General features: G+C 46.2%; 1 protein-coding gene and 6 long non-coding RNA genes across 22 annotated transcripts; 4 read left to right on the top strand and 3 right to left on the bottom strand.

Moving 5' to 3' along the window:
• Positions 1-34,306: 34,306 nt before the first annotated feature.
• Positions 34,307-78,732, top strand: C14H8orf48 (chromosome 14 C8orf48 homolog). 13 transcript variants are annotated; one of them, XM_032701699.1, is made up of 7 exons: positions 34,307-34,355; positions 36,279-36,678; positions 38,974-39,117; positions 47,150-47,382; positions 48,850-49,002; positions 50,083-50,177; positions 57,830-58,838. In XM_032701699.1, the coding sequence occupies exons 2-7, from the start codon at positions 36,504-36,506 to the stop codon at positions 58,116-58,118; spliced, it is 1,089 nt and encodes a 362-aa protein (XP_032557590.1). In that variant the 5' UTR covers positions 34,307-34,355; positions 36,279-36,503; the 3' UTR covers positions 58,119-58,838. The 13 variants fall into 13 exon arrangements, 12 of the variants coding, with proteins under 12 accessions (XP_032557590.1, XP_032557592.1, XP_032557591.1 ...); XR_004359566.1 differs by lacking the exons at positions 34,307-34,355; positions 57,830-58,838 and adding exons at positions 59,567-59,785; positions 63,167-63,305 and having other exon boundaries at positions 34,847-36,678; positions 50,083-50,167; XM_032701701.1 differs by lacking the exons at positions 34,307-34,355; positions 57,830-58,838 and adding exons at positions 77,568-77,786; positions 77,912-78,729 and having other exon boundaries at positions 34,847-36,678; positions 50,083-50,167.
• On the bottom strand, positions 55,751-64,982 carry LOC116793701. 2 transcript variants are annotated; one of them, XR_004359567.1, is made up of 2 exons: positions 64,635-64,982; positions 55,751-60,955 (listed from the first exon to the last, which is right to left on the bottom strand). It is a non-coding gene; the product is annotated as an uncharacterized LOC116793701 (long non-coding RNA). The 2 variants fall into 2 exon arrangements; XR_004359568.1 differs by having other exon boundaries at positions 55,751-57,840.
• Positions 78,733-79,357: 625 nt separating the features above from the next.
• Positions 79,358-81,518, top strand: LOC116793702. The gene is made up of 3 exons (XR_004359569.1): positions 79,358-79,647; positions 79,991-80,129; positions 81,287-81,518. It is a non-coding gene; the product is annotated as an uncharacterized LOC116793702 (long non-coding RNA).
• A 17,454-nt stretch (positions 81,519-98,972) lies between these two features.
• Positions 98,973-124,340, top strand: LOC116793910. Of its 3 annotated transcripts, XR_004359629.1 has the most exons (8): positions 113,571-113,679; positions 114,134-114,312; positions 115,715-115,903; positions 116,266-116,430; positions 116,897-117,131; positions 118,666-118,794; positions 122,552-122,603; positions 124,090-124,340. It is a non-coding gene; the product is annotated as an uncharacterized LOC116793910 (long non-coding RNA). The 3 variants fall into 3 exon arrangements; XR_004359628.1 differs by lacking the exons at positions 113,571-113,679; positions 122,552-122,603; positions 124,090-124,340 and adding exons at positions 98,973-98,983; positions 121,164-121,833; XR_004359627.1 differs by lacking the exons at positions 122,552-122,603; positions 124,090-124,340 and adding an exon at positions 121,164-121,833.
• On the top strand, positions 99,896-102,635 carry LOC116793912. Its single transcript, XR_004359631.1, has 3 exons — positions 99,896-100,156; positions 101,117-101,233; positions 102,200-102,635. It is a non-coding gene; the product is annotated as an uncharacterized LOC116793912 (long non-coding RNA).
• LOC116793914 lies at positions 114,988-123,956 on the bottom strand. Its single transcript, XR_004359632.1, has 3 exons — positions 123,834-123,956; positions 120,781-120,784; positions 114,988-114,998 (listed from the first exon to the last, which is right to left on the bottom strand). It is a non-coding gene; the product is annotated as an uncharacterized LOC116793914 (long non-coding RNA).
• Positions 124,341-129,520: 5,180 nt separating the features above from the next.
• On the bottom strand, positions 129,521-132,144 carry LOC116793911. Its single transcript, XR_004359630.1, has 3 exons — positions 132,134-132,144; positions 131,125-131,248; positions 129,521-129,692 (listed from the first exon to the last, which is right to left on the bottom strand). It is a non-coding gene; the product is annotated as an uncharacterized LOC116793911 (long non-coding RNA).
• Between the last annotated feature and the right edge of the window lie 9,991 nt (positions 132,145-142,135).

Here is a 142,135-nt window from a genome sequence, read left to right as displayed (position 1 = left end):
ATGCAAGGGAAATTCATATGTCATACATATGTTGATATCATGCAGGACAGAACAAGCTCCAGTTTGGTGTTGTTGCCTGGCTTTGGTCTTTCCAGATGGCTGACAGGAGAAAAAGGGGGTAGATTTCCATTGCTGGGACAGGTGAAAAAAGGTGAATGGAAAAGAATGAGTTATTTTTATCTTCTCTGTCAACTAAAAGATTTTAGACCAAACGTTCAGCTGATTAATCACATTGAAAAGTTTTATTTTAGGTGAGAAACTGGCCCTTTCAATTTTTCCTTTGCTTGGGGACATGAGTTAGTTGGCCTTGACAGTGCTGGGAGAATGGTTGGACCCCATGGTCTGAGAGGGCCTTTCCAACTTAAATGATTCCATGACTCCATGATCCTGAAAAAGGCCTTACAAGCTTCTTGGTGTGAATGTTGGTTAAGAGCACAGAGAGGTGCTCTACAGGCAAACTGTGCCTTCTGAAAAGTGGATCCCTTCCCTTCCCACCGTCTTGCACCATGGGAACACATAGAAAATGGGGCTGTTTCCCTGGAATCCCTCTAGGCTAGTGCTGGGGCTTTGTGTCCAGCTCTGCTGAACTTTGCCGATGGGCAATATCTCTCCTTCCAAAGGAGGAAGCTAAAAGCCAGTTTTATCCTGTGTGTATCCCACTGTCACTGGGAGCCAGAGATCTCTGGAATCCCGCAGGGGCTGCCAAGGCCGTGGTTTCCCAGTCACTGGCACCCTCTGGTGTCAGAGAACACCGGCAGGATTCGATTGCTCAGGGGAAGTCCGAGTTGCGTTCTTTGGGAGGAGTTTCTTTTCAGGCCTGTGCCACGTTGTTGCTGCTCTTTCCAAGTCCTGCTGGCACCTCTCCTGTCACCTGGATGACGTGTTGGGCTGTGTCTTGGGAAAGGGAAGATGCTGGAAACCAAACTAGACTGAAAAATGACAAAAAAAGCAGGCATGAGAACAAATATTTCACTTGTTTTAGATAATAGAATAAATTGCCATTTGGGGTTAGGTTCTTAATCTCACGTAGAGTTATGTAATCCTGCCTAAAGACAGTTTCTTGTGCAGCTCAGGCATTATCCCTGAAACGTCTGTGTGCACAAATTCGAGTGGGTATTTTAGGTTGCATGTTCCTGTATTTTCCTGACCCTTGACTGAGTTAGATGTGCTTCTGTAACTGTGACTGAGATGCTATTTTAGATGTCTAAAATGGTAAGATTTGCAGAGCTGGATACCATCTCTTACCCCGGAATACACGGATGTTTGGGAGGGAAATGCATTTCTTGCAGTACCTCTGATGTAGGCACAGCAAAGATCAAGCTGGGAGTCATTGCTCTGTGTACAACATAATAATACTGACATTTGGAGGGAGGAGATAGTTGGCAGAGTACGGAAAAGCCTTCTCGGAGAGGGCGAAATCAAAGGCAGATCTCAGTGAAAGTGCAGTTTCCAATTCCTAGCTGTCATGGTTTGAGATAGCCCAAATTCCAATTCCCTAGCTCCATCCCCCCTCCCACATCTCAACCCAATGTGAGATGGGTTTTTTTCCAGACAAAACACAACCAGACTCAGAATGGGGAAAGGGAATATATTACAATGACTATACAAATAAATACTACAATACATTATACACACGACTACAACTATCTCTACCATGACATAAGTATTTACAATGGATCAGATCTCTTCTCCCCTCCAAATAAAAGTCCAGGAGGGAAAGAAGGACAGATCCCTTCCAGTCTCTCAGGGCAGCAGCTTCTTCAGAGTAGCAGTCACTAAGCAGCAGCATCTTCTAAGGCAGCAGGCTCTCTCTCTGTCTCTTCTGTTTCTTGTAGCAGCTGATAGCTGGATCTCTGCCAGCACACACGAGGGGGGTATCCCCCTCGGCCACTCGTCTCTCCAAACGAGTGGTCTTCCGTGGGCTTCGTCACCCCAGACAAGGTCGTATCACCACGTCATATCACGAAGCACAGGGGGGTCTTCGTGACGGTCTGGTATCTTCAGGAGATTCAAGCTCCTTGCAGGGCCTCTGTGCCCTGTCTCAGGCTGCGAGCCTCTTTGTAGCTTGCAGCAAGGGAGGGCCTCAAGGCCAACCTCCCACACTCCGTCCTGGCTGAGTTCTCAGGACGACCGAGCTTCTCAGCTCCTCTCTACAGTGCATGTCGCACTTCAAGGCTCTTTCAAGTAAGAGTCTATCAACTTCCTCCTTCCAGGAGGTCTCAAAGGAGTTTTGGGGGGTCTGGTATCAGTTCTTACCCCCAAGAACTCTGTAGAACTCAGCTGCTGACTCGCCTTCCCTCAGGTCTCCTTCCAGGAGTCCCTTCTCTGGTGCTGCATGTCTTTGTTGCTTCTTCGGTTCAGTTCTGGCTGCTGTTTTCTCCGGCCACTGCCACGGCCACTGCCCACGATGGAGAAAACATCTCCCAGCATAACTATAGGCACCTAGCCCAGCATTATGCTGTTCCAGGTCCCCACAGGCTCCAGCTGGGGCTGGGGGGCCAAAGCCCCCCCCTGTGGGGCTCAGAGCCCCTTCCTCGTGGCTCACAACATGGCCACCTTCTTCTAACCTCAAACTACAACTCTTCTCTTCCGGTCTGGTTGTGATATGTTTACATTTTTTGCAGGAGCGCTCATTGGACAGAAATTCAAAACTTCCAGGGGTTTCCACCCCTTGGGGTCTACCACTTTTCTTATCCTCTGGGGGAAAACAAAGTCCAAACCACTACACTAGCGCAGCCTAAGAGTATTCCCTGCTGGAATACATCAGCCACTGGAGATGTGAGTTAACCCTTCAGGACAGACACCTCTCAGATGGCTGGAAAATGAAGGGCAACAGTGGCTAAACTTCAAAGACTCACTTTAAATTGCCCCCCCTTTTTTTTGCAGACTGATTATTTTGCATTGTATCAGAGATCAGTGGGAAGAGAAGAAAGACTTTGAGCAGTGGGAAGAGAAGAAAGACTTTGAGCAGGAGACTAAAGTAACACATGACAGAGCTATTCCATGTCTCAATGTCTGGGGATTTAGTCCCTTATCTCTGAGGCCAGCTGGGAAGAACAGAAGACTTTTCTTGGCGTTAGATGAAAATTAAAACATCACTTATGAGAAATAATGGTCAAGCTGAAAGAGGTTCAGAGGTTGAGGTTTGGCTTTGATCAAGTATCCAGAAATACCAGAACCTCTTCAAATGCTCTGAACCCCTTGGTAATGAAGGGGGCAAGAAGGACACCTTGCTTTTCCAACATTTTCTGTTGTTCCCTGGGCATAGGAATATAATGATATGTGACCACTTTCTACTCAAAATCAATCAGGGAGGCTGTAGTAGTTTCAACCAGGTTTTCCCCCTGCAGTTGAAAGTGGTTACCCCCAGGGGGTGGTAACTCTTGAAGTTTTGAAGTTTTGTCCAATGGGCGCTCCTGCAAAATGTAAACATACCACAACCAGACCAGAAGAGAAGAGTTGTTTTTTGGTTGTAGGAGAGGTGGCCATGTTGTAGGAACCATGAGGAGAGGGCAGGAGCCCTCTGGGGGGCCTCTGCTCCCCCCCCCCCCAGTCCCAGTTGGGGGCTACGGAGACTTGGAACAGTGTTAAGCTGGACTAAGTGTCTGTAGTTAAGCTGGGGGATGTTTTTCCACCGTGAGTGAGCAGAGACAGAGCAGAAGCGGCGGCAGCATCCAGGGGCTATAGCTAAGAGCCAAGAGATAACTGAAGGAACAGTAAACAGCATGCAACCAAGGAAGACTCAGAGTTGCTCGAGCCGAGATAGAGAGCCGGAAGCAGAGAGACAGAGTTTTGAGGGTAAGAACTGAACCAGACCCCCCCAAAACCCTTGGAGACCCCTCCTAGAGAAGAGGAGTAGATGGACTCCTATTCAAGAGGAGTCTTGGAATACAGCAGTGCCGGAGAGAGAGAGAGGAGCTAAGAAGCTCAAAGACATCCCGGAGCTGGCCTGGGACGGCCGGATGGAATGCAGAGGGGGGTGACCTTGCTCCCCTGCTGCTACTGCCACGTTGGCAGTTGAGACAGAGCACAGGAGCTCTGGTGGAACTCTTGAGGCAAGGACTTTCAACTGAAAGCTGCCCAAGATGTTCTGACTCAGGGGTGAATCCCCTGAGGAAGGGACTTTCACGAAGATGCCCCTGCATTTCGTGATATACCTGTGGTGAAGTGAGTCTTGTCCCTGGTGGCAGTGAACAGGTGAGACCTTCGCTTGGAGTCGAAGGAGAGCCGAGGGGCTTGGAGACCCCCTTGTGTGTATTGAAAAAAGGTCCAGCTACAACAATCCAGTTGCAACTGCTGCATGGAAGACAGAAGAGGAGCTGCTGCCCTAAATGTGGAAGGGATCTGTCCTTCTTCCCTCCTGGACTTTTATTTGGAAGGGAGAAGAGATTTGATCCATTGTAAATACTTATGTCATGGTAGAGATAGCTAAGATTGTATATAATGTATTGTAGTATTTATTTGTACAGTCATTGTAATATATTCCCTTTCCCCCACTTTGAGTCTGGTGTGTTTTGTCTGGGAAAAAACACATCTTACACTAGGTTGAGATGTGGGAGGGGGGCTTGGACTAGAGAATTGGATTTTGGGGTGTCTCAAACCATGACAGAGGCTCTTGTTTTAATGGCCATGTGTAGAGGCGTGGCTAAAGGCACAAAGGATGTGCCCAGGTACAGAGCCAAGAGAGCATGCCCCAGAGTTAGTAAACTCATTGGTTAAGAAAGTCACGTGGTATGTAGGGATATAAGGACCGGGAATTTTGAAATAAACGCTTTTTGTCCACACCACCGCACGAGGAGCGTACTTATTCCTTGTTATACAAGGACCCCGCCGCTACAGCCATGGAGCAGAAATAAAAATACAGTAAAAATACAAAGTGAACTGAACTTTTCTAAGGTTCTCAAAAGATTTGGGTCCTGGGAGGGCACAAGTTGGTGAACTGTTTATCCTCCTGAAATATTTCCCCTTGCCTAAATTCCAAGGGGGCAGTTTTACTGTCCATGCCTGTGGTTCAGTGCACTTCCCAGCTCCCTCCCCAGCTCCCTTCCCTTCCCTCCCCAGTTCCCTTCCCTTCCCCTCCCCTTCCTTTCCCAAACCTTCTCTTCCCAAATCTTCCCTTCCCTCATTGCTTTGTGTTCACATAAGTGTTGTCAGGACACTTTAGGGGACATCTGGGTCCAAATCCATCCCAGATGGTAACTCTGAGGGAAATGGAGGGCGTGGCACCAGGAGAAGATGTGATTCCTGTTGTATCACAGGGGCTGTGTCCTGTTTATCCCAGCCTTTGGGGTGGAGCTGTGATGGGAAACTGGAGCAACAAACAACATTCAGCTTCCCAGGGTTTGCTCATATGTTGTTTAGTGGGAAATCAGGATAAAAATCTGGAGGGAGGGAGTCTGCAGCCCACTCTCCAGGGTCTTCCCTTGCTCTGCAAGGCCCAGTTTCATGGTTTACAACGCAAGACATCCCTGTGCTGCAGTGGGATGAACCTCTCCAGTGCAATCCCAAACCAATGGATTAAAATGAGGGAGTGGGAGCAGATGCCCAAGGCACAGGGCACAGAGGATAAAGCTAGAGCCCAGGGCAGGTGTGAGGGGCACGAGCCCTGCCAGGGACGGGACTGAGGGCCCACATTGGGCGACTCCCAACTTTCCATTTGGCACAACCAGCACTGTCATAGAAAAGAAAACCCCTTTGCTCCTTGCAAGTCCCTCTCCAGATGTTCCCAGGATTGGAATTTGCCCATTCTTCGTGTCAGGCATGCTTATCATTTCTGTAACATCAATGGTTATCAAGGGGCAGTGTCTGCAGGGTAGTGTCAGGATAGACAACCACAAGAGACATCAGAATAACTTCATCCAAGAAACAAGAGCCATCAGAAATCTCTGAGAGGACTTGTACCGAGAAATAGTGGAGTCTTGCCCTGGACACCCAAATCACTGCTTCCTTTGTTCCGGCTCAGGTACCACACTGGCAGCTGAAAACCCTTTGGTGACAGAGCACTTTTGGAAGAATTTCTCTTTGCTGGTTTGCATGTTTTCCGTGTGTCCATCTGCCTTTCCCTGGGACTCACCGAGATCTGAAACTTGGGTCCCAACCCTCCCTTTGCTGCTTCGCTTTGCTCCTCTGGAAGTTTAAAAAAGGCAAGAGATTTGGCCAAGCTTATCCCATCTTCTTTGCTTAAGAGAACTGTGAAGGATATGTTCCTGCATGAAATTATCTGGTAATTTTCTCGTCTTCATTTTCAGTGTTTCAAGTGTTCTTAGGGGAAGCACTGCCAGACTTTCAACATATTGTTATGGTTACCACCTTGATAAATATAACCCGATTCTGTCTGTTCTCCCCTCTCTCTGAGCCTTCCCTCCTGACTCCTTATTCTCTCTCCTATCAAGCAGAAGTTTCTTTTCTTTATTTTCAGCACCTCCACAGCCTTTTCCTCAACCAGTTTCCAAAATCTTCATGGCTTCTCTTCACCTTTTCTACCACCTCTCAGTTGCTCTGAAAATGTTCATTCCAGTTCCCTGCCAGAGCATAGAAAAGCCTCCAGCTTGTTCAAACTTCAGTGAAACTGGGTTTTTTTTGCACCTTCTGTCGCTCTGATTGAGAGAAGATCTTTGTAACTGCTCACAGATCCTCCTTCAAGGAGCTGTAGCTCACAACAAGTTGACCTCAGGGCTGATCCAGTCCTACTGTTCCATTGTACATCTCCATGGAGTCTATTGGCAGGGCAGGAATTATTTCTATATTATTTTCTGTATTATTTGATGCAGCACCTTGCACACTTTTCTTGTCCAACAGGTAATACACATACACACACAGAAATACAAATTAACTGGCTATTCCCCAGCCTAAGAGACACCCTGACCATGCTTTGGCGAGCCCAGATGCTGCAAACATCTGGAGTTAGGCTGATGAAGCAGGATTTGAGCTGTCCTGGTCCTTCTCAGTGACTTCAGTTCAGGTGTAAATGCCAAGTCTCTGGTAGCAGTGTTTTACACTTGCCTGCTGCATAAAAATTAAACAAAAAATAATAGTAAGAGCCCAAGGGTCAGAGACTCATCCAGTTCAGAGTTGGAGATTTTCAAAGCAGGTTTTCCTGTGAGATTCCAGCAATCCAGGCTTCTAATCCTTTAAACGCTGAAGCAGCTGCATCTCAAAAAAGAAAGAAAAACTCACAACTAACGAACTAACAAAAATCTGCAGACTGGTTTGAAATCCGAACACTTTGTGATTCAAGGTGGAACGAAGGTTTGGTTCAGCTCTTACTGCATTGGATTCTTGGGTTCCACCTGCAGTTGCAGCTTTGTTTGGCACCACCTGGGCCTGACCTTTATATGGACCGAGCTTGCCTGAGCTTTACAGGGATGGAGTTCACCTGAGCTTTACATAGAGCTCATCCTGATCCTTACACATGCAGAGCTCACCTGAGCTTTATATGGACTGAGCTCACCTGAGCTTTACATGGACCGAGCTCACCTGAGCTTTACATGGGCTGAGCTCACCTGAGCTTTACATAGAGCTCATCCTGATCCTTACACAGGTAGAGCTCACCTGAGCTTTACCTGGACTGATCCTCACACAGAAGCCACGAGGACTCCTCTCCTGAAAATCAGTCTTATTGTATCTGAACAATATCTGAACAATCAGGAGCACTCAGGCAGAACAGCCGCTCCCAAAGCACCCTCTGGAAATCACCATCTCAATGAGCTCTGCCTTCCCCTTTCCCACTTGGAATAGGTGGTTGGGGTCCTTAGGGGAGGGGGGTCATTGGGCTGGGCAGCCTTTTTTGACAGCAAGAAGGGGCTCATTCCAGAGGGAAGAGCCCAGCAGGGAACACAGGAACATGGAATTTCCTCCTCAAAATACCTGGGGTGGAAAAGTGCAGAAATGAGGCTGGGTCTTGAGGCAGGAGAAAAACAGAGCTGGAGTTGGGAGAAGAGGACAAATCACCAGGAGCGAAGTCAAAGTCTCACTCAGGGAACATTCAAGACCTGCATTATGCTGAAGTCTGTTGGATATTGCCGGCTCAGCCACAAAATAATGCTCCCAAAAGGACTAATGCTGTTAAATCCATGGAATGAGCTATCTCTGTCCTGTTCTCTTTGCTGAGGCGGCCAAGCCCCCCCCCCCCCCCCCTTATTCCTTATTTCCCTGCTCAGACAGGTCTGACTCTCTCTTCACCTTCAAGCCTCCCTCAATCCTACAATTCCATTGTAAAATCCTGATTCTGGGCACTGGTACCGCAGCTACAAACCGGGAAGTTTCCAGTTTGTGCTTTTAGAATAACAGGAATTTTTAACCAGCTCCCTACATAAAATCCACGAGGGGGAATGTGCATTTCCCTAAATAAGAGAAACAACCCTCACACTGAAAATAAAGACTTCTCTCTAAGGGCTATTTCCATGGTAACTCATAAATTCGGAGCTCCAGCTGTGTTGGCTGCAGGAAAAGGTAACAGGGTTGTTTGTTGTTGTTAATAATGGGAAACCATCACCACTGTCCTGTCATGCAAAAAAAGCCTGGATTGCTTTGGTTTAAAACCTCCCCGAAGCTGGCAAAGAACGAGCTTGCAAAATTTCACCCCCGGCAGCTGGAAGACTAAGATGAACAGAAGGAATGAGAGGAGAAAATGATTCATGATTTAACCTCGTTGTTCACAACCAGCATCCCAAGATATCCACGTGTCCCTTTTGATCCTGTCAAAATTCCAAGTGGGTCACAAGTTACGTAAGTATGTTGTTATATATTGATTTTATACACAATTAAATATAAGTGTATACAATTTCATACACGATTCTATGTCTGGTTTTGCAGTGGTTAAGGGAACATCACAGCACACAACAGCCCACGGCAAAATGCAGATGAAAGATTTTGAATTAGGAAAAAAAATACCCCCCAAAACCACACACACACACACAAAAAACCCCTCCTCACATAAAAACACACCCACACATTCCGACCCTGAACAGGAACTCTCCGGTTGGTTTCCAAGAGTTCATCCCTGCAAAGTGAGGTGGTGGAGTCCCAAAATAATCCATGTTGTTAAAGACGTGTGTGCAGAGAGAGGAAATCGGTAAGGGCAGCCAGGAAACTGTTAATTGTGAAAGCAAGGAACACCTCCAGGAATCTCTTTGCATTTGAATCCCTGATTTAGCTGGGTCTTTATACTCTTTTAACCTGAAAGATGGGAGGAAATAATTGCATCCCTTCTCTTTCCTGAGGCACATTTGCTCCTGCTGAACTCTGCACAGTGCTGAGCACTTGGTAAAGCCCAGCTGAGGCTGCTTTTCCTCATAACAACAAAGAATTCAAGTTAATATTTAGTCCGGGCTTAATAGTGCTGAGGTTGACCTTTGAGTAAACTAGAATTTACCTTAAGGCAAATTCAGTTTTGGACTTGAAGTGTCACTTCAGTGATTTGATGGCATATCACTCACCCCTGGCTGTCTGGGAAGGCTGCTCAGGATTTTCTGGATCATTCCCATGGATTTATAGGATTAGGTCCCACGCACTCAGCCAGCCTTACACTTGCAGGGCTGAAATGCAGCAGGGCAAATGCACGTGCCAATTTGGAAAGGTCTCTAGATCCAAACAGAGATTTCACTTAACAATTCTAAATCCAGGGATCTCTTTACCCGTGTTTGCCAAAAAGCCAATTAAAAATGAGGCATGAGAGGTGAGTGACTGGCAAAGGTGATGAGACTAATGTTGTTGGCATGTTGATTTATGACTCAACTGAACCTCCAAAATCGTTAATAAAGCATAAATGTGCAAGCTGTTCTCAAATATTAAACCAAAAATCAGCAGAAGAGAGATAATTCTGCACAAATGTTTCTAAAATTCAGATCACTGGACAGCTTCCCTCTACAACCACCGGCAGCACTCCTAAAAATTGTATGGGACCAGCTTTTGTGCACATTAAATATGTTTTGGAATCTTCAAGCCTCCAGATGTGGATCCTATTAACACACAGTTGGGAGAGGACTAAGAAAGACCCCAAATGGTCTGGTTTTATTTTCAGTTCAAAGCTGAAAAAGTCACTGCCACTCCCGGGCTGCTGCAGGGTCTTTGTAACACTGTAGGATTTTCCTGTGTAGATGAAACTTCTGGAGAGCTCAAAACAGACATTTTGTTCCCTGACACTCATGGATTACACTATGTGTAGGGAAAGCAAAAGTGCAAAAGAGCCTTTGGAATTTCCAACTCCAAAGACAGAAACTAGACCAGCTTAAAGCTTCCAAGATGACTTTTTCCTACATTTTTGGATTAAAATCTGCTTTATATCCATGTAATTCATTATCCATGTTAAACAGGTAAAAATTATCTTGATACCGGTTTGAACCAGCTACACCTCAGAGCCTGCTGGAAGCTGGTTATCCCTGGATTTTCTTTCTACTCTAGAAATTTTATTTCTCACTTGTGACCGTGTGTTGTCCCCAGTCTCCCTCCTCTGACACTTCGGCTACTGATGAGATCCTGAAGGAATGAAGTTTTGGTACCAGGATATCCTTGGGCTTTCCGTGTTTCGGTACCAGGATAACCCTGGGCTTTCCGTGAAGTTTTGGTACCAGGATAACCCTGGACTTTCCGTGAAGTTTTGGTACCAGGATAACCCTGGACTTTCCGTATCCCGGTTCTCTGCTGCTGACACTGCCCCAACCACTGTGCCATTCCCAGCAGGAACCTACTCCCTGCGGGAATGAGGGAGGGAAATAAGGAAGGTGGAGGTGGAGGAGCCGCAAATGGTTTTCAATTAGTGGGTCCTCCTTTGTCGCTGCAAAGAGGGGATTAGGGGCAGGTCCCGGGGGGAGATAAAACCTCCTGGAGCGGGAGCTCAGGCAGTGCCCAAAAGGAGGGGGAAGAAGGGGCAGCTTGTTGCCGGTGCCCAGCGGTGCCCAGCATGGCTCGGAGTGTGCTCTGTGCCCTGCTGCTGGCGCTGGGCTGCGCCCTGGGCCGGGCGGGGGAGTATTGCCACGGCTGGTCGGGGGGTGCCCAGCGCTGGCACCGCGGCTTCCAGTGCCCCGAGCGCTCGGACGGCCCCCTGGCCACGCTGTGCTGCGGCTCCTGCAGCCTCCGCTATTGCTGCTCGGCTCCCGAGAGCCGCCTGGACCAGGGCAGGTGCCCCGGGGAGCCCCTGCCCAGCCCCAGGACCCCTGTGCCAGGTGAGCTTTGCGAGCGTGCAGAGGGAATGTCGGCTGTGCCTCCTTCTGTGCCACCTTCCCTTGGTGGCATCGGCCGGGCCCTTTTCTTTGTCCCCGCAGCTCCAAGCTGTCACCTCCGCGGCAGAAAGGGTTGGAGCGCTGGCACCCTTCGCTGGGAACAGAGAATAACTGTGGGGTTCACTCAGAAGGCTTTTCTGTCAGTCCTGCTCCTAGAAAACCCTCTAAACTACTAACAGAGTACCGTGCGAACACCTCTGGTGTTCATATCCCCGTGGAACCTGTTCCTGACCTATTATGGGTTGGACTCGATGATCTGAGTTCTTTTCCAACCTAGTTGATTCCATGATTCTGGATGATTCTATTAATGCATGTGCTCTAAGTAACATATTTAACTTCAGTTCTGGCTTGTATCCCTCAAACCCAAACTGTGCAGGCAATGCAACCCCAGTTTAAGTGCTAACTGTAAAACTCGGCTAATTTCTACTTTATCACACACGAGTGAGCAGCAGCTGTGTCATCTGAGTTCTGGAAGAGCTCTTGCATGGATTAACGGCCGGGGTTATAGGACTGACGCTCTGCATTTTGAGCTTTCTCAAGTGACCTGCTGTAACAATTCCCAGTGTCTGATCCTGCTGCAGCAAAAGAGTCGAGAGTGAAACCACTCTGGGCTACCCCTGGTGCAAGCAATGAGAGCAGAGTATACCCTGGAATGCCCGTGGATGATTGTTCCTAATGCCTCTTTACGATTGCAGTGCCCGTGTACCTGCCTTTCCTCCTCGTCGGCTCCGTCTTCGTGGCATTTGTTGTTGGCGGCGCCTGCGTTGGAATTTGCTGCTGCAAATGCTTCAAATCCCGAGCTGAGGGGCAGCAAAGTGGGCTTGCACCCGGCCAGACTTGGCTACTAGAGCCTGACGTTCCTTCTGGTCTCCCCAGCTCTGCCCCCAGGGGCTCCCTGGGCAGCGCCCCTCCAAGCAGCATCTGCACGGCTCTGCTTCCACCCCTCCCTGTCCTCGGGCTGGCTCAAACCCCTCGGTTCTTCTCCCCTCCATGCGCCAGTGCACAGCTCTCACACCCTTCCCGTGCTCTGCACAGGATCCCAAGGGATCACACGTCAGTCCTGGCTCCGGCACCGTTCCTTAAAAGAACAATTCATGGACATGGTGCTGAGGCAGCTCTTGGAGTGGCACAGGGTAAGCCAGGGATGTTCTCAGCAGTTCATGTCTGACTGCCACTCACAGCACCCACCTGCATCTGCCTCACGGTCATCATGACTACTTTGGGACTGAATTGAGGACTTGGAAATATTTGGTGCTACTAGGAAGTGCATCAGTTTTGGCTTTTTACAGCTCTGAAGGCACCATTTCAGAACTTGTTTTAGCTTCTTGGCGTTTTTCACTTGTATTATTTTAATGCTGCTGAAAAAGGGAAGTTTCTGAGCCCTGCATACCTGCTCAGGGAACAACTGGAGCTCCAAAACTGAGTCCCACCCTCCCCTGATCCTTTCATGCTCTGGGGGACATGTCAGAGGACTTGGTTTCAATTCCTGCAGCTGAGGACAGGGAGGTGCCTTAGTGGAATTATTAATTGTGGACACCCAAGAGCCTGCACAGCACTGTGCAGGAGGACTGTGCTTAACCTGCACGCTTGGACCAGTCAATTGATGGCAAAACACTGCCTGTAGCTGGGCTGCTCCCGCTGGACCCTCAGGCAAGATGTGCTGCTAAAGGAGCAACTTTTAGCCCAAATTTCAGTGATATTTACATTTTGTACAGATGCTACATGAAGATAATAAAACGGTGTATGTGTTGATTCCTCTCTTCCGGTGGCTTAGCGGTGGGTTTTTTTTCCTTCTTTACATAACTGGACACTTCCCATGGCTGAAGAGTTAAAGGGGAAGGTAAGAACAAATTAAATTCCAGCCTGCTTTGGCTTCTTGTTGGGATGCAGGATGGCTGAGTTATCCCCTTCCCAGCAGAACACTGAGAGGAAGAAGTTGTTAAAATATCCTCCTCGCTGCTGGAGTGTTTTAACACCTCCTCCAAACCCTGGATCCTGAGGGATTAGATTGGGAAGGGAGGTTGAAAGGACTCCGCGGGTGTTACCAGCAGGAGCAGGGGCCGAGCATTAAAAATCTGTCCGGAACCTTTCCCCTCTTAGTGCTGTCTATTAAGCAGCCAACTGGTTAGTAGTAATATGGTTAATAATATGATTTTAAACCATAAAGGGGTTTGGAGACATCTCTTGTAAGTTAATAGACTTTGTATAAACAAATGTATGGCCTTGCACTGATTTAAGTGTATTTTACTGAGTTATGGGAAAGTAACAGGTTGGTCAAGTTGTGTCTATCAAGATTAACAGAGACTATGTAGTTATGAAGAAATGTATACATTACATTTCATGCACTTTTTTTGCCTGCTCTCTCTATTATTCCTGCAAAACTTGTAAATTCCATTTTTATTTCCTCTCTTTTCTGTCGTGCAATCCAATGCTAAATATGAAATACCAGCACAGAAACTGTCTTGACACTTATAATACTGTAGTAGGAGAAAAAACAATTGTTCCTTTTATTAATTGGGTTTTTAAGCCCTTTGGCAGGTGTATCATTAGACTGGTGCTAAAAGAAACAAACAAACAAACAAAGATCTAAAAATCACAAGCATTTCTCTGGATTCTTGCAGACTGTGCAGTGTATAATCTGCTCCTCTTTCACCACCACACCTGCCATGTACTCCACGCTCTAAACTGAATTAGTACTTACCAAGTAGCATCTGTAGTATATAAAAAATGAGTCCAAACCCACTGGTTTTGATCAATTTTTATTGTATTGTCCTTCCCAAAGATGGAACCCAACAGACAAGGGCCATGGATATTTGACTTCAGAATGTTCCATGTGAATTGTGGTGAACAGAATGTCCTCCAGGAATGCTCATACTGAGTGCTCTGGTTTATAGGGGCAAGGAGATATATTTGATAACTCCCTGACTCTTTCCTGGGGGTGAATCAGGAATTTCACAATTCACCTGACTCATGGCTGTGATTTCAGTTTGCTTGGCCAGTTCCTCTTAAACTTGGAATGAAAATATAAGCCTGAAAATGGAACACCCTAAAAATAAGAGCTTCCCCAAAATACTGACTCACATTGTTCACTTGTTTTAGTCCTGAAAAATAATAAGTCAAGGTTTCCAAAAATATGAACCTCCAAGCGTTGTCCTTGGCACAATCAGTGGAAGACACTGGGATTTATGGAGAACTGCCAACACACAGGACAGCACCTGGAATGCTGGGTTTTCAAGTAAAGTTTTAACCTTGTATTGCTGAAAGCACTTCAAAAATTATACCCTTTCTATAAAGAAATTTGTTTGCAACTGGCTTAGGAAAATCTGTAGCTGAGTGGAGAATTTATCTCATTAAATGGCCAATTTTGATAGTACATCGTGAGAAAAACTCGTGTCAGTTCAGAGATAAATGGACAAAATTTTTCCTGAGGCTCTTTATTCTGGGAAATACAACAACTCCCATCATATATATGTTTTTAGGAAGGTATATTTTATGCTTGGTAGACTCAGGCAGTAGAAATGGAGAACAGGTGGGTTTATCAGCAACTCTATCCTTTAATAAATATGATTATTATCTGCTATAGATTTTCTGAACTTGAAGGTAAAGGAATATGTGACCTGACAGCCACTTAAGCCCAGGTCTGTGGTGTCAAAGAGCTCCTGTGAGTTCCAACAGAGATGGAAAACTCTCCAGGAGGCAGCTGCAGGATAAGGGTTTAAATTAAATAAGAAACCAGACAGAGCCTTGCTAATACCACAAACCAGAAAAGGGTCAAGAGGATCAACCCTAAGGAAGGAAAAGGAAAAGAGTTAATCAGAAGTAAGGAATGGAAAAGCTAAATGGTTCCGTGAGTGCCGCCTTAATTACTCTCTGGTGAGGATTAGCAGAATGTTTGGAGTCAGTACTTCCTCTCCCTCATCTATACCCCAACTGGAAAACTGAGACCAAAAAACCCTCAGAAAAGGGGTTTTTTTAAAGGGGTTTAGCAGAGCAGCTGCTCACTGGCAAAGTACCGGGAACAACAGGATCTTCTGGATCCCTGCCACAGTATTTTCTGTACAGCTCAAACTAATGTGTGAGGCAACAAAGCTAGGTCAAGTATTTCAAAGGTTCAACATTTCTTTTCGAAACTGCCAGAGAAAACAAGAACGAATCGATTTGTTGCACTCCATGGGCTGCACAGACGTTTTTCTAAGAAGCATTTGCTTTAACATCTTCCACCAAGCCTCTCTGTAAACTGGGATTACCTCTGTCTCAATTAGCATTAAACCCGGATCAACTCGTGTGGGGCCTGAGGAAAAAGCAGTTTTTACGTAAATTCTGCCCCTTTACTAATTTGCGGGGGGCCTTGCTACTGAGTTTAGCACATCTTTAGCTAGATGGGATAGGTTCAGGCTAAATCCCTTTTTTCTCTCCCCTAAACTACTTTTCCTGGTTCAAGCTAAAGCAGAAGCACTTAGGAGAGACTAAGAGCCTGCTTAGCACCCATTGTGCTCGGGATGGGCTTTGTTTGCCTAATGATGCCCCATCCCATCCCCCTCCACTTCTAATTAAGAAATGATTTACCCTCTTTGCTTCTTAAGCCTCAGTAATGTGATATATAAATAATCGTGATTCGTGAAACAAATGGGTGATTACATCAAAATAAAACAAACGAATTGTAAAACTTAATTACACCCCCATAAAGAAATAAAACAGACCCTCACAAGTTCAAGAGGCCTAAAACCTCCTTACTATCCTAAGAATAAAATATAGTAGAACTTTAAATCTTTAGGCGCCTGTTCGTCCAAGAATACATGAATTATGACTGGTTGTAGAGATAACCCTTTTAGCTTTAGCTGTAAGAAAACCCATATATTAAATACTTAACAAAAACCTGTAGAATGTATATGTCTATGATATAATTAATATGCATGAAGTAGCTAAGATAAATACTAAATGTACCCTGTAGTAGAGGTGTGCAGATTTGGGAAACTGGTCCCATTTCTGTCACCCAGCCGGCTGCTTGCTTTTACCATATAATAAACTATTATTCGAAACTTATAGAAACTCGAGACTTTGTTTATCACAGTAATGACACAGGTGATGGGAATTGTTCTCAGTGTGTTCCTTCTGGATTTAGGAAGAAAGGAGAGTTAAGAATTGAAGAGGCAAAGAAGCTTTAGCCGGCAAAAAACCATATTACAAGGCTCGAAGAAAGGTGTCCATGTGGCTTCTCCCAGTCCTGTCTGCTCACAGCACTGCTGTGTTTTCAACAGGAGGGTTAATTTTCGTCACTTCAATCTGTTCATGATTGATCTGAGAGAAACCAAAATGTATCTTTGTCCAGATTTTTTTGGGGGGCAGATTTAGCCAAACTAGTGTAAAGTATGGCAGGTTTCTGTTGTATATAACTGTCTCCACAATATTCCCGGTTTATTCCTTTTATTTTTTTCCCACTGGATCGATATCCACTACTGATCAATCCCCTCTCTGCTCGTAGAAAATTAACCCAAAGCAATTTAAAGAGCTTTTAGTTCCGTTACTGTGAATGATGATGTTTTATGTACTGAATAAAAAGCAACCTCCCTTTCTGAACAGACAAACTAAGGGACAGCAAAGTCAGTCAAGGTTTTTCACCTCTTTCACTCTTTACCTCTTCCAAGGCCACAGAGCGTATTGGTAGAACTGAGAGGAGATTCCAACAACCCTGGCTCCATAACTTGGATGAATCCACGGTATTCATGTATTTCTTTGGCTAAGAATAATGATGGATATTTGCCTGGCATTAAGTGACATGTTTCTTTCATTCAGTGTAGCTGCAGGTTTGAAATGTAAAATCAGAGTTGTTACAAACACTTTCTCATTTTTTTCTGTTTATGCCAAGAGTTTCCCAAAGACCTGACACGATTTGTTGCAATCCAGTCAATTCAACTCTGAACTAAACAAGAAACCCCTCGAGCCTTCAGGCAGAGTTCCAGATTTGCTATTCTTCAGTCATAGGTATTTGGGCAAATGGATGAGAAATTATCAGAATGCAAAAGCCCAGTCAACCTACAGATTTCTGTGGGATCTCAAAGCAAGGAGGAGCATTCCCTGTATGGAAGTTATACTGTTTCGTTAGTGCTTCCAGAGGAAAGTGAAGGCAGTTACAATGTGAGGTCACGAGAGTGAACGTGGCCTGCTGCAGGACGCGGAGGAGGTGAGAAGGTGCAACCTCTTCTTCCCAGTAAATCTTGGAAAATAACAATTCCTGATGTGCTCCCCTTCCCTGTTAAAGGATGCCACATGTGTCTGTAACCAAGTCCTCTTGCCAGCACCCATTTTGTGTGGTTTTTAAATGAAAAAAGTTCCCTTGAGCACTAGGGGAAGGTTTGACTTGCCCCAAGGGCTGCCACTTTGCTTCTCTCCTGGCTGTCAGAGTATCCCAGTGCTCATTCCAAACCTCATCCCTGCTGCTGAGAGCAGGCCTTGCTCCAGCAGATATAAAGGAGAGCAGCCTGGCAGTCCTGGGTGCAGGTGCAGAAAGAAATGTTTTTCCTTCCCTAGGGAGTATGGCATGGAGCTGCTGTAGCAGCCTGCTCACCAACAGACCTCCATGGATTCATGGATTTTGCTGGAATAATTTCTTTTTTCCTCTTAAGGCCTTCGCAGTCACTATTGTACCGATGTGAGGTTTCCATCTGGTTCTGGTATTATGGGACTGTAATCTCCTGTTTATCAGAAACAGGGATGGAAGGATGGAATCCCAGAGGGGTCTGTCAGATCAGAGGCTGAGGCTTCTTTCCTGGCACTGGATTATGGCAGGATCAAACTGATGCCTAAAAATGGGAGGAAAAAACCTCACTAAGGCATCAAACACTGGCTCAGGGTGTTTGTGGTTATCTCCTGTTTCACTGCTGAGTGTTTGAGTCCCTTCTTGTTGAAAGCCCACTGCGTTCACAAATGAATGGGTAACACGTCTCAGTGCAAGATTCACGTGTGAATAAATTAAAAGATGGTATGTTTTGCTGGTCTGTTTTTAACTGGCCAGGCAAAATTGGGAACAATCAGGTGACTATGAGTTTGGACCACGAATTTGGCAGGCACTTTGGGTGCTGAAATTCAGAATTCAGCCCATCTTTATAGTTGAGTCATGTTTAGTCTGTCAGAGCCTGAGAAAACTGGTTCTGGACCCAGGCCCTCACTTAGGCTGGTGTTGGACCGATCCACAATCCAGGGGACAGGATGGTAGTTCTGGGGAGATTTTTGGGAATAGGTACCACAGGATCTCTGACAGGATCATGAATGTTCAGGCCCTTTCAATAGTCTGTTTTTAAAGACACCATCCCACTTTTCCCAAATGAAGCCTTTTATCACGCTGTGGCTCAGTGATTCAGGTGCTTTAATTTTTAATGAACATTCTATTGATAAAGTTCACAAATTTAATGAACTTATGCCATTTGCACACTGTAGCTTACAGAGGAGAAGGGGAAATAGGGAATTATTACATGAAAAAAATGTATCCATGTATATTCAGGAACACACAAGGCCCTCTGGAGGCAGCTGACAAGGGAAGGGGAGGAACAGACTGTGCAGCATCTCCCCTGTCACACACAGCAAGTATTTGCTTTTACAGGTAACATTCTCTTCTTACACTTCTTTCTTTATCATCCAAATAAAGATTTGCTGTTCAAGGCATCCAAATTAGCTTTGAAATGACAGAATAGACAACTCCTGGAATTCCAGGGGTCTGCAGATCTCCATCTCTGAGTCACTGGGCTTACAAAGAGAATCCAAACACAGCCTAGAAACGCTGACAATAAACAGATGGATGTTTTTGATTCCCTCCAGAAGAGAGCAGCTGTGGTTGCCAGCACAAACATATGCATTCCCCCAAATTAATCATAATATTCAGTTGAGGTTTGTCTCACAGTTTATCTCCAACACATGAATTAAATATTCTGGGAGTGTTTGGGATGCTGTAGGTCGGTGTATTTTGGCTCTCAGGCTGATTCCTGCACTGCTGAAGTGAACACAGAACTGCAGCCTGGCTCTGAGACAGCACCTTCAGGCACAGACAGTTCATTTGTCTTGTTCTTAACAAAGCCAAGTCAAATCAAAATAAAGTAACAAAATTAAGCCCTGGCAACTAAACAGCTGCAATACAAAATATCTTCAGCTGTGTCACTCAGAGCAGCACCTCAGCAAGGTGGGGGAGGGACAACAAACATCCTTGGCACTGCTTTAATGATTAGATCCATCAGGATAGTGCTTCTGTATTTATCAATACACAGGAGAACTCCCTGGGGAGTCTGCTGAAGGGCTTGGAGCTATTTCTGCCAAAATTCTGACATTTTCCCCAGACGTTTTCACTCCACATCACGTGGACTTCCATAAGCTGTCGGGGTTGACAGAGAACCTGTCAGCAGCCTGGCAATTAGTGACGAGGAATTTAAACAACTTTTAGGAAATATTTACTGTAATGCCGGACGGAACAAAGGTAATGCAGCCCAGACCAAAATCAAAATGTGTATAGTGTCACCAATAGCATGTCACAGCATGCACAGTGTCTTCAGTGTCACCAATAAGAGTGTGTGCAGTGTCTTCTGTATCACCAATTAAAGTGTATACGGTGTTTTATACTTGAGACTTTTGACCAATTGTGTTGTGGCACAATAGTGTACAAAGAGTATAAAAGAAACACTTGAGAGCAATAAACAGCTTCCTGATCACCTTACACCTGGACTATGTCTGATATCTGTGTCGCCTTGGCCGTTCGGACAATAACAGCGACAATAAGCAGTCCCCAGCACCCAGCACTGCACAACCCACTGGGAATCTGGGGGGAAATTGGTGGGGCCCCACTAATATTTCCTATCAGTGAGGTCAGAGAGCAACAGTTCTGCCAAAGAACTTGGCTGTGACCAGACTAGGACTTTTTATACTATTAATAATCAACAATCAATTTATTATTATTATTATTATTATTATTATTATTATTATTATTATTATCATCATCATTACTTTAGTATTTAATAATTTATTAAATTTATAATTATAGTATTTTATTATTAATAATTAAGAATATTGAATATATTATATAAAATATTAATGATATTTATAACAAAAGTATTTTGAGGGCTGATGAGTGAATTCTGAACGGACCTGCAGTCCAGGGAAGAGGTACAGTAGTTCTGGAGGGATGTTTGGAAACAGGATCTCTGCCAGGAGCAATAATTTCATATAGATATTGACATTTTAATGTCCCCTTAGTCCAAACCTGGAAGAGGCTCAGCTATGATGGAGGGTGAAATGATTCATCTGTGCTCAGACACAATGTCATGGCAAAACTGAACTATAGTTATAATATATAACTACATTAAAATTAAAGATGGATTATAACCCTCTCACTTGCAAAATGCTGGAGGTACAGGTAACAGGAGGATCACATCAGTGGCCTGATAATCTGGACTGATGGGTTTCGGTGGCTGCATTTCCAGGAACAATTCCAGAAGGTTGTACAGCACCTTCTGTGACCTCCCCGGGGCTGATCCCAGCTCGTGTGGAAATTCCCTGCCTGCTCAGGTGCTGCTGGAAATGAGTTCCTTTAACCACACAGCCCACTTTTCCTCTAAGGCTGTTCTGGAGAATAATGTCAGTGCACTGCTGAGCAAACCAGTCACACCAGCTTGGGGTGGTAGGGAGTGCTGGGAAGATGGGAAAGGGAAAATTTCAGCAGCCTCTGTCATAGGGAAAGGAAATACTTGGTCCCTAAAAATCATACACAGAGATAAATCACACACGACTACTCCAGTTTCAATCACAGAAGATCCAGGAGCAAAGATGCCCCTCCAGCAGCCCTGATATTTGCCGAAGTTCCCCTGGGGGCTAACAGAGTTGGCCATCTTACAGTAAAACACATTTATTTCAGTGTCACCACAAAAAATCCTCAGCAGAGGTCCCACATGGACAGGGAGTGTTTTGCCAAGCAGGGTGTGATTTTTCTCCTGGGTTATAAGTGATTGTTTTGTCATCATTGCTCCTGCTTCTTCTGCAGAATAAAATCCCAGCTGATTTCCCTGCTCCAGATGATCTGTCCAAGCAAATAATCTTTTTTTAAAATTTCTTTTCCCCTTGCCTAGGAGGAAGTCTTTCCTTTCCATTAGAAAATGGTTTCCTGGGTATATTGGTCAACAGTGTATGAAATGAGAGAAAGAGTGAGAGAAAAGCTCTTTGGCGGTAATTTAGGTACAGATTTATCTGTTGTCTTTCTCTGGTTTATGCCCTCCGTGACTGTCACTTCACTAAACACAGAGGGAAAAATGTCATTCTCACTGGAGTGTGTCTGGGAACTGCTTCTTTCTGCTGCAGAGAATCAAAACTCTTCATCTGTGTGTCACGAATCCTGTAGTGACACAGCCTAATGGAAATGGATCCCCTGTCTACCAGGAAAGGATCTCCATTTTAGGAAGAAGGAGACTATTTTGGCATTTTAAGGCTCTGACCAACCTCACGGGCATCCTGCTGACACCTGTGAAGTGCCCAGAAAGGTACAAATCTGGTTCAATATGAGCTGGCACTTTGAGAAGGAAAAGAGAACCCTGTGGGTAACATCCCCAAAACATGCTGAGACATATTCCAGCTTGGTTCCAAAAAGGAGCTGGGCTGGCACAGCTAAGATGTGGAGCAGAGTTGGGATAAGGCAGCTGGCCACGAGGGAAGGGGAGCTGGGCAAGAGCAGAGCCACACTGTGTGCCAATGAACTCAGGCTTCACTCAGATATCCAGGCTGCCTTGGCTTTTCCAGAGCAAGGACAGGGAAACCTCTGGAAGATGATCTAAGACCCCAAGTCATGCTTTTACCCTTTTGCCCCCTCAGAACAGCTGATATTTCACTCAGTTAAGCACTCAGGGTAAGATAAACCTAAAAATGAAACTCTCTCCCCAGATTTCATAGCCTATGTAACACTCGTACAGCACTGATGGGTCCCGGTTCCTTTTAGGGAACAATTACTATATATTAGGCAGAACTTAAAAAATATGAGTAATAATCTATTCTGAGCTCAGCTGAGTCCCAGATGATTAGCAAATACTCCTTGTTTCATAGGGAACAGGCATTCCAAGGTGTTGAGCTATTTGAGGCATCATCTCTTCCCACAACAAAGGGATCTGGGTGTCAGAAAGAGCAAAACAGCTACCTGCTGCAAAACAAGGTCTCTTTAAAACACCTCTACCTAGCAACCCAGAGATACATCCAAAGTCACTGCCACAAGACATTGCAGCTCATGCAGAGATCTCCTCCCTGATGGCAATGCTGATGGGATTTCTACCTTCCCTATATCCTGGTGATGAATTTATAAGCAGATACAGGCAACTCGATAGCCCTTATCTTTTTATCCTCCCTATTCTTGTTCATATAATTGTCTAATCCTCATTTGAAACTCCCTAAGTTGTTTGCCTCAATAATTTCAGTTTTACTCCTACTCTGGGGTTTGAAGAAACACAGCACAGTGTCTCCTGCAAGAAGCATCCAAACGAGGTTTCTTTGTGACTGGAATTCAATCTATTCTAAGTGGGGCCTCTGCTCCCTGGTGCTTTGCTTGCCAGAGGTGAGCTGAAAACAGAAGATATTCTGGCATTTACATGCAGGAATGCAAATCTGGGAAAGCTCCAGAGTTCATCTAAAATGCTGATGGAATTAGAGAGCTCTCAGTTTACGGAGCTGAAGGATACACTGTGCTCACTGCATCTTCCCAGGAATGTGGCTGTAGGTCTCTCTCATTTCCCACAGGTCAGCAGGGAGTGGACTTCACTTTTCACTGTTGTTATATGAAGAAAATGTGAATTTTATTGAGGGTGAGGGTGTTGCTTACACACATGATCTCTAGAGGTGTTAATTCCAGATGTGGGGTGGTCATTAGTGCTTTTTAAACATTCATCATTCTGCTCAGGTGGAGTCTAATCTAACAGTCAGGGCATCCTCCCAGACATCAACAGGAGAGAGACAAAACCACCTAGCTCTCAGCCATGTGAACAGAGGGGAAAATGGGAGAAATCTCCCACAGCCTCCATGGAGGAAGGACATGGCCCAGCAGTGGCAAGCTCTGCAGTGAGAGGAATGATGTGCTGAGCAGGGACAGCTCTGGGAGGGAAGGCATCTTTCCTCTTCTTCATGTTCCAGTCAAGCTGTAGCTCGTGCACTTCTGCTGGAGAGACAGGATGGGAAATTACTTCATCACCTGGAGTGAGTGAGTTGTTTGCTGGCAAGGTAAAATGCACCCTTTCCAAAGCTCAAACCTTTTCAGGAGCTGAAAGGAGCTGGATGGAGGTTTTAAGTTAGTAAATTGTGATTAAGCCTAATTTTCTAGACTCCAGATCTACCACTGTCATTGTGACCTGTCTTAGAATGATGTTGAGAGATCTTTGCCCAAAGTGAGACCTCACTGCAAGCTGAACATACTCACAGCAAGAGAGACACCCCCAGTTCTTGGTGGCCTGTGATAATGACAGATAGGACAAATACAAGAAAAATCATCCCAATTTTACAGGTATGGAAATATTTGATAGACATTTTACTTGCTTTGGGTGATGACACTTCATCTCCCCTCATGATGGTTTTTATTCACTAACCCAATCAAATTTATTTTTCCCAAAAAAGTACTAAGTCTTTCTAAAATGATTGGATCATTGAATTCTGGTTCTGTCTGTTCTGTCTAAATGACTCTGGGCAAGGTGGTTTTTTCTGTACCTACTCCCCATTCAAGCAAATGGCCACATCACCATCCAGGAAGTTGAACTAATTAACATATTAAAGAAAAATCATTTAAAATCCCTTGGTAAGAGCTCCTGAAATTCTTTCATAGTGAAATACTATGCATTTCTTAGCTCTCTCCACCACAGAACATGAACTTGTTTAGACACGGTAAGAACAACTGGTAGTAAATCACTTGCAGTGGAATGACAAGGCCAAGACATTCAGAGCCTGATCTTGCCACCTCTATACAACAGAAACCCTGTTCCAATCATTATGTCATGGAACAGGGTGGAAAGAAGGAAGGGAAAAGAGGACAAAAATGAGGAAGCTGGTCTGGAAAAATTTAATCCCAAAGATCAGATTATTCCTGAACACTTTACTGGTGAACAGGGCCTGGAAAGGTTACACACATCCCCACTCACCTCTGCATAGATCACAGAATTACAGAATCATGGAATGGTTTGGGTTGGAAGGACCTTAAAGCCCATCCAGTCCCACTCCCTGCCATGGGTAGGGACACCTTCCACTAGCCCAGGTTGCTCCAAGCCCTGTCCAGCTGGGGCTCATCACTTCTCCTGGGCCAGCAAAATGCTGTTGGAGCACCTGAGCTCCTGTAGAGAAGGATCATGCCAGGCAAGTTAAGAGCTTGTTTACTGAATAACAGTCTGAGGTGAATTTTAGATCTCTCAGGAGGCTCCAGCCACATAATTGCAAACAGTTATTTTATCTGAACCTCATAACTCTAGTAGTAGTATGGCCAGTCTTCGCGAACGAAGATTTGGGAAGGGTCTTTGCCCTTCGAGCCTGCGCAGTGGATTTTTTTTTTTTTTTTTTTTAGGTGAGACACAGCGTGCGCTGAGCTGAGCCCACCCTTTAATCCTAAGGTTCATCTGCCGGGGCCGAGCAAGCTTGGACGGTGACTCTAACTTGCAGTGATTAAACTGAAATTCCCATCCCAGGCCTGCTGGAAGACAAGTCCTAATAACAACTGCTAAATCTCAATATCACATTTAGCCACCTCAGTAATCTGTTTAAAAAAGCAAACATCTGCAATCAGATTCTCAACTAGCCCAGAGGCTGAAATCTCCCAAGTGGGTATGTTGAGTTAGAGAGAAATTTTGCCTAAAAAGGAAGCTTAAATCATCAGGATGACAAATCCCAGGCAAAGAAAGCAACAATTGCTGTAAAACCACTGTGATGAACAGCAACTTTTTTTGTCTCTCTTCAGTGCCTGAGCAATTAAAAAGCTTATAATGGATTCTCCCTCTCCTAATTGCAGGTCCAGTCTGTTATTTAAAACAATTGCTTCAGGTTTATCACAATGAGCATGGAATTCTTTCTCTGTGACAAGCACAGCTAATACTAATAATTCTTACCAGTAAATAAATAAAAATAATCCCTAACACCAACACAACCTCCCATATTTCACTGTGATAAAAATGCTCTGGAGCATCTTCTCCCTGCACAATCATCATCCCAACAGCACCAGCCACCTGGGTGAGCCAGGGCAGGTTTTCTTCTTTAATGGATCAAGAGAGAGAAACCAAATGTTGAAGCTGATCTTGCTGAATGTTTTCAGGTGGCTGAACTGAACCCTTCCAGCCTTATGATCGACCCATAAAAAAAAAGCAGAGGCAGGCTCATTTTCACATGGCTCACAGCACTGCTTGGCCTTCAGTTTCTTTGGAAGTTTCTTTGGAAGAATGACAGCTTGGAGAGGTTTCTGTGCCAGGGACAACTTCAGTCAGAAGGAGGGAACTCAGTGGTTTAGGGAGAAGCTGATTCAGAGTAGGTGTCAAACACAAAGACCTCTGCCATGTGGGAGGAAAGGGAAGGGGCAGAAGGCACAGGGATTCTGTTTTTCCCACTTCATGTGACCACACAGTGTCACTGCCCAGTGTGGCTGTTCCAGGCAGGACATGGATCTCAATGCTCAGCTCCACAGGATGCTGCAGTTTGTCTGGGTTGGGCCTCAACACTCACAGAATGTGCTGAGCTGGAAGGGACCCACAAGGATCATCCAGTCCAACCCTCAGCCCTGCACAGGCCCATCCCCAAGAGTCACACCCTGTGCCCCAGAGGATCATCCAAACCCTCCTGGAGCTCTGGCAGCCTTGGGGCCATGCCCACTGCCCTGGGGAGTCTGGTCAGTGCCCAAGCAGCCTCTGGGGGAAGAACCTTTCCCTCAGGGCTGAGGGTTGGACTGGATGATCCTTGTGGGTCCCTTCCAGCTCAGCATATCCTGTGACTCTGTGAGTCTGTGAAATCAGTTCTGATGGAAAACACCTCAGCCTGTCCTTCCATGGGCAGCACCCACTGGATTGGTACCTCAGAGAGATCCACACGAGTGTGATGGACACACCCTCAGCTGGCACATCACGTGGCCAGCCAAGAGATTCTGCCAATATTTCATTTATTTGGGGAGGGAAGAGAATAAAGTTTAAATAACAGTTGATCTAAGTTTTAGTAAAGCTCCTGGAACTGCTGGGACTCTCCCAGCCTAGATCAAGGTCATCTTATCTAGACTTTTTAGTTTTAGACACGAGCTTGCTCTTGTGTTTAATGTTCCCCGGTGCTGCCAAGGACCAAAGTGATAACCCCTGCTGCAAGGACAAGCAATTTTATTCAGGCAGAACAAATTTAAACACACATAACAGCTCCTGTTACATGCTAATGGTGCCACAGTTTCACTGCCTCATCTTACTCTGTCAACTTGGGGGCTGAATTATGGTTTTAATATCTTGGTCTCTGCTCTGACTATGATTTGTTCTTTGTTGTTTTTCTGATCTCCACTTTGGAGTAACACATTTGTTAGAGACACTTGGGCTGGTTAGAGCAGAGAGAGAAAATTTCCCTCTTACAAATTATGTGTATCTGTGATCTAAACATGTTCAGAATTTGTGAATCTTTCACAACATTTAAGCACAAATTCCTCATAAAATAGAAATACATCTTTACACTTCATTTTTTAATTAAAACCATCAGCACATTCCAGCGTGTTTTCCCTACTTACATATTTTCATTGTAACCTTCAATCAAAATGTATCTTCCATCTATTTTTACAACTATTTTGCTTTAAATATTTAACGATAAACACACAAAATGCAACGTTGGCTCAATTTGGCCCTTATTTCATAAACTAGGCCCAAAGGACTACACGCATGGATACAGCTTCACACATAAATAAGAATGCAGTGGATCAGAGTCTATATTATTATTATTATTATTCATAACAGAGAGGACTATAAATGTACTTTGCTTTTCAAAATTCAGGAACAATGGAGCAGAGTCTTCTGAGTTATCGCAGGAGTCAGCAGGTGTTCTGTGAATGGAGAATTTGAAAGCTCAAGGCCTCAGAGCTGTAAGTGTTCCTTGCTTTGTAAAACGTATAAAGGTAAATAGGTGCAAGAAATAATAATGGAAAATTCCCTTTAATACAGCACAAAGCAGGGCAGACGTAGATATATATATACTCTTAATGAAGGGAATAAAGCTTGACAAGGAGCTGACAACCAGCCCAAACCTTCAGTGCTTCTGGGTAGGCAGCTTTCCCTACCTGAATTCAGCCTTGGATTGTGCCAATCACCAGGGGTATAAAAGTGGAGATACCAAGTCCAGTTGTAATCTACCTGTGGGAAGCTAAATTTATAGGAGTTAAAAAGGAAAATAACTCAGCTTACAAGTTTTTATAGCTCTCTAGCTGAAGTTTTTGGAAGCATATTTGGTTCAGGTAACCCAAACTGAAGGATACTTTAATGACACTTCACCCATTAGGGTATTAAGAAGATCAGTCCATTTGTTGCAGTTGTTTTTAATTCTCTTCTGTGGAGTCATTCTGGTTTCATACTGGTGTAAACACATCACGTTCTATGCTGTTTAATTTCCTAAAAGATTTGGTTGGCCTGTTCCTAATTTTGTGAAGACTTTCACTTCCAGGTGTTTAAATCAGCAATGAAAGAAAAAAAAATATCATCTTAGATGCAATGGGATCAATTCAAACTATATTTTAACTTTATGACTGTTCATTTTCTTATACTGGCAATTCCCAGTCACCAATCTGAGGAAAGAGAACCTGACATTTCTAACCATCTAAATACCATAGTTTTGAAATAAATATGGGCTTCTGCTTGTTATTGCTTAAGATTCAGCAGAGGATGCACCGTAAATGGGCCTTTAAGGAAACCAAGTCTATTATTCCTGCTAGCTGGGGCAATGACAACCATCAGGAAAGTAAAATTACTGCATTAAATCAAGAAACTAATTAGAATCAGATCGTCAAGTTCATTTTCTGCTGGAGACTTGGTCTAGTGGCATGGGATAGAATGATTTACTGCAGAGGACGTGCCAGGGCTGAGCTAAGCCTGTGGTTTTAGTGCATTTTTGATCCTCCAGCTGCCTGAAAGCAGCTCAGGAAGGTTCAGCGGCACTTGTGGAGCTGGTTGGGAAAACACAGATCTGGAAATCTGGCTCATGCCTATGGACGGAGTCAAAAGGAATCAGTCTCTGATCTTACTCCACAGCCCCAGGCAGAGCTGGAGCCTTCAAGTGAATGTATCAAGCCCAAAAAGCCTGGGTTTGATTCTCCCTTCCTTTTTCATTATCCAGAGCCCTCCATCTCCAAGCTCTGACAGCAAAGATCAACCTGATATCAAATGGAAAGGATTATGAGCATGGCTATGCCCAAGCACCTACAATAGAGAGGGAATAAATCTCTGTAGTTCACAGAACGAGACATTAACTGCATTTGACAGGATTTGTGAGGTCCTCTGAATGCTGAAAACCCTCTTTCATACACAGACACTGGAAATCCCCTGGGCATGGCATCACTTAACCTGTCTGCCAAACTCAGTGTCAGCTTCCTGCTGTCAATCTTTTCCCTCTGTGGGTGGCTGAGCAACTCAAACAGGGCATAATTATTTCATAAAGATCTATCAGTAAGCTTATTAAATTTGGGGGGATAAAAAAACGCATAGGACTTTTAAAGTTCTGAGCTTGTGCTTGAGGATGCTGTGAAATGGTGATTCACTGCAAATGAGAACAGAAGCAATTAGGAAATGTTTTCCCTATCAAAGGTTAATAATGAAAAAGATAATGAAGAACAAGATGCATCTTGTCACAGCAAGGATTGAATCCAGGAATCCTGGCTGTCACTCTGTGTGACCTTAAAGGAGTCATTTGCTCTTTATGCCTCTGATTCCCCACCTATGGTGTGGCAGCACTAATCCTTATTTCACCTGTCTTTGGAGAGTAATCAATGTTTTTAATACTCTTCAAAATATTGCAGTGCAAAATGTGTTCCCATACACACATTTAATTGGTTTTTAAGGATATTTTATGCACATGCATACTTGTATGTCTAATAGGAACTTTTCGAAGCCTGAAATAATTGGAGAACAACAAAAAGCCCACCAAAATTTACACGAGGGCCATTATATTAGTGCTACTTCAGAGTTAACAGTTTTACAATGGTGATTTCTCTATAATCAACATACAGAGGGAATGATAAATTTACTCAACAGCTGCAGCATTATTCAGCTCAGAGTCGTGAGGAACATTCCAGAATGCACAGAGAGGTTTTTCTGGTTGCCTTCAGCTACTCAATGGCTGGAGACACCAGCCATGTTTCAAGATAGTTGTTGTTAAAATAATGACAGCTTGACCAATACAGTGAAAATCACTATTTCAGATTATAGAGGACATTATTTATTGAGATCTGTCTCAGATAGGACATGGAAGTCCTCAACACCTACACACGGAAGCAAGTGGCACAAACCAAATTAGTGTCTATTTTCTGATTTCTCAAACAGTCCCAGAAAATGAAGAAAGAAGTTTTTCTTCCAAAAACACAGTCACCCAAAACAACTCCCCTCCTTACCAGCGAGGAAATGCTCAGAGCAACATTGATGTTCCTTCTTCTGGGACCATGAGATTGCTCAGAAACAAGAGGTGCTCTGAACAAACTACAAAATCACTCCACCTTCTCCAGCAGAAATAATATTCCCCCAATAAAGAATTAGAAGGAAAACAGAAAAAGCCTTCCTAATATGACCTCCAGCATGTGTAGGGCACTTCAATCCTGCAATGACTAGGATTCCAAAAGCTCTCTGAGGAACAAGTAAACCCTGTGTTTTTACAACATGATGGGTTAAACACAGTGTCAATATGAAAAGCTGCAATTTCAAAATTAAAACATTTTCTGAACTGTCAAAATAACTCATCAGTTTGAAGTAAATTCTGAAAGATTCCCAAAAGAGTCAACTTATTACCAAAGAAAACTGATTAATAAGTCTAGTATTGATCTGGCAAAAGCCTTTGCCATTCCCTTTGAAAGCTCTCCCCACAGCAATACACTGGGAATTCAGCAGGATGGCCCCCATGGAAATCATTAAAGCAAAAATAATGAAAGGAAAGGAGAAAATGAAAGAAATATCAAGCATTGACTCTGCGGGTTTCTGAGTTCTCCTCTTTCACGTGAATTAATGTGATGTTCAGCAAAAAAAAAAAAATACCAAGGTGTCCATCTAAGGGAATGCATTATTCCTTGTAAGCACAGGAATAAACCACTGGTCTCCAATATCCAACTATTTAAAGCACCTACAATAACATGGGATGAGGAAAAATTCAAATGAATTGATGCAAACACATCCACAAGGATCCAAAATTAAAAACCCAACACCTTTCTGTGTCCCTCAGAGGAAGATCTGGGAATTTTCCTGTGCTCAGGTTACTGTTAAAAGCAGCACTGGATTTATTCAGACCCAAAAGATCAAGACTGTTGGGAAAGACGTGATTTAGAGATTCAGGCCCAGCCTACATGTCTCTAGTTCAGATGCTTCCATACAAATGGAAATGATCCGCGTGAATAGATATTTGATAACGCTGCCTAACGGAACTTCATTGCATTTTCAGATGTTTCCCCACCGGGTTATTGAAATTCTTGCTTACTGGAAGGAGAGAGGACTCACCAGGAAACCTGCAGCTTGTTCTGAAAGGCATCAATGTGGGAAGATTAAGATTTGCTCTTTCCCACCCTATTAGGACTCAAGTGAGGAAAGAGATTTATCCAGCTGAAAGCACAAGGCAAAATTAGGAAGGCAGAGTGTAGTTGAACTAATTGTGGTTTCCTGCACCAACCAAAGCATAATTAACAACAGCTGCCTATAAATATACTTTTTTTTTTCCCCCTGTCTGAAGTTCCGTGGACACTTTTCCCATTCGTCTGCAGAGCTCTGCTCTGCCATGGACACCTGCCAGTCTCCAGCAACTTTAGGCAAAGATCAATCCATTTTCTAATTAGAGGTGTGAATTAAGGGAAGGTAAAATATCCATTGTAAATACAGAAGGCCCCAAACAATGACTTCTTCACATAATCTAATGTCAACTGTTTCCAAAAAAAAAAAAGAATAATGCTAAATAATCAAGTAGTAAGCTGCCAGGGAGGTGTGTAGAGGGAACTGTGAGGAGCTGTGTTATTCTCTGTGTATGTTGATGAGAATTTTAAAGAAAATGTAATGTTTCTCCCAACCCTATTTTCCCATTTACAGCCAAGAGCACGAAATCTGCCAGGCTGTATCTTAGATCCTCCCAGATGCTGATCTCAACTCAGCTTGGGTGCTTGAGAGATAGTCTGCAATGTTACTTTCCTGAGAAGGAAAAGGAACTGTATCAGTGCGAGGTAAATCCCTGGGTTGGAGAGGTTTAATACACAATGCAGGTTTGGCTAAGCTAAACTTATCCTTCCTTGCAGCTTCCTTCCTTTCTTGCAGCTGACTCCCACTTCCTGTAGAACAGATAATTGCCCCTTCTACTCCCATCCCTCTCTGATCACTACTATGGATGGAAAATGTAAAAGAAATGTTTATCACAAGTGAATTATTTTAATTTCTTGTAGCAAACCAGAAGAAAAGCACCAGCCTCAAGCAGCCCACCCTGCAGAAAGCAGCCGACGACTGGATCTTAAAACAACTGTGTAGGCAGAGCTGTTTATTCCACTTTGCTTTCCACTCCATTGCATCAATGCATTTATTTACTCTCTTGCAGCACTGTGGATCTATTTCATTATGTTGGCCAATCTTTCTTTATATTATATTGTGGTAGTTTAGTCTAGGCCTTCCTTGGTGACCAGTTTGTAATCAAGGAAGTGCCCAGATTCACCCAGTATTCCCTACGATTTTTACGTAAGCCAGACTATAAGAAGAAAGGAGGAAAGGCCTTCGCTCTCTTTCCTTCTGGCGGCTTGGAGGTGCAGGTTCCTTGCTGTTAAGTCTGTCGTGTTGGGGAGCGAGGCCTGGTAAGGCCTTGTCGACCTTGGGAGATGGAGGTTGCCAGCAGTCGTTCCAGCGCGACTTTCTGTTGTCCCAAGGAGAGTAGTAAGATATTCTTTTGCTAATTCTGTTAGTTGCTAGATCTTGGGCTATTGATTGTGTATATTTTATTTTGGTTTTGTTCCTTTTTCCTTTCCCCTCCCTTTTCCCTTTGAAATTGTACATATATTTCAATTGTATATAACTGTAATATAAGTGTAAATATATTTATATATATATATATATTGCTTTAGCTGTCTCTCTCTCATTTCAGTTCTCTTGGTTTTTTTTCCTCTTCTCCCTTGGTTTGGGGGGGGGAGTCTTGTGGTGAGGTCTGGGGACTTGGCAGGGAGCCAGCTTCAAACCATATCACATATATATATATATATATATACATACGCATGCAGCACAGAGTTGTCTCTTTCAAGAGACACGAGATTACTGCTGAAATCATGGGCTGCACTTAATCAAATGTGAGACAAGACTAGATTTGTCCTAAAGATTTCTGCCAAGCTGAGGCCTTGGCCAGTCAGTCCAAAATACAGCATGAGGAGCTTATGAGGCTAAAACACCTCAGTGATTTCAAGTGCCAGACAACACACTGTGCATCTCCCAGAACTGGAGAATCAGCTTCTCTTGCCAAAAAGAACCTCACCGAAAGAAAAAAACGTGGTATTGCTAACCTGAAATAGCAATATTAAAGCAAGATCCCAAGGTACAGAAGAGCTGTTTTTATCGTGATGGAAATTGTACCTGAAAATACAGGTAGACTTCATGCCCTGAAATACAAACTTTTTGCCCTTTATTTCCATGAGGTGTCACATCTGAGAGTGCAGCCACAGTACAGCCAGCACCCCAAGCCAAGGGCAAACCCAGCCTCAGCCAGCACCTCCAGCCTAACAACAGCTATATCTCAGGGTTACCAAGGCTGGAAGAGACCTTTAAGGTCATCTAGTCCAACCATCAACCAAGCACCACCACTGTAACCCCTAAACACCTAAACCACATCACCCAGCCCCAGACCCAGATGCCTCTTGAATGCCTCCAGGGATAGTGAATCCATGACCTCCCTGGGTGGCAGAATCTCTCCCTATTCCAATGCCTGACTACTTGAACAGTCAAAATTTGGGTTCCAATATCTAATCTGGATTTCCCCTGTCTCAATTAAAGGCCATTCCCTCTTTCCTCTCACTGCAGGCGCAGCAAACAGACTAGACCCCACCTCACCACAACCTCCTGTTCGGGGGGAGGGGGTGGGGGGGAAGTTGTACAGAGTGATTCTGTTGCTTTGAAGAGAAAGAGTTACAGGTGTCCTGAGAGCCATCTGTGTTCATCTTCTGGGATATGATACACTGTCCTAAAGGTAAAAGAGTCATTTAAAAATAACGGTAAAAAAGTAAATTTAAAATTGCCTACTGTTTCTCTTGGCTTTTCTGTTCTAATGGCAAAACAGAGCTGCGGCTGACCTGGAGCATAGGATGCTTTTAGCAGAAGTCATTGTAACACTCCATGGCCAGCCCTTTAATCCGTGTTTTTGCAATGATTTCTGATGTTTAATATGTGTAACAGGCATGGTTTGGTGTGAAAGGCCTGGTGGAGGGACTGGGAAACCTCGTGGTGTTCCCATTTAGAGCCTGTTCTGCTCTCCCCCATGCCCAGCCCAGGACAGAGCTGATGGCCATGGGACGTGGGGCTGTCCTGGGCTGGCTGTTGGGCACCAACGCTGTCAGTAAAGTGCTCTTTATCCTGGTTTGTAAGGAGGGTCAGGAATTTTGGAGGTGCCTGGTATCGTTATGACGAGTCTCCTCTTTTCGAGACTAAACCCCCCAGCTCCCTCCGCCGCTCCTCACCAGCCGAGTGTTTCAGACCCTCCACAAGCCTTATTCCCCTTCTCCGGATACGCTCCAGCGCCTAAATGTCTTTTTCACAGCGCAGGGTCCAGAGCTGGACGAGGTACAACTTCCCACCTCCATCAGAGCGAGAATGTTTTAAGGCAGGACCGGCCGCCTCGGGGGCGGGACGGCCCGGACTGCCCGCCCCGTCCTCACCCCGTGCTCACCCCGTCCCCGCCCCGCTGCCTGCCGGGACCGCCGCTTCCCGGCCGGGGGAGCCGGGCTGGGTAAGGAGCCGTCCCGGAGGGGGTGAGGGGGGTAGAGCAGGTCCCAGAGCCCGTGAGGGCCCGAGAGGAATGAGGGGGAGCGGGGGGAACACAGATAAGGAGTTATCGGACACGGAGCTGCTGGAGCAAATCCAGAGGAGGCCACGGAGCTACTCCGAGGGCTGGAGCCGCTTTGCTCTGGAGCCAGGCTGGGAGAGCTGGGAGTGTTCACCGGGAGAAAAGGACTCTCCAGGGAGACCTGAGAGACCCTTCCAGGGCCTAAATGGGCTCCAGGAGAGCTGGAGAGGGACTTGGGACAAGGGATGGGGGGACAGGACGAGGGGGAATGGCTTCCCACTGCCCTCTGGGCAGGGTTAGATGGGATAGTGGGAAGGAGTTCCTCCCTGTGACGGTGAGGAGACTCTGGCACAGGCTGCCCAGAGAAGCTGTGGCTGCCCTATCCCTAGAAGTGTCCAAGGCCAGGCTGGACAGGGCTTGGAGCAACCTGGGCTAGTGGGAGGTGTCCCTGCCCATGGCAGGGATGGGACTGGATGAGCTTTAAGGTCCCTTCCGACGCCCCTGCCATGGGCAGGGGTACCTTCCCATAGACCGGGTTACACAGTGATTACAGCAGATCGAACTTTACAATTGTAAAACTGTTTAAAATTTTCTGTAAACAGTTTTATGTGCTATTTATAAGTATACTTACAGTTTATTACAGTTATCTGCTGCTATTTTGACAAACAGCTGCTTTCACTGTGGAAATGAGCGAATATCAGTTGCATCACATATTATGAAACATTTCTCACTCAGCCAGTCTTATGACTTGCCAAAATTAATTTTCTTGTTCCTTAACCCTCCCCATGCTGCTTGTGCAGCTGCCACCTGGGTCAGCTGGGGGCTGGAGAACTAATTCACTGTGTTTGCAATTCCTATTGTTTTCTTCAGCACACCAGACCTTAATAACCACTGACTCAGTGGTAGTGTGAGGAACAAAAGAACTACTTAGAGTTCATTAATATCTCCAGTTCAAATCAGAACAATTCTTTTTGGTTTTGGCACCATGTTAAAACAAAAAGGAAACGTCTGGACTTATAGATTTGGGACTACAGCTGAGTTTTGGACATCTAGCCTTGGGAAGGAAGGGCTGAATTTGTTTTAGGGGCACTAAGTCTTTACAGAGTGTGCAGAAAGATTTTGGCAGTAATGGGGCAGGCGAAACAGGCAGCAGAACGTGTTCAGTAGGGAAATGGCCAAAGTCAACACCTTTAAACCAAAGCTGCCTAAACCCCGAGTACAGGACAGAAAGTGCCTTTTTCTACCTACTATTATCACACTGGGTTCCCATCTCTCTGGTGGAGGAGCTGTGACTGCTGCCAGCATCTTTCCAGAGGGATGTTGTCCACATATTTACTCTCCTTACTTAATGGGAGTAGGGAAAAAATTGGAGAAAAATTATTTAGGACAAAGCTATTTAGGTCCATAAGTTCACAGGAAGAAGGGGTATTATTCTGATTTTTAAAAAGGATAAAATAAGTAAGAACAAAGCTTTAAAATAAATCTGTTGCGTGATAGGTTTCTGTCTGAGGCCTGTTTTGTGACTGGAGCTTGTATCTGGAGAACTTTCTCTCTTTTTTGCTTTAGGAGCTTGACTCTTCATTTGAGAGCACCAGCTGGCTCATGCTGGTTGTGTTTTCTTTTTTATTTTCTAGAAGAAATCTAGCCAGAAAAAGGAGATTTTATATTTTGGAATGGTGAGAGGCCACAAAATCTGAAAGCAAAAATTTACCATTTAATTTTTTTTTTCTAGAGGAATGATTTTGTCCAAGTGTTCCTGTAATTCACTGCAGGTTTGAAAGGAATGCTGCTCAGGATTCATGGCTAATGCTCGGTGCTGATTGTTACTATGCACTTACCCCGTGGATCTGAACTTGAGCTTTGAAGGTGTTGCCTTGATCCAGTGGCTGAGTTGTGATTTTATCCCCCTGTTGTGGGAGGTGAACGAGGTGTGAGCTGAACTGTGACAGCCCTCCATACGTCCCCTGTGCTGTAAGTAATCCTGTCCCTCTCCCTGTGAAATTCAACTTGTTTGCTGTTGTTTTTTTCTTGCAGTGTTGCCCCGTGGGGACTGTCCCTTCAGACAGCTCTGGGAGCCACAAAAAGGGGTGGATGGAGTTGAGCCAGAGTTACAACAGCTCTGCTTTGGACTATTCAGAAGATACCTTTGAGTCCGTCAGTGAGGAGGAGGAGATCAAACCATCTGGCTCCTGCTGTCCCACAGAGGATTTGGAGGGCTCAGATGTGTTGGAAAGCACATCATGGTTGGCAGGCCAAAGTCATGCAGGTATGCAGAGCTTTCCCTCCCAGAGACCTCCTTTCTCAGCTTCCGATCAGTGCTCTGGGGACTTGAATCAGCAAAAATAAACATGCGAAGATTGCACACAGTGTTCCTGCTGTGCAGAGGAACAGACCCTCAGTGTGCTGACCAGGTCTGTGCTCCCAGGATTCACCAACAGCTCCATGTGGAACGATTTGGCCATGGAAGCCCTTCCTTTGTAATCTTGTGATGCTGAAATTCTGCTGGCATCTTAAAAAAAAATATTCCGCAATATTGCCTGAGTTACCACATCTGAAAAGTACCTGGGCCATAAAATAGGTTTTCCAAGGGAAAGTTCCTAGATTTGAAATACTGAGGAAGGCTGGATTCCCTATCCAACCTGGCCCTGAGCACTTCCAGGGATGGGGCAGCCTCAGCTTCTCTGGGCAATGAAGAAGCTGCATTAAATGAAGGATAAATCAGCTCTGTTAGGTTTTCTTTTCTCTCTGCAGGGTTCTCTGTCATTCTCTTGTGTTCTCCTTTTCTCCAAGTTTGGTGTGGTAAATATTGTGGATACTTAAAGAGGTGAATAATCTTTTAATTTAGTTTGGGAGCTTGCAGCATATATAAAACTTCATAGCTTCAAAGATTAGCTACAACACTTTTAATGTATTTTTAAAGGTAGTGTAAACAAGATTTATTTTAATGTCTGTTGGCTGTTAGTTTTGTGATCTGATTCTATTCAGTTCAGCTTGGTCAGCTGACATATACCAATATATAATGTTAATTATATATTATAATTATATATATTTTATATATTGTAATTATATGTTAGATAATGTTAAATATAGTTACTATGGTTTCATATTGGGAAGCTGTTTCTTTTCCTACTATAGACAAGTCCAGTAGAGATGTTCTTCCTATCCCTCATCCATCCAACATTTTACTTGAGGTTTTTTTCACTCTGCAGTAAGAACTGGCACCATTATCATTAGGAATCCTTTAAAAATACTGTTTAAGCCTGAAATGCCACCCATGGAGGCCAAACTTTCCTGTCAAATACATATCCATGAATGTAAACCCTGTTTATTGTAGCACAGAATTCAGCATTGGAGATCAGTGCTTCAAAAATCTGAATAAAGAGGTGATCATTGTCTTGGTATGAATTCATGATACATCCCTAAAATTGAACAGTGTCTGATTTGTGTTTTTTGCTTAAAATTTTTGTAGTTTTACAAATGATATGTTTTAATCTCTTTTTTTTTTTTCCTGGAAATATGACAAGATTCTTTAAATTATTCCATGTCTAACGATTGAAATGCTTATTTCTGACATCAAGGAACACATGCTAGGAGCAATCCTTACTGTGTGCATAGAGGTTTCTTTAGTAAGTGTTACCACTTTTTATCTTTACAAGATTAATATTTCATAAAATCACAGAGTCTTCTGAATGCTCTCAGTTAAATGAGAAACTGGGGAATAATTCACAGAGAATTTTTGGGGGGGAATTGATTGCTTTCTGTGGTATATATTTTCCTGAGAGCAGCATATATAAATAATAAAACCCACAGAAAGCCTGTCATGCTGCTGCTCCCACAGGGACACGTTATTTCCTTGTCTAAGCCCATGCAATTTGCTGTCAGAACCCTGAAAACAGAGCAGAGAAAGGAGATGCTCCCTGTTTTGAATTGGGGCCATGCCATGTGCACCTTGCTGTCGCTGGCAGGGACTTCTCAGACCTTCCAAGTGTTTTGTCCTTTCCCAGCTCTTTGCTTTCACATCTTTGTGGTTTCCTTAGTTCCTGCAGAACTGGAGTTCCCAGAATCACAGAATATTCTGGGTTGGAAGAGACCCACAAGGATCATCGAGTCCAACTGGAACAAGCTGGAGAACAGGGAGCTGATACAGAATTTTTATTTCCCTTGTGCCACCTTATTTTCCACTTGGATCAATACCCTGAGACAGTTCAGCTGAGCTCCTAAGAGTGTGTGACCACAAAAGAAAGAGCTGGAAATAAGTGATGGGGCTGAAGGAGGGAGGAGGGAGATGAGATTAGTGTGACATTACAGTTCAAATTGAACGTGTGAACAGGCTCCCATTTTCTCAGTGAATCCTGGTTCAGTGGGGTGATTAGGAATGAGTAGTGGAAGGTATTTTATGGGACAGAAGCTTATTTAGCTGAAATCCCTGGTCTCATCTGTGTATTCCTGTGGCTTGGGGTTTCTTTTCCCTCACCAGGGCAAACTGGCACGTTCAAGTTTACTTTTCTGCAGTCCTGCTTTCCTCACAAGGTATATTCAAAGTTGCCTTTTTTCATTGCAGAGGAGCAATCTGAAGGAGTGGATTCTGCAGCTCTGGAAAGAGTTGCCATAGGAAAATGGATTGATGCCATGAGAAGATGGAGAGATCTAAAAAATAAAGAAGCTGAGGTTAAACAGGACAACTCTGTCAGGAAAACTCATGGTGGTGAGTTCAGTTACTTCAGTAGAGGCTGTAATCATTTCTTTTGAGAGGGGATGTAGACTTTTAACTAGACTTAAATTTTATATGCAGGCTGTTAAGCTGGATAATTAGCCAGGTAATTAAATACAAAGTTTCTCTTTCAGGCTTTCTTGCCAAGCAGTTTTTCTCCCATACACACATGGCTTTGGTGCTCCTGATATAGCGACATTATCCTAGTGATGCATTATCACAGAATCTGGATAAACACATTAAAAAAATGTATCCACATTTTAAGTTTAACTGTAATCCTCAATTTTTACTGGATTGTTAAGGTTTTTTTTCTGTCCAGCTTTCTCTTTCAGCTCCAGTACCAGTACAGGTATTAGAACTCGAGTACCAGTACAGGTATTAGAAGTGTGGAGTTTTTCCCTCCAAAATAAACGTGACTTTGGAATTTATTGTGTGAGATGTTTTTCCCCTGTGTGCTGGTTTAAAAGTAAACTGGCAGGAGAAATGAACCCAGCTCAAGAGAGATTATAGGTCAGAGTTACAATTTAAAAAAAATAATACAATAAATACAATTATACGGACAAACAATTGGTTTTAACCACAAAACCCAGATGTATAACCCAGCACCCTGGTCCCCTGAGTCCAAAGGAAAAGGAAAGGAGAACCTGTTGGTGAGAGTGGTGATCACAGTCTGGTTGAGAATGGTGGTTGCAGTCTGCTCGAAGTTCTGGTCCTCCTCTGGATCCGATGAGTGGTACCATAAGTCCCAAGACCCCAAAATTATATACGCTCTGGTTCCAGTGGGAATGCCCAGTACCTCCCCCAGAGCGGGGAATTCCGCAGTGGGTGACCGTGAGTGGTGAGACATTTTTGGAATCCTTGGTAGCCCATTAGCAGACATGACCCCTCAGGCTGGGTGTGGAGGTGCTAAAGACTCCCCAGAGGGGAGTTATCACACCTGAATCATTGGTGTGAGGACAGGAACATCCTCCTATCTAACAGGCTTCCTGACACTCAGCTTATAGCCTGAGGGGTCAGGTGTGCTCTGGGCAGCTGCTGCAAATGGTCTATTGTTAAGGGTTCCTGGGAAATGACATGGAGGGTGCAGAATACACAGTTTGGGTTACACCCACACAGTGATGAACTAGGCCCAGCTGCTCTAACTAGGACACCCTGTTAATCAACTTTATGGATTATTGAATTACCTGTTTGCCGTGTTTTAATTCCTTTCCCAAGCTGAGGGAGGCAGCAGGGCACCAATTTTGGCAAGAACAATGGAGCAGCTTTAACCACCACAATGATGGAGAGTGTGGTGGAGGAGGAGGAGAGGGGAAGGAAGGAAGGAAGAGGATGCGTTTCTGTGTACTGATTACACAAGCAACTGTGAGAGCAGATGGTGGGATGCAAGTCCTGCTAAAGTCTCTCTCAAAAGTGTGTCAGAGATGCTATTTTTAATTAATTAAAAAAAAAAAAAAGAGCAAGAAAGCTGGAATTGAGCAAAAAATTAACGGAAGCAGACAGGGAATCTTCCTCAGTCTGTGTGTTCATGGGAAGTGAACAAGATCAGGAGTTTTGTAGGTCACTTGTAAGACTGATTAACCAGGAGATCCTCCTGCCTAGGCACTTTGTGGCACAAACATCCTCAAACCATCCTAGAAAAACAGGAGCTAAGGTCATTTCTAGGCTGTTCTTAATTGTTGAGCAGTGGTGAGTCAAAGCTGTGAGTTCCTGACTCATCTTCTGCATTTATCCTTGTGTTCCTGCTTTCTCAAGGCTACCAAGCAGGCTTTTAGTAGAGCAGCTCATCTGTAGTAGAGAGGCTTCTCCTGGCCAGCTCCTCAGAGATGATATTCCTAAAATACCTCAGAATCCTGTGGCTGATTCACGGAGAAATTAAAAGGGAACCGAGGAGTTCCAGAGTCACTGAGTGAGAAACCACAGTTTGAGGTTGAGGATGTTTTCCATCTCTACTTTCCCTTGAAAGTTGCACTTGGAAGATTTTACTCATAGGATGACTTCCAGATTTTTGTAGTTCTGCACAAGAGAATGTTCTGCCTTTGGTGTATGGATGTTGATGGGTAAGGAGAGGCCTTGAGCAGTTCTGTTCCATTCTCTAGTGCTGATTTATGAAGGCATGTGTCATCTTCTGCCTGTGCTGTCCCCTGTCATTGTTACACCAGTGCTCCCAACCACCATCAATATGAAGAGCACAAAATATGCTTCATGCTTATCCGTGTTACCCCCAAATTCATCAGTATCAACAATACTTTAGCCATGGACTACATTTATTGCAGAATATTAACATACAAATAAAGTAAAGCACAGCAGCTTTTGCACACTGACATCTAGAACTGCCTCCTTCTCTTTGACTTAATCATTCAGTGTGCAGGAGCTCCCAAGCCTTATACTATTTTAACAACTTGGAGATTTTTAAAAAAAATATAAGAAGATGAGCTCACTAGAGCTAGATTTGCTGCACAGTGAGTCCCCTCAGTACACTCAGCAAAGTGAATTATGCGTGCACTGAGCATGCAGGGTACTTCTGAATTTGTCTTCTTTGTAATAAACCCTTTTTTTCTTATCTTCCTAATAGGGAGGGGAAAAAAAGTTCTGGTGTACCTATGGAAATGTCCTGGAATGTGATTCTTATTTTTTCCTAGTTCTCTCTGTGGGGTGAAAGAAGAAAAAGCTGAATGCTGGCCTTGGGAGAAGGGAGAAATTTTTGTCATAGTTCTCTTTCTATCCTCTTCTCTGTCCCTCTTCCACCAGTTATTAGGCAAAATGCATCACAACATGACTCTAAATCCCCAATTCCATATAGATTATTTCAAAGATCACTACTCATCTTTAAAATTTACTCAGCAAACTGCAATTCTTCAACTTGGATCTATCTGAAAATTCAAGGGGGGCTTTTTAACCCTGTGAGTGGTGCTGTGCTCACAAGTTTGATCTCACCTTTGTAACATGTCTACATTAAATGCTTTGCTTGTTTATTTTCCACTGCACTGTTGCTGTCGAAAGTGAGAGAACTTGAGCTGGTAATGTGTGTTATTTGGAGGCAAAGAAATGTTTCTGGCTCAGATACAGTTCGGTCACTCAATCGTTATTGTTACTTTGATAGTGGTGTCAAGCTAAAAGTAAAAAAGGCCCTGAGATTCCAGACTTGTCTTCTGATTCTGTAGTTAAGTAGAATTAATGTAGGCTGGATGTGGAAATTCCAACCAGCAACACCTGAATGGAAACCCTGCTCTGGAGCCAGGCTGTGAGAGCTGGGGGTGTTCACCAGGAGAAGAGAAGGCTCCAGGGAGACCTGGGCCTAAAGGGGCTCCAGGAGAGCTGGAGAGGGACTGGGGACAAGGGATGGAAGGACAGGACAAGGGGGAATGGCTTCCCAGTGCCAGAGGGCAGGGTTCGATGGGATATTGGGAAGGAATTCCTGGCTGTGAGGGTGGTGAGGCCCTGGCACAGGCTGCCCAGAGAAGCTGTGGCTGCCCCTGGATTCCTGCAAGTGTCCAAGGCCAGGTTGGAGCAACCTGGGCTAGTGGAAGGTGTCCCTGCCCATGGCAGGGGGTGGGACTGGATGATCCTTGATGTCCCTCCCAACCCAAACCGTTCCACGGTACTACAATGATTCACTGTGCTGGAGGAGTTTAATTTGCTTTAAATTCATATTCGTGATAAATAACCTGATAGTTCAGCCTGGTAGGTCAGTTCTGTGTTGCCTGCAGGGATCTTTCACAAACTGTTTGCTGTCAGCATGTTACCCTGACCTGCTGCACTCAGTTGTACAAATCACTTTAGGTAATCATGAAGATCTTGAGATGCAGAGGGAAAATCTTTCTTGAGAGTAGTTACCAGTTGCTGCCTTTCACAATTATCTCTTTTTCCTTTTTTTCTTCTTAAAATAGAGTATCAGCAGAGCATAATAATAACAAAATGCCTGCCAATTTTCCTATTAAAGTTAGTTTCAGAGGGAAAGGAAACTGAGGAAAGACTTTCCCTCTTTTACTCCCACCCCTCACAGATTTAAAATGTCCCAGAAAGCAAAATTTATGTAGGTCACTTAGTTACAAAGCTCCCAGCAGGGTTTGGGATCTAGACATATGGATTAATTTATCTCTAGTGGTACACACCAAGGCTTTTTGTTATCAGAGCAGCTTCTTGGGCCACTGTGGGGCTTTACTTCCTAAATATTCCATGTTTCGTGACCTTCCTGCTGCGTGAGATGTGACTCTGACTCGATGCCTGTCCTGGTGGCACTTCTGCTGCTCCTGTCACCTCTTCTGCATCATCCCTCCTTCAGTCACTATCACTCATTTAATCATTATTGTTACTGCGATTGTTGTGTTAAGTTAAAAATAAAAAAGGCCTTGAGATTCCAGACCTGTCTTCGGATTCTGTAGGTAAGTAGAATTAATGTGGTCTGGATGTGGAAATTCCAACCAGAAATGGAAACCCTGCTTGTAAAACATTCATTAATGCCTTGATGGAACTGGGAAAAAAGGAGTTTCTTCCAAAAGCCATGGATTCTGCGGGGATCTTCCCATTGTCTTCTCACTGCTGTTGCTGCAAAGTGAAGAAGGTGTGGGGAGCACTGGATTTGGGGCAGCCAAGCAGTAGGAAAGTGTTCTTATGGAGCAGTAATTGGCACTGCAGGGATTCTCTGTGGGCACAGGTCAGGGACATTTAAATCTGCCACCCCAAAAGGAGAAGGATCTGGGATGGAAAGGAGGGAATATGTGAGAGATACCAGAAATAAAACGAACCAGTGCAGAGCTGAAGGACAAGTAAATCTTCTCCACCTGGGAGAAAATTGGAAACTGGAGTCAGTGTGCAGGGAAAAGACAATACTTTCCCCAATTTAACTGTGTGCTGACTTTTCTCATAGTTTTTTTTTGTTCTTGTTTCAGAAAAATTATAGTCCTTGATAATTTTTATTCTCTCTGAGATTACTTTTAAATGGGAATCAATATTAAAAAGTAACTTCAGGAACGAGTCGTGCAGGGAGGTTTAAAACTGGCTGTTCTCTTTGCTGAGAGTCTTTTCTGATGTCTGTACATGCAGATGAGCAAAGGGGTGGGTGTGTGGCAGCACAGAATTCATGCATTATTAGAAACCAATTCTTAATAAAAATGCACTTCTGTATGTCAGGAGAACCTTAAGTGAATTAATTAGGCTGGTATTAAATTGTCACAGCCTCCAGGGGTTTTATTTATGGCTTTGAGTACTTAAATGCTTTTGTTCTGGGTTTCCCCCCCCATAATGGTAGCTTTTAAATTTTTTTAATTAATTCTCTGCGCGGCATACATGAACATGCCCCTGTTTTTCAGTGTAATTAAACCCAGAATTGGCACATGATTTGCACTGTCCGCATTGCAATAGTAAGGAAAGTCACCTGCTGACTGAAATGGTGGTTTCCACTCAAATGTTTATGATCCTATAAAGCAAATTTGTTTTCATTAAATTGCATTTTTAAGCTATTGCTTATTCTGATTCATCTGTCTGTAATTGTCCACCATGTCTTTGTCTACAGTCAGTTAGATACATCATCTTCTAAGGAGGAGTAAACTGCTCTGCGGTGTCTGATTCTGAACTGGTAGTTGTACTTAAATGACATATTTTCCATGTTGTCCATGAAACAAAACTCCTGCTTTGCTTCATTTTAACTATGGATCCCCTTATCCTTTATAAACATCAGCTGCATTTCTGAAGAGATGCCGAGTTCCCTTGCAGAATTCCACAGCTCTATCTTGTCTCCTCAAGACTAAATTCATGCCGGTGCATTTAGGAGAATGTGGTAGTTTGGCCTAGGCCTTCCTTGGTGACCAGTTTGTAACCAAGGAAGTGCCCAGATTCACCCAGTATTCCCTACGATTTTTACGTAAGCCAGACTACAAGAAGAAAGGAGGAAAGGCCTTTGTTCTCTTTTCCTTCCGGCGGCTTGGAGGTGCAGGTTCCCTGCTGTTGAGTCTGCCGTGTTGGGGAACAAGGCCTGGTAAGGCCTTGTCGACCTTGGGAGGCGGAGGTTGCAGGCGATCGTTCCAGAGTGACTCTCAGTTGTCCCAAGGAGAGTAGTGAGATATTTCTTTGCTAACTCTTTTAGTTGCTAGATATTGGGCTACTAATTGGGATATATATTTATATTTTATTTTGGTTTTGTTCCTTTTCCCTTCCCCCTTCCCTTTCCCTTGTGAAATTGTATATATTTCAATTGTATATAATTGTAATATAAGTGTAAATATATTTATATATATCACTTTAGCTGTCTCTCTTTCGTTTTGGGTTTTCTTAGTTGCTTTTTTTCCCTCTTCTCCCTGAGGTTTGGGGGGGGGGGGGGGGGGGGAGGCGGGACTTCTTGTGGTAAGGTTTGGAGACTTGGCAGGGAGCCAGCTTCAAACCATAGCAGGGAAGTTTTCCATTCCTGCTTTTTTAAGAGTGTGTGTTGTGGTTATGCCAAGGTGTCCCACGGCATTGGAATATCCCATGGCAGTGGTTGTCAGACAAGCACCAGGAAACCTGCAGCGCCTGGCTAGGAGAAATAAAACCAAATTTAAACCTGACAAGGAGTAAAACAACGTGGAGGGATTGTTTAAATTCCGTAATCAGGCCATGTACAGCTGCACAGCATCATTCCATGCCGATGCCCATGAAATACTGTATTGATTGTGGTTTAAACCTGTGGAAAATCCCCCACAAAGCACTGAATAAAGTTGTAAATCCATCCCAACCCACCCACCTGAAGGATAATCTCGATTTTATTTATTTTCACATGCCACTGGGAAGGATAAGAGAAGATGAGAGAGGGGAAGATGTTTTTTAAACAAGATCTTATAAAGAAAAATTGTTGAAGCTTTAGGAGAAAGTATTTTCTGATGGAATTGCCCTTCTTCAAAAAAAGAAGTGCCTGCCTGAGGCTGTAGGATCTATTTGAGGTGTTTCCAGAGTGACTTCCACAGCCACTGCCTCTAATTTTTGTTAGGAATTGCTCCTTAGAGGAGCCCTCTTGAAGTGTTAATTCATTTTGGTTTAACAACCTGCAGTTTCAGGTAGGAAGAAGCTAAATCTGTATGAGGCAGTTATTGAAAGACAGATTACTTAATGTCATAGTATTTAACTACTGATATTTAATCTGTATCATTAGTAGCCTCGTTCTTTCATGTTCTTTTCTGCTCCCCTATTTGGAGCTTATTCATAGAGACATTTATTGTGCAAGTTCCTGCAGTTCTTATCCGGATTTTATATTTATTTTTATGTTATATGTATATATAATTTAGAAAAATATATAACATACAAAAATATAATATATAAAACATATTATATAATATCTAAGATACATATATAATATAATATATATAATATATAAATATATATATATGTATAAAAAATCTCCTTATACCACCTAAGGAGTCTTTCTGGACGTGCCTATGTCGTGCTGACCTTATTAGCCTTTTAGCGCACTTGTAACAAACGTGGGTAGAGCCCTCCCCAAATCTTCGTTCGCGAAGCCCAGCCATGATGATGATAAAAAATCCATCCTAACCCACCCATCTGAAGTATAATCTCGATTTATTTATTTTGCATGCCACAGGGAAGGATAAGACAAGATGAAAGAGGAAAAGATTTTTTTTTTAAACATTATATATATATAAATAGAAATATATATTAATATAAAATAATATATAAATATACATTAAATAAAGATATAAAAATATAAATAATATATAAGCTATTCTATATTGGTTTTATACTATATAATAAATATTTTATTATTCATATCTATTACATAGCTAATGTTTATATATCTAATATTTTTATATATATTTATTTTATATCTATAAAGGAATATATAGAGAGATATAGATAGATAGATAGATAGATATGGATAGATAGATATAGGAAGCAATATCTATCTATATGTAGATATATAGATATATAGATATAGATATATAGATATATAGATATACAGATATATAGATATAGGAAGGAATTCTTCTCTTTCCTTGATACAGTAGTTGATGGGTTTGTTTTATTGACTTATGCCTGACAGAAATTCCGGAATTATTTGATGGAGAACTGGATACTCTCAGGTCTTTTTGCACCAGGAAGATAAATGGGATGAACCAGCAGCTGAGCCCTGAGCAGGGAAACATGGGCAAGGCAAGGAAGCTGCAGGATGGAGTCCCAGCAGTGAAAACTGGGACAAGAGATGGGAACTGCATTGTTCCTGGTCAGCTGATGAACAGAATCCTCCTGGAAAACACCAGAGAGACTGTTAAGCAGGTGAAAGCCAGAGAGATTTTGGCTAAAGCACTGGATAATAAAGCCATGCCATGAGGATCAAATCAAACAGAGCTTAGTGATGCCTCACTCAGGCCTCTGAAAGAGCTTCTGGGTTGATACCCCAGCATTGATCTGTCTCCTTTCTTAGACACTCCTGCTAGTAAATAATCAAATCATCATCAAAAACTGGCTGCTGATAAAGTAATGCTTTGTGTGACTGAGCCAGGCTGGGATCATCAGTTATTGCACACCCAGTAAGCCCTGGATCCGCAGAAGAAAAAGCCTTGTTTGCTGGTTATATTGGTACCAGTTATTTATCAAATTATTCTGCGTATTATTTGCTGTGAAGTCTTTGTGATTCCAGGATTAGAAGTTTTCCAAAGGCAACCCCTCTGCTCCCAGCTTTCTTAGGTATTAGGCAATATTGAAGAATTAAAGCAAGTCCAATAAAATCTTGGTGACCTTAGTCCCTTGATTAAGAAACATCTGTATCACCTTTACCCAATTCCAAGTGCTTTTCTTTTTCACCAGCCCAGTGGGTTTTCCCACCACAGGATGGGCTTTTTGCCACAGCTCCTCCCCTCCCTCTGTAAAAGTAATTAAAGTAATACTTTATGAGGTATTTAAAGTAATACTTTAAATTCAGTTTTGGTGTGAAAATTATTTCTGTTTAAATCTGTCTGTTTATTTTGAGATTTCAGCCATCTGCATTTTTTCACTGTATTAATGTTAACTCACCTTCCAAATTTTGTAGAATTTTTACTTCCTCTTTATTTGTCTTATATTAGAAAATATATTTTCTAAATATATTTGGTTTATATTAGAAAATACATATTTTCTAAAAAAAGTAACTGCTCTGTTTGCTTCTGTCTTTACCTCCACACACATTTTTATGCAGAGAAGAAGACAAGGAAGAAGAGGATAGAGAGGCTTGAGATGTGACTTACCAGGATTATTCCGCTGCTTTTGGAGCAACTTATTGTGTTTATGTAGCCAGATGGAATCAGTGTCAATGAAATCAGATAAAACTATTGATATTTCACAAAAGCACAAACACTGGGGTTCGTGTTATGCCATTAAATACTCTTCAGTTTTCATGGTGGATGAACTAACACAGGAGTTACTGAGTAGAACTGGTTATCTTCTAAAGAGAACTGTAGGATTTTGTTTGTATTCTGCCTCAGAGCTGCATATTTGAACTAATTGCTTCAGAGTTTATTTGCCTCTTAGAATTTGTGAAGAGAATCACAACCTCTGTGGTTGGCATTGGAGGCCTTGTGAACACTGCCAGCATAGGGACAAGCACGTCGAGATGTGGAGTTATTGCTGACTATGAAAGAATTTGCCTAAAAAGCCAGTTTTTGTCTTTAGACAGTCCCTCTATCTGTATTTTTATTGATTATTCTTAAGGAGTGGCCATCTCACTGGGACAGACATTGCTCATTGCACCAAAGTCTCCTCTTCCAGGTGACAGAAGCTCAAATCCACGAGGCTTCATCATGCCCTGACTGCCAGAAGAAGGAGGCAGAGCTGGCCAGGATTGCCTTTGTCAGGAAAAAAAAGGCTCTGATGGAAAGTGCTTTAATCCAAGAAAAACTGGAAGAACAAATTTACTCCAGAGTAAGCAAATATTGTGAAAAAATTTTGTTAAATAATGTTTTTTTAGCATTCTGTAGGTACTGCAACTAAAGGATCTGTAAGGCAGATTTCCCCCTGATTGATGGCAGTGAGATCAGAGTGACCTGAATGCAGTGCAAGTCATAATAGAATTTGGCAATTAATAAAATGCTTTAGGACCAACATAGTGATCAAATCATCTGAGCCTGCCTGATTTATGGAAGCTGAAGGTCATTCCCAGGATGTCCTAGAATTGGTTCTGGGTCTCTCTTGTTTTTGCTTTTTGATGGGCCTTGCAAGACAAAAGGGTAAATAAATTGATGTGACAGTAGGTAACTGTGCCCATTCTGGTCTACCTTGCTCATCCTTTGGTGTAGGAGTCTTGGAATAGGACCCTGAAAGATGTTATGGGGGCTGAGACCTTCTGGATACCCTGAGATTTCCTCTTGGAAAAACTGTTTTCTGTCTGTGCCAGTGTCACAAGGTTGAAGCTTTATGGGTAGGAAGTGCCTCTGGAGCAGATGGGAGGCAATGGAGCTGAAAGGTAGAGAATTCCTTGGATCTCTCTGAAGGAAGAATTCTTCTCTCCCTTCTTGAAAGGGAGTCAAATTGTTCCTGAGCAGTGAATGAGTAGTGCCTTCCTGAAGCTCTGGGATCTCTTCCCGTGTTTATGAGCAAAATGGGAGTTTGTGCTGTACCACACATTCCCTTTTTCCCCTAATAGTTCCACTCTCCTGATTCTTGACTCTCACTCACTCCATACCTAAGATTTAAGAACTTCAGTGTCAAGTGAAGCTTCACTTTTTTCGTCTTTGTTTTCCTCCGTGCTTCCCTCAAAGGCCATCTGCTTTTCCTTTTCCCTCCTTAGGGAAGAAACCTGCTTTAGGGAGCAGATCACTGGCTGTGAATTTTTAAACAGGACACTTTAAAACAGGACCCTTTAAAATCCCCACAACTTGTGCTGCTGAAGTGCTGCCCACCCAGCTGCTTTTGAGGGGCTAGATGGAGCTGCCAGTGGCAGGTCTGGGATAAAGGACATGAGAAATGCCAGGAATACAAATCCATGTTTTCTTTCTGTTTCAGAACATGCTCACACTTCTAGGAGAAACCCTCAGAAGCTTTCCCAAACCTTCAGAGGATCCCAGGGCCTTGTGGCAAAGGCTGAAAGGTCAGAAAATGTAAGGCCTGAAAGTGTTAAAATGACTCAAGGACATAAAGAAGTGGGAGAGTTGCACATGGAATACCAACTAATATGGATATAACCTGCTCTGGCAGTGATGAATTGGGTGGTGGTTTAATATTCCTGCAGGTGGAACCAGATATGTCCAGCATGTTGTGTCTGGGTTCTCAGTCAACTCTTTATTCTTCCTAAATGCAAATGTTGTCATACATTGTAATCCATCTCTATATGTTTTTCAAATTACAGAAGCCAAGAGTTTCTATTATTAATCTGGCAAGTAATAAGTATTGTTTTCTGTAGGATTGCTGTGGGATTTCAGAGCAGCTCACAGCTGCTTCCATCCGTAAGAAAAATAAATGATTCCGTTTTCCGGGGCAGGGAGGTGTAATTACTGCATTTCAGCTCAATCTTTGCCCACTGTCTCATGTTAAATTGAAAGTGAGGGCCCCAGGTGGAGGAGAAAAAAAACAGGTTGCAAAGTAACTATAGAAAGCAGTAAAATGAAATGGGGTATTTATAGAAGTAAAGTAATGAGACTATAACAGAATTAAATCAGCAAGACTGCGGATGGCAACGGGATGAGGAATTATAATAAATTAATCATGGAATCTGTATAGGAGAGGTGTCCCAGAGAGAAAAAACACATGGATGAAAATTGGAATAAGACGTTGAATTATATTTTTGCCTGGGTTTTTTTTTGAATATACTTCAGAATTTGTTGTAATTTTTCAAGATGACAAAGTCGCTGTCTTTGAAAGAATATATCTGGGGTTCAGGATACGTGCAAATAAAATGGCTTTGTGCTGGGAATCTCAGTGGGTTGGACAATGAAATCATCTTCCTAGTGGCCTCAAAAGCCTTAAGCCGGTGGGCACAACTGCAGCCCACCTTTGTGATCAGTGCTGGCAGCAAGAGCTTGTCCTATTGCTCCTGCTGGGACCTGGTGGCCTTGTGTGACTCACAAAGTTACTGCCTCTCATCAGTCTCCAGCTTCCTGACTTTCTGTGCATTCAGGCCTCTGGAAATCTTGAAGGGATATCCTTGCCTATGAACTCTCCCTGAATTTTTGTTACAAAGCAAAGAGGATTAAACCTTCCCGTTGCATTTGATTTTTTCCCATTTTGGGACAAGGAAAATGCATTGTTGAAGTTGGGTTTGTATTTTCTCCCCGTGTAGTTCTTCCTTTCTGTGTGCTCTGTGTTTCTAAGAGTGCTTGAGGGCTGTTTAGCCTCTTGCTTTCCCTTCCCACAAATCAATGGAAAACCTGAAGAGAAGTGCTGGATATGCAGGTAGGTGTTGGCAGATTACATGGTTACCTGTGCATTGAATAAACTCTCCTGGTTTCTTCCTTTTCCTCTGTAATCCTCAGAAATGTTCCTGCTTTCCAATCTCCCAAACCTTTCCTTTTTAGATGCTCCATCTCTGTTCCTTATTTGCTTTGCTCTGCACTCCCTGTTTCTCCCGAACCTTTGGAATTCTTGAGCCATCTGCAAACATGAGGCAAAGGGCACCCAGTGTTCAAAGTGGAGTCTCATAAGAGCTGGCAGGTGAAAGAGCCGAATCCTCTGAAAATGTAATTTTGTTGTTTTTGCCAATGAACACAGGTTTCATCCCTTAACCTACAAAAAGGGAGCTCCAGGACTCTTCTTAAAAATATAATCCATATGTTTTGGTATTTTTCCTTTGATAGAAGCTTTGTAGAGATACTGAAATATTTTTTTGCAGCTCCCATGGAGCCTTCCTGTAAATACATTGAACTGTGAGTTATTTGGGTTAGGAGTCTGACAATGTTTGTCTGTAGAATAGTTGTCATGCTCACACACAGTGACTGCACAGCTCTTGTTTGTTTGCATAAATGTTACAAACACAGCTCAGGTAACTCCTCTGAAAAATCAAAGTAGATTTTGCTGCTGCCTCTTGGATGCATCTCCTGCTGCTCCCTACACTTGTTTCATTTTTTTTTATCAAGGATGACTCCAAGATCTGAGTGTTTGCCTTCTGTTTTCTTGTAGCAGCTCTTAGGGATGTACTATGGAATGAATGATCCAGGCCTCTAAATAATTTATATTATAATCCTACAGCTTTTGAGGCTTGAGAGATCCAAAAACTCTGACAGGGAGGTTGTGGGAAAGAGAGTAGATCACGTCTTTTCCTTTTTTTCCCCTCACAGGAGCTCCCCCCACCAGCAGCAGATTTTTCTTTTGATCCAAAGAAACACTCTAAAACTCTGATCAAGGAATATTGATTCATCTGCTGCCTTGTTTGTGCTTTCTGGGGTATAAAAGGACTCAAGGGGTATTCATATGGAAAGCAGCTGTGGCTCAGCAACAAATCAATCTGCCTGGAAAAAATGCTTTGGAGCTTTGTCTTTCTGGCCTTCATGATACACACAGTTGCATTATTTAATCTTCTGAATGATTGGTGATGTGAGTTTATTGCTCTGAACTTTGTGCAAATAGAAGTTTATCATATTTATATTATGTGCATGCTGATAACCACTTTTGTGATGTTATGCTTTATAACTGACCCTTTGGATAAAGTTGTATTCTTCAAATTAAAATCAGTTTTCCTGTGGACTGCAGCAAGGGAATTTTCACTTCCATTTGCCCTTGCTTCTGCTATGAAAAAAATTAACCTGGCTGCCAGGCACAGTCATTCCTTAGTCTCATTTCTATCCATCTCTTGGGCCATCTCTTTGTATCTCCTCTAGGATAAACTTCCATCTCCATCCCAATAGACTGCTAGCACAGGTTTGATGGGAATGAAGTTCTAGTGTAATTAAGGTGCCTGGATCTGAGCTGGGAACAAAGGTAAATATATTCAAAGATGAACTGGTCTAGTGGAAGGTGTCCCTGCCCATGGCAGGGGTTGGAACTGGCTGAGCTTTAAGATCCCTCCCAACCCAAACCAGTCTGGGATTCTGGGATATTTAAATAATGATTTGCAGCTACTGGGGGAATATGTCGTAGTCCCACTGGTCCAGTTTAGGATCATAGAATAGTTTGAGTTGGAAGGAACCTTATAAAGCTCATCCAGTCCCACCCCCTGCTATGGGCAGGGACACCTTCTAGTAGCCCAGGTTGCTCCAACCTGACCTTGGACACTTCCAGGGATGGGGCAGCCAGAGCTTCTCAGGGCAACCTGTGCCAAGGCCTCACCACCCTCACTGTAAAAACCTTCTTTCCTATATCTAATCTAAATCAACCCTCATTCAGTTTAAAACCGTTATCCCTTGTCCTGAGGCAGCAGGTCCTGCTGGGAACTTTGCCCCCATCTTGTAGGCCCCCGTCAAGTGCTGAAAGGCCACAGGGATGTTTCCCTGGAACCTTCTCCAGGCTGAACAATCCAACTCTCTCAGCGTTTCCTCACGGGAGAGGTTCTCTGGCCCTCCAACCATCTTCATGACCCCCTTACACTAATCTTGAACCTTTCCCTGAAGTTTTACTAAAAACTGAAACATGCAGGCTGCCCCGGGGTCACTCCCTGACCTTCCATAAACCCATCTCCACTCCTGGCATTGGGCTGTGGGGAGAGCCAGGTGGTTTTGAATTCTGTTTTTTCCCATAGCCAGTTTGATCAGCTTCCAAGAAGAGGAGCTGAACCCTTTTACTCATATTGGGAGCTTGACAAAGAATTTTAAGCTGGTGGCACCAGGGACAAGGTTTTGCTGCTGGAAGGGTTCATGTTCCCAGTTCTTCTTTGGTAAAACCCCAGACTGCAGCTTTCAGGGCAGTTATCCCAAATCATCCATAGATCCTCCAGCAAGAGCTGGAGTGCTTCTAGCCCTGTATTTTAAAGCATTTCACATATACTTGCATTCTTCAAAGTGTAATTTTATTACCATTCAGATTTTCAGAGAATGAGTTTTTATTTAATTTTTATTTATCACAATGTGTGTGTGCAGATCACTCCCTGCACCAGGGCTAGTGTTCTGAATGCCACTGGCTTAAAAAATGGGCTGGAATCTGGGCAAAACAGAGATTAATCTTACAAATACTACATTTGCATTGTTTTCATGTCCCTTTTTCCTCCACAACTGATTCTGCAGAATTTTGGCTGCACTGACAGGATCTGGATGGGGGAGGCTGGGACATGTGTTGGGGTGGATCCCTTATATCAATAAGGTACAAAGTTCTCCATCTTTCAAATGACCTATAGAATTGATCATGGGATTTAAAAAAAACCAAACATTTTCCAGCTTCTGGGCATGGATATTCACTGCTTTTTTATTCATGTATTTATTTTGTAATAAAATAATACTGTTCTCACAGACTGGTGTGTATGACCCATAAATACCTTTGTAAAATATATCTGTAGCATGGAACAGAATCTTTAGAATATTCTGTGAAAATTCATATTTTTAGTTGGTAGCACTTCCAGAACATTTACATCTTTCAGCTTGACATTTTTAAATAGAACATTTTTTTTTGCCTACAGAAGTAAGTTTACAGCATCATCACAGTATTATAGCTTGTTTAAAAATACATACAGCATTACTGGTAATTGCAAGCAAGCTATATCCTTGTGCTGGGGGCTTGGTGGTAACTTTACATGGTTTCTACTTTGTAAAACAGTTACATCTATTAATATTACATCCATCACTTTGTTAGAAAATATGACTCAGAGATGCTACACAATAAATCTGTAATTTCTCTGTGACATGATATTACAGGCTCTGCAAATAGAAACACACTGGTGTATGGTTGGTTTAAAAAGAATTAGAAGCCTAGTTAAAAAAAGGGTGGTGGGCTTGCCCTGCCCTTGGGAAATTGGGTTCCACTAGTGTTGGATGTCCTTGATCCACTTGTGGCTGGAATGCCATGAGCACCTCAGGAAATCCTGACTTAAATTTCAGGTTTGGTCCTGCTTGGAGTGTCACTGACGACACGAGCAGTTCTTCAGGACCAGGCTGCTGCTCTGAGCATCTGGGAATCAGATTTACTCGAGACTCTAGCTGGATTTCAACCCCTTCAGCCCATGGCTACATCGGTGCAAGACAACATAACTCCACTGGTTTGGATCAGTTGGTTTGCACTGACCAAAATCTGACTTTTTACCTTCCAGTGGATTTTTAAAAGAGTCTGAGCAGCAGATTTGAATTTACTGGTTTAGTAATACAGAGAATAATGGTTAGAGTTGGGCAGGACCTTAAAGCTCATCCACTGCCACCCCCTGCCTTGGGCAGGGACACCTTCCACTAGCCCAGGTTGCTCCAACCTGGCCTTGGACACTTCCAGGGATGGGGCAGCCACAGCTTCTCTGGGCAACCTGTGCCAGGGCCTCCCCACCCTCACAGCCAAGAATCACTGACACAGGTTGCTCAGAGAGGTTGTGGAGAGATTAAAATGACAAAAGAGATTAGAAATAAATGATTGTGTATGTTTTACTTTGCACAAATGAGGTTAAATATATAAATATATATATATGTATAATAAAGCTGTAGGAAATCTCCAAACTGCTAACAACTCTTAGAAATTAGATAAAACAAGGATGTATTTGCTTGGAAATCTCATAGTTGCAGTTCTTTCATTATTTTCATTTCCAGGTAATTCAAGAGTTCTTTGTGGTGGATCCTTTTTTTCCATTTTTTTTTTTATGAAACAAGTCCAGGTGTGCTTTGGCAAATGCTCTTTTCATGGTCTTTCTGATACTCCTCTTGTGCTTTCTGCAGTCTTTTCCCTCTAAGTTTCCACTTGTGGAAGCAGTAGGTTATTAGGGATGTCATTACCAAGGAGAAGATGATGGTCAGCACGACGATCAGCGCGATGGTGGACGACAGGGACCCGTCCAGCTGCTCACTTTCAGTGTCCCTTGTTGTATTTAATTTAGCAAAGTTTTCATAGTCTGGTGAGGCTGAAAGTGCAGGTCCAGGGACCTCTGTGAACTTGGGCCTCATTTGGATTCAGGAGGTGTTCTCAAAATTCCCAGTGAAGCAAGAACTATGATTCCCTTGGCACCTGTGTCATCCAGGCGATGGTTTTCTCCTCAGGTTCTCCAGGCATAGGTGAGATCAAAAGTGTTCTTTGTTTTGGAAGGCAGGGATGGCAGGAGTAACAGCCTGTGGCACAAAGTTTATAGCACAGCTCCTCTATATCCCAAGTCAGGAGGTCAGGAATGTGTTGTCTTCTTCACCGAGAGTCAGAAGAAAGCTCAGCCTAGTGCCAGTTTGGGATTCTTTGTGTTCTAGAGGAGAGAACTGGAGAAAATCAAATCAATATTCCAGTAACATTGTGGTGGCAGAGCTTATCCTTGGGCTTAAGTCACTGCAACAAGTGGACTTTATATCTTAGGAATTGTTGCACTGAGAGGTGTTTCTTTTCTTCTCCCAGATATTCCCAAAAGAGGGTGAAATCAAAGACAGGTTTTGTGACTTGTGTTTGCTCACACCCCATACGTGAACAAAATCAGCCGCAAACAGGAGCTCTCACGAAGAGGTTTTATTTCCCCTCCTCTCTGATATCAGCTCTCAGACAGGGATTGTCTGGAAAGGGATTGGATTGGGGGTTTTTGTCCTCGTTATCCTGGACTTGGGGAGGTCCCCTCACTGCAAATCTGGAGCCTGGAAAAAGGCCCTGGGTGAAAAATTACACAGGATTATTGAAGAGCTCCCCTACAGGCACTGAGCTTTAATTTAGAATTTAAAACCCCTCCTCTTTCCTAATTCTTCTGGAATTTCAAACGCATTTAAGTCATTTGGCTTTGATACATGCTGTGTGTGACAAATCCAAAATATTTCCTCATCTGAGCAGTTCTCAAGGGCTGCTCTGCCCTCCCCCTTCCCTCCCCACATCCAAATCCCGTTTCAGACTTAAATCTGAGGAGGAACAAGGCTGGGCTGCTCTTCATTCTTGCTTCCACTCAGTCTTTGGCCCCAGGATATTTTACTTTGAGGAGCTCTAAGCACGCTCAGGCCTATTTATTTCAAATAACAGTTTGCTCTGAACCCCCTCTACCCTCCTCCCAAATGCTTGGAGGCCAAAATTAGGTTTCAGATATCTTGGGAGTGGAAATGTTTGTTCAGTGATACTCTGTTTGATGGGGTGCAGTTGTAATTCCCCCTCTTTATAGAAATGTGAGTTTCATCCTACTTAGGCTAGCAGAGAACTGAGGGTCCCTCTTACTAATTAACAGCCCATTCTTGTTAGCAATAATGACTGTTTATGTAGATTAGCACTCTGTTGATGTTAAAGGATGTAAATAGCAGTTCTTGCCAGTTTGGAACAATATGTTCCCAGAGACAGAAATAATTGTGGATTTTACAGAAAGTTGAAAATCACATTTACTGTAAATTGAGATGTTTGTGAAGCTGATAGAAAGTTCATTTCACATAAGGGACCAAGTGCAACGTGGCACATCTTTGATGAATGTCTACATATTGCACTGCTGGCAAGTCATAGATCAGGAGGGGGTGACAGCAGAATATTTTAGTGTTCCTGGGCTACATATTCAACATCTTTCTCAAGTAACCTAAAGAAAGAAACTGCAATAAAAGAACTTGAGAAACTGAGAAATGCCCCCTCTGATTTATGGAGCAACCAAGTGTCCACCACCCACATGGAAGTGCAGGAGGGTGGAATGTCTCAGTGCTAAGAGAAATCAGATCTTGTCATACTTGCCTGAGCCTGTATCTCATTTCATCTGTATCCACAGCTATCAGATTCCTGAGGGGAAAATAAAATATGAAGGATTTAAAGTCTTTAGGCAGCTGGTGCTGGACTGGACTGCTCAGGAAGGTGCAGGGATGTCATCTGTAACTCCATTTCTCCGTCAGTTCAGATATGTGGCTTTTCAAAATCAAAACAAGAATGCTTTTAAAATCTTAAATCTGCAAAGTTCTGCTTGTGCTCCCACTGCATTTTGGGGTAGAAGCTGCTTTTATGGAGAAATCCCTTCAAAACAGTATGTGAGGACTCTGTTGATGGCTCTGCTGCAGCTGTGACAAACCGTGGGGTGCCACCACCACCTTCCACTCTGCCTTTGCTTCCTGAGAGCACAGAATGCTCCTTCCTGCTGCTTGGACACATATCGGGGACCCTGGATGGCAAGAAGGGTGAGAGAAACCTCAAAAACTGCAAACTGGGGCTGCAGGGACCCACCTCCCGTGTCTGTAAGTGCCAAGAAGGAAGTTTTATGGGAGAACTCTTGCATTTTCCTGGGAGTCAACATACCTGGGTGTCAGTTGGAAGAGGAATGGCTGTTTGGGTGAACAAGGAAATCCTGACACAACTCCAACATGGAAAGGGATCATACAGGGAGAGTACTGGCTGATAATCCAGGTCATTGTGATTCCAGAGCTGGAGAGGTGGACACGGAGGAACTTCGGGAAGTTCAAACAGAGGATGTGCAAAGAAAAGGAAACTTTCCCTTAACCACCCCCCCTCCTTGTCCATGCTCTGATTTAATTCAAGCAGCAGAGAATAAATAATTCTTCCCTTGTTTTGTTGGTTTTGTGTGAGTCATAATTCTTCAGTGTATTTGGCCTGAGCATTGCAAACATGCAAACCAGGATTTCAGGCCTGTGCACATTTAATTCCCATTAACGTTTAATAAAATATGTTAGAAAGAGTCAGGTATTGATAAAAATAATGGGAGTGATTTTTATTATTTTTTTTTTTGGTCTGGAAATACCGATTTGTTAGAATAAACTTGTTGTGAAAGCACATTAGAAAATCTGTAAGTTATATTTTTAAACCTTTTATGAAATAGTGATGTTTTAGTTTGATACTTATATAAACTCAGACTCTTGATGTAGAACATGTCCTTGCCTAGGGATGGAATTCCCTACCCTCGCTCCTGTTTCCATGTCTTTTTGTTTTAGTACAACTGAGTATAAGGTGGGGAGGACAAAACCTGCTCCTTGTTTTCTAATATCCTTAGGACAGGCATTGTCTTTCCTTTTATTCTCCAGGCTTGACCTCTGTGCCTCTGCATACTCCAACAAAGGAGAGAGAAACAGATTTTTAAGGGTTTTTTTGTAGTTTTTGAGGATGGAAAAGTAAGAGTGGGTTGGATGCAATTTATGTGAGAGGAACAAAGCAAATTACAGTCACAAAAATCAGTGTCTCAAGATTAATTCAGGTTATTGGCAACTGTCAAAACCCTGAATTACTGAAAAGGGATAACAATGTTCATCAACAGCTTTTTGATTTCACTGAGATTCCTCCCTTTTCATAAGGGCAGCCCTTGCCTCTGTTTGCCAGAGCCTTGGCAGTAATGATGTTATCGGTGTTGTATTAAAGAGACTACTGATGATTTGCATTGGATCTGTAAAAAAAATTAAGTCAAAATAACATGTGGGAGATCAGACTTGTAGGAAGTTTTAATTGGACGTGGCTTGGGGGTTTATGTTGTTGGGATAACTCTGCTTTCTGATTCTGTGTTTCAAAGGAAGGAGCAAGTTTGGTGATGTCTGGAATCTTCAGCTTCATCAGAAGGATGAAGGCCAGGAATCACATGAGCTCCTGCACCTTCCTTGTCAGTGGGGAGCTGATTTCTCATCCCTGATCTTTGAGGAACTCAGTCTTCCTTTGGCTTCCTGATGCTGGAGATTAAAGATGGTTGATAAGGACCATAGAGGTTGATAAACCAGCAGCAAGTGAGAAAAAGGTACAGTATTCTTTCTCAGAGCAACACAAAAACATTTTCCCAAAGTTAAGGTGACTGACCTGAAACTATAAACCTGCTCCTTGTGAGTTAATATAAGAAATCTCTTTGATATCAGTAGCAGGAGAGTCTTGTTTTCTGTCTCTGTGTGTCTCTCTCGTGTTCTCATCCCCACATTCTCTGTGCCAATGCTGAATTACTTCTACTATTTATATAACCCTAAATATATATTGATTTTTTAATACAGTTTCAGCCTTGCTTTCCTTTTGCCTTCAGCTTTCTTGTAAATCTCCCTGCTGCCTTTCAAATTCTCTCTTCCGTTTTAATTGCTTTAGAGAAGAATGTGGCTCCTTTTCTCTGAATTTGCATCTTTTTGATGTGAAAAACCTTTGGATGAAGGGTCTCCATCATGCTGGAAACCTGGAATGTAAATGGCTCTTCCTCCTCCTCCAGAACTGTGGAGCAGCAGACAAAAGGCAGAGTGGGAGTGGGAACAAATGGGAGTGGGGACAAGGAGGAGGGAAGGAGAGGAGGAAGGAATGGAAGAAGGAGAAAAGGCTTTGAAAAACATGTAATGAGATTTTTAGCCTTGCTGCATCTTCTATAAACCCCCATGTAAGAACAAAGTGTTTAGGAGTGTTTTAAATATGTACCTATTTACACAGAAATATTTATTTTTGGCTGCTTAAAGTGTTTTTTGAAATCTTAAGGTGGAAATCTTTCAGCCAGGCTTCCTCCTTCCTTGTAGAATCTCTATCCTTTGGAGTATGGCTTGTTCCAGAAAGACACTTCAGTGATATTTGCAGTGTCACCATGTTTGTCGGTGTTAAACACCATAGATTTATCTGGAAAGTCCTCAAATCAAAAAACCTCTTTATGTCTTTTTCCTCTCCATTGTTAATCCCAAAGTAAAAGAGGAAAAATTACCTGTATTAGATTTTCACGTGGTCATCCTTGGAAATGGAATTTGCATAAGCCCCTTGTGATTACATCCAGTACTATAACTGGCATCTTAGATAAAGGATTAAGCAAGTCAATTAATGTTTTAATGAAGTGTACAAAGTTCTAGCCCCGGTCTCTCACTTTAGACTAGTTTTATCCTGGTGAACAAGAGGACTCTGCTCTTAGCAGTTGTTCAGCCTGTGCTGTCTTTATTACACTTGAGTTTTCCTTCTGCAAGAAGAGAAAAAAGGCTGCCAGTTTTGGAAGCGCTTGTGAGAACTCATCCCAGCACTGGCCAGAGCCAGGAGCCAACAGAAAGTCCAGTTCCTATGAAAGGAACAATATCTGAGGGGATCCTGATTTTCCTTGAAGCTGCTCTGGGCTCGGAGAACTCTGAGGGATTTCTTGATGTTTGAGAAAACCAAGTAATTGTAGAGCAGAACCTGATCCCATCTTCCCTCTACCTGGAAAGATACTGAGCAAAACAGCTCCTAGGATTCAGGGGGAAGTTTCAGGATGTGCCACTGCTCAGGAATCTGCTTTGGGTTCCACCAGAGCTCCTGTGGGCCAGAAACAGAAGGGACTGTTTCCTGGGCATTACTTTACAGAGGACCCACATGGAGCTAATTCTGGTTTTAAGGTTTTAATTTTAATTCATTAATCGCTGAAGCATAAATTCATTGAAGCAACAGTGTTGTGTTTAGATTTGGGCTCTCTCTGAAGCTGATATTCATCCCTCTGGTTTTATGGTGACTTGTGGTAGTATGACATGTTAATTTATTATAACTGTGATTGATTAACAAAGCAGCTTTTTTGAGGTGTGATTACAGCCTGCCTGTAACTGCATATTTTGGCAGATCTTTGGGCTGTACAAAGCTCAAATCCTTGTGGAAGTTGCTGCTGCCTTTTACCAGGAACAAATTGCACATCAGTCATAGACGGAACACCTGATGAATTCCCTCCCTAAACCAGTGTCACTAAAAGGCACCTGTGATCCATGTTTTAGCCTTCTTGTCTATATAGTTAAAGTATATTGACCTGGAATTTTCTTATCCTGATCATTGAAATCCTTGGATGATGTTTTTAGGGTTCCTTTTGTTCAGTGCTCCCCATAGGTGTGTGGACTGAGGCTTAGCCATGCACAGAAACATGTGAGGAAGAGACACTGAAGCTTATTCCTTTCACAGGCTTACATTTAGGAAAGGGTTTGGATTTTTTTCCCTTTGAAACTTGGGAAACAGTGCTGGATCAAAGTGCTGCTCTCTAAGCAGTTGAGCAGATCTGTTCCTTCATGGCGTTCACTTGGAAATAGGCTTCATTGCCTTTTAAAAACTCGGGTGAGATTGTTTTTCTCAAAGCATTACCACCATTCCTCTTTTTGGAGGGAGGATTTTCCTGATAAGCCCTTCCTGCTCAAGGAACAGGCTTAGGTCATCAGCTAAAAAAAGTCCTCTGTGAAATGGGGATTCTTTCTCCTTTTGAAACTGGTCTTTTTTCTGATTTAGTTCATATTCTTTATTTTTTATGCTGTTCTTCCCATACGCCTTCCAAAATCAGGAGCAGTTGCATCCTGTGATCACAGAGAGGCAACCTGGGAATTTTTCTCTTGGTCTGTATTTGAAATGTTATTCTGCGTAAATAAAAGCCCTGGAGTGAGCAGTTCCCAAGCCTACACTAAACTTAAACCTGCTCAGTGATTTTTCCCCATTTACCTGTTTTTAAGCTCAATTTGCCCCAATGCTCTGGTTAGTTTTTGGAGCCACAACAAGGATTACAGTGCAGGTACGGGTGGATGTTTAATTGTTCCCTTGAGTTAAGAGGGTAAATGAAAACTGAAAGCTGTTTAGAGCTGAATTCAAATGAACAAACCTAAAACCTAGAAACCCCCCTAAAATAGGATCAATGGCCTCTTTATTCTCATATACTGTGCAGGTGAAGGAGGGTTCTAATTCTGGGTTGATTGTGATAAGGATGAACAAATTAGATCTGGTTTTGTGTCCCCCTCCCTATTTAATCTCTCCTCTCCCTATTTCTCCTTCCCTCCACAAGCAAGGAAAGCAGTTATAAATGGGAAGCTCTGCAGCGTTTCTCTTGGATCTAAAATCTGCCAAGATTGAAACTCCTGCAGGAATAACATATTTTTTTTTAATAGGCCAAAGAGCAAAAGATTGTTTGAACATTCAAGTTTTTCACCCAACTCATTTTAAAAGAAAACTCTTCACCTTGCAGCCACTGTGGCTGTTCCTGATAAACAGACACAGTCTAGAACTGCCATATATTCAGTATTCAGGGATTTTCACCTTTCAAATTATGCAAGGAAAATAATAAGTGAAAGGGTGGGAGGGAGCAGGGGCTGGGAGGGGGAGTGATGAATGTCAGTTTAGAGGTAGCTACTTTGTGTCTGTACATTTCTGGAATCAAATCTTACTTCTTTTCTCACAGCACGATCTGGGAATAGTCTCCTTGTGATTTGAGAGGTGTAGGAGAGCAAGGAAGCACCTTCCCTCCTCCTCACTGCCCTCCTGTCCCAGTCTGAAGCCAGTACTGGGCTCTGTGCGGCTGAACTGTTGTGCAGTGAACTGATCCCAGCACAGAGGCTCAAGGATAGGTAAGGGAGAGAGAAGGGAATGAAGACTTTAAGCAGTCAGTGCTTGCTGCAGAGACTTTTCTTTTAGCTCCAAATCACATTCCAAATGGGAAAAGTTCAGTGAAATGCCTTTGGGATCAGTTAATGTGTGAGAGATCCCAGGGCACTGCTGAACCCTGCCTGGGAGGGCATAGGATGGGGGCATCATCTCTTAGGAGAGTGAGGAGTTCAGGAAACACAGGGAGCAGGACAAGGTGTGGGATGGATGGGAAGGAATGGGGGGTCCCTGGAGCCCCGGTGGGGATGGAGAGGAGGATGCACATCCCATAAGAGGAGGGGTTCCAGGGACACCTTTGTGCCAGGAGCAGGATGATGTGGGTCTGTAGGAAGGGGTTGTGGGAAGCTGCAGCCAGGGGAGGGAGGGGGTCACACCTGGGACTAGAGCAGGACACCCAGGGGGGCCACGAGTGGCCCTGAGCCAGGCTGGGGGACAGCAGGATGGGCAGGCCAGCCCTGGAACCTGCTCAGGGATAGTGCCAGTCTGGCACACTGGTACCTCAATGTGCAGTACCGTGTCGTGCCAGCCTCACACATGGGTGTCACGGTGCTGTGCTGTGCCAGGTACTGTGCTGTACAGTGCAGTGCCAGTCCTGCACACCAGTACCGCTCCGTGCCGTGCCATGCCAGCCCGTGCACTGGCACCGCGCTGTGCCAGCCTGGTCCGGGGCTATCGCTGTGCCGTGCCGTGCCAGCCTGTACACAGATACCACATTGCCCGGTGCCGTGCCGTGCCAGCCCGTAGACTGGTACCGTGCCAGCCCCTAGACTGGTACCGTGCTGTGCCAGCCTGGCCCGGGGCTGTCGCTGTGCCGTGCTGTGCCAGCCCTGCACTCGGGTATCACAGTGCTGTGCCGGTCCTGCACGCTGGTACCGCACTGAGCAGTGCCGTGCCGTGCCAAGCCCGTACGCTGGTACCGTGCAGTGCCGTGCCCTGCCAGCCCCAGCGCCGTGTGCTGGGTACGCCCGAGTGCCGGCCCGGGGGGCTGCGGGGGCCGGAGCAGCAGCGCAGGATGCAGCGGAGCATTCCCGACCTCCCCCGTGCCCGGCCCGGGTGGCCCCGCTGCCGCAGGCGCTGCCCTTACTCGTGGAAACGGGCTTTGCTGGGAATAGGCTCATCAGGCACATCCCTTGGGAAAGGGGCAACGGGGAAGGGAACAAACCTTCGGGCTTTGCCCGTTAAAAAATTGCCCCCGCTGCCCCCTCCCTCCTCCAGTTCCCAGAGAGCCGCACAAAGGATCCATCGCAGCATACACGCACGCTCACCTGCTCCGGCCGCATCCTGCTCGGCTCGCTGGGCTCCTCCAGAGGGGGCAGCGGTGCTGGGAGCCCCAAGCCCCGCCGTGCTGGAGTCCCGAGCCCGGCCCGGCGCGGCCCCGGTGCGGCTGCGGTGCCGCAGCTGCGGAGGGGGGAAGAGCTCCGCACCCCCTCGGCAGCACTCTGAGCACAGCCAGATTGTCAACTTATTTAGGGGGAAGAATGGATCACATGGGGAGCTTCACCGAGCTGGGAGGAGCGTGTTAGTGCGGAATCGGGTCACTAGCATAAAAACCCGGAGTTGGTCACAGATACCCACATTAATAGTGTCGGCATAAGCTGGGTTTAAAGAGCAGGCTGAGACAAAGGCAGGAGATGCTGATGGGAATGAAACGCTTCTGTTTTCTTCCCTTATCTGTGTCATTACAGGATACTTTCGTGCTCCTTTTATCAGGTGAGTTTTCCTAATCAAGTAAGGAGTAGAATGTGAAGGAAATATTTTCAGCTTCCAAGTGCTTTGGAGCACATTCACCCTGCCTGTCGAGCATTTCTACAGCCTTTTTGAAAATACATTTCTGAGATGCTTTGTCTCTGTCTTGCCGTGTTGTATCGATTTATTCCCAGAGAAAGAGATGCTACAGACCAGTTCTCAAACAGTCCCGTGCCACAGAAATAGTCCAGGTTGAATAATTGCCTCTGACTCCAATCTTTAATTTGCATCTCCTGCTCAGACAAAGGTTGCTGGCTGATCCCTATTGTCCCACTGGCTGAGGAATCATTGTGGAATTTAGTTTTTACAGCACCTTTTTGTGTTCCCTGTCATTCATTAACAGATGGCAAAGCTCCCAAGGTAATACAAAAGCTGTTCCCGAGTGCCAAGGAGCTGGTTGGTGCCAGGACCGCAGCAGGATCCCTATGACTTTTAATCTCATTGTTTATTTAATCATCTACACATTCCAAAAGAGCTGTGATGGGTTTAGGTTATTTAGAGGCCAAAATTCAAATGCAGATTGCTAAATATAGATTCCTAAATACACACATCTCTTGTGAAGAAGTGGGCCTGACTTTTATAGGTGCTAAGCAACTGTTCTTCTGCATTTCCATCTGCTTTGAAGTCACATCCCACCCTCTGCCACCTTCCTCATGTCCACACTTGGAGAAAGAAATTAGCTTTGGAAAGTAGGCTACCTCATTCCTTTACTTACAGAAGCATCTTGCCCAAAAGAAGCTCCATCCTGCCCAAAAGAAGCTCCATCCTAAAGATGGAAGGGATCTGGGAAGCAGAGGGATTGCCACAATGAAGCCAAGAGACCCGATGTGTTCAGTTAGTGTGAAAGTACAGGGGAGTGTGTCACTGCACACCCAAATATGACTCAGTCCTGGAACAAGTGACAGCTGCCTACAGAGTGACTCTCCTTCCCTCAGCTTGCAGAAAATGAACCAGCTTTGGCACTTAAAGGCTGAAACAGTCAAAATGTTGATCCTTGGCAACTTCTTAATGAAACTCCTCTGGATCAGAGAGGATATAAATCAGGATATCACATCAGGAAAGCAACTTTCATGTTGGTGTGCATGAAAACACATCCCTGAATCCTTTGGTGTGTGGTGCAGTGCTCCCTGGAGAATAGCTTCACATCCCTTGCTTTCCTCTCCCCAACAAATGAGTGACCTGTGCCTGTTCCACCTCCTGCTTCCCGAGGATCCCAAAGGGATGAGGGCAGTGCAGCTGCTCATGCTGGAGGGAGGAATTGCAGTTGCAGTTGGTTCTTTTCTAGGGCAGATCAATGGGGTGGAGAAAAAGCACTTGTCATCTTTACTACAATCCAGGCCCGCTGGAAACACAGCTAGGACTTCCTTGTGCTTTACACCAAAAATGGGGCATTTCTCAGCTAGTCTGTAGGAAAACCTGGGCTTTGTTACCTGGACACTGAGCTGGACGTGTAACTCCCTTTTCAAGGGAGCAAAAGCCTGGTTTTCAGCAGTTACGACCTCTGTAGATATAACTTCAGATCTTTTCTTTGGGTTTATTTTTTTGGCAATCTCCCTGTACTTCTGGATAGCAGTGGAAGGTAAAGAACAATCCCAACAAAGACTTTTACCGACATGGTTACCCCTTATTTATATTTCATCCCCAAGGTCTCTTTTCCTTACTGACTGAAGTTTTCTGTCTTCTGCATTTCATAAAACTTTCCTTTCATATTTTTATACACTGCTTCTTATGTCTTATATCAACTGGAAAAGCTATATATAATGTGTGTGTATACATGCATATTTATATATATGCACACATATACATATGCAAAGGCCTGGGAATACAAATTTCCACCAGTTTGCATTGGTGCAAGGGGAGTTCTTCCTCCAGTTTTATTACACTTTGCCTCTGAACTCATAACTAAGCCAATAAGGAATGTCTGACAAGATTCTAATATATTTTGATGCTACATTTAATCTTTTCTTCAACTACTTGTTCTTAATCCAATGTGACTAATACACTCAAATTCCTCACACTGTCAAATTTGCCACTTCCTGAATCTTCTCTATTTTAAAGCTTATGACAGGTCAGAAATTGTATCAGTCAGTTGGAAGTTTGTGGTTCTCAGGGGGCTGTGGACAGGAACAGGTTTATAAGGTACAGCTTTATCTACTCCAGGAAAACTTCCAATCAGGGATTCAGTGAAGATTCAGTAAGACTTTAGGGAAGGAATTCTTGGCTGTGAGGGTGGGGAGGCCCTGGCACAGGTGGCCCAGAGAAGCTTTGGCTGCCCCTGGAAGTGTCCAAGGCCAGGTTGCCACAACCTGGGATAGTGGGAGGTGTCCCTGCCCATGGCAGGGGGTGGGATGGGATGATTTTAAGGTCCTTCCAACCCAAACCACTCTGGAATTGTACAATCCTATGCATTAGACCAAAGTGCCTTTGTGCTCATGATCTCTGGACAGGGAATGCTGTTCCAAGTTTATTGATATGTTCTGACAGTAATTCAAGGCCTAGAAGGAAAATGAGTGTTTATAACTCCTTGAGAAGGTCTTCAAGCTCTGAAAAATAGCCCAAAGCTTCTCTCTCATCCTGCATCGAAATGTTCCTTCTTCATCAGTGTGGAAATCCCTGGTGTCCCAGTCAGACTGTTGATATTCCCATGGCCGCTTCTGTTTTCAATGTTATAGCTGGGAATCTTTTCAGATTGTCCTTTCTCTTAGAAATTTAAACTGCAAACGGCGACAGATCAAAGCACCCCTGTCAGGTAGGTGTGTTGTACAAGGGGATCACTCCCAAAGGGATGTTTTCTTCTTCTCTCCCTTCCATACATACGTTGTTGTCAAGGTGCTCCTCTCATATAGAGATTGAAACAGGATCCCCCTTCCACCTTGGTGGGAAGGAAGGAATATGGCTTTTCCTTAGCCTGAGCAGAGCAGGAATGCAGTAAAAAAAAAAAAAGGAGTTATTAAAAGCAAAGTTTCTCATCAAAGCCAGACCATCAAATTCCTTTTCATTTGCTAATGTTATAAATATTGACTGCAGCATAAGAGGAAAATTTAGAGCCAAAGGCAACAAAATGAAATCACATTATCTGGAAAGTTTCAATGCTTGTGTGGAGTTGTTCTTCTCTCCCATCCTAACTGGAAGGTTCGGTTTTATTGGTAGAGATAAAATTTACTTAATAAAGAAATCAGTTACCAGCCTGTTCCTGGATGAGTACACGGTGTAAAAATGGCTTAGCCCAGCACTGCTGATCTATCAGTCTCTCTAATTTTAATTGCATGCAGCCCGATCATAAAACATGGAATGAGGTTTGAGGTTTCTGAGGCATTGTTGGAATTATCAGGCTGTTCCACTATCTCTGAAATGGCTCCTGAAGAAGACTGACTGTTGCTGAATTCTTTATTCCAGAAAGGAGGCAGGTGAGAGGGGCATGGTAGGAGTATATAAATACATAAAACTGAGGGAGGAAGGCAGAAATTCCTGATTAATCTCACAGTTTTTGAGAGCAAGGAAAAATTCAGTGGAATTGAAAGGCATTACAGATAATATTAATGGAAGGAAATGCTTCTGTACAGAGCACAGAATTCCCCTGTGGAATTCACTTGGCCAGGTGTGCACCGTGGTTGAGAGACTGGAAGGATTTCTGGGAAGGTGTCAGTGTCCATGTGGGAATAAGAGCATCCAGAGTTAGCAGCAGTATTTTTATTGTGGCCTGGGGCCGTAAGACACACACACTCAGCACATGTAAAGAGGAAATCCCCTTGTGGGGCAGATTTCCCGTATTAATCTTTCCCTGGATGTGTAACAATATTTCTAAAATCACCTGGTACTGACCAGTGTCAGAAGTCTGGGCTACATAAACAACGTGTTTGATGTTGTACAGTGACTTTTCTCACCATGAAACAGCTCTGGTTTCGTGTCTGCTGCATGAGGAATGAATTCTGCTTCAGCACCAGCAATATAAATCTAGATTTTTTTCCCCTGAGGTCAACTCTTTCTGTGCATGTCTACATAAATTTTGAGTCCTAGCACTGGTGACTAGGGAGCTGATGTGTTTCTTTTACCAGATCAAAAACCTCCTGAAGAAAAAACTTGAAGCAAAGAATGGACATTCTGGAAATGTGGAATATAATGGAGGTAGGACAGTTTGTCTGGTTTCACAGCTTGTTTCACAGCAAAGGCCAGGACTGTTCAAGAAGCTGGTGTGTTCTTTGAAATGACCTCGAGGGATCCCAGAATAGATCCCTGCCAGCACCAACCTTGTCTTTTCTGGGATTTCCTTTTGTCCCCTCACTTGCCTTTCATAGGGAGATGGTTAAAGCCGAACACCAGTGGTGTCTCTGGCAGTCTCTCCAGTCCTGGAGTGGATGATGCTCTCACAAGTGGAACTTGCACGAGCTGTGAACACCCTGCTGTGTTTTCTGCCCAAGGTCCTTTCTTCCCGCCTCTATTTTTCTTTTAAAATGGAAATGCAGCAGCTTTAGGAGCACAGGGCCCTGTTCAGCAGCTGTCAGACCTGAGGGCAACAGTTTCTCATTTTGTGGGTCAAGCTGTGGCTGCCCCATCCCTGGAAGTGTCCAAGGCCAGTTTGGATGGGGCTTGGAGCAACCTGGGATAGTGGAAGGTGTCTCTGCCCATGGCAGGGGGTGGGACTGGATGGTCATTAAGGTCCCTTCCAGCCCAAACCATTTCATGGTTCTATTATTCTGTGACATCTACACACAGAAATCCCATGTTTTCTGCTTTCCTGTGCATCCATCTCTGCTTTCTCATCCCAGGCCAGAAGATCCTTATCCCCTCCTCTTCTCTGAGTTGCAGTTGCTTTGTGGACAGTTTGCCAGATGTGTAAGGCTCTCTAAGCTCTGCATGTCTTGGGGTCTTTAGTCTTTCCCTCTGAGGTCTTCCTGCTTCTGGTCCTGAAACATGGAACTAAAAGCTGAGAGTGATGGAATTTGTCACCACTAGTAGGTTTTTCCACCTCTTTATCAAAATTTACCCAAGTTTGGCCAAGTTATCAGTGCAGTATATTCTGTGAGTTGCTCAGAAAAGTGAAGGTTCCCCTGTGAGAAGAAACTGCTACAAGTCATGGCAGACAGAGTCTCCTTCAGAGGAGAATCCCAATGTAGGGATTGAGGAATCTCACCTCTGGACAATAGCAGGAGTCTCAGGAAGGCAGGTTTCCTGGGGCAGATTTTTGGACAGTGTATCCTGAAACCTGAGGACCTGCAGATTCCATCTCCACAGCCCATGCAGTGCCTGGATGTCTATTTGGATTGGAAATCTGGAATTTGGCAGGTTGAGTCCTTGGAGGGGAGGGGAGGTGCGGGTAACCCAGGGCTGATCAGCAGAGACTGGGAGGTGGGAGGGAGGAAATGCTGTGTTTCCTTAAGGACTTTGTAAAAGGTGGGAAGGTCAGAACCATATGGGGAGACGGGAAAGGATGTGCTTTACATGGGGGGAATAGTGTTTAGGAATGTTTAGGAAGTGGTTGGGAAGGATCTGGAGGGAAACAGCTGGCTCCAGGAGCTTTGTTGGAGTGACTGCAGGGGCTAGAACAGGAATGTGGACACTGAAGAGCACCTGGTGAGGAAAATGGAAAGAAAATAGGATAAAGAACCGGAAGTGAAGCAGAACTGAAGCAGAGACAGTTTGGCAGCGATGGAAAGGGACCTGAAGGAAATAGGAAATGGGGTCTAAACAGCTGCCCCTCCAGAGCCTGGTGTGGAACCAGGGACCCCTCACCATCCCCTCCCAGCTGAAACAACTGACACAGGATCCCTCCCATCCCTTCCTGAACTGGTCCACACAAAGCTCACCAGTTTAGGGATAAATTGGAAGCCTGGCAGGCTTTATTGTCAAAAAGTCTCTGATTCTCCTACAGAGATGCAGCAGTTTGGGAATAGAGCCCAAACAATGAGTTAAAGTGCAGGATAAATGGTCTCACAGGGCAGCTGAGCTGCAGAAGTATGTCTGACCCTAGGGAGCGGTGAGTCCCTTTATCCTGGTGATTTAGGGACTTCTCCCTCTCTTTCCCCTATTTTTGTGGTGTGGCCCTTGAGCCTTTGGGGTCGTGGCTCTGGGTGCATTTGCCCAGCTCAGGGTGTCTATAACTCAGCCCTGGGTTTTGTGGTTCCACAATTTCAATGCAGCCCTGAATCTTGACTTAATTTCTGCCTTCACCACTGAGATTCTAAGGCTCAGTTGCTGCAAATGAAACCTTTTTCAAAGTGTTCATTAACTGGATGCTCCTCATTTTCTGTCTGCTCAATTTGAGGCAATATCTGCTCTGTGTTCTTGGAGCTGCAGCTGGACCTGAGTTCACAGCATTTAAAGCCCCATATAACACTAAGCACTCTGTAAAAAGCATGATCTCATTTTCTAAATTGGATATCCCAAATTTATGAACACTTTTACAACACAGAGACTTTCTAATAATTTTTTCACCACTCGGTTAAAATAAAATGGAAAGCTATATAAATAAAATGGGACAATAAGTTAATCAAAAATGTATTCATAATGTAAGCTTTGGAAAAGCCAGGAATAAATTAATCACATGTGCTCAGAGTAGAACCTGAGTTTGGTGAAGTGGGTTAAACTAAGCAGAGGCAAAATTATCTTGTTCTGTAATTAAACATTGAATCAGGGGGTTGTTCAGCTGTTTCTGAGTAACCCCTGAGGAGGGGAACCATCAGAAATGGGCTGCACACTGAACAAGAAGAGAAAACAAATATTAAATAGCTGCTCATTAATTTAGAATCATCCACCCTCTCCTCTGAGGGGGGCGAGGGCTCTGCAGAAAAATTAGTACATGATTGTGTGATTGGAGGTGTCAGCAATGCTGCATCACACAAGAGGCTCCAATTAAGGTTGATCCTGGAATTTCTTAACTTTGGAATATTTGCCTTAGCTTTTTCAGTGATGTTCTTTTAACTTGGAATATTGTGTGTAATATATATATAAATGTTGTTTTTCACTAAAGCTGATTTGTCTCCAAGTGGTGTCATTCTCACTCTCCCGCTGTCACCAGCTCTGAGCGAGAAGCAGCTGGTGTGCTAAAACAAGTGATGGACTTTGAAATCCTGCAAGGTTAGGAACTGAAGGATTGGAGGCAGGTATTTACACAAATGGCAGCTTTTTTGGCCTGCTACATTTTCCTCCCACTCTTTTCTCCACTCTATTTTATGGAGCAAAGTGTAAACATTTGCTTCAAAGTGTTTTGTGGCTTTAATTGGTGAGTGATCCCACAGTAACTCCATGGTGGTTGTGGTTTCTCAGTGGCTTCTCTATCTAAGGGTCTTCCTAAATAGAAAGTTGGGGTTCTTCATAATTTCCAGCTGCAGCTCAAATGTGGGGAGTCAAACTGAGCTCTCCTGGCTCAGCACCATCAGGAGCCGTTCGGGGAGTAGAATTGGGTTAACTGAGCTCTGTTCCTCGTGTTTGGGTCAGAACAGAGCCCAACTCCCACTCTGAGGGCTCTGTGGACTCTGCCCTGCTGAATAACAGCAAAACACCAATACTGGGTGATCACCATTAATGTGAGCAGGTGCATGTTTGTAGGGAACAGGTCTAGGAAATAGGAACTTGGGGGTTTTAAGGCATGAAAATCAATGACTAACACTTTATGGGGTTTAATTAATCTCCCATTTAATAATGCAGGATCAGTGGTCAAATAGCTCTTCCAGGGTGCTCCTGGCAGTGAATACAAGTTGATCAGGGGCTGGAAGAGCCAGAAGGAATGTTTTACCCAGTACACAGCACTATCTGGCTAAATCTGTGGGGTTGAAGGGTTATCTTCCTCTAGTAGGGTTTTGTCACCTGTGATGAAACTTTCCAGTGCCTAAAGGGGCTCCAAGAGAGCTGGAGAGGGACTTTGGACAAGGGATGGAGGGACAGGAGAAGGGGAAACGACTTCAAACTGCCAGAGGGCGGGGTTAGATATCGGGAAGGAATTCTTGGCTGGGAGGGTGGGAAGGCCCTGGTACAGGTTGCCCAGAGCAGCTGTGGCTGCCCCTGGATCCCTGGAAGTGTCCAAGGCCAGATTGGAGCAACCTGAGCTAGTGGAAGATGTTCCTGCCCATGGCAGGGGGTGGAATGAGATGAGCTTTAAGGTCCCTTCCAACCCAAACCATTCTGAGATTCTATGATAAGATATCCTGGAAGTATAACCAGCTTTAGACCTTCACATCATGATAGTGGCGACATGATTAAAACAATCTTGGAATGGGATGAGAACTGAGTGATCAGTAAGCATCTTGCTCTGTCAGCTGAAACAAATACTCCACAAATACCCTTTCTAGGGTGTTTTATGGGCAGTGGAGGATGTTTGCTGGGTGTTTGCTGAAGTGAATCTTTTGCCTTTGGAATTGGAGATTCTGGGAGCGGATCTTTGATTGCTGCAGCAGCCTCAGTGCTGTCACATACCCTGAGACAGGAATTGGAGCTGGAGGGAAGAAAAAATACAGCCAGAGAGATGAGGTTTGGAACCTCACAAATTGCCTCTGCTACCTTGTGATGATATACAGGCACAGAAGTCACAAAGAAAGAGCTGTTCTTGGGAAGAGCTGGTTCCCTGTGCCATGTCCCATTCCAGGGGCTGTTTACAGAGAACTGCCACAGGGATTTGTAAGGGATCTCGGCAGGCAGGCTCTGCGGTTCTGCCAGCAGCATTTCATCACAGGAGTTCTTAACGATGCTTTGCCTCATTTCTAGGCACAAGTGGAATTAATGTGGGGTTTCACCACTGTAGAAGAGGCTGCTAATGGGATATTAGAATAGATTTAAAGACCACACTGAGCTCACCCTCCTGTTCCATCAGGATTTGATCTTAAGGTTATTCAAGCCACAAAACGATCTTACCCCACATTCCTGTGGGTAGCTTTTTTAAGACAAAGGATGCCCTTTCATCCCCCATTCGAGTGAGTCACTGGGGGATTGCAAATTAGCTGACACCCGATTCCTGTCTCTTAGTCACAAGAGGTTGCTTAAGGAGACTGTTCCTGGTCCTTTTTCTACTCAGTCTCTCTTTTTTTCACGAAACACAATTTTCTCCGGGCTTTTCTGAAATTGGGTTTGAATTGGCCAATGGCTTCAGAAGTTACAGAATCCCAGAATGGTTTGGGTTGGAAGGGACCTTAAAGACCATCTCATTCCACCCCCTGCCATGGGCAGGGACATGTTGCATTAGCCCAGATTCCTCCAACCTAGCCTTGGACACTTCCAGGGATGTGGCAGCCACAGCTTCTCTGGGCATTTGACCACCTGAGGGAACAGAACTGGAAATACAAAATGGGGTGTTCCTGAATGATGGGAGGACACCTGAGTCCTGCATTCCAGAGTGATCCCCACTTGGATCTACCTGCCCTTTCTGCTGTAGGATCAGTGAACACAGTCACAGTAAAATTCCTGGCCAATTGTGCTCAGTTCTGCTAAAATGTGTTGCTGCAGTAAATGTCCAGTTTTCCTTCCACAGCAGTACCTGTGACCCTGGGAAATGTGGCAACTGTGAGAAGTTTTTGATTCATTTCTGCTTTGGTTTTGTTTTTCCCAACAGTTTTATTAAAATTTCTGCCTTGCTGTTTAGATTCGAAGCTTTACTGTTGTTGGGTTTTTTTTTCAATTCCTAAGCGGTCGCTGTTTGTACCTTGCACTTCCAGGAGCTTTGGAGTTCCTGTGTCTGCACATCTCAGTCTGTGGATTCACAATTCTGGGGGAAAAAAACCCAGTACCTTCACACCTGTGCCGGTGGTGTCACTTGTGAGAAGTTTGTTAGCTCATTTGTGCATCTCTCAGTTATTCCCTTTCACAAACACACACCCCCCCCAGCATTTCTCCCCTTTCAGTTTTATTCTGAAGTGCTTTATTCCTGCTGATCCACACACCAGCTGCCACCGTATTTTCTGGATGCTTGAACTCTCCACTCAAAACCTGTTCTGTAGCTGTTCTGTGGAGCTGATTGAACATGGGATTTGTGTGCCAGGGAATCAAGAGATTGTTAAGGTTAGAAAAGACCTTTAAGATCAAGTCCAACCATCAACAAGCACCACCATGTTCACCAATAAGCCTGTTCCCAACTGCCACATCCCAAGTGTTTTTTGAACACTTTCAAGGATGGGGACTCCACCACTTCCATTCCAACACTTTGCAACTCTTTCTATGAAGAAATTTTCCTCGCTATCCAACCTGAACCTCCCCTGGCACAGCTTGAGGCCATTTCCTCTTGTCCTGTGCCTTGTTGATGTGCCCAATGCCCACCTTGTGCCCCGGCCCAGAGCACTGAGTGCCATGGCCAGTCCTTCCTTGGACACCTCCACTATCTCCCTGGGCAGCCTCTTCCAATGCCTGACCACCTTTCCAGCAAGAAATTCTTCCTGATGTCCAACCTGACCCTCCCCTGGCACAGCTTGAGGCCGTTCCCTCTCCTCCTGTCCCTTGTTCCCTGGGAGCAGAGCCTGACCCCCACCCGACTCCACCTCCTGTCAGGGAGTTGCAGAGCCAGAAGGTCCCCCCTGAGCCTCCTTTTCTCCAGGCTGAGCCCTTGCAGCTCCCTCAGCTGCTCCTGCTGCTCCAGTCCCTTTCCCAGCTCCGTTCCCTTCCCTGGACATGCTCCAGCCCCTCAGTGTCTGTCTTGGAATGAGGGGCCCAGGACTGCCCCCAGGGCTGGAGGTGCCCCAGCAGTGCCAGCACAGGGATGGGCACTGCCCTGGTCCTGTGGACACGCTGGGACTGACGCAAGCCAGGTGCTCTCAGCTTTCCCCCCCCCGGGCTTGTGTTCCCCCCCTGCCACCAGCACCCCCAGGGCCTTTCCCACTGGGCACTTTCCAGCTGCACTTCCCCTTTATTGTTGGGGGTTGTGGTGCCCCAACTGCAGGACATTGGCCCCGTGCCCCTTCAGGGAGTGATTTTTTTTATTCTTTTCATTTTGCCAGTAGAAACTCTTCTACAATTTCATTTTTGCTGCAAAAAAAAAAGACTGTTTTCACTGGTGTAGTTAATGAGGGCTGCCCAGGAGATTCCTGAGAACTGTGTTAGTCCAGAACAGGAAAAGATTTGCGATGCCAAAGCCCATATGTCAGCAAATCTAATTTTTTTTGTGATGTGTGCTTTCCCCCAGCACGTAGTTTGATTATATTTGTACAAAGTAGAGCTTTCCTGGTGCAGTTTCATTCTCCTTGGAGCTCTGTGCCAGCAAGGGAGGCTGGAATCTTTCCTCAGCAAATGGTGCTGAGGTAGGGCTGACCTCAGGAACATTTTCTGGTGGAAAACCTGGAAAATGAATCTGCACTTGAGAGTTTTGCTGGCTTTAATATCTCCAAGCTGCACAGTTCTCCTAAAGGGAGAATTAGTGCCTGCAAAAGGAGCCTTTGGACAGCAGGGAAATTGGATTGGGATTACCACAAAAAGACTGGTGGTAGTGTCACCTCCATGAAAGGGTGTGGGCTAATTCTGACAGCTGTTAATATGAAGATATTACGTTATTATTAATTATTACTTCTACTGATATAATTAAAATATGTTAATATAATAAGACTGGGATAAATCCCAAAGGTTTCATCTCTTAAAGTCCAGAATGTATCTAGAGGAGACAAATCCACTTTTTCAGAATATTTTTAAAATAAGAAGCAACACTGAGAAATTTTCTCTAAACCTGCAGTGTGTTGGGATGCAGATCCAGCACTTTGCAAGGCAAAGGTCCAGCAATCAAAACTTAATGGTTTAAAAAAAAAATCCTGTCAAAATGCTGCTTCTCAAAAGGTCATTTTGCCAACCTTCTGTTGGAGTGGTTTTAAGATTTATTAGAGGCTGAGGCTTGGCTTCCTCATGACAGAGCAGCTTACGCTGGTATTTCACATGCACAGTTCATGTCTCGGCATCTGCTGAGCACCCAAAATAAATGAGCTCCAAGGTCACCTCTTGGAACTTAAATCACAGGCTTTCTGAGCAGATCTGCTGCTCTCCCTAGTTCTCAGTGGCAAGAGGGACAAGCCTTTAAGCGGGTTAAACTCCTCCTTCCTCCTGCCCCACTCCAAATTAAATCATCTGACACTAATTGGCGCGTTCCCAGAGCCTGGAGCCCTCGGACTTCGAATGATCTTCAAACAAATTAACTATGAAACAAGTCAGGAAGCAGCTCAGGGACAGCTGCCTAGTGGAAGCAGAGGATCAAAGCACAAAGCTGGAAAACGTACTCCTGAAGTACTAATAACTCCTTATACCTTTGAATGGGAGAGAATTAAGCTGGGGAGGGAGCAGCTCTGTCATATTCTGGTTATTTAAAGGCAGGTGGGGCTGCTTGGATTTTTGCTGAGGAGACCAGTGAGAAAGCCTGAAACTGGCTGGAGTGGTTTAGGGAAGTTCCAGTCCAAACCTGAGGGAGAACCAGGTAGGATGGGTGGGTTTTCTGGGTCTGAGTTGTGTCTGCCTTGCTCACTAAGCTAAAATACCTTCCTGTTTTCTCCCTTTCCCAGAAGGAAAGGCACAGCAGCACCAGGGCAGTGAGCTGGAATCCAATTTGTCCAGGAGACCAGCTGAGCCTGAGCGACTAATGCCCAAAAAGTGCTTACCTGGCAGAACGCAAATCCTTAATCATACGTGGAAAAGGAGAATCCAGCTGGTGCCTTCTGTCCTACACATTCCTGTCACACTCATCCCTCTGTTTGCTCACTAAATTTGACACAATGCTCAAGGTACCAGAACCACAAACCCTTTCCCTTCCCCTCCTCCTCAAAGCCACCTCAGAAGCTGGAATGGCTTTTCCTCTCCTATCTTTGCTGCTCCTCTTCATCCTCTCCCTTATCTCTGCTCCCTCTAGTGTGCCCGTGCAGATGCTGGTTTGCTCTCCTGCTCTAGGCAGGGACAACGAGGATTAAATTTGGGATTTATTATCCCTGCATTTTACATAAGGTGGGAATGACATCAGCCTGCCTTGGAAGAGAAAATAATTCAGAGTCTCTGCAACCTTCAGTTCACCTCCTTGTGCCATCACAGCCTCCACCTGCCACTGACCTGTAGGCCAACTCCAAATTCAGTTGGCTTTCCAATCCACACTTTTATCTTTTTGATTTCATTCTCAGTTCATGGTTTGGGGATTTCTTTCACAACCTTAAAATTTCTTTCTAATTCAGGAAGCAGGAAATTTAGTAGGATATAACACCTGGGGTTAGAGCCTGGGGTTTTGGTAACACTGCAACAACATCCACTGCACCTAAATATTGTGCTCTAATTCACTTTTGACTCTTTGATTCAGTCTAGATTTGTTTAATTTGTTTAAGTCTACCAAAGCTTTTGTAGCCATGAGATGTGCTGTCCTGCCTATTGGCTGAAAATCAGAAAATATGGAAGGGGACTGGAGATCTGTGTCTTGGAATCACTAGATCACTGCAGGAAGAATGTGCAATAAAAATGGGGACTCATGAGATCTTTCCAGAGTTGTTGCTGAAATTTAACTGTTTAAGGTGCTCTAAACCTGTGTGTTGTACAATATTTATATTCCATGTGCATGGGATTATCCAGAAAAGATCTTTAGGATTATCAAGTCCACCCATCAATCAGCACCACTACCATGGTCACCACTAAGCCATGTCCTCAAGTGCCACATCCCTGTGTTTTCTGCACATTTCCAGGGATGGTGAGTCCACCACTGCCCTGGGCAGCTGTGCCATGGCTGGACAACCCTTTCTATGAAGAAATTTTCCCTAATATCTAATCTAAACCTAACATTCCTAATTTCCACAGAATCATGAAGGCTGGAAGAGATCTTCAAGATCATCTAGTCCAGCTGTCAAGCCACCACCACCATAATCACCCCTAAACCATGTCCCCGAGTGGCACACCCAGACACTTCCTGAACACTTCCCGAGAGTGGTGGTGACCCCACCACGTCCCTGGGCCACAGTTGTCCCACTAGTTCTAAATTTAGTCAAAAAAAAAAAAGACTGGAGCAATTGGAAAACCAGTCCAGCAGAAAGTGGTCAGATGACATGACATTAAACCTCTGTGGAGCGCTCAGCATGCCGATGTTGGAATCTATCCTGCTCTTTGGTTGGGATTCAGAGTTATAACCATGAGAGGACATGGAATCACAGAATGTTAAGGGGTTGGAATGGACCTTAAAGCTCATCTCGTTCCACCCCCTGCCATGGACAGGGACACCTCCCACTAGCCCAGGTTGCTCCAAGCCCTGTCCAACCTGGCCTTGGACACTTCCAGGGATCCAGAAGCAGCCACAGCTTCTCTGGGCAACCTGTGCCAGGGCCTCCCTACCCTCACAGGGAAGAATTCCTTCCTAATATTAACCTAAATTTCCCCTCTTTCCATTTGTACCGTTGCTCCTTGACCCGTCACTTCATTCCTGATGAATGTCTGAGATCCACTGGGCAGATCTGGAGTTGGTCATCCAGGGACAAGGATTCCTCTGCTTTCATGGAAGAGTTTCCCTCCCAGATGCCCATTTGCGCATGATGAGGAGGGATGCTCACTCCAGGAGACAGGAATGTTTTCCACAAGTTCCCTGGATTGGGAGAGTGACAGCTGAAGGTTGAGCCCGTGGTGAGCAGCAGATCTAATTACCACCTTCCTCCACTGATCTAATTACCACCTCCCTCTGCTCACCCTTCCACCCAACCACTTCCTGAAATCTCTTTTCAGTGATCTGGGATTTTTGTCACTGTGCATTGGGCCGCAGCACAGCACAGCCTGTCACTGTGTCCTACATGTGCTCATCGTGTCCGGAATTGGACCCAACCTGCTGGAAAATGATGTGGCTACAGTGGGATTTAACTCTCCAGCACGTCTCTCCCTCTGTGTCTGGTGCAGAGTTGGGTGCCTGTTGCTCCACGGAAATGGAGCAAATGATTAATACCCCATCTAAACCCAAAAATCTCTTCTCCAGGAATACTTGGACCTGTTGTTTGCAGCTCAATGGAGCAACGTTCCTTGGTGGCAGACACTTCCTCACACATGAAAAACGTGGAAACCCAAAGCTTCCTAAAAGCCCAAAATATTACCCTCCAGCATATGGCACCCAGGAGGTGAGTAAACTAGTACCTTCCTCTGCTGTTGGGCTTCCTGTGGTAGGTTGAAGGTGTTGCTTTGGGATTTTTAGTGCTGGGGTCCCTGCAGGGCAAGGAAAGTGTTTTCTGCCCTGTCATCTGTGAAGGAGAAAGCAGATACTCTGTCAACTCCTTGGAGACAGTGCTGTAGGAGTATCCTGAGAGTATGAGGGCTGGAAATGGTGATCCATAGGGTGACTTGGTTCCAAATCACTTGTGTTGGGTGGTGCAGCCCGCTCCTGGTGGCCCCGGTGTGAGAGGGTGTCTCCGGGGGAAGCCGAACACTGAACATGTTGCTGGAGAGCAGGAGGAGCAAGAAACCTTCTCCCATCACAGCCTCCTAAAGCACCTCTGCTGGTCCACAGCCCTTCCCACAGCCAGGCCTGGGCAGCTGGTGGAAGTGCCAGGAATTTCTTCCATGTCAGCAAATGTGGAGAGAAAAATCCCTGGACTTCAAGGGCTTGAAGTGACAGGACAAGGGGGAATGGCTTCCCACCGCCAGAGGACAGGGTTAGATGGGATACTAGGGAGAAATCCTTCCCTGTGAGGGTGGGGAGGCCCTGGCACGGGTTGCCCAGAGAAGCTGTGGCTGCTTCTGGATCCCTGGAAGTGTCCAAGGCCAGGTTGGACAGGGCTTGGAGCAACCTGGGCTAGTGGGAGGTATCCCTGTCCATGGCAGGGGGTGGGACTGGATGAGCTTTGAGGTTCCTCCCAACCTAAAATATTCTGAGATTCTATGATTTATTCTCCTGTCTCAAGGTTTTTACAACTGCGCATATCCAACAGAATTCCTCCTAATTTCCACAGATAAGATGAGAGGAAAACAAGCCTTTCCTGCTGTTTGGTGAAATTACCTCTTTCTGTTGATGTGGAACTATCCCAGTAGTTTGAGCTCATTATCGCCCTGAGCTTGGCATTGCTGAAGGCACCATTTCCCTTTTCAGTGCAACCCTTTTCACAGTAACACGGGGATGTATAGAAGATATTTTGGGCATTTGGGAGCCTGTTCTGGAAAGCAAACAGTCCAGATTGCACTGAGGACAACATCTGTTCCAGGCCTGGCTCTGTAGGTTTGGGCTTGGAGTGAAACAACCAGCAATTTGCTAATAATCCATGACCTCTCTGCTTCCCAATAGCTGCCAGAAAGGAGCACATGGGGAAACGGCACCTGAACTGGCATGGATAGCATCTGAATGGCACCTGGAGCATGGAATGACAGTCCTAACCCAGGCATGTCCCATTATCTGCTCAGCAGTAATACCTATTTTCCCCTCATCACTTCGCCCTCCAAGAACACCCTCAGCACAAGGTGCTTGAGGAGTTCTGGGGGGTTATTTCCAACCCTGCTGATGTTCCAGCAGATCCCATTGTTGAACCATGACTACCAAGTCCTGGCATTGGGAATGGAAGGCAGCAGAAGCGCTGCTCCTTTTGTTCCACCCAGATGACACCAATCAGTGGCCTCATTAATGACACCTTCATTAAACCGTGCCAACAACAAACCACTGCCTTTTTTTGGCTCTTCATTCCCAGATCCCTTTTTTCAATGTCACCATGGAGGGTTGACACAAATTACTGTGCTGCCAGCACAGCTGCCCTGCATAATTTGTTGTTGCACAAAGTTAGAATTAATGACTTTAACAAGTATCAAGGCTGGGATATTTATTAGGAATGTGCCTCTCTAATGAGCCCCATCTGTTACAACCCTGATCGCACCGAGAGGATCCTGGGAGGGTGTGGAAGGATAAACCCCACCCAGTGTAACTGGACCTCTTAACTGGAAGTTGTGAGTGAATCTGTGATAGCACCAGTACATCCTATCCAGAAAAGTGGTGTCCCTTTTTTTTTTTACTGATTCCTTGGGAAGTATTTTCATTGCTCACTGAGAATATTCTGGAGCTCTGGGAAAGTTTAGGATCACGTCCTGAATAAGCAGGTCATGTTTGCTGATGCACAGCTTGCACTCTGGGAAACCTAGAGGAGGTTGCAGCATAGCAGCTAAACCAATATTTACATTTTCCACTCCTGATTAATGAAAATATCATGGAAGAAATAGAATGGGAAGCCACAGGAGGATGGATTTTTTTGTTCACTTGTTGCTTCCACATATCCCAAGTCCTGCCCTATGCTGAGAAAGAGAAATCAGATATGTTTTAAAATTGTGGTTTTAAATTCTTTAAACAAAAGGAAATAACAATTCAACGAGTTTGGCTTTGTTTTACTACATCTGGACTTTACTAGACCACAGAGAAATAGTAGAAGCAGCTTTATTGATTTGGAGTTTAGGCCAAAGCTCATGGAGTCATGACTCAGAAGGCCTAAGGGAAAGGGAAAAGCCAAAGGATGTAGTGGAATAGGTGAATCATAGTCAAGGTCCAGTCATGGAACTTGCAGACCTTGTCTTCCACCCCCAAGAAACATGAGCACAATATTCTCATTTTGTAAAGAGTTTTGTTGTTGCTGTTGCTCATTAATCCTGATCTCAGGAGGTGCTGAGCTCTGCTTGGGGTAGTTGGAAGAAATTCTGAGCATGGACAGTTCACAGGATTCATCCCTTTGAGCTCTGGGGCCTGTAAGTCTGATCTCACATGAACAGCCTTTTTCTTTAGTCATGCATGAGCAAGTTATTGCTCAGAAGGAAGAGGAGAGGAGGTGGAAGTGAAGGTGCTCCAATGGTCCTAAGAAAAGTAAATAATTCCGGTGACTCTTGTTGCAAAGTGACAGCAGGATCCAGCTCTGTATCCACAGAGCAAATCAGGGGCACTGAAAGCAGCTGTTCCAGAGGAAGGAGAATCACTGAATCACTCCCTGAACTGCTTTGGATGTCTGAGACAAACCCTGCAGACACACGCAGAGGGAGGTAAGAGCCTTTTGTTCATCTTCAAGCACTTGTTATAGGGGAAACTAGAGTGGTACCAAAACAGGCCCTTATACAGAACCAACCCCTCTTCCTTCCTCTCTTTCTTCCTCTCTTCCTTCCTCTCTCTCCTTACCTTCCCAAACTTTTCTTTTTTTCTTTCTCTCTTTTCTCTCTTCTTTTCTCTCTTCTTTTCTCTCTTCTTTGCTCTTTTCTCTTTTCCCTCTTCCCTCTTCCCTTTTCTCTTCTCTCTTTTCTTCTTTTTTCCTCTTTTTTCTTTTTTTCTTCTCTTCCTTTTTTTCTTTTTTTCTTTTCTCTTTTTTATTTTTTGAGCACAAACCAGCCCCAGCTTGGGAGAAACAGATGTGCAGCACATTGTCCTCTGTGACCTGGTCCCTTCTATCTGAGGCAGCGAAATGGGGTTTTGGGTTCTCCCAGTCTCTACAGAGCAGTTCTGCATTCCTTTTTTTTGGAGAGGGGAGTCCTCGAGCTCTGCTTGTCCCCTGGTGCCACACTCTGGATCCTCACAATCAACATGGAAAGGCAGAAAGCACATCTAAGGAAGGCAGGTAAAAGCAGATGTGGAAAGATCTCCCACCTCTCCTTTTTCCCAGTCAGAAGGCCCTTGGTTCTCTTTAGTGCAGGTGCCACTTAAATCTGCGGTTGGGTGGTTTGATTTCAGCTCCATGGACATCAGAAAGAGCCATTTCCAGGAGATCTGTTCCTCAGTGGGATAGGAAGGGATTCTCTGGGCTCTTTGGGACTCAAGAGAGGGAAAATACAAGTGCCCAAGGCCACAGGTGGCTTCCTGTGCAGCTGCAAGAACAGAAGAGCCCTTGGCCTTATGAAAATCCTACGGGAAACTTTGCCACCCCTGAAGCCCCCAGTGGGAGTTCTTGTGCTGGTTGTGTTTCTTTGGTGGCCTGAGGACCCTTCTCAACCTCACAAGCAGCAACCTCTGCCCTTGCAGAAGGAATGTGTGGTGGGAGCGGGTGCTGGAGGATCCAGTGGGATTGTTTTCACTGTCACTGCTCCTTCCACACTCAGAGACACTCGGTAGCACCAGGCTGGGAAGTGCTGCTCCTCCACATCACCTGCTTTCCCCTGCCTCTGAGCTTTGGTATCTCCTGCTTCGTGGGGAAGGCTCCTGGTCCAGCACCACTGTTCTGCTTGATCACAGATGGCTGTGGAGAGGAGGCACCTGGCACTTTCCATGGCCCAGATAATATGAATTCCAGCTCAGAGGGAAACAGGGCCAACATGGGCCTCGATGCTGGTTGCGTGTGGATGGTACAGAACACAATTCTTTCCCCACAGATGTGCAGTTTTACTCTGCTGAGAGGAATTCAGTGCCTCTTCCCAGGTTTGTGGGTATTCCTGAGGTTGGGAAAGGGGTCCTGGTGCTGGTTACAGCACTGGGTGAGTGTCAGAGCCTGGCACTGCCAGCTGCTGCTTTGTTCCTGGCTCACAGACTCATGGAATGGGTTGGGATGGAAGAGACCTCAAAGGTCATCTTACTCCAACCCCCAGAACACCTTCCACTAGACCAGGTTGCTCCAAGTCCCATCCAACCTGGCCTTGGACACTTCCAGGGGTGGGGCAGCCACGACCTCTATGGAATTACCATGTGTTGATGTGTAAATAAAAACTGGTGGGAGATCTGGATGAAAGGCAGCCAAAACTGTATTTTATTGAGAGCTTTTTTTTTTTTTTCTTCATGAGCTTTATCCACAGCTAAATATTTTCCCAGGTCCTTCTCCTGTCCTCTCCTTATCAAACCTGTACTGTTGCAGCCAAGACTTCCACAGTGGTGATCACAGGGCAGGGAAGTGTGGAAATTCAGGAGATTCAGCAAAGGGAATGAGCACAGTTATGTAAAAGCCTGAGTTTGTAACATGTGCCTAAACACTCCTTCCCCTTCTCCACACCATTGCTTTGGCTTTATCCACATGTTTTATCACATAATTCCTTGTAGTTCTCTGCCTTTAACATCTCCCAGGCACCCTGTGTTTATTCTCCAAGGGAGGTTCTTTTCTTCTGTAAGAAGTGTTTCATTTACCTGCAGCAGGTGCATTTCTGTTGTTGTGCTTGTGTGACTGTCCTCACTCCCTGGAACCAGCCGCCTTTGCCCTTCCCAGCAGTGACTTCACACCACCCAGGGTCTTATTCCTGAGTTCAAATCAAGTGCTTAAGCCAGAGCAAGATAAAAACTTGTTTTGCCTTTCTCCTTCCTGCACAGTCATATTGTTTCTCAGGCAGAAAGAAAATACAGTGTGACTCACTGATGTGCAAGACCCAGCCAGAGCCTTCCAAATCACAATTGTGGGCTTGAGGGAAAGCTCTTCACTCCAGAACTGTATTAATAGACTTGAAATGATCTGGGAATATGTTGCCTGCTCAGGTTCCCTGAATGCTGCTGGGCATCAGGGGATGGTAAGGTCTCCAGGCCGGTGCTTTCCTTTAGGAAGTCAGTCACTGATGTCAGTTCAGTGCCCAGGGGATGTGTGGGTTCATCACAGCTGTTCTCTTTCCATTCAAAAAGGGCTGTAATCTTACAGAAATGTGTCTTCCTGCTCATTTTTCAATTCCTGAAAGATTATAGATGTCATTTCATATACCCAGTTAAAGGGAGTGACATGTGCCCAGCACTTTGCACTCTGAGGACGAGGGAGCTCATTTGAAAGGTGGAAGGGAGGAAATGTGCTTTACATTCATCTGGGGAGGTGGCAGCAGTCAGGGAAATCCCCAGCTGGCTTTAGAAGTCAGAAACAGAGTTTGAAGAAAGATTAGATCCAAATATCCTGTGTGGAACCCTTTGATTTAGGCATTCTGGGACTCCCTGAGTTTTGGGACAGATTCTTCTTAGCAGGGAAACAGCTGTGTCCCCAAATGTGGCATCTGCTTGGCATTTTAGCTCTCCTTTGAAAGAAGAACCAGTGAATTTTGCTCCTGTGACAGCAGAACCAGTGAATTCTGCTCCTCTGACAGCAGAACCAGTGAATTTTGCTCCTCTGACAGCAGAACCAGTGAATCCTGCTCCTGTGACAGCAGAACCAGTGAATTCTGCTCCTCTGACAGCAGAACCAGTGAATTCTGTTCCTCTGACAGCAGAACCAGTGAATTCTGCTCCTCTGACAGCAGAACCAGTGAATTCTGTTCCTCTGACAGCAGAACCAGTGAATTCTGTTCCTCTGACAGCAGAACTAGTGAATTCTGTTCCTCTGACAGCAGAACCAGTGAATTCTGTTCCTCTGACAGCAGAACTAGTGAATCCTACTCCTGTGACAGCAGAACCAGTGAATTCTGCTCCTCTGGGAGTAGAATCACTGAACTTCTGTTCCTCTGAGATGCCCAAGGGGTCAGAGAAATGCCAACACCCTGTTTTGCACCTGTCCTTCTTTCAGAGTGCCCAGTCATCCCAATCCTGTTCCCAGAGGGTTTTGGAGGGCTCTGTGCTCTCCTGGACCTGTCCTCATAGTCTCACAGCTCCCACACCAGCTCCTGGCTGCTCATCTGCTGAGGGATTGCTTTGGGTTTGATTCTTCTTCAAATACTGGGAAAAAGCACAGCTGTCCTGGCTCCTCTGGCCTCCCTCAAGGGCTACTGCCTTGGAATCATCTTTTTTACTTCATTTTTCCCCTCTTTTTCTCACACCATCCCATGCCCAGCACTTTGATTCTACCTCCTATTCTTCCTTGGTGGGTTGGGTTTGGTTGAGGGGGATTTCTCCTAAAGCTGTTTTCCATTAGAAACTCTTTAGCCACATCAAAGCACTTCACAGGAACAGCTCCTTTCCCAAAACTTTCCACAAAAACCACGGAGACATCCAAGGCTGCCTCGTGCCTTGGGTGTTTCACAGCAGCAATGTCATGCTGTGCTTTCATTTCTGTCACAATTGTTTCCAGGAGAATAAACAGGATAAAAATTTTTCCACCAAGGAAAGTGAGGCAGTTCAGTGAGACTGTTCCCACATCACCCTTTCTGTGTGAATTTATTGCAGGAGGAATTTCAAATTTTTGGTTTTCTGTTCCAATTTGGGGCAGAAGAAAATTTGGGCAGCAAAAAATCTGAAGTTCAGTCAGATCTTTATCTTAAGTTTAAAATGTGTCACATTAAAATGAGGCAAAAAAGGCAGAAAAGAATATCTAATTTTCCTCCTGATCTTTCCCTGTTGTATCCCTGTCCTCCCATACAGTCTTACCCATCATCTTCCCTTGCTCTGCTCTAATTATAAATTCCTCCAGGCAGAGACCTGCCAGTGTTTCTGTCAGTGAAGTGCCAAGTCCATCCATGATGCCTTACAAATAATCATGGAGAATGCTTATTTTGGGAAATATTTAAGCTTTTCCTGTTTCAAAAAAATTAATTCTCCCTGCCACAGCAGACATGATTAAATTTCAGAGTGCCAGCCTTCCTAAATTCACATCCTCTCCTCTGTCATTCTTGCTTTGGCTCATGAGAGGCCAAAGGATCCCTCTCCCCTCTTCTTCCCACATGGAAGAATTTGATTTCAACCTCAAATTCCAGCTTATACAAAAAAATTGGACTGTCTAAGGCATATAAGGGACAATCATCTCAGATCTTCTTTAGCTGCCCATGGGGTCTTTATTCAACTTTAACCTTCATTACCTAAAAAGTCTCAAAATACCTGGAGTCTGAGGCACACGATGGAGGTGACAGAATTCTACCTGCCTTCTCTAGACTTCCCCAGGACCTGAGCACATCGTGTTTATGGAATATGGCACAAGGAATTTCTTCAACCCTCTTATATTTATGGAATATGACACAGGAAATATACCCTCTTAAATATCTTAAAACTTCTTACAGGGAGAGAACTGCCTCTGACAGATCATCTTGGTGGCTGGTGGGAGCTTGCTTTCCATATCCAAGGCATCCCTGGGGTGCTGCAGAGGAGCTCCTGCAGAATGAAGCTGCTCAACTGGCTCTTTCTTCCTGAAGGAATTTTTCCTAGTTGGAAGCAAACAGGTAGGCAACCCTGAGGGAACATAGGGCTCTCCCCACCGTATTGGCATTGTAGATGTGCCTGCAGGGCTTGCTCTCTCTGGGCACAGACCCTTCCTCACACTCACCTGGAACATGAGCCTGCCATGGCCAGGTGAGCCTCTCTGAACTTACGGTGGAGTTGGACAGGCATTCTTTGCACCTTAATACAGAAGAAAATCAGAGAATCATGAAGTCATTACAGTTGGAAAAATCCAACTGGGCACAGTGAGTCCCCCCTGTGCCCAATGCCCCCCTTGTCCCCCAGCTCGGAGCACTGAGTGCCACGGTCAGGCCTTCCTTGGACACCTCCAGGGATGGGGACTCCACCGTCTCCCTGGGCAGTGTCTGCCAAAGCCTGACCACCCTTTCCAGCAAGAAATTCCTCCTGATGTCCAACCTGACCTTCCCCTGGCACAGCTTGAGGCCGTTCCCTCTCCTCCTGTCCCTTGTTCCCTGGGAGCAGAGCCTGACCCCCACCCGACTCCCCCTCCTGTCAGGGAGTTGCAGAGCCAGAAGGTCCCCCCTGAGCCTCCTTTTCTCCAGGCTGAGCCCTTGCAGCTCCCTCAGCTGCTCCTGCTGCTCCAGCCCCTTTCCCAACTCCGTTCCCTTCTCTGGACACGCTCCAGCCCCTCAGTGTCTGTCTTGGAATGAGGGGCCCAGGACTGCCCCCAGGGCTGGAGGTGCCCCAGCAGTGCCAGCACAGGGATGGGCACTGCCCTGGTCCTGTCTGAGGTCCCAAAGGAGGCAACCCCCAAGACTGACCATCTGAAGGAGCTGACAAAGCCTTTCTTCAGTGTCTCTGTGAAATTATGACTTGTGCTTGTAGAGGTCCCGGTGCTTTTGCCTGCTCCTTTCCCTGACTTTATTCTGTCTATCAAAATCCCTGTGGGAACATGTGCTCCCACTGCTGGGACTGAGCCTGGCTGTGTTTTAGGCTGGTCTGTGCCTGGTGTGTTCCCAAACACACTCCACCAACCTCAACAGCTGAGACTTCAGTTGCCTCCTGTCCCTGTTCGCCGCAATCAGGGCAGATGTGACTGTTTGCCATGGTGAGCTTTGCCTTTCTCCCTGCTCCCTTCCCTCTTCTGGCTTCACAAACGACACGTTTCCGCAGTGAAATGACAATTCTTAGGGAAGCAAAGGGAATGAAATCAGCTGAAGTGAGGAGCCACCACTGCTGGAGCTTCCCGTGGCACCAGAGCTTACGTGTGTGAGTGTGGGGGTGTGTGAGGAAGGAAAAAGCCTCAGTGTTCAGGTCTCAGATCCTTTGCAGCAAGGTGATTTCATGCTGAAAGCAGCATTCCACTGATCTTTTCATAGAATTCTTGGTCAGAAAAGATCTATTCCAAGACATCAGTGAGCCAATAACAGCACTGACCCTGTGCCACCTTAGACCTCACGTAACTCTGAAAGGACACAGTTCTTTTTCAGAAAGCACAACGTTGTTTTCCAGTTACAAATCTAAATATAGCTGCTCCAAATGTTCTCCATCAATAAGGAAGAGCCATTATTGGCTTTTTCAGGTTTTTTTTCTGAAGTCTGCTTTGCATGGATTTGCCTTCTTCATCTGTCAGGGGTCCTTCATAGAATCATAGAATGGTGGGTTGAGAGAGACCATAAGATCATCTTCTTCCAAACCCCTGCCGTAGTCTCTTGAAATCAGATGGTTTGTTCCTCTCTCTGCAGTAAAGATTTGGGAACAAGTAGTTTTTCTTTAAGATCCTTAGGGACTCAATAATTTTGTATTAATATCACTGCATTGCAAATTAAATTATACCCAAGCATGGCAGAAGGACCTTTAAACAGACAGTGATTCCCTTTGTGTCACCACAAATGTTTCTGTGGATATTTCCAGATCTGTAAAACTTGACTTTCTAGCTCAGAGTGATTCAGGATAGTGACATTAGGAATATCAAAGTAAGAAAGAATAATTTATTAGTTTCATGAGCCCTTGCCTCACTAACTGTGAGGGTACAGAGCTCCTCTAGTGAATCATTTCCTATGACTCCTTCTTCCGGTACAAACTTGCTTTTCCCAAGATGAAGATGACATTTTCCAGGTAAAAAAGAGTTTTGACCCATGGAATCCAAGTCTCTGAAAGATTATTGGGATTTCATGAGCTCCAAAAGTGACCGAACCCCAGGCTGGAATGGGGCTTGGAGCAGCCTGGTCTAGTGGAAGGTGTCCATGTCCATGGAACTGGATGGGTTTTAAGGTCCCTTCCCAACCACACCATTCTGGGATTCTGTGATTCTATGAAAGGAAGGAGAAAATGGTTGGATAAAGCATCTCTAAAAGCCTGTTATCTGTATTGATAACGTTTTAACCTCCAGTCTCCTTGGAAAACTGGATCCTGTTGGGCTGCACCATGGGCCGAGCTGTCATGGGAGGCTGGTGGAACTGTTGAATACTATTATTAGTTGTGCTTTTTGTGTTTTATATCATGACAGTCCTCAAAATGCTGCTGTGAGGCCCTGTAAACCAGAAGGAATCCACTAATGGGAAGGGTGCCATGGAATTGTTAACTTGGAGAAGTTTCACTCCAGGAAGGTTCTGCCCCCACAGATGGGGGGAGATTAACAATATCCAGGGGGTGATGCTCCTGGAAGAGGAGAGAAGGGATTGAGCAGGTTCTCCTGTGGGAAGTGTAGTGGAGGAGGTGTCCAGGTGCACCAGCTTTAAGATCTCACTCCAAGCTTTAGTACTCCAGGAGTGTTTTCAGTCTGTGACTGTGCCTTGAGCTTGGCCAACACAGATCTTGAGGATTGAGATGACAGCTGGGAAAGAAATCTGATGCTCAAACTCCATTTGGGGTTATTTTCCTCTTCCTGGAATCTTCTCATTAATTAAGGGCCCAACCTTCTCCTGAGCTGGAATTGAATTATTTGCTTTCACCTTTAATCTGCTTGAGGTTGAGTGAATTCAACTAGAGCTGCAAACACAACCAGATTGCATCTCCTGAGAAGAAAGGAAGGTAATTGTATTTCTCCTGACCTCTTCACCCTCTTTTTGACCAGAAAGTCAGGATTTGCCCCCTCTGCCTGATCCCCCTTGCTCCTTTCTCCACCTCCAGCTGAGTTTTTTTGGGGGGAGCAGAAGGTTCAGAGCTGTGCCCCCAAAGCAGCTCTGTCTGTGTGAACACAGCAAGTTTCTGCAAGTTAAATCTGTTTCTAATTCTGGATTTGAAAATGAGCTTAAATGCCAGTGGTGATGTAATGTTCATTTACATTTAGATTCTGTTTCTATTTATTTTTGCTCCCATTAACTGCATCTTCATTCTAAACAGTTTGGGTTGGTTTTTTTTATCCATCCAGGCTCTCTTTGACATGAGCAGCTCATTTTTACTTAAAGCCTGCTAGATTTCAGGCCTTATTGATTCAATAAATGAAGAAGAATGACAGGTAGAAAGGGAAATGGATGTTTCCTCCCCAAGGGAAGGGTTATAAATTTGATATGAACTGTTTCTCCAGGAAATGTTCCCTCTGATTAACACTGAAATGGCTCTGGGAGGAAGTCAGAGGGGATCCTTCACCTCAGGTTTGTACTGGATGTGAAAAGCTGGGGAGATGTTTTGGGTTTAGATGTTTCCTGAGCCATACTCCGTAAACATGAAGTGCCTGTGTGTGAGGGATGGCTTAAAAATAACTGCACAACTCTGCTCTTGTAGCCTGACCCTGTGTGGTTGCTGCTCCCAGTGTTCCACAATCCAAGGACCATCCTGGAGCTTGGAGCTACCAGAACACTCTGGAATTAGTTGAGTCCTCATGAGCCACAGGCACTTCAAATGGAGGTCAGGTAGTTCTCAGCCCCTTTGTGTCCCCAGAGGCAAAAACAGAAGAATCCTGGAATCACAGACTCATTGAGGCTGGAAAGGACCTTGACAATGAGCAAGTCCAACCACCAACTAACAGCATCACTGTGTTCAACATTAACCACATCCCCAAGTGCTGCATCCATGTTTTTGGAGCACTTTAGGGGGTTGACTCCACCACTGTCCGGGCAGCCTGTTCCAATGCTTGACAACCCTCTCCCTGGTTGGATCAGGGCATAGACCTGCAGGAGACATCTCGAAATCCAGACTCAGGAGAGCAAGGTAGGAGGTTTCAGGCAGGGACCAAAGCACTTCTGAGCATTGGGTTCCTTAATTCTCCCAGAAAAATGGAAGGAGATTTGTCTCTAGAGGAAACAAAAGGAATACACAAGGGTCATCAGCGGGATTTCTTACACTACTCCCATAAATACCCTCTGGGGTGACAGAGTTCCCTAATGGGGATGGTGTTGAAGAGCTGCCAGAATAATTAGCTAATTGTTAGGAAACACAGGACATTTGGCATTTCTCAAAACTGCTGTTTCAGGCTCCTCCACAGACACAAACACACTGGATTTGCCTGCTCACACTTCTCCTCAGAACAGGGAGGTTTCCAAGAGTTCTGGTTTTTAATTGAAGATCCTGAGATAAGACAGGGCTTCAGGAGGTAAGAGACTCCTTGTGACTCCATCCAGGCAGGGAAGTGAGAGCAGGGACAAACCAAAGCTAATAAGAAATCTCTTTATTGTGCATAAAAACTTACATTAAACTAATAATATAAAGGAATGGAATATAATGGAAGAAGGCATCAACCAGAAAATAGCAGGATGGAGGTTGATGTTGGAATTTAATTACCCATTTACAATATAATATCCCCCCTAATTACACACCACATCATTTTCCAGACGGATGGTGTCTTGAGGTTGGATATTGTTGCCAGCTTCATTTAGTTTTTTATAAAGCACAAAATCTGAGCGTGGCAACTGCTTTCCACTCATTTTTCCTATTACAAGGAACTGCTGCTAGGAATATCAGGAGCACAGCGCACACTAGTCCACCTTTCCACTAGTCCAGCAGAACAGGTAAGACTTTCTCTTACTTACTGGCTCGTGAAGGTGAGCTCTGAGATATTGGTCTCCTCAGTTAATGAGCTCTGAAGGAAATTTTCTGTGCAATTTACTTTGGGTTCTTTCTGATAGGACAGACACTGAGGGGCTGGAGCGTGTTCAGGGAAGGGAACGGAGCTGGGAAGGGGCTGGAGCAGCAGAAGCAGCTGAGGAGCTGCAAGGGCTCAGCCTGGAGAAAAGGAGGCTCAGGGGGGACCTTCTGGCTCTGCAACTCCTTGACAGGAGGGGGGTCGGTGGGGGTCAGGCTCTGCTCCCAGGGAACAAGGGACAGGAGGAGAGGGAACGGCCTCAAGCTGTGCCAGAGGAGGGTCAGGTTGGATATTGGGGAAAAATTCCATCATGGAAAGGGCTGTCCAGCCCTGGCACAGCTGCCCAGGGCAGGGGTGGATTCCCCATCCCTGGAAGCGCTCAGAAAACGTGATGGATGTGCACTTGAGGTCATGTTTTAGTGGTGATCATCGTGGAGGTGTTAGTTGATGGTTGGGTCTGGAGATCTCAGAGATCTTTTGCAACCTTAACAGTTCCATGATTCTATTCACTGTAGCTGCGGCTCCCCCCTTGGTCTCTGCTGGATCATCAGCCCAGAGGTTTGGGCACCATGGTGGGACAGAAATCCCAGGAATGCCAGGCTGGTGGTGCTGTGCTGGGGACAAGGGTGTCCTCCAGAAGACCCAGATCTGCTGCCTTTGTGTCAGCAAGCACCTGCTCCTGCGGAACAAGGTTCAGGACAAGGGGAAACAACCTCAAGCTGTGCCAGGGGATGTTCAGGTTGGACACTGGGAAAATTTCTTCATAGAAAGGGTTGTCCAGCCCTGGCACAGCTGCCCAGGGCAATGGTGGTGTCCCCATCCCTGGAAGTGCTCAGAAAACACAGGGATGTGGCACTTGAGGACGTGGTTTGTGGTGACCATGGTGCTGGTGCTGGTTGATGGTTGGATTTGGTGATCTTAAAGGTCTTTTCCAACCTTGAAGATTCTGGGATTCTCCTTCTGGGCTGGGCATTTCCAACTTTCAGACACAAGGAGCTGTATTTACTAATGGTGAAAGCTGGACTAGCTCCAACAAACCTTGGAAATCCACAGACCAGGATGAAATGGGATCCTTTAGCTAGATTCAATCAGATTCACAGCAGGGATTCATCAAGCCCAATAGGTAGAATTTCTTTTACATTTTGTAACAGCTTTTATTCCCTCACACTTCCCTGCTTGCAATTCTAGTGCTTCACAAGTTGCTGCCTCTTCATTTTCCACTTCCCTTCTTGCTCCCTCCCCGTCAAGACTAACAGGTTTTAAGAATACCCTCTGGTATGAGACTGGGCACAGCCTTCCTTGTGCCACTGAGTAGGTCCAGAAAGTCCTTCAAAAAGCTGGAATTCTGTGGCACTGCCTGGGTCATAGGGTGTAGTCCTGAGTTGAAGGGGGGAAGCAGCCACAGTGCAGAACAGCAGCCCCCGCTGGTTGCCTTTTCCTGACCTCACTGGTTGAGTCAAGCAGCTCATGGATTTAGAGAGGGCACTGACTGGGATGATTGACAGCTTTTCCATGGCAGAAGTCCAAGCTGGCTCAATCCACAGCAGGGAGCTTTAAAGCCTTACAAAGCAGAGTCTCCACTGCTCACAGGAGCCATTAGCAATTTTCTGCCTTTGAATCTAAGTTTAGGGTGTGCCATTAGGATCCCAGATCACCTTAGCAGGGATATCAGGAGGGCTTTGCACAAAACTGGCTCGGTTTGATTCCTGTTTGAGCACAGAAACTAAGAAAGGAATGAAAGCAGATTGAGATCCAGGGGAGATACTGCCCTGGGGAGGGTTCTCCTGGCTCTAAAGGAGAGATAAGGAGCTTTTACAGATGGAAGCTGCAGGATGTTAATGACAGAATATCAGTGTTTATCAGGCACTACATGGTAGGTGAGATGCCTGATCACAGCTGGGATAACGAGTCCAGTGTTGGAATCAGCTTTCTCCCCCTCTTTCCTCCTCCATTCTGATATCCCACTCCCACGATTTTTTCTGTCAGGATTCGAGAGTGAAGGTAAACCACTTCTGATCTGCCACCATGACAAGTAGTTCCTAAATCTCCTTAATATTGTCAGATCTTCTTTAATATCATCAGATCTTCTCAGGAAAATGACCCAGCCACCTGCAGCAGCCTCTGCCTACCCACCTCTGCCTCCACATGGATCATGGATCATGGATAACAGAGGGATAGAGCAGCTCTGTCTGTGACCTTCAGCCGGCACAAGGCATGACACCAAAGATGTGCTAAACTTTTCCCAGACATACTTGTTGCAGAACTTCCAGTGTGCTCTAAAAAAGCAGGGAGAGGAGCGGTAACTTGGGATTTTGTTTGCAATTACAGGTTTCTCCTCTCAGGCAGCCATGGATGTAAAAATGCTGCTGCTGCCCCTCTGGTAAGCCTGACAGAGAAAATCGGTGTTTTTTTTCACTTTGCTCTGGTGAAAGCACTGGAGATGAACTGTCACAGAGGTTCTAAAAAACCCTGATTCCTCTGCCTCTGAGAGCAGGATTAACACACCCAGCCCTCAGCTCTGAGCACAGATACAACTACTGAAGTGTCCCATTGCCCTGTCCCCACTGTCACCCTGCCAGAGCCACAGAGACCCTGGGAGGGAAATGTGTTCAGAGCAGTGTTTGCCTCCTTGTCCCTGTGGAGAGACACAACTACAGCCCTGCAGCCCCTCAGATGTTTGTTCCTCAGGAGCCACTGGACCCTGGCCAAGGGTTAGGACAGGTCTGGACCTCAAGAACTTCACCCTCCAACAGTCCCAAGGCTGCTGTTCCCTCACCTGCCCAGCCAAGACAGAGCAAATAATTGATCTCATGAGGAGGTGGTGGCAGGGTCATGAAATGTCTGTGTCCCCACACAGACATGGAGAGAGCAAGAACGCAGCCTGTTCAACAACCTCTTGTGCTCCAGCAAAACTCCTTGGCCAGCCCTGCTTTTAGGGGTTTTGGCCCTGCTCCTTCAAAAGCCAAAGCCATGCCCAGAGAGCTGCCGGGGGCTGTTATTTCTCAAGGTGATCCCGACTAGAAAAGCAGTAAGGAGTGAAGTCCTCAAGGCTTTAAGGGTCTGAGGAGCATGAGCAGGTGTTGCTGTCCTGGAGATGGAGAGTTTGAGGAAGGGCAGCTCTGCTTTTAGCTGTGGGCTAATCACAACAGGGTCACTCAGGAAACGGAAGGAAGAGCTGCGAAGTGCTAGAGGTGCCATCTCTTCTCAAAGCACAGGAGACAACTGGTTTCCATATGGAGCAAGACCTTCACACGGATTTTCTTCCTCCATTTTCCCTTCCATGCTTCTCTTCTTGTTACTTTGTCACTCCACCCCTGAGAGGGTGTGCTGAGGTGTGGGAGGAATGTTCTGTGTGCCCACAGAACAAGCAGCTCTGAGTTGAGAAATGAGATGCTCCTTTTAAAACACAGTGTGATTTTGGTGAACGTTCCACTTCTTTTAGAGGACGACCACGACACTCCAGAGCTCTTCCCAGAGAAAAGGCAGCAAGCATCAATCCTTCCTTAAAAAAAAATATTTAATTGTGAGACAAATGACATTAATGCCTCCTCTCCTTCCAGCTCACAAAAAAGAGGTTCACTGGGAACTAATTAAGTGGTTGGTTGACTTTATGCATAGAAGTAGCTTCATTTAAGTCAAGTTACTGTGACTTTCCTATTGAAATAGTGAGCAGAAGGTAGGGAACGAAATCTCCATAAAAATGCTGTTCATCTTGAGAAGCCCTTGACTGGCTCCTGCATTCCCTGATGATGCTTCCATGGAATCACAGAACAGTTCAGGTTGAAAGGGAACTTAAAGCTCATTTCATTCCATTACATCTTCCACTAGATCAGGTTGTGGTCCTTTTCTCTCCACAGCCTCATCCCCATGAGATTCATTCTTGTTTGTGTGTCAGTAAAATACAATAATCCAGGAAGAACCATGAACCTTCCTTGAAATATTAATCTGTAACTCCCATTTTTGAATATTTCTGAATTTCGAATTATTCAATATTCACATTATTCTATTTTTTAATAAAAATAGAAGTAGGATGAGTATTATGTACCTGAGGTTGGCCCTGCAGGGCAGAAGGTGAGCAGGACAGTGCCAGTGTCTCAAATGAGACCTTTCAGGGTCTCTTCAATGTGTGCTCCTGTCAATTTTAGAAAAATTGATTCTTCTTGCAAGATTTCTGTAGGTCTGCATTACATTTACACAGTGTTTCATGATTGCATGTCCCATGATGTGACTCCTTGCACAGAAGGACACGAATTCTGCATCTCCAATATAAAGGAAAAATAAGATTTTAATAGAATCCCAACTTGGGGATGGAAGGGACCTTAAAGACCCTCTGGTTCCAAACCCCTTGCCATGGGCAGGGACATTTTCACAGAGGCCCCCAGCTTGGCCAAAGGCTCAAATGAGGGTGGTAGAGGGTGGTAGAGGTGCCCATGAATGAATCCTGGAAATCCCTGCACTGCCCCTGACCTGTCCTCCTGGGAGTGTGTGCTGGGAGAAAAGGGGAGATGCTGCATGTGGAGAAAGAGTTGTATGGATTATCAATTCCCCCCTATTTTAAGTGTATTTTATCCCCAGAATTTGTCCAGGAATCGCAGCAGGCTCAGTTCTGATTCAGCATCTCCTCATTGTTTGGGGCTGTGTGGCACTTTTATTAATTACATGCCATTGTTCCTGAATTCAAATGTTCCTGTTTACCCTCCTCCCTCATTTCCACTCTGAGAGCCTGAAGCTTATCTGTTTGTCAAATTTGGATTAATTGTCGTCACCCTTCCTGGGTCTTTGTGGCCACTTGAACAGCTCAGGAACTGCCATTTTCCTCAGGAAAGGATCATCAAACCTGATTGTGCGTCAGAGATCGTGGAAATCCATAAACAAAACTCAAAACTTGATGTACCTTAGGAATACAAGCCTCATAAATAAATTATAAATTAACCAACAGAATGAGTTATAATCATTATAGAGAGATGCTCATCTCATTATTCAGGGGTTGCTTTATTTTCCTTTGTTTGCTTTTAGTTAACAGCTGCTCTTATCCCGAACACCTGACTGATTTAACACTGACAGCCACTTAGGACCCAGAACAATTTCTTTTCTTTAATAAAGGTAGTGTGGTAGTTTGGTCTAGGTCTTCCTTGGTGACCAGTTTGTAGCCAAGGAAGTGCCCAGATTCACCCAGTATTCCCTAGGATTTTTACGTAAGCTGGGCTATAAGAAAAAGGAGGGAAGGCCTTCGCTCTCTTTCCTTCTGGTGGCTTGGAGGTGCAGGTTCCCTGCTGTTGAGTCTGTCGTGTTGGGGAGTGAGGCCTGGTAAGGCCTTGCCGACCTTGGGAGATGGAGGTTGCTGACGATCGTTCCAGTGTGACTTTCTGTTGTCCCAAGGAGAGTAGTAAGATAGTTCTTTTGCTAATTTCTTTTAGTTGCTAGATATTGAGCTACTAATCGGGATATATATATATATATATATTTTATTTTTGTTTTGTTCCTTTTCTCTTCCCCCTTCCCTTTCCCTTGTGAAATTGTATATATATTTCAGTTGTATATAACTGTAACATAAGTGTAAATATATTTATATATATATTGCTTTACCTCTCTCTCTCTCGTTTCAGTTTTCTTGGTTGTTTTTTTCCCCTCTTCTCCCTGAGGTTTGGGGGGGGGGGGAGGGAAGACTTCTTGTGGTAAGGTTTGGAGACTTGGCAGGGAGCCAGCTTCAAACCATATCAGTAGGTAAAAAGTTATATTTTCCTGGAAATGGTGTAAGATTTTATAACACGTCTCCCATGCTGAAAGTGGGATGAGAGGTCAAAACTCATTGAAACTTTAGCAAAGTAGAAACCTCCCTGAAAATATTCATTTACTGTTTAATTTTTATAGGCCTTGCTTTATCAAAGTGCTTAAGTATATGTTTAATTTCCTATATCACAAATTTCAGCCCCTTGCTTAGGGGTTTATTGAATCAAAAATTGATGAGATTTCTGGGAAGCTGGAGAGGAAAATCAGAGGAAAACAAGGTGCTTTCCAAGAGTGCAGTGGAGCCATGAGCCTCTGTGTTATCTCCTCTCCACGGTGCAGTGGCTGATGGTAAGAACCTGTTATTTGCACAGTGATAGCCCTGTAGAAATTAAAAATTAAATTGAAATGGCACAAACAAGGCTCCTTCCAGCGTAGAGTGCTCCCAAGGAGTGAGCTGGGAGGGATCTTTCCCTCAGACCTCTCTAAACCTGGTACCCTCCATGGTTATTTCTCTTCTGGATAAAGAGAGGAATCAAATCTTTTTACTGTTGCGTTTAATTTTTCCTTTCTAGAACCTCTAAAAGCCCTTTTCCATAGTTTTGGGGTTCTCCCTCTCTGCCCTGCTAAAGAGTCTCTGGTAGAACCATAGAATCCCAGGATGGTTTGGGTGGGAAGGACCTTAAAATCATCCAGTCCCACCCCGTGCCATGGGCAAGGACACCTTCCGCTAGCCCAGGTGCTCCAACGTCTTGGACATTTCCAGGGCTGAGGCAGCCACAGCTTCTCTGGGCAACCTGTGCCAGGGCCTCCCCACCCTCTGAATAAAGAATTTTTAGGTGTTCTCAAATTATCTCTCTCAGTGGCAGCTGTGATTTTATTCCCATAATCCCAAATCTGTGCTGGGCAGGTTATAAATCCCAGTTGTACATCAGGGAAGGATTGGATTCCTTCTGTCTCCATCTGCAGACTCTCACTTTTATGACTCCTTTGGATCTTTGTTTCCATCACAAGGAATGTCTTCATGCAGATGGATGTGTTTGACTGTGGGTAGGATCCAGAGAAGGGGATTTACAGGGCCTCTGGGCACTCAGGACACAGGAGCACTTTGGAACATGCCTTGGATATGATGGATGGGGAATATTATCTCAATGCTAATAAATACCCAGCCACAAATTGGCTCCATTTTAATTCATTCGTCTGCTGCCTGTGGTTGGTGACTGACACTAAATCAAGGCTCAGACACATTAAACCTCTAATTACTGCTGATTTCTTCCTCTATTCTTTCTTTTCTCCAGGGCAATACACATATATGGGAATATATCCATATGGATGTGCTGCCTTGGGCATACTTCTGTCCCAGTCCTGTAGCACAGCTTGGTGCAAGATGGAGGAGGTGCAAAGCTGGTGTAAATCTCACCTGGCTCAGGAGCATCATTTCAACTGCTCAGGAGGTCTGTATTCCTTACTAAAATTCCTTACTAAACTCTGCAGGACTTTCCCATGGGAATGATATCATTTGAACATACATTTGATCCCATACACAATACAATGTACTTGCTGCAGCATCTTCTGTGCAAAATGCAGCACAAACCTGTCCCCAAACCCTTACAGTTCACTTGCAGTTCCTTGTGGTCAAGACATTTGCAGCAATGGCATCTTGGTTTTTTGGCCAGAAACCAAGGAAACAAACCACTTGCACATGGAACCTGCAAGCCTTATGTGTTCTTCCTCATTAAAGAAAAGAAAAGAAAATAGTGTAGGGATAGGATGAGGGGGAATGGCCTTAAGCTGAAGGAAGGCAGGGTTAGATGGAATATTGGGAAGGAATTCTGGGCTGGGAGGGTGCTGAGGCCTTGGCACAGGTTGCCCAGAGAAGCTGTGGCTGCCCCAGTCCTGGAAGTGTCCAAGGCCAGGTTGGAGCAACCTGGGCTAGCGGAAGGTGTCCCACCCATGGCACGGGGTGGGACTGGATGATTTTAAGGTCCTTCCCACCCAAACCATCCTGGGATTCTATGGTTCAATGAAAATAAACCCCATGGCTCTCAGGCAGCCTCTGGGAAAGCTCTCCAGCACCTTCTGGGAATTTTTGGGGACCAATGTTGACTTTGAAACAGCTGAAAACTTTTAATAACTCTTTACTTCACTTGCCAAAAATATTATCTTCTTGAATACCTGGTTATTAAAGATTCAGAGCTTCTCATCTGCTCTGAGACCATGAACCATTTTGCACTGAGAGAATTCCAGTGTTTGCTGAGCACAGGTGTAAAAGCCTTTGCAGGGCAGAGCAGTGGGAAGGGTTTGGCTGCAGCAAAACAATTACATATTCAAGATGCCCACCACAATCGTGTTTATTCTGTTAAATACAGCAGCAAATTCTGTCAGCAGGTTGATTTTTCCTCTTCTACCGAAAGGCTTCAGAAGCTTAACTTTGGCAAACAGGGATCAGTGGCTTCAGGGCAGTCTGGGCACAAACAAAACTTTGCTCTTCAGCAATGAGTAACTTCATCTGAGCTGAAGCAAGACTGGAGGTATGGTTCTCATTATTTCTTGTTTATTATTATTATTATTTACTATTTTTTATTCTTTCTTAGAACCAGTTTTTGGTTGGGTTCACCCTCCACACTTTGTGCTGGAGCTCAGACAAGAGGTTGTGTCAAGGATATGGTTTATGATCTTTGTTATAGATCAGATTAAATGATTCAAGAGGTTCTTTCTGGCTGTGAAAACAGAGTTTGTGATTCTTAAAAATAGTGACAGTGTACTGGAGACTTCTCCCAGGATTCCCTATGGAGATGGACTCCAGCCCAAGATGTGCACAAGGAATAGTGCACTCTGTGCCAAGGAATCGGGTTAGGAGATCACTGTGGTTGAGGTTACAAATGAGGTGTATCAGGTGGGTGGAAAGACAGAAGATCTATTGGGACATTCCCATCAGCTCCTGCATTCCCCATTCTCCCCTGGGGAGGGGCTGATGGACATGCTGGAAGTGAAACATAAAATACTGGAGGTGAGGCACACCAGTGTTTCCCTCCAACATCTACAGTCCTTGTTCGAAAGATGGGTTTTAACTTCATATTTGTCTAGTTTGCAGAGCGGATTCCTGTGGTAGCATTCCATCGTCCTGTGATTATTAACGGAATTAATAATGGTATTGATAAACTAATAAGGGAGGACATTTCACATTCTTCACAATTCAAACAGCTCAGGGGAGTGTGATGGTCCTGAACATGGGGATGGTGCTGGGTTGATTTAAGAGGTCTTTTCCAAACTTAATGATTCTGTGACCTAATCCCAGGATCTGGTTCTGGTTCCCAGCAGAACCATCCCCATCTCCAGCTCAGCCTCGCATGGCACACAGGGACTATCTGTATTTCTGTGTTTATTTGTTTAGAGCCAAGCCTGAACTCCCCTGATAGCCCTGATTTCTGTAGGATCAGGCTCAGCTCAGAGCACCTGGTTTGTTTGGGTTTTTTTCTCCTTGCTCCTCTTTCCAGGAAGGCTGATAAAAAGCAATCCAAAGGTCCCCAGTGGATCCAACCTGTCTGCTCTGACTGTGCACAGGGATGAGATGCCCTCAGCGGTGTGAGGTTTGATCAGACCCATCCAAACACAGAGATAAGACAATCTTCTTCAATAATTGAAGTGGTATTAAGGTCGGGCCTCTCACTTTTAGTGCTTTTCAACTCTCTTGCCAATTATTTCCTTGCTCTTTGCAGAGAAATTACACTTCTCTCGGTTTGGCATTTGTTCTGCTCTGTGCCAGCAGCTCCAGCACAGCCTGACCTCCTAGAGCAGCGGGAATATCATAACTTGTTTTCATGGAGACTGGAGGAAAGGAATAAATAAATGTGGCTGGGAATAGCAAGACTTCACCTGCTGCCTCCAGGATAAACCAGGGAGAGCCACGGTCTGGTTGTGAGGTTACACAAAGAAGAGGGGACAGCCCCAGGTGTTGTCCCTGTCTCTGTGTCACCTCCAGGTTGCTCCAAGCCCCTCCAACCTGGCGTGGAACACTTCCAGGGATCCAGGGGCAGCCACAGCTTCTCGGGGCAACCTGCGCCAGGACCTCACCACCCTCCCAGCCAGGAATTCCTTCCCAATATCCCATCTAACCCTGCCCAGAGAGCAGTAGGAAGCCATTCCCCCTTGTCCTGTCCCTTCATTCCTTGTCCCAAATCCCTCTCCAGCTCTCCTGGAGCCCATTTAGGCCCTGGAAGGGGCTCTCAGGTCTCCCTGGAGCCTTCTCTTCTCCCGGTGATCACTCCCAGCTCTCCCAGCCTGGCTCCAGAGCAGAGGGGCTCCAGCCCTCGGAGCAGCTCTGTGGCTGCCTCTGGATTCTCTCCAGCAGCTCCATTTAATTTTTATGTTGTATCATGGGATGGTTTGTTGGGAAGGCACCTTAAATGTCACCTCATTTCCACCCCCTACCATGTGCAGGGACACCTTCCACTAGCCTAGGTTGCTCCAAGCCCCGTCCAACCTGGCCTTGGACACTTCCAGGGATGGGGCAGTCACAGCTTCTCTGGGCAGATATTTCATCATTTCACCATTAAGAGACTTTTCTAGTGTTGGACCATTTGGATGTGGAAATTCCTCCGAGGCTCAGTGCTGTCAGTCCAGGATCCTTGGCAGAATTTCGGGAGGAATTTTGTCCTGTAGGAAGGCGTCAGTATTTCATCCAACAAACAACTGAGCAGAGGAAAACATCCCACATGTCCTGCCTAGTTCTAAGCAAGGCCATGCAGAATTTCTCTTGCTTTCTCCATTGGGAATATGGGCCCCAGTGGTCTTTGCTGGAAGCAACAGAAGGATATGGCCCTGTTAGGAATTCTCTGTGGATTTGGCCCACTGCCAGCAGCTTCTGCAAGGTGAAGCAGAGGGGAAATGGTGCTTTTTAATCCTGGATCTTGGACTGCACCAAAGGCTCCAGCCCTTGGTAACACAGGACCTGTGTCAGGACAGAGGGAACACACTGGATGCAGGTGGAGGAGCCATTCCTGGGGGAAGGCAGCCTGTTCCTGCGTGGGGAGGTCTGAAGAGAGACTGGAGGGATCACAGGATGCTCCAAGTCTCCATCCCTCTAAATAGTAGAGAATTTGGAGTCAGTATTTACATTCAACTCTGTTGCCTCAGTGCCAGAGCGATAAGTCAGAGAGACAAGAGTGTTTGAAAATTTGACTTGGAAAGGTGGCTCAGATTGCTCAGATTACTCAGATTACCTTAAGGGCAAACTGGGAGGACATGGCAAGGAAGGAAAAATTGGGAGGATGTGAAGACAGAGGACAGACAGGCTGTTTGTAGGAGCTGTGGAGAAGCCAAAAGGTCAGGGAGGAAAATAAACAGTGGGAGAATGGACAAAGTATATTCTGCTCCCAGCACTGAGACTGATTTCTGGAATGATTTTGAACAGTTCGTTTATCTGGGTGTCGCTTGACAGAGCTGGAAACTTGACCTCTTGTTGCTGCTGAACAATTTTTAAGAGGGGCCCTGAAGCCCCCAGAGAACGGGCAGTTGGATGGGTGCTGCTGGGTCACCTCCTTCAGTTCTAATCCAGGAGTTAATGCAGAGTGTTTGTGCAACAAATAGGCCCCTCTCTGCTGAAAAACACAGTAATGGTGATGACAAATCTGTGAGATGCTCTGGATTCTATGGATGAAAAAGGACTTAGATGTGCTGGGGTCATGTTTTAAAATTCCAAAAATAGAACATCCCAGGGCGCTGCCAAGGTTAAGTGACTGCTCGAAGCTGTTGCCACAGAGTTTCCAGGAGAGAGTGATTTTTATGGACTAAAATTGGCAGCTGTGTGGCTGCCTGTCAGGTGGGCACTGTTCTGTCTTGGAGCTGGATTTTCTAAGGTGGACAAGATGGACCAGAACTGCTGAGGGTCTGTGTTTACAGAAGAAGCTTCTCTGGCACTGACATGTTGTTTGAGGTGTCTCTCCAGTCAGAGGAGATATAGGTGCTCACAGAGATGTCAAAATACTGAATGTTGAATTATTTCCTATTTAGATAAAGTTCAAAAATGTTTTCACAAACCTAAACCAAAATAATATTGTCCTGTAAGTCTGGTGCCAGCACTACAGAGCCCCAGGGCTGGTGCCCCAGGAGGTTTTGCACACATGTACAACTGATTTAGACATCAAGGAGCACATTTGTCATAATAATTCGTTATCTTTGATTCCCATAAGAGAAGGATGAGGTGTCACTTTCCTTGCACAGAGCTGGAAACATGACTTCTTGTTGTTGCTGAATGATTTTTAGGAAGAGCCCTGAAGCCCTCAGAGAATGGGCATAGGTACAAAAGGAATCCAGGAATCTGAAAATACCAGACTGAGCCTTCCAGGAATTCACTGTTTTGAGGTGGTTGAGGAATGATCAAGGTCCCTGCTCTAAAAATCAGTCTCCTGGGTTTAACGCTCCATGTGAGCAGCTGGACCTTCCCTGAGCAGTGTGTTCACCTGAAGGTTTTATTAAACAATTATCACTGGCAGCCTCTCTGTATGTCAAGCAGGGAATTGCTCTCCAGGCAGGGATGGATGTGAACAGTCCCACATTTCCAGCTTTGAGCTGCAGGATTTGCTTTGCTCAGTTCTTCCAGTTGATCCCACTCTCAACAATCTCGGTCCAAACTGGTTTGGGGAGAGGAGCAGACAATTTCAGGACAAATGGACTTGTATCCACACCACTGAGAAGTAGGTGAGTGTACGAAGGTTTCAGTGGAGCTGTGGGGTTGTTCTGTGTGCTCCAGACACCCCCTGCAAACAGTGACCAGGTTTGGAGACACTCCACAGTGTTCAGGAGCTCTGGGATCGAGTCCAGAGAAGGGAACGGAGCTGGGAAGAGGCTGGAGCAGCAGGAGCGGCTGAGGGAGCTGGGGGGGCTCAGCCTGGAGAAAAGGAGGCTCAGGGGGGACCTTCTGGCTCCTGACAGGAGGGGGGAGCTGGGGGGGGGTGGGTGTCGGGCTCTGCTCCCAGGGAACAAGGGACGATATGAGAGGGAACAGCCTCAAGCTGCACCAAGGTGGGCTTAGATTGGATATTGGGGAAAAATTTCTTCATGAAAAGAGCTGTCCAGCCCTGGCACAGCTGCCCAGGGCAGGGGTGGATTCCCCATCCCTGGAAGTGCTCAGAAAATGTGTGGATGTGGCACTTGAGGTCATGTTTTAGTGGTGATCATTGTGGAGGTGTTGTTGATGGTTGGGTCTGGGGATCTCAGAGGTCTTTTTTCCGTGATTCTATTCGCTGTAGCTGCAGCTCCCCCCTTGGTCTCTGCTGGATCATCAGCCCAGAGGTTTGGCCATCATGGTGGGACAGAAATCCCAGGAATGCCAGGCTGGTGGCGCTGTGGGGGACAAGGGTGTCCTCCAGAAGACCCAGATCTGCTGCCTTTGTGTCAGCAAGCACCTGCAGTGGGTGAAGGCCTGTCAAAATTCCTACCCTGCTCCCTGTCATGTTCCACCAGAAACATTACAAACCAGAACCATCTTGTCTGCTTTTAGGGATGTTTAAGGCATAAATTATGCAACAAATGGAGTTGGCTACAAAGGGAATGAAAGCTCACAGTGATGTGCTGCTCAGCAGAGCTGGAGCTGAGGAACTGGGATGGGAATCACTCAAGGAAGTAGGAAGGGAGAGTATAGGGAGATGGATGCAATTCCAACCCTTCCTAAGAACTAGGATGGGGATGGGTCCATTCACCACTCCCATTTAAGCTAGATATGATTTCTCTTTTGTCTTGTGCTGCCAGAAGCAGGATGAATAATTTAATTAGTTTGAGGAGACTGGATCAATAGCTGGTTAAACAAACAATTTTATCCTCCTTTCAGAGCTTGGATTTAGTTTTGGCTACTTCTGGAAGGTTTGTAGCAATTTGGCCAGGATTAGTGATGCTTATAATGTGCTTTTTATGGGTTTGGGCTTTTTTTTTTACCCTTGTTCATTTGGATGCTTTTTCTTGTTTAATAGAAAACAGGAGGTAAACAGCAATCACAGAAGAAATTCTACTCCTGAGCTTGGTGCTTAAGGCCATGGATCAGGAAGGAACAGGCTGCAGGAGATTTTGAGTGGATATTGAGATGTGTTGAGTGCTTTAAACCAACCAGTCCATCAGTGCCTGGTAACTATCTGACCCACATGAAATCCTGACTATAACGCACATCAAAAAGCCTCTGTGCTGCTCAGGCTCCTTCCTCCTCCCTGGCTGTGACTGCTGGAGCCTCAGGCTATGCATATGTGGATTACAGGGTTGTAATTAGGAGCCCAAGCCTGCTGGCCATTCCTCTGCTCTCTCTTATCTTGATTTTCCAGCCTGAGAGGTGCTCTTTGGAAAATCCAAGGCAAGTTTTCAACTCTTGGAAATCCAGAAAACTTCCTGTCTGGGCTCAGATTTGATATTTAAACACAACTCTTACCAAACCAAGGCTAGGATGAACCACATTGTGATCACTCAGGACCTGCAGCCCAGTAGGGGATCTGATAAGGAAGGACTCTGACACCCTAAAGAGACCGTTTGAAATTCTGCTTTGAGTTGATTTGTATTCAGTGCATAGCGAAGCCCAAAGCACTCAGCCAGTGAGACATGAAACTGCTCCTCTCATGGATCATTCTCTGGCCTTTCATATCTTAGATACTCATGGAAAATAGGTCTGGCTCCTGCATATTGAGCAAAGGGCATGTTTTGCCCGAGGGTGGGAATGCTGAAGTGTCATTTACAGGGATATTCCAAGAAAATACTGTGTGTATCTTCTTTTTTTGTATGTGTTTTTTTGGGGGGGGGGTTTCTTTCTTTTTGCAAGATTGGAAACTTGCTACTTTACTTTCCAACTTCCCTAAAGAACAAGGAATTCTCATCATGTTGCTTGCATTATGTTGAATTAAGAAGACACATGGACACATTAAGAAGAAACAGGGACTACACATTTTATTATTTTTGTTCTATGGGCTGTTTTAAGAGGACACAGTGTGATTCCAGTCGTGGCTTCACTAAGTTCCATTTTTTCTTTTCTAAGGCACCTGAAGCTGGAAACATTTCTGCTTGGCTGACACATCAGTGGGTGCAGGACGGGAGGAATAGGTGACAGAGGGACAATATTCCTGACAAAGTCTTAATATGGGCTACAAGGAAAAATACCATGAAAAGGCAGATCCAGGAGGGTGGAAAGGAGAGGGAAAACACATTTAAAACCAGCTCCAGATCATAAAACATCTCCAGCTGATATTCTCTCTCTATTATATATATATATATGTAAAAACATATAAATATTCTACTGCATATTTACTGACTGTTCAGCACAGGGAGAGTGCAAACACAGGATGTATTTCCACACAGGATTTTCCCTCTGTGGGAAGAGTATTGTCTGATTTGGTTGGTGTGCCAAGACACAGGACTGACAGCGCAGGCAGAGCTGATCCAGGGCCAGGCAGAGCAAGACTGGCACAGATTTCTTTGAATCAAGAGGGGAGTCACGGCAGGTGTGCTGTCCTCCACTCGGAGGGCAGGCGGCATTGCTTCCAGGTGTGCTCCGGAGAGCCACCACCTCTCCGAGGCTGCGCCAGGTGGAGGGAATCCCTCCCCCCCGCCCCGGGGCCTGCCGGGGAGAACTGGCACCCGCTGCTGCCGGTGCACGGGTGCACGCGCCTGGCGTCCCGGTACTGCCGGATCCTGCCCGTCCGTTCCTTGTGGCGGGGCGCGGCCGCGGGACGGCAGCGGGGGGAGCGGGGCATCCGCGGCTCAGGGGCCGCGCTGCCGCGGGGGGGGGGAGTTGGAGGGGCCGGCGGCCCCCCAGGTAAGTGCTCCCCTGCCCGCGGGCGTGCGCTTGAATAGCTGCGTCATCCTTTGGGAGCTGCAGCCGGGGCACGTGTGTTTTCCAAGGCTGCGGGCTCCTGGCATCGATGGGGACAGGACAGGATGTTTGGGCAGGAGCTGGGGGGTGCCCTCAGCACTTGCCGTTGGGCAGTCCAAAGAAAGGGTGTTTTATGGCGTTCCCAGCAACTACTTCAACAGCTGTAGACTTCCCCCTGCCTTCTAAGGCTAAGGATGTGGTGACAGCAAGAAGACAATTGGTGGGATTGGAGGCCACTTGCTGCCTTTTGGTCAGATGTGTAACTTGTGTAATGGGTGTGTTTCCTAGGAGAAAACATTCCGTAGTGGCAGAATGGTTCCATAGACACCAAGTGAGTGCCACACAGTAGCGTGAGCCTTCAGGTCCTGCAAGCCCTCCTGCAGACTTAGTGAACTATTGAAGTGTAAACTGACTGCTGGGAGCACTGATGGGCACGGCAATCTACAGCTGTGGTTCTTGGAACCGTGGTGGCTTGTGGCTGAAGTGCCGCTGTTTGAGAGGGTAGCGGTGGTGTCTGCTGCTGGGCAGATGCCTGAGAGTGGGTCATATCCAGGGGGCAGCATAGGCAACACGAGCAGGATGTTGGAAGACGTGGGATTTCCTTGAAACTTCACCTGTTCGTTAGCTTTCCTCCCGTGGCTTGGAGTCTCTTCTGTAACTTGTGACCCGTGTCAGATGGTGGGGTTTCTTGGTTTGATTTGGTTTGGTTTTTCTCGATCAAATGAAAAGGGTGGGGTTTACCGCCGGAAAGATTAAGGAGGTTTTAAGAAACGTTGGAGAGAACTGTCTAGTGTTTCCATCAGGGCATCGAAGCTGTCTGCTGTCAGTGCAGAAAGGAAGGCAAGCTGCAGGGTTATTATTAGCAAAGGGATGAAATAACGTTTATTGTTGATTGGGCCCTTTATCGTTCTTAAAAATGAAGGAAAGACTTCCGAAAAGCAACGTTGGTCTTGCAGGACGTTTATTTTTGCCAGTCTGTGCTCCGGGGGTCTTTGGGGGTGAGGGGCGGGGCGCGCGGCTGCAGTGCCGCTCCCGGCCGTGTCCGCCAGGCAGCGACTGCGAGGCAGGGCCCGGTGGTCGGCGCGGGCTGGGAAGCGGCGCCCGCGCGGAGCGAGGCGTTGGCCGGGCCGGGCCTGAAGCGCTCGGGGCCGCCGGGCAGGGCAGTGGCGGCGACGGGCCGGGGGCGGGGGGGGGGGGGGGGGGGGGGGGGGGCGGCCGCCTTCCACGGGCTTTCAAGAGAATAATAACGAAATTTAACAATAAAATAAAAATTTAAAAATACAACAAAACCCGCATTAAACCCGAAATTTTTTCTGCAGGAAGTGGGCTGTGACAGGGGAATTGTCTCCAAGAAGGCCCAGGATCGGGGCGGACTCTGCGGCGGGGATGACTGCCCCTGCTGGACAGGGAAAGGCACCTTCCCCCCCCACTCCCAAAAAGCTGGGAAGGGATAACATCTGCCTGCAGCTGCCTGGAACTGCTGTTGGCCATGGGCTTTCTGTGCCACTCATGGCCACAAGATGATGGCAGGATCACTCCAGCCTTGGGACAGATGGCCTGAAGGCCAGCCCCGGGGCCTTCAGGGGCAGGGCAGGCCGCTGCCCCTTGGCCCCTGAGTGCGAGGGGGGTGTGGAGGTGTGGAGGGAATGGATTGGCCGGGCTTTGGCAATCTGGCCCCTAGAAAGACTAAGTGACCTCTTCCAACAAGGGAAGACTGAAGCAAGCGGTGCCAGAAAGAACTGGAGTTTCTTTAGAATAAAACCTGGAAGTATCCCCCTGAAAATCCCTACAGATCTTCACTGGTCTGACTTCCACAGACAGGTCGCCTTGACCAGGAGCATCCTGTCCTACTGGAACTGCCTTTGACCACGATGTAATCTCCATTTGATGCTGGCAAAGACCCTTCTGAGTGAGCGTCAGTCCTGGAATGAACGGACCATGCTCCCAGGGCACTAATTCCAGGTGTTGTGTTTAAGTGAAGAGCAGGGAAGCCTTTCTCTCATGTAGAGGAGCTGCAGTGTTTCCCTCTCTGGAATAAGAAATAAAAAATAAAAACCAAACAAGAAATAAAAGAAAATGAATGAAAATAAAGAGAATAAAAAATAAACGAAATAAAAAAGGCAATATAAAATACAAAAGAAAAAAATAAAAGCAAGAAAACCAAAAAGGAAATAAAATAAAAAGTGAAATAAAAGAGAAAAAAACCTCTTCTTGGGCACCCCGTTTACTTCCACCCCCCACCCTCTGAACCGTAAATTGGAGGTCACCCCTAAAATGTGAGAAGGGGACCCCAAAACGTGTGTGGGGAACCCCAGGGACCCGAAAAAGTGGAGGGGTAGCCGAGAAATGTCAGGGAAGGGCTCCAGAATGGGAGGGACCCCATAAAAGCAGGTGAGGCGTCCTCAGTAAGAAAGAGAAGCCAGAAGGTCACGTTGGGGGGGACCCCCCCCCCAAGCTGGCGGCGTCGGTGCATGCGCAGTCATTGTGAGACGCCCTTGATCACGTGGTAATTAAGGGCGAGAGAGAGCGAGAGCGAGAGCGGAGAGCGAGAGCGGAGCGAGAGCGAGAGCGAGAGCGAGAGCGAGAGCGAACGAGAGCGAGAGCGAGAGCGAGGAGCGAGAGCGGAGAGCGAGAGCGAGCGATAGCGGAGAGCGAGAGCGCGAGGCGCGAGAGCGAGCGAGCGAGAGCGAGAGCGAGAGCGAGAGCGAGAGCGAGAGCGAGCGGGAGAGCGAGAGCGAGCGAGAGCGAGAGCGAGAGCGAGCGAGAGCGCGGAGAGCGAGAGCGAGAGCGGAGAGCGAGAGCGAGAGCGAGAAGAGCGGAGGAGAGCGAGAGCGCGGAGCGAGAGGAGAGCGAGAGCGAGAGCGCGAGAGCGAGAGCGAGAGCGAGAGCGAGAGCGGAGGCGGGCGAGAGGAGAGCGAGAGCGAGAGCGAGCGCGGAGAGCGAGAGACGAAGCGAGAGCGAGCGAGAGAGCGAGAGCGAGAGCGAGAGCGAGAGGAGCGAGAGCGAGAGCGAGAGCGAGAGCGAGCGAGAGAGAGAGAGAGCGGAGAGAGAGGAGGAGAGAGAGAGAGAGAGCGGGAGGAGAGAGAGAGAGAGAGCGAGAGCGAGAGCGAGAGAGAGGGGAAGAGCAGCGGAGAATGGGGAGGGGGCGGCGGCCCTTCGGAGGCCTGCTCAAGGGGGGGGGCCCGCCAGGAGGTGGCCGAACCGGCGGCACCGAGCAGGGAAGGAGCGGCCGCGCGGGGGGGAGACTAAAATGAAGATTTTGAGGTGAAAACCGTAGAAATTAGTGAGGGACATTCAAAGGGTAAAGTTGGGACCGAGAGTGGGAGCGACCGGAATATTTTCAACGCCTTAGCAAAGATGGCGCCCCCCGGACCTGAGGTCCTGCGAGGCCGCACAGAAAGATAGCGGCCCTCGGACCAGAAGTCCTCCAATGCCGTACAGAAAGATGGTGGCCCTGACCCGGAAGTCCGCGAAGCCCGAGTAAAGATGGCGCTCCAGGACCGGAAATGAGCCAGGACAACACTAAAGATGGTAGCGCGAGGCCCCCTGCCTCAGAGGGCGTCTATCTTGCCTGAGCTCCACCCCGACCCGGACTTCCACCCCGCGCTCGCAGCGCCGTCTCGCTGCTGTGCTTCTCGCTGTGAGGACAGGGCGGGCTCTCGGCGGCGCCGGGCGCCAGCGGCAGGCACCGGAGCGGGCAGCCCCGCTTGGGACGCGGCGCGCGGCTTGACAAGCGAGGACCCCAGGCAGGAAGCGGACCGATGCTCGGGCGGCTTTGCCGCCGCCCCGGCCACCCTGTTCCGCTCTGCTCCGCTCCCGCTCCCGCCCCGCTCGGTCCCGCCGTGCGCTGGAAGTGCTGTCGGGGCTGCGCCGCCGCGTTCCCCCCCCGGAAGCGACCCACGGCGGCAGATCCAACCTCAGGCTCTCCAGGAGATCGTCCCGGGTAAGCGGGGCCCGGCGAGGGCGCGGCCGCTCTTCTGCCTCTCCCGCGGCCATCGGGGACTGCAGGAAGGGAACCGACAGGCAAGTTTCTTGCCTCTGGGCAGCGCACCTGCGTGCCGCCGCGAGGAGAAGGGGCGGAGAGAGCGGCAGGCAGGAGGGCCATGTTCAGATGTGCCCTGGCATTGCAGTTCCTCGGGGAGGGTCTGGGCTGCCTCAGGTATAGAGGAAGCGTATCTTGCAGTACCTGCTTATTCACTTGTTGAGCTCGCAAGAGACACAGGGGGCATGAAATCCCAGGGCAACTGCACTTGCCGTGGGGGCTGCAGGAGAAGCAGCTGGGGGGGGGTTGCTCTCCGCTCGTTCCCCACCTTCTCCTCGGTTCCCTGGGTCTACAGGTAATCACAGCTTACCTTGGCTTCTCCAGGGGCCTCGCTGAAGGGTTTCTAAGTGTGGCACTGAGATTTTCTGGCGCTGGAATTGATTGCTCTTTTAGGGCACATCTCACCGGGCAGTCTGTCTTTTAACACTTGCCGGGGCAGGAGAATTGCAGCAGAAGAAAGTAAATGAAGCCCAGAGCCTGAACTAGGAAGGCCCAGGCCTCTGGCGAGCCCAGGTTTTGCTGCTTGGTGCTGATTGTGCCCGGGGCCAGCCCCACGCTGTCTGCTCAGGGCTTGTTCCTCACCGTTGAGTTCCAAAGGAGAGGGGAGTAAGAGGCAGAACAGCCCGCTGCTGCTGCTGCTGCTGCTGCTGCTGGGGCTGAACTGTCTGCAGTGCCTGGGGGCCGGGCAGGGCTTGGCCCCGATGCCTACATTGCTCTGCACCGGCCAGGGAGGGGTCCCAAAAGTCATCCCCCATATGCTGTGCTGCACAGCAGGGGCTGGGTAGCCTGGTTCCTGGCTGGGGGACCCCGGGGAGGCAGTGGTGGGGCTGAGGGGCTGCTGCTTCTCAGTGTCTCTGGATTTGCCTTGGAATCCCAAAGCTCTGCCTACATGGGGAGAAGAGACAAAGGTGACTCTAAATTGGTTTATTGGAGTGTTTTGGTGCTGAGTTAATGCTCTGGCTTGTTCTGTGTAAATTCCCAACCTCAGTCACGGCTTCCCGTGGAGCATTGCTGCTGCTGCCAAGAGAGAGAAATCCTTTGGGAAGCTGGGATACAAACAGCAACTTTGTGAATTGCTCAGCTTTTCCTAGGTAAGAGCAGGTTATAGGAAGAAATGCCTATACTTCCGAAAGGCAACGTTGGTCTTGCAGGACGTTTATTTTTGTCAATCTGCGCTCCAGGAGTCCTTGAGGTCCTTGGGGGTGGGGGCGAGATGGGGCACGCGGCTGCAGTGCCGCTCCCGGCCGTGTCCGCCAGGCGGCAACTGCGAGGCAGGGCCCGGCGGTCGGGGGCGGGCTTGGAAGCGCCCCCGCTCTGCGCGGGCGTTGGCCGGGCCGGGCCTGAAGCGCTCGGCCGCCGGGCAGGGCAGTGGCCGGCTGGTAGGTGCCCCGCAGAGAGAAGAGCCCGGCCCTGGGAAGGCAGGAGACTGGGCTCGAGCTGCTCTGGACTGCTGTGGGGATGGGTTTGAAGTTTTGGGATCGCTTGTTTCTGTTCCTACCTTCCCATTGAAAACAATAACTTAAGAAGTCCTCGTCTGGACTGCAGGAACCACAAAACCTGAAGTTCCCGAAGCAGCAAGAGCAGCGACAGCAACGGCAAAGCTGCTGAGCAGGAGAAACCGAAGCACTTAAAGGAACTTTCTGAGAATCAAGAAGCCAGACTTCAGCAAGTGACAGCCCTGAAAGGCCACGTGGAGCAGAAAAGACTCAGCGTTGGGAAATGAGGTGAGTTGCTGCTCGGGGAAAGTAGCCCATGATTTTTCACGAAATACAGTTCTTGGAACTCTGAAATTGCAGGTGATTTCGGTGACTCGCAGGACTTATTTACAGCATTCCAGGCAATGTTGATCAGAACCATTTCACATCTTGTATTCGCCAAGAACACTCACGAATTACCTCGGACAAAATATGCTTTCTTCCTGTATTTTAAAGTATGCCGTGGAAGCACCCTATTTGGAGCCTAGCATGTCTGCTCTTTATTCCCAATGTGGGCTTTTCCCCTGCCTTGAATATCTTGTGTACCACGGTAGCTGTTTCCATCCTCGATGTCAATACCCTGCCCATTTAGAATGTTATTTTCTTGGCCTGTAGCAAAGCTTAGCCCAATAGCCAGGTTGCCTTTTATGCCAGAGGCAATTTAATGGCCCCATATTTGGCGGCATCTTTCCTTCCTCGTTAGCGATGCCAGTCTGCCCAGGGTCAGGCTTGCTACAGTCCGACTTGGGTACTTGTAGCTCAGCACAATGATGCCATGAGAAAGATTGATTTTAGACTTAATAGCGACATGTCTTCTGCCTAGCTTTTCATCCTCTCTCCATATTGTGCAAAACTTGTTGCCAGCTTGCCTCGCATAAAGATATTGGTTTGTTAAGGGGAAATATAAATATGTTGTTTTAGTAGGAAGCCTCATGCTTTCCATCGAGATAAAGCAAAGGAGGTTTTCTGTGGGGAGAATCTGTTTTCTGTTTGGGTTCTGCACAAAATCAACATCAGTTTAGAGGCCTAAGGATGCCTTTAAGATCTTGGATCTTCAAGATCTTGGAGCACGTGACTCTATTTCCTGGCACTGTCCCCAAGAGGTCTAGTCTTGGCACTGGCTGGAATTCTTATTGATTTCTCAACCTTTTGTTCTGGGCTAGAACCATTCTGGCAGTGGGAGCAGCTGATGACAGGTGCTTGTAATAGACCCTAAAAAGCCCTCCCAGTCTATGTTTAATGAAACAGCTTTAGTGTTTTGTTACTGGCTTCTTAGGGCTTAAATGCAGAGTTTGAAATGATGCCTTGTGGTTGAGTGAGTGTCTTCCTGCTGAATTCAGCAGGCATTCGGTGAATTTGGGCTTCTGCAGGTGAATTCAGTCTAGTGTTGTGGTTTTGTTTGTTTCCGTACTTGGGACAGTGAACCAAATGTTCTTTTTCCCTCTCTTTCAGTGCTCTGAGGAGACCGAATGTCCAGAATGGTGCCGGTGACTTTGCTTGTGTGCTGGGGGAGGAGCAGGTTTGGCTCTGTGTGGCCCGCTCTGGAGGCCGGCAGGGTGCTCTCTGGGTGCCCTGCAGCGCTGCCTTGGGAGCAGAGCAGCCCACTGGGCTGTTCCTCAGAGCAGCTCTTGTGCTCTCTCGTCCTTTGCAGCGGAGGAGGCGGACCAGCTGAAGAGCCTGTTGCAGCCGAAGCGGCGCGAGCTGGCGCTGGACGTGCCGAAAGCAGAGGAACTGCCTGGGCTGCCAGAGATGCTGAGGAAGGGCCGAGGAATTGGTGGTTACCATGACAACCTGTCACCTGTAGCTGAGCTCCACCCACTGCGTGTCCAAGGAGCTGCAGGTAATGGAAAGCTGGCTTGTGACCCCAACTCTTAAGGGCTTTAAAGACAATTGGGTCCTTTTCTGAGCTCGTTGGAAAGAAACGCCACTGCTCCTGTTCCTGCTGGGCCCGTGTGGCTGCCTGCGTGTGAGGATGGGGGGTGATTGTGCCGAGTTCGAGGGAAAGGGAGGAAGGAGCACACTGTGCATATCCTTTCCTTTCTGCAAATTGGAGACTAACCAATATTTTCACTGGAGAGAACATAACTTCACTTTTTCAACGGCTTTTCTCTTTGTAGGGTTCCTGTCCCCTCTCCTGAAAGTTCATTTGTTTTTCTTTTCCTTGCTTTCCCCTCCTGCCCCACTGCTTGGTGAATTTTTCAGCTGAGGAACAAAGTGAAGCAGGAGCAGAATGCCGGGCTGCAGCACCAGAGGGAGCTTTGGAAGGAGCACAAGTTGGAGGTGGCAGTGCTGGAGAAGCGTGTTAGTGAACTGCCAGAGCGCCTGGGGAAGAGAAAGGCAACTCTGTCCCAGGGAGAGAATGTGCCGGTAAGTGTGGGAGATGTCCTAACAACAACATAAATTTTGTTGCCTGGACAGTCTTAAGTAAAAACTTGCTTGTGGGGGAGGCTGTGCAGATGCTAGACCTGTTGTCTTGATCCATATGTAGTGGAAGTCTTGTGTTATTAAAGTCCTTTTCATGGTACATTAGTGTTTAACCTACTTACTCTTTACAGGCAAGAACTCTTCTTATGTTGTCATGGATTTTTTTTTTAAGGTTTTTTTGATTTTTTTTTTTTTAATTTGCTATTTCTACCTTAAGTTTATAATTTCTATTATAATATAATAAACCCTAATTACATAGTTATAATGCTAAAACTTTTTCAAAAAAACCTCTAATATTGAGGTATCATTTACTACTTGTTTTGTCCTTTGTGACTTCTGTTTCAAGCTCTGGACAGATACTGTGGCATAAAATTCTTTACATTTTCGTCTTTTTTTTTTTTCCCCAAAGGTTTCTTCAGATGGAATTCACCACAGCCGGTGGCTTCTGCTCCAAGGGGAGTGGCAGCAGTAGGTCCTTCTATCCAGTCCTCTACTACACCACATATGCTTCCAGACCTGAACTTTGGTGAAAGCAGCATTCTCAGGTGGGACATGAGCCTTGCCGGGCAGCGAGGGGCTGCTAAAATCACAAACTCTGCCCAATGCGGGAGCTGGGAACCATTCACAAGCTAAAGCTCCTGCAGGTAAGAGCTTATGATTAATAGTTCTTATCCAGACATGTTTTGGTTCACCTAACTGCTCTGTTTTGGTGGTTTGGAGTTTTTTTTTTGTTTCTTTGTTTTTAAAGCAAAGAGTTATTTGCGATGTAAGTCTCACTACTTGCAATTATTTTTTTTTGTGCCAGTGAATACATTTATAAGCAGTGAGGTTATACAGTTCAATGTTATAAATTAGGTAATTCTCTTAGTGAGCAATTGGAGTTGTTGCAGTGTGGACTGCAGAAGGATTTGTGTGTAAACTAATTATTTTTTTTATTTTAAAGCTCTCCTAAAAACTATACACCAGTGTGCATTTGAGTTTCTAGAGTCAGTTTTAGGTCATACCTGGTAACGACCTGGTGCCTGGATTTAACAACTAGCAGAGCCAAGTTTTGTGAGCGGGCATTTTGGAAATGACACGTGTAAAGGATTTACCATTAATTGCAGGAAATATTGAAGGAGGCAGCTGATCGTAGCACAGAAATAGCAATAAAGTTACTGACTTGCTGCTGACTGAGGCTTGGCCTCTGCTACTTGGAGAGTTAATGGAGATTTGCTTGGCTTCTCCATGAGTTTCCCTAAGAGAGACAGTTCAGTTCCATGAGAGAGAAGTGTGGAGAAACTAGAGAGTGTGCTTGTGGAATAGTTCTGTTTATTTTTTTTTGTCCCTCCCTCCATCTCCAGTTGTGGCAGATATTATAAACTATTACACAAGTGTCTCTTGCTGGATTGGAGAATGGAGGATTGTTTAATTTTATTGGGTTTGCTGATCCTAAAACTACTGGAGTGGAATTTTAGCTCTAGACCAGACCAAATTTGAATTTTTGCTGGAGGAATGTATGGTGCTGAGCTATTTGAACTAAAACGTCACTTCTTTGTGGCATTTGGACACTGTGACTGCACTCGTAGAGAGACATTTCGGTATTTTGTCAGAATGAAGCTTTTCTCGTACTGCTTATCATTACCGTTTGAATTTCACAATACTCATTGTATTACATTATCTAGGCTGTAGTGGAGAGAAGTTGATGAAGTATTTAATAACAAATTGCAAGCATTTCCATAGTGATTTTTGCAGACCTGCCTGTCAAGTCCAGGGAATGTGAAACTCAGCTGTAATGCAATCCCTCTGTGCACACTGAATACGCAGAGGATTTTTCTCCTGTTTTGGATGTCACTGACAGGGTCTGTCTGTGCTTTAAAGCATCGCGTTTGTCTTTGCACAACAGCGTTTTCCATGCTTTCTTAATATCATGCCACTTTTAACTTACTGCAGATATTCAAAGAAACTTTCCCGCTAGCTAGAAGGAAGGCAGTCTAGAGAAGTTTCCTTTCTGAATGCTCTAGGTGTAGGTGTGTGCTAGGACAGATACTTTTGCTGCTGCTTTGATGGTTGTCTCTGAACTTGGTTTGCATTCTCTTTAAAAACAAAGGACTGAAAATCTATAGGGATTTACCTGTAATAGGTAAATCAATAAAAACTGTCATTTCAGCTTAGTCTGTTCCACTTGTTCTCTCCTAGGTTCTGTGATCACCTGTGCAAAACCTTCCCCATCTGCCCCTGACTGGAGTAGTTCAAATGCAGACAATCATATTGGTCAGGGATCAGCCTTGACTTCAGGAAAAGGAATTGTGACTAGTGAAGGACAAGGTATGTTCTTATGGGCTTGACTGATCTTAAAATGTGGAGGATCTGAGCTGTGTGACCTTGCTCAGCCTCCAAATGCCAGTTTGGAGAGGCCCAGGGTACTGTTAGGATGTGCACTGGATATGCTTGACCCGCACAGGTGTCTGAATTCAGGGGATGTGGCACCACAGAGGCACCTTTGTCATGTCCTCGATCTCTGCCTGAACTGGAGTGAAATTCCTGGCTGAACCTGGGCAACCGTGTGATCCCACCCTGAAAGATCCAGTCCTGGGCAAGGAGGTTTCCAGTGGCACTTGGGTTTCCTGTGGGTGTCCAAGAGATCCTGTGCCCAGCTCTGATCAGTGGGACACAAGGCTCACGGGAGACATGTCCTTTCCTACAGCAACTGCACATGGTGCTTGAAGCAGGAAAAGCTCTAAAACGAGGAGGGAGGGCAAAGATTTCGGCCAAGCACAGGAGGTCTATTTTGAAATTACCATGCCCTCAGTAATCATTGTCATCCTGGGAATTTGTAAAGATGATGTGAACACAACCTTATCATATGAGCAATGCAGTCATTTCTTCTGATATGGACCTCAAAGTTATTTTTGGGAGCTCAGTTATAGGAACAAAGATTTCAGAACTGAAACAGGAGAGGTTTTGGCTGCACTGAAGGAAGACTCATGAGGCCAATCCAGCAGGAACAGAGCCCTGGGAACCAGTTGGTCAGTGAAACTGTGCAGTCACTGCTGGGGACAGAGGAGAAGGAAAGTCACTCCTTTGCCTCTTGAATATATCTTTCCATTCTGTGTGTTTGTTTATTATAAATCACATGGTTAAAAAATCTGGATCCCTTTCCCCACCCACGACATGGGGCGGCCCAGTTCTAGTTCCATTTCCATCTGAAGAACCATTCCGACGTCTTGAAGGATGGGGAAAGGGAACTCCAGGGGTTTTCTCAGGGTTTTCTTCTGTCCCTGAGGCTGGAGGGGAGAGGTGCCCTCCCCTCCCCCCACGCACGTGGTCCCATGGCAGGCACAGAGACAGCACACCGGGCGTGGAGAGGAGGCAAGAGAGAGTTTATTGTTGGGGATGTTACATTTATAGGGTTCAGGAGGATTCACAGGGTAACCAATTAGAACACTCAAGGGGCTTACAGGAACACCCAATCACAGGAAGGGGTTAACAAAGGCCAATGGGAAACACCTCAGGACACCTTCCCAGGACATTCCTGCATGGATAACGTTACCGTGGGGGGTGTTGGGAAGAAGAAGCATGTGTTTGCAAAGACCACCAAAAGCCATTTTAAGACACATTTAAACAACAGATTTCCCATATAATGCAGATTTACTGCCACAAAAAAACCCAACCCCCTACCTTGGCAGGACCTTATAAGGAGTGTTTTACTGACAGCAAAACCAGAACCAACCCAGCTCATTCCCTCTCCGGCATCCCCACTGCCAGGGTTTTCCTCCCCCCATACACAGCCTGCACAAACACAGCAAAGAGCAGAGGAAACCTCTGGAATTCATCTGCTCCAGCCCCACTGCTCCAGGAGGGCCGATTGCAGGTGGTTGCCCAGGATTAGGTACAGCCAATGCAGCTGCTACCTCAGCAATAAAGTTTTGGGGGTGCATCTGTCAATCAGAGATGCTGGAAGATGTCAGCAAACGCCCCTCATTCCTGGGAGCTGGGATGAGGTCTGTTCTCCTCTCAGGAAGACGAGGGTGGCAGGGAGCAGCCAACTGGACGTGGGGCTGTTTGGACCTGGGCAGCTTTGGCTCATACATTGAGCAAAGTCATCCCAGCAAGAAACTCCTGTGAGTGGACAAACCCTATGCCTCCATTTGCTGCTGAATCTCTCCTCTTCCTTGACATCTTCCCAGCATGGCCTAGAGCATGGTCTTAGAGAGCATATTCTGGAGAGAAGTGGAATTGCATTGGAACACCCTTCTCCCAAGGGAAGTTTTCAGAAGTTTAATGTGATTCTCTAAATAGACCTTGAGTTACTCCCCTGGCCAAAGTTTCTGCTCCCAAATTCCTGCAGGGCAGTGGAGCAGCTGAAAGTAGAAATGTCCTGGCTCCTCAACCTGAAAACATCTTAAATTGCAGTGACCCCAAACCCAAGGGTGAGGCAGCTCTCCTGTGGAGCAGAGCTGTGCCCTTCTGGGGGTATAAGGATGGACAGCCCAGGGCATCTCTGCTGTCATGAGAGGTTTGTGTGTGAGCAACTGAGTCCAGCACCCGCTGTCCTTCCCATGAGCTCAGGACAACTGCAAAAGAGAACACCAGGCTTAGGATTTACACATCTTCACTGCTGCCCTGTTAGGTTAAAACACACTTACTCAAATTGAATTTGTTCTTGTTGTTTCCTTTCCCATGATGTTCCCCAGATCATCTGTGAACTGGAAGGGAGGAAAGGCTCCAACAGAATGGCTTTTGCCTTGAGACAGAGAAATGAAGGGTTGGGCTCTGATCAGAGATGTTTGGCAGTGCTGTGATGGTCAGTCCTTCCTCCTGAGAGAGCCTCACCTGCTCTCCCAGCTCGGAGACCTGCGCCTATGAGAAAACAAGCCGTGCAAACCCTAACTGTGTCAACAATACAAGCCCGTTCAGCTGTCGTTGATCTGCACAGCCAGAGAACTTCCTCCCTGAGGACACTGCTGTCAGAGCTGTGAGATCAGAGCAGGAGGGTCAGGCCTGGCCTGAGCCAGATGGGTCCCTCAGTCCCCTGCAACCTCCCCCCCCCAGTGTTGTCCTGGTTTGACCCAATGGCAGCATGTCCCCCAAAGTACAGCAGGACCCAGGGAAAGGGTGTGTGGAGCAGCTGTGCAGCAATGAGGGACAGAGCTGCTTTGGGGAGGGCAGGAGGATGATTGCTTCCTCCAGCTCCCATGGACCTCTGAGCAAAGGGGGCAATTTCCAACCCCTCTGAGGGATTTATATTGTGGGACCTGATATATTCTGGAGCCCTTTTGAGAGCAAGAGGTATCCACCTGGAACCACAGACTCACCCAAAATTGCACTGGGGAGGTGTCAAACAGGAGACAAGGGAGATTCAGGATGGAGCCTGAATCCGAAAAGTCGGTCTAAGAAACTGCTCAGAGGCTTTGATCTTTTGAGCAGCAAAGGTATTTATTTGCAGCGCTGGGAGCAAGCCAGCTTGCGCTGGACAAACTTGCTCACCGGCTCTTCAGAAAATCAGCACTTTTATACAATTTTTAGATGTGATTAAATGCATATTCAAACCATTACAACATCTATCAATACATATTAAAAATAGGCGGAGAATAGGCGGAGCTTGGGGCGGTGCTTCTCTTGGCACCCCATTTCGAGGGGTACTTCCTATCTTCCTCCATGGGGCTGGGGGCTTTAACTCCTCTTCCTCAGCTTGACCTTTCTTCTTTTCCATTGTTCTTGACCCGCTCACTGAAGCTCGGAAAAGGCCCTGGCTCCAGGCCTATTTCTCCTATTCAAATGTCTACCTGATCCTGCTGTATCCCTAATTTATTGCCTCTAGGCCTATTACATGTTCATGTACTGTTCTCTTAAGCTTTTGGTCCAGTAAGTAGAACAGAACGGGTACAGATCGTTCTAGATGTTGATAACTTGTTTGCAGGCCCAAATTTCTTAGTTAACTCTCTTGGGCCTAACCCCTTGTATCAAGCCACGTGGGTGGGAAGGTTTTCACCCAGCACAGACTCTGCAGGTAGGAACGTGGACGGGGGCACGGGGCTGAGCTGGGTTGCCGCCCCTCTGACCAAAACCCTCTGTGCCCCAGGGTGCAGGTGCCAGTGTGATGGCCCAGGACATCTGCAGCTCCCCAGGGGATGGTGAGTACCGGGATAGGTCCATAAATGGAGCTGTGGGTGACTGGAAATGGGAAGAAATAGGGGCTTTGTGTAGACGGCAGAATTGGGTGAGCAATTTGTACTGCATTTTGAGGGCCTTGCCTTGGCATAGCTAAAGCACAAACAGCAAAAGAAGCTGCGTAGCTAACATGGCTACAGGCTCTGAAGTTAGAACTTCAGAGAAGAAGGCTCCCTGCCAAGGTCAAGGAGAAGTCTTAGAAAACTAAACAAGTTTTTTCATCTCTTACGGACACCTGCAATGCTCCAATTAACACCGGACAACAAAGTATGTTTCTCTTATGTGTCCAGTGCTGTGTGAAGAAGAATCACATGTCCAGGTGTAGCAGCAGTATATAATAAATGTTCTTCTTCTTCTAATAAATGGACATTTTGCTGACCATACTGGCCTGTGAGCAGTCTGTTCCGAGCCCCTCCACCGCTAACTGGTGCCTGTGAAACAGGGACTCCTCGTTTGCCGTTCTGAGGGATGAAAAGCGAACGGAAAGGAGGCTGAGGGAAGCAGTCGAAGAAACAGCGCTGTCCCTGGCGCTAAGAATTCTAAAGCTGTGCGCGGTGAAGCGGAATTTCGCCTTGGCCAGGTGAGCGACTGGGGAAGGGGCATGGGGCCCACGCTTTCAAAAGAAGAAGAGACGGTGAAAAAGCTCCTCCAATTTATAATCTCTCTAAGAGAGCCTAATTATGATACCAGTGCCCTTAAAGAACTGCTTGAGTGGGTGAGAGCAAAGGAACTAATCCCCACTCAAGCTGCCTTTGAGTGTCCACATGGGACGCTATAAAGGAACAGTTATGGGAAGAGATCTCTAAGGGATCAAAAGACGCTAAAAAATAGACATTTTGCCAACCATATTGACCTGTGAGCAGTCTGTTCTGAGCCCTTCCACCAGTAGCTTTGTTCTTTGGGGTTGGTTTGGTTGGTTTTGGTTTGTGACTGTGAACCTATCGATGGGGAGGCACGAACATAAGCTCACAGACCCTTAGGATTGGCATATGTCCATTTATTATTTAGATCAGTTAACTTTTATACAGTTTAGTTTGCTCAGGGTACATGCTCATAACAAGATGATTGGATAGCTCAGTCTGTGCACGTGTCTCCTGTCTCCAGTTCATTGGACCTGATGTTCTGTCCACGCGATCTGAAATCATCCTTGGCATAGAAGCCTCTTTCTAATTAATCTACTTTTAGGGTTTTACTAAATTTGCAGGTGTTTCATTATCTTCAGTTTCTCAAGGTTTTCTTTCTATAAACATATTATGTTCTCAAACCTTATAATTAGACACACAGCTAACAAGTATAAGCATCACATATTTTCACACAGTCTATAAGTATAGACAATACAGCTTGTCACTTCCATGGCAAGCAAGGCCCACAGAGTGCAGGAAAAATTGCAGAGAAATCTCTCTGTCCCGGCAACATGAACCCCTGAAGAGGAAACTCTTCCCTGCCCAGATCTGAGACATTTTGCAGCCCTGAAAAAAGTAGAATTGTACCAGGCCATCCCTGTGCCATCTCTCCAGGTGACCTCCCAGCTCCTGCCCTCCAAGATCACCTCCAAGACTCAGCAGGGAGAGTTTTGTAAGGAGGGGGTGTAGGGAACCGAGATTATATGACCCTGGGAGAAACATAGAAGGGGAATTTGGCAAGATAAATGCGGACATGGTGAGATGTCCTTGTGTGTGGGAAATTAATTGAGAGTAATTTTCTCCCTAAAAAATTCTCTCCTACTAAAAAGTAGATATAGAGAAAATTACTAAAAAATTTACTGCTGACGTAACAGGGTATATAAAGTCTAAGGGCATTTCTGCTTCCTCTCCCCATCATACCTTCTCCTGTCTCTCCTATACCTGTAAGAACCAATGTCAAGGAAATAGGGCAGATTTGCATGAGCTGTATCTTTCCATATTCATCCAATGAATATGTGATCTGGGGGCTCTACTCAGTGTTAGGGATGGTCCCTGCACAGGACACTGTGAGATTCACAAGCTCTGCAATTCTCTGACAGGCAGCAACCCCTCCACCAAGATAGTGCTCCCACCCAGAAGCAAGTGGTGATTTGTGAGCCCTTTCCAACCATTCCTTCCTCCTGGACATGTCTTGTCCACATTGTGACCCTCCCCTCTTCCAAAGCCAGCCATTCCCCTCTGGATCTGGATCCTGTGCTGTGTCCTCACCTTGCTCCTCCTGTCATCTGCCCCCATCATCACCCTCATGCTGGAGAGATGGAGCCACTAGGGCACTGGGACTGCCCAACCTGGAAACATCCCCATCCCTAGTGGGGATGCCCTCCCTGCCCTGGACTTGCTTCTGTCCTCTGTCTCTCATGAACAGAGTGGGACCAACCCCTGCCCCAGCTCCCCTTTGGGCTCAGCCCAGTTGGGGCAGTGCCCAAGGACTGTGCTGCCATTGCCCTGCTCTGCTGTGCTCAGCCCCTGCTCTGTCCTCAGAGTCAGCCCTGTTGGACTTGCACCCACCCAGCTGTGCTGAACCCCCACTGATGCCCCTCCTGCTCCCAGAGAGCAGCATCTCCAGCTTATGGGAAAGGGAGAGGGGATGCAACCACCTCCTGTGTTACCAACGCAAGATGGCGTTCATGTGGAACCTTGATGTCTGTCTCTCCCCTCTATGAGGATCTGTGGGCATGTACTGGAAATTCCTGGAGGAGCTGCAATTCCTGGAGGAGCTGCACTTCTCCTGTTCCCCCTGTAGTCATGGCTTTAGCTCTCCTGAAGGAAATATTTGGTTGGAGGGACCTCACTACTAAAACACCCCCTCCCAGTTCTGTGATATCATCTGGTGCAGGCAGGGAAAGTGTCCACACAGGTTCTCTGAGAGCGGCAGAGACAAATAGGAAAGCCTGGAAGATCTGTGAGCTGTAAAGAGAGCATGAAGTTGCACCCCAAAGGGAAAGGTGCTGCCTTTGGCCTATCCCAGGAGAGGGGTCTGGTGAAATACTGCCCTAAGAGCAGCTGTCTGTCTCCAGGGTTTGTAACCAAAACCTGGTTCATGGGGTTCATACAGAGACATACAAAGGCAGCCAACATGGGAATCTGCAAGGAATCTCTTTGTGTAAAGCCTCAACATTAATCCAAACCTGTATCTAGCAACTGATGACAATTTTGGTGCAGGAACAGGTATGACCCTGTGACCTCATAGGCATGGGCTGTTCTGGGTAATAGACAGGGCAACAAGTGACTTTACATTGTGATTTATGTTTGAGAAGGATAGCCAAGACAAGAAAGGAGGGGCACTAGAAGAGTACAAATATGTGGGGAATCTCAGCTGGACCGAGACCCTAACATGGAATGAAAAGGTGACTGAGAATAGAGGCCTTAATCCTGACAACATATTGATGCATCCTGAGAGAGGAGAAAAACACCAGGAGAAAGCTGTCCCGTGAGAATAAGGACGCTGTCCCATGAGAACAAGGACTTATTTTGAACAAAGTGGCTAAGTAGAATGTAAACATAAGAAGAAAAAGAACATCTGCAGAGAGACTGTGAGAATAAGACTGAGAAAGTCCACCTATCAGCCGTGAGAATTGTGGTTTGTGTATTTGAATTAACCTAGCTGTGTAGAATACATAAACCTAAAAAACTGCATTTAAGGAGCTGTAAAGACAGCTCCACGGCTGCTGCTGTTCCCTTTTTTCTTTCCAATAAACTTTTTTGCTGGATACTTTGTGTCGCAGCCAGTTCCAACAGCGACACAAATATGAATGTTTGAGACTCTGGTTATAATGTCTCAACTGAACTCAGACCAGAGACGTCTCCCCTTTCTATCCCAGTGTACCTCCAGTGTCCCTTCATGTCTCTCCAGCCACCCCTTTGTATCTCCAGGGCTGTCTCTGGGCTGCTCAACCCCATTCTGGGAGGGACAGTGAAAGGCACAGGTGCAGCTGGGGAGAGAGAAATGCATGTTTGTTCTCCACTGGAGGAGAAACATCTGATCATTGTACACCCCCATTGCCAGAGCCGTGTGAGAACAGCAGGGCCTCTACCCCTGTGTACTTGTGCATCCAGGGGAGCATCAGTGTGGGCATAGAGAAGGGCTTACCCCGAGTTGGATCACAGGGTTTATGGACACACAGGTTCAGCTGACACAGGGGGATGGAGATGTCTTCACTCGAGGTGCTCACGTGTCCATGTACAATACAGGGAATAGATTTGATGAAGATTTATCCATCAGACATTGTCAATACTTGTGCAAGTCACAGAGATCCTTTTGGTTCAAGGCATCCAGAACACATTTCTGATGGGTGTAGGAAGCGCTGGGCCTGGTGGAAGGGCTGGGTGTGGACATGTTGGCATGGCCAGAGCTTGTGGGGAGCTGTTGCCCTGCCAAGCCAAGCACTGGAAATTCCCCACCAGAAGTGGTGCAGACGAGCCCAGTGGTTGGCACAGGGCAGGTTCCTGGGGACAGGGACAAAGCCACTGGGAGCTACAGGGATGTCTGTAAACCCCATGTGCTGTGGGGGGTGGAAGTGGGGTTTCTCTTTCAACACCCACAGTTCTTCTGGTTTTCTGCAGTCACCAAACACCTCCCTGGTGCCATTGCCCAACCATGTTTCTCTGGCCTTAGAGATGAAGGGAAGTCTGTGGGCACCTCATTTCATGTTGCCTGAACATCTGTCAAACACTACAACACGTGAGGCACAGCAGGGTCCTGGGTCCCTTTGTCCATGTTGGCCTGAAACAAGTCTGCGCTCAGCCCTGGTGATATGGTTGAGATGCTGCAGCCAAAAGTGCATGAGCAGGAGGAGCTGGAGAACAGGCAGGAGCAGCTGGAGCCTCCCAACCTTGTGATGGTTTGTGGATGAAATGAGGTGTGGTGGGACACCCTGCTCACCTTGGGTGCTGCAGGGGAGGGACAGAAGCTCCGCAGAAGAGGGTGACAGGGAAGGTGAGGATGGGGAATGCCCACACTTCTATGAGCAGCCTTTGGCCTCTTTAGGCAAGTGCTCCTCAGTTTATATGCCAGGCATGACATTCTATGGTCTGGAATATCCCTTTGGTCATCCAGTTCAGATCACCTGTCCTGGCATTGCTCGCTCCCAACATCTTGTGCAGCTCCCCACTGGCAGAGCAAGAGACACTGAAAAGGGAGCACAACTGAGCAACAACCGAAACATCAGTGTGTGATCAACAGTATTCTCATCCTGAATCCAAAACACAGCCCTGGATCAGTTACTATAGAGAAAATGGACTCTCAGCCAAAACCAGGACACCTGGGAATGTGGCTGAAGGCCCTGCACAGAGGGTCTTCCCATCAGGTATGAGTGCCTCAGTCTGAGAGGTGGGAAAAGCCTTCTGCTGTGGAGTGGCTGAACAGTGCTCAACATACCCCGTGAGCTGACTTTCCCCTCCTCCTCTCCTTCACTTCCGTATTTGGGGGATATCAGGAAGCCTTTCCCTTCCTTGGAGGTTGGTTCATTGTTTCAGTAGTTGCAGTTCAGGAACTTGGCACCAGAGGTCTCATCAAAAACTTTACACCGTTTATACTTTTTGACAAAAAAAGGCATAACCAAGTTATATCACTTTTTCCTTAATTAGTACTCAATACCTATTTGCCAGTTATACCTCTCATTTCTCATGCTAATTAGTCTGGAGGCAGAGTTCTTCTCTCCATATCAGTCTGGGATCAGTCTGGGATCTGTTTTGAGTAGGAGATCAATTAGTCGTTGGTCCTGATCACCCACAGCTGGAATTACCTTTCCCCCCTCCTGCAGTTCCCAGGGAGCCCATACCACTTGGATTGCCTTCTCTTTTCCTTGAAACAAAAGATTAGTGAAGCATAAAACGTTCACAATTCAATTGCTCCATTGCACCTGTCCAGCTACAGCTACTGAATAACAAGTAAAAATAAATTCAAGTTTGATTCAAATCTTACGTAGCTGAGATCTTGAGGGGCTCTATATCAAAGGGAGGGGATGGAGAGCATGGAAAGGTGTTCTAGGGCATGTCCCTACAACTCGATGCAACTCTTGAGGCTGTGGCATGGCCAGTCAAGGGGCTCAGGGTGCCAGAGGCAGGAAGGACTCAAGAGGCAGGGGTCCCACAGACAGAGGGGTCCAGGGTCACCTACAGGAAGGATTGGTACTCACAGTGTATTTAATTATCATCAAAGCTTTCAGCCTCATGGCTGGGAAATTGGTGCTGCCTGGAGAGAGTTGGGGAAAGGGTTTTGAGGTCTGTGTCCAGACCCTGATGAGCCCATTGGAGTCATTGCCATGGATGATATTGTCTTGCATCGGGTCCAAGGCTGGAGTCAAGGCCAGGGCAAGCCCTACTCCTCCCTGCCTGCACCATGGGGGAGTCCACCCACGGGCACAGGCCAGGCTGCCGCAGCCCAAAAACCACCCCAGGGGGCCTGAGTTGCCCTGTCTCCATCACTCCCCAGCCCACAGCCCACAGGGATTGCTGTTCACCTTTGGCATCTCTCTCTGCAGGCCCCTGCAAGAAAAGAAAGGGAGAGGTGGGAGACAGAGACCCTGCACAGCCCTGGCTTTCCATGCTCTGGGCTGTGCAGTGAAAGTGAACATCCACATCTCACTCAGAGGGATTTTTCAAGGCCAGTCTATAAAACAGTGAATCCCCTTTCCCAGTCTCGTCTCCCCAAGCTCTAAGATGCTGTACACAGCACCTGTGGAGGAGCTGTGCTGGCTCCACTCAGGCCAACACAGAGACTCAATTCTTTTGCCAGAGAATGAGAGTCACTGTCTGCCTGGGGCAGGGATGCATTTACTCTCCTCTCCCTTCACTGGATTAGAGAATAATTCTCTTGGAGGTAAAGTCTTCATCACCCCAGACACTTTGGTCCCAGGAACTTGCGGCTCTGAATGACAACAAAGGTAGTGCTAATGCAATATGGCATTTACTGATTTCAGTCCTTCAGGTTTTGCTTTGACAACTTCCTTCTCTACTTGCTCCTCTTTCCCCTCTTGTCCAGAATCAGAGGGAGCCAGCAGAGATTCTGGTGCCGGTGTTCTGGGTCTCCTGGCTGCATCAATGAGAGGAGGTATCTCATCAAGACTCGGATTTTTTTAAAAACGGATGCTACACCCAAAATGAAAGAAAAGCGGAAGGAGCCATTACTTTCCAGATGCAGTTTCCCACAGGCTGCAGTGGGATTCCTCCGGTTACCTGCAATACACATCAGGAGGACTGAGGGCACCATCTACACCTCCAACTTCATGTCCAGGACCTCACTATCACAGGCAAACATGGCCCATAAGGCCATTAATCAATTTCTCAAAGTGTCTTCAGCAAGGAGGTTTACCTTGCCAGTGCTCTGTGAATGCCACTTGCTGCCTCGGGCCTTTTTCCATTTCAGAAAACTCAAAGGACTCCCTTAGGTTCCTCTTCTCTAAAGACTTGGGCTATTTTAGATGTCAAAACTAATGAGGAGTGTAAACCTCCCGTACCTCTAAGAAAGGTCAATTCCAGGAGGATCCAGACCTGTGTGTTTTTCTGAAGAGCACTGGGGCAGAGGTTCTCAGCACCCAGACAAGAGCAAGGACACAAGGGGCAAAGCGCTGATGGACTCAGCTCTGGCTTGCAGGGAGAGCAGTGTCTGCATTCCACCCCTGCCCCTCCCTGTGCTGGCAGCCACCTTTCTTCCCAGCAGGGACAGCCCAGTGGGTACCTTCTGCAGCTCCCTCTCTCTGCCACAAAACCTGCTAGAACCCTGGAGCACTTCTGGCCTGCTTGAATGTGCCAGGCAGCAAATGGGGCTGGGACAAGGCCCCCTCAGCTGTCCCTCCTTGGGTGACAGAAACCTCAAAGAATGGGGCAGGAGGGCCCCCTCTGAGGCTCGCAGTGAGCTCCCCACAGCCCCTTCCTTCTCACAGGCAATTCTCTGACCACTTGGCTGGGACTGCTTCCTTGGGTCCCCCTCCACCAACACCATTTCAGCCTCTGGAACTGCTATTATTCTACTCCAGGTCTTTTGCCACCAGGTACAGCGAAGTGTCCTCCCAAAGTACAAGCCAGGGCCACAGACAGGACCTGATGGTGGAAGACCTTTCCTCGGAGGCAAGACCAAGACAGATGGCACTGGAGAAGAGAAGGTCCCAGGGAGAGCTTATTGTGGCCTTTCAGTCCTTCAAGAGGACACATCTTTTTGCAGGGACTGTTGCAATGGGACAAAGGGTCATGGTTTTCAAGTGGAAGAGGAGAGATTCTGGTTACATCTAAGGAAGCCATTGTTTAGAATGAGGGTGCTGAAACACTGGCACAGGAAGTGGATACCCCATCCCTGGTTGTGGGACAGGGCTCTGAGCAACCCGGTCCAGTTGAAGATGTCCCTACTCGTTGCTGGGGGGTTGGACTAGATGCCACTTAGAGGTCCCTTCCAAGCCAAATTATTCTAGGATGCTACTTAGTTGTCATTTGAAAAACACTAAGAGATTAGTAGGAGAGGAAGCCTCCTGAGTTTAGCTGATGACAAAGCCCATCCCTGTAGTAGCTTCACCTGTAGCCACTTTACCTTGAGCAGCTTCCTGGCTGTCCATCGACGCTTCACATTCCGTTTCAGACAAGACTGCAGGAAAGAACGGAAAACAGGCGACAAGTTTCTGGGAGTCTCCAGCTCGGGGTGGCGAGTCCTTAGACTGGGACAAAGGAAACACAAGACAGCCATTAACCATCCCTCCCCGAGGGGAAGATCTCCAGCACAGGCCAGTCCTTGCTTTCTGAGAGTCGACCTGGGGCTTCTCCAGGAGCCCTGGAGTCCCCCTGAAGCGGAGAATTTTCGGCATCCAGACCAGTACTGCTAATTACCTTCATCTCTTTTTGCTGCCTTCTGCAAGGCAAATGCAATCCAAAAGAAGTCTTCCAAGAAAAGTCAGGAATCTTTTTCAGAAAGAAAGACTGGAAGACCTACATTTTCCGTAATTTTTGCCTTCCTCAGGAATTAACTGTGCAGCATTTAACTTGGTTTCAGCTATTAGTCATGGGGTTTTATCCTGGTATACCTTCCTGGGCTATTGTATACTCCTTTCATGTAAGAGCGGGTCATTTCATTTTCGGGAATTAGCATCTAAAACTGCACACATGAAAATACATTGGTTTCCTACAAGGAGCTGTTCTAGAACCTACTTTTAGAAATGTACTGGCTAATGCATAATTGTGGCAGTACTAGAAGCAGTGACCTTCCCTGAAAGGCTCAGGTAAGCAGTGGGCACTGGTCCAAGTTTGAATAGACTTCTGGCCTGCAGATACCCTTGAATTGCTTCTCCAACGGGAGAATCCTCCTGCTGAAAAATTCCTGCCATTGGGAGATCCAGCTACAAGGGAGTTCAAAGAGCACAGGAGGAATACAAGCATTGTTGGAGGCCAAAACGCCCTATTTCTGCACATATCCCTTCTCCTGTGAGCAGATGTGCTCCAGGACACTTTTAGACGTGGGCCTTGGTGGGAATAGTTCAAATTGATGTGAGAGAAAGATATGTCTCATGGTAGAAAGGCAGTTTTCTCTGACAGTATTTGCACCTTACCTGTGTAGGACCATTTCTAGTGCCGTGATCCCAAGGGCCCAGATGTCCACTTTGGCACCATATTTGTCTCCTCTCAACATTTCTGATACCATATAGAAAGGAGTTGCAAAAAATGTCCCCCATGTCTTCCACCAGGGCTGAAGGCAAGCACATAAGCCAAAATCAACTGTAGAAAAAAGAAATAGGGTTAAAACCGGCTTGAATTGTGAAATCAAGCACAAGAATTCCCCACTCTCAGTCTGAGAGCACAGTGTTGATTCTAGCTGGAAGAGTGGTTGTGCTCTGTTTCCTATGGAAGGGACATACTCAAACCAAAGGCACTCTTGACAGCCTCATCCTCACTAGAGTTCTCTGCACATTGCAACTCTGCTCTCAGCTTATAGCAGTGGGCACTTTTGGGGAACTGACAGGCGCTCAAAGGCAACCCCAGTCCCTGCCTCCCGGTAACACTGTGCCTGAACAAGAACACCTACTCAATTTGACAGATCCGTCCATTCCCTAAAGAATATTGTCACTTTTGATGTCTCTGTGAATCATTCGATTTGAATGAAGGAAGTCCAGGCCTTTCAGTCACGGAGATTAAAAAAAGAAACGAGAGGAAAAATTAATTAGGCTGATTTTATCCCACAAAACAAGAAGTGACTCGAAAAGATCAAATTTCCAGGTGACACATCAATTGCAGACATACCTCAAGTGGCAAAGTTTAGAATAATAAATAAAACGAAATTAAACTAGAAAGGAAAGTACAACAACATTATAGGAGGATAACAACAGAGTCCAAGAAATGCAGTGAGACTGGCAGGCCTTTCATTTGGATGCCCTTTTCTTCTCCACATCATAACAGCAACGCAGAAACAAAGCTCTGAACACGATATCACTCCTTTTCCTACCACTTTTTGCAAAGAACCATTCTGTCCAAGCTCTCAGAAGCAAGGGCAGAATCCCTTACCTCCTGACTGATACAGGCTATCATCTCCACCTCAAGCTCTTGTTTGGAAAAAACAGTAGCTAAGGTACATTCCTCCACATATTCCATTACTAGTCAGTGTTCTTCATTGAAAAGGTAGTTGAAAGAAAAAAACACAGCATGGAGAAGAATGGGCACAGCTAAATGACCTTAGGGGAAAGACTGCAGTTGAGTTTTCTTGCCAGGTCACTTGTAAATGAAGACAGAATCTGAGCAGGCTAAATGAGAAAGGCTCATCTGTGAAAAAGGCAAGCAAGGTAAAAACGCGGTTTAGTGACAGCAGAGAGAAATCTGGAGCCAGGACATTGCCATCAGCTGCTTCATCATCTTAACTCATCCCTTCCTGCCTGAACTCCAGGAAGCAGGCAACACGGACTTCTCCACGGGAGGAGGGGGTGCAGCACTGAGGGCAGATGTTGATCAACCCCTTGGAAAGCATTGCATAAAGTGCATTCAGAAACAGGGAAAACCATTTAAAACCTGGCACATTGTGTGGTTGTGTAAACAAGAACCTGGTCTTCCTGGTATCCACAGCAACAGAAAATAGTGGGAAAACTCCAAGGGCAATAATTTCTAGGAGGGTTTATCAGCACGTATCTGTAAGGAACAGAAAAGATGCTCAGTTTGAAAAAAAATCAGACCCCAAAAGAACAGGGAGGTAGAGAATGAAGGGCTTGGTTTTAGGAAGACATGGCAGATGGAGGTTTTGGAAGACACGCTTCAAACTACCTATATTAGAAAAGGCCAAGGCAGACAAAAGGCAAGCTCCTCCCATCCACTGCAGGTGGAGGAGTTGAGAAATAATGAAGAGCGCCATGTTCTTCCAGTGAACAAAGTGGCTTTTTAGCCTTTGACTTCCAGTGTGTCAATGAACATCGAAATGATAATCCCAGAACCACTCACTTGTCTATACAGAGAATGATATTGGGGTGCCTCATGCTACTCACGAGTGAAACTTCAGTTACAACTAGTTCCCTTTCGTTCTTTCTTTCGCGAAGAAAAATCTTGATGGCTACCTGAAAGGAGATTGAAAGCCACAGCCTTGAGAAGTCTGTTGCATGGGAACACAATTCACATGGAGTAGGGGTTTTTGGAATGATGGAGCCAGAGTGGGCCAAACTGCCTGGGATTAGACACCAGAGCTTCTTAACTGACAGGACAAGAGACGATTCGTGTGCTCACCCTTGCATGCCAGTTACAGGACACGACTATAGACATTTTGCCTTGTAGACTCTGGACCAAATGGTCTCCAAACAATCAATCAGCAATGGGGGAAATCCCATCCTAAAAGGTCATGAAGGTTACACAAAAAAATACAATCCTGGCACTTTCTAACATCTTGAAGTTGGATTTTGCTAATCTAAAGAACGGTTTTTAACCCAGTTGCTATTTGCAGTTCTTTTCTGTGTTTGAAAATGAAATAACCCATTCCAGGAGATTTCATGGCTGTACCCGGGGTTATCAGCCGCTTTCAGGACCTTTACGTCCCTTACAGACTCTTGTGTAAATGCACTTCCCAAGTGCAACACTGCAGCTGGGGAAGGAGCCACCAAGTAGCTGATGCACTAGAATAGTCAGTAAATAAGTCTGAGAAAAGGTGCCCTTCTCTGAAAGATACCTCTACCCTCCTTGCGTTCTTTTAGGTACTTAATAAGGACAAGGTCTGTCCAAACTGTGTGTTGCAGGCTGACACTTTTCTGCCCTCAGAGGAACAGTCTCTGCAGCAAAGATGGCCACCCAGAGCTGTGGCCACAGCTCCCAGCGGAGGGAAAAGCACTAGAGAGACACAAAATCTGCCGGGGATGCTGGCCCTTACCGCTCCTTCTGTGGCAATATCAACTCCCCGGGAAACTGTTCCGAAAGTCCTAGAAACAGAGCAGTAGCTAAGAAAGGAGGAGACGTTTAGGCCCTGGGAGAGAAAACCAGCCCAGAGAGCAGAGCTCTGCTGCCCAGAGTGTTTATAAAACACTCAGCTTCAACCAACAGCCCAGCAGCCCAGCAACCCTCTACCATACCATGACCAGGAGAAAACATAGGACATACTCCAAGTCCTGCTCGTTGTTACAGGCAAGACACTGCCAGCATCGAGTTGTCTTTGACAGTGTCTTCTGACCACAGTTATTAAATACTGATCAGGACTGACAGACAGGAGGATGTAAGACCGGTGTCTGCCCATGTTTGCAGCTTGCCCGACTGCATGCTTGATATGACACCAGCAAAATCCCTGGCCCATGGTTTTGTGGAAGTAGCTGAGATTGGACTTACTCTCGGTCAATTTGCTACTGTAAAGTGTATTTCTTCGCAGGGTTCCACTCACTCAAAATGCCCTCTGAAAGAAACAACGTGAAACATGCTCATGGGAAACAGATATACCATCCTCCAGCAGATCCGAAAGGTAGCCCCGCTGTGAGGGGCTGTGAACTATTTGTAGTCAGCTGGCACCAACAACAATAACCACAAGAGCTGAGGCAGCTCTGAAGCACAGGTGGCTCCACAAAGACTGATTCTCCACAGTCTTTTCAGGGTTTACCTTGAAAGGAAATTAAGCCCATGGAGGAATGCTCACAGGAGAAAGAAATCAGAAAAGAACAGGCACCAAGTCAAGAGTTTGTTGTCTACAAATATTAAGGAGAGCTGGACCAACAGAGCTCTTATTTTCTTGGGAAGAAAGACTCCATGTGATTCAGCCAAAGGTTTAGTAGTTTTGAATGCACTAAATTAAATGCATTAACATTTAAATTTTTTAAATTAAATTGAGTTTTGGATTATACTGTTGTGAACAATTGCCATTTTCAGAAGAGAAAGAATACTATCAGCTGTTTAAAGGAGAAAATTTAATCTGCCCAACATTTCAGCAGTTTGCCGGAAAAAAAGCTATGTTGTTCAAGAGCAGCACCTCAAGTTCTAATCCCTGAGGATGGGGCTTTAAGAACTAGGACCCTAATCACTGATCAGCAGGCTGAGTTCTGAGGAGGACCTTGCCTGTGCCATTTGAGGAACCACGTTGCTTGTCTTCAACCTTAGAGATTTCGGCAAAGTCTTTGTACTCAAATGACTTGTGAGGAGTCAGGAGTCTAAAGAGAATTTAGGAACATTATTATTCTCTTGGGTTTGACCCTCTCCATACAGGAGTTCATGAGGTCAGTCACTAGGTCAAAGCCCTCTGTTCAACCAGACACTATCTCTGCCTTTGCCCGGAGCGTAGATGGAAGCTCAGAAAAACTGAATCCAGCCCCAACTGCTCTCAGAGGCAGAAGGAATAGCCACAGTGCTCTGTCGCTTCCTCTCTTCCTTCAGTAGAACTAAATCTGACATGAACACCATGGACTGCTGTATCAGACAGGAAATACATGATACGTACTGAGCTCAGTGGGGAAAAGTCGTGTTAGTGGGGACAGCGTTGGTGGTCGGTCTCTGATTTTCTTTGGAATTCTTTTCCTCAGTGTCTCCTTTCCCGGTGCTTGTACTTGGCATTTCAGTGTTGGCAAAGGTACCTTTTTTATATTGTCCTGCTGCAGCAGAAGCAGGTCTCTTGAGGATCTATGACAAGAATTAGTTTATGTCAGAAAGGTGGTTTGCACAGATCCCCTCGTATCATAGTTCAAATGCAAACACTTGGGAAGATACTGTTGGCCATCAGTCGGGCTCTTAAACTGTCCTTTGCCCCGTAATTCACGAAGTGAATGGACTAGAAGAAAAGACTGGTTTTGGCTGAGACCAGGACGCTGAGCTGGGAGTGATGTTCTGCCTCTCGTGCCCCTCGACCATTCTCACAAGCGCGTGACCTGGAGGAAAATTCAGGAGTCTCCGCGAAGAGACGGTGGTGGTGAAAAGTAGCGCATAGTCTGTCAATCTTGGGCTCCCCGATACCATCCCGAACCCCTGCCACCCGCGGTAAAGGGAGGGAGGGAGAGGAAGGTAGAGGAGGAGGAGAGGAGTTGGCCCACCCGGAAGAGAGAGACGGGGCTGCCGGAGGCAGTGAGACGCCGGGCGGCGGATCGGCGGCTGCGACCCTGGCAGGGAGTGCGGCTGGCGGCGCTGGCCGCTGTTGTGCTCGGGGCGCAGGGCAGGCGGTCGGGGACTGTGGGGGCCGGAGCAGGGGCTGTGGTGACCGTGCAGATCCCTCGAGGTTGCCGTCCTGCCAACAGGTTCTTCACAGAGCTCTACTCCCGAACTATCCTCCCAGTCGTCCCTCCCTCTGGTCCATACAGCATTGCCTGGAACACTCATCGCTGTTTTCTTTCTCGAGACGTTCCTCCCTCCTTGTTTTACTCTCTGTCCTTCAGAGAACTCCCCTTTCCTACTTTTCTTCCTCTCTTTGCTTTGCTTAGTCCCGCAGCTTTCCACTCCTCACCATTCCTCCACCTCTATTTCCCGCAGACGTCCCTCCAGCAAATACTAATGGACACCCGCTACCGCACACCTTGATATTCCCTTAAAATCCTTCTCCATATGGTCCTTGTTGCTTGTCTGCTCTTTGTTTTGGGAAACAACCTCTAGAGCAAAAAGCACTTCTGACGGCTTTTTTTCTTTATCTCCCGGCCAGGGTCTGCAGGTAGAGTCCAGATGCAAGCAGGACCCGTTACTAGAGACCACCGAGGGCAGTGAAATAACCAAAAAGTGAGCCCTTGATGAGAACAGGTTTGTGACAGAATGGTTGAGTACCAAGTGACGTACAATAATACAACATATTCAGGGTTCCCTGTTTGCAGGAGTAGCATACATATCTCCTGTGTGACAGACTTTTCCCTGGTTCTCTGTGTAAGAGGAAGGACACAGCAGGGCTCTCCTCACTGAAACTGCATCTCCATGAGTCCAAAGTAGGCGGGAGATGACATACGACGTCCGAGATTTCCCATGGGCAGGTAAATCCCCCATACACTGCTTCCCTGTAGAACTGGTGCCACAGCCCCAGAATAAAACCAAAGTGTAATTTGTCTGCAGCAGAAATGATACTGCTACCAGCCCCTCTCCCCACCAGCCCCGTAGCTTCGATGCACCACCAGGCGTTTCGCAGGCCCCGGCAGCCCCGGCCTTCTGCAACAGGAAGCCTTGGATATGGTTAAAACTGGAAGTCGTGCCAGAGGCAGCTTGCAGGCAGAATGGGACACGTAATTGATGTTAATGAGAAGAGAGCTTCTTAAGTCTGAGGCAGCTTTGAAAGGATATCCGCATTCTCTATAGAAAAGGAGAAATGTGGGATTGAAGAGGCAGCCGAGATGTTTTGTAGCGGCACTATATGGATGACAGGAGAGAGGGAGAGGGACAGAGAAGTTGAAGTGGAGAGCAGAGACAGCAGAGGTGGTCTGAGCTTTCTCTTCCTTCTTTCCTCATATCCTTACAGAAGTAAGAACGTCTGGAGTGAACACATGCAAGACAGCAAGTACGAAATCTACAACCATGTTTCTCTATTCAGTGGTATTCCCCAATGGGGCCTAAAAAGGCACTTGAATATTTCCTGGGAGGAAGAAGAAGGATACTTTGATGAAAAGTCGGGATATAGAGAGGAGGTGACGCAGGTAGGAAGTGAGGAGGAGATAGCCAAAATTCATGCTGATAGTAACCTACCTGTTTGCTGAGAGATACAAAAAACACCACCCTTTTCTGAGACAAGAGAGCTGTCAGAAACGACTCTCCTGATGAGCAAAGGAAGCAGGAGGACAGAGAAATGAACTGTTATTTCAGTGCCTGAACTGCTGTCTTTGGGTTTCTCCCTTTGGGTTTCTCTCTCCCTAAGCAGCAGCCCCTCTGGCTCCCTCAGTCGATTGCCTTCTGAGAATTGCCTGGCTCTGGGACCTCCCTCATGGGCAGGGTCTGTTCCCGGTGAGCTCTCAGTGCAGTCCTCCCCTTCCCAGATGCAATTACCTGTTCTTCTGCACACCCACTGCTGGGCTTTTGGGAGCTCCGGATTTCTTCCTTTGCTGCCCCTTTCACAGCTTCCCGTGCTGTCCGCAGCTCTCTGGGCTGCTTGCAACTTCCTCGGGAAACACGTGTCTCCTCCACCTCTCTGGCTTCTCCCCTGTCATTCTTCATCTACCTGGGAAGAATACCTCGCTCCCAGATCCTCAGGATAGGGAGATGAGCCCTGAATGGCAGCAGGTCAGGGCCTCTGGCTGTAACTTTCTCTGCTGGGAAAATTCAAAGTGCGAGAGAGGAAAGTTTTCCAGCAGGGCTGCTGGATGTCCCAGCCCCAGCAGTGGCAAGGACAGCATATTCTCTAGGGAGTGTGCTGAGTGTTGAGCAGGGAAGAGGATGAAGTCCCTCACGCACACGCAGGGAGTACACGTGACAACCACCCGAGTGTTGTCTGCTAGTGATGGGCCTGGGATAGCCCTGTCCCACCCATCTGAAACTGCAGCTGAAGGACTGGGGTCTTGGCTGATGCAGACACTTGCACTCCCAGCCCCTTCTCTTGACCAACTCCAGCCTGGTCCCAGGCAACCATCACACCGCAGGAAACTGTGGCTTTCACATGTGGGTGAGCATCATAAAATTCACCCTCCCTCTTCTTGTGCTCTCCTGACATGATTCTGCCCACTTAGGTGGTAGAGCAGAGATAACATATTTACAGAAAAATTAACTGTCAGCATTTGTACTGAGAGGATAATGAAGGAATGTCTTGGAACCATCTTTCCTGAGCCCAAGGCCACATGGTTGCAGGTCTCTCCTTTCTTACTTCTTTTTTCTCCTCCGTCACCACCTCTAAACCTTGATCTGGCTTGGCTACACCTCGCTCCGACGCACTGTCTCCCTTCACAGCCTCATCAGCATACGTCTGAAATGTAGCGTTCAGTTCCCTGACCAGTGACGCTCCAAGTGTTGCGGACCCTGACTGTTTGTGTCTTTTCCGCACGCAAGGAAAGGCCAGAACCTTCTTCCTTTCCAAAGAGAAAGATCTTCATGAACCAGAGAATCGCGGTGCCTGCCTGGATTGGATAAGAGTATCCAGGAGACTATGCCTCAGGAGAAGATATGGACACACATTACAACAGACTGCAGGATGCCCAGATTTGCTCTACCCTGTGCTGTGTATGTCACTTGGCGCTCAGGCATCCTGTCACAAGCCTGTGCTCTGTGTAGGACTGAAACGCCCTATTTTCTTGGGGTGCTACTTTGCTCCACTCTAGAACCAGTTAACCGTGTTGTGTATTTCTAAGAAAGTCCCTGAAAGCTAGAAAGACTACTGTATCAATTACTCCGTGTCCGCCAGGGCACAGGAAGAGGGCGCCACTTCCCCATGACGGGACCCGGAGAGCCAGAGGACGGTCGAACCACTATCTCCCGACACGGACAGCCGCCCCGCTGGCACCTGCAGATCTCTGGACCGTTTAGGAGCGCGTACCGGGAGCGGTCCGTAGAAAGGGATAAAATCAGCGATTCGTATGCTGCCGTGTGAACACTTGATTGTGATTTCACTGCCCTCGTTGGTCTCTACCATTGGGACCAGCTGCGCATGGGCTCTACCTGCAGTCACTGGCGGGGAGATAAAGAAAAAAAGTCACCAGAAATGCTTTTGGCACTTGATGTTGTTTCCCAGAACAAAGGGTAGAGAAGCAGTCAGTACCATATGGAGAAGAATTTTAAGAGGATATCAAGGTGTGCCGTAGTAGAACTGTCCATTAGTATTTGCTGGAGAGATGACTACGGGAAAGAGAGGTGGATTGGTGGAGTCACTTAAGAATTGAAAGCTGCGGGACTAAGCAATGCAAAGAGAAGAAGAAAAGAAGGGGAAGGACAAAGTTCTCCGAAGTACAGAGAGTAAAGCAAGGAAAGAGGAACGGCTCGACAAAGAAAAGAGCGATGAGTGTTTCCAGGTAATGCTTTATGAAGCAGAGGGAGGGACGGACGGGAGGATAGTTCGGGGGCAGAGCACTGTGAAGAACCTGCTGGAAGGACGGCAGCCTCGAGGGACGTACGCGGTCGCCCCAACCGCTTCCCCAGTCCCCACGGTCCCAGGCCGCCAACCCTGTGCACTTAGCAGAGGATCAACCAGCGCCGCCAACCCCACTCTCTGCCAGCGACGCAACCGCCGATCCGCCTCCCGGTGTCTCGCTGCCTCCGGTAGCCCCGGTTCTTTCTTCCCGGCGGGCCAACTCCTCCTCTATCTTCCTCTCCCTCCCTCCCTTCACCGCGGGTGGAAGGTTTAAGTCATGATTCCATGAAGTTCCAAAAATATCACAGGGTTTGTTTAATTCCATTAGGTCCCGCATGTCGCAGTGACGTCCCTTAATTCCCTGGTTTTCTGTAGTTTCCCAGGGAACATTTGCTTCCATGATGCAGGGCAGTGTCACGACGCCCACTTGATTCCGTGAGTTCCCCCAGTGTCCCAGCAGTCCTTTGGTTCCATGAGACCCTGCAATGTTGCTATGGGTTGACACTCATCCCATGCACTCACACATGTGTAGACTCTGGACTGTAGAAGACAGGCTTAGCATGACTTTAAGATGATTTCTTCTGAATTTTTTGATTTACTTTTCTACTGCCAGGTCTGACAGCTGTGTCACTGTGACACAGGGGGCATCGTGGAACCAAACATTTCAGAATCCCATGTGCGTTGGGTCTGTCTGAGCTGGAGTTCAGTTTCTCACTACAGATGTCACAGGGGTAGACACCCCTGTGTCAGAGCTCTGACATATTCCTGGGTGTGACTCCAGGAAAACCGCCACTGTGCCAGGGAGTTATCAGATCCTTTGCTGTCACCCTCCTGGGGTCCTGTGTAATGATGAAATTAGAAAAGGCGATCATACCCTGTTAATTTTTTAAGAGGAGAAATGTCACTGATGGAAAGAAGAGTCACTGAAGAGGTGAGAAGAGGGAACATCATTGTTTCCTTCAGCCTGTTCCACTGCAGGTTCCCCTGGAGCCCTAGGGACACCTGCAGGGAACCCAGAGGGGCAGAGAAAGGGCTGCCTTTGGCTCTTGCTGTGCTGCTCAGCTGGGCCTGGTTCCTGGCACACAGAGAGTTCCTGGCAAGCGGGCAGCACGACAGGGAGACAGCTCTGCCCAGGAGCAGCTCCTCTGCACAGCCCAGCAGG

The sequence above is a fragment of the Chiroxiphia lanceolata genome, chromosome 14, assembly GCF_009829145.1.
Source record: "Chiroxiphia lanceolata isolate bChiLan1 chromosome 14, bChiLan1.pri, whole genome shotgun sequence".
In the NCBI taxonomy this organism is placed as follows: domain Eukaryota; kingdom Metazoa; phylum Chordata; class Aves; order Passeriformes; family Pipridae; genus Chiroxiphia; species Chiroxiphia lanceolata.
The sequence above is the reverse complement of the archived record's forward strand: the minus strand, read 5'-3'. Positions and strand labels throughout refer to the sequence as shown.

Excerpts from the sequence above, each read along its gene's own strand:
- C14H8orf48 (XM_032701699.1), top strand. The coding sequence starts at position 36,504 with ATGGAGTTGAGCCAGAGTTACAACAGCTCTGCTTTGGACTATTCAGAA. Across the intron at positions 47,383-48,849 it reads CCAGAGAGACTGTTAAGCAG|GTGACAGAAGCTCAAATCCA; the intron begins GTGAAAGCCAGA and ends CTCCTCTTCCAG. Across the intron at positions 49,003-50,082 it reads AAGAACAAATTTACTCCAGA|AACATGCTCACACTTCTAGG; the intron begins GTAAGCAAATAT and ends TTTCTGTTTCAG.